The sequence below is a fragment of the Lactuca virosa genome, chromosome 4 (assembly GCF_052849685.1).
Source record: "Lactuca virosa cultivar CGN04683 chromosome 4, Lactuca_virosa_CGN04683_v6, whole genome shotgun sequence".
Taxonomy (NCBI): Eukaryota; Viridiplantae; Streptophyta; class Magnoliopsida; order Asterales; family Asteraceae; genus Lactuca; species Lactuca virosa.
In genome coordinates this window covers 377,589,861-377,734,039 of record NC_136429.1, presented here as the reverse complement: position 1 = coordinate 377,734,039, position 144,179 = coordinate 377,589,861, and the positions used below count along the sequence as shown (strand labels likewise).

At 37.4% G+C, this 144,179-nt stretch overlaps 1 protein-coding gene across 1 annotated transcript; it reads right to left on the bottom strand.

The window, feature by feature from the left end:
* Positions 1 to 128,606: 128,606 nt before the first annotated feature.
* Positions 128,607 to 132,817, bottom strand: LOC145108778 (bifunctional aspartate aminotransferase and glutamate/aspartate-prephenate aminotransferase-like). Its single transcript, XM_079045858.1, has 10 exons — positions 132,585 to 132,817; positions 131,937 to 132,171; positions 131,734 to 131,827; positions 131,540 to 131,643; positions 131,213 to 131,461; positions 130,360 to 130,473; positions 130,127 to 130,210; positions 129,219 to 129,389; positions 128,940 to 129,053; positions 128,607 to 128,861 (listed from the first exon to the last, which is right to left on the bottom strand). Exons 1-10 carry the CDS (start codon positions 132,731 to 132,733, stop codon positions 128,715 to 128,717), a joined length of 1,461 nt encoding a protein of 486 aa, XP_078901984.1. The 5' UTR covers positions 132,734 to 132,817; the 3' UTR covers positions 128,607 to 128,714.
* Between the last annotated feature and the right edge of the window lie 11,362 nt (positions 132,818 to 144,179).

Here is a 144,179-nt window from a genome sequence, read left to right as displayed (position 1 = left end):
ATCGACGTGCCGGTTAACCACACACGCTCCATCGATCTATGACAAACATCGAGTCACCCTTCGCTACCAATGCCAAACCCAACTTAGTGTGCCGGTTAATCACACACGCTCCACTAATTGTCTCGACAAGGGTACAAAGTGTAATTTCCATGGAATTGCATCGATTTCACTTTTTCCTAAAGTAACTAAGATTTGGGAATTTAGTAAAACATTTAGTTACTTCAACATTCATTATACTTTTAATGAGGAGAGGGTTTGCCCTATCCTACCCGTTCGGCTAACGACCCTCCACCAATCAAGGAAGCGGTGGGTGAGAGTGGACACCCATTAAACGGCCATTTTATAGGCCATAAACTTATACCCCCCTTATAGATCGGCTTCGTGAATGAGGCCTACTAACGGTAAGACTAGCAGTTTAAGTTATACATATATATAGTATTAGACTTTTAATGTTATATATAGTATAAGGGTGTATTTTACACTTTTAAAATACTAGGTGGTTTAATTTTATAAATTACACTTTTCATTTAATTAAATATAAACCATATCATTATGGATTTATTAACTCTCTTTTAATTATACATTTAATTAACTTAATAAAACCATAAGGGTGTAATTTGAACTTTTTCAAAACTAAGGTTTAGAATTTAAAATTTCAAAAATTAAACTTTTAATCAAAAATTTAAATTCCAAAACTTGAGGGCAAGTTTTGAAACATTTCAAAAATTAGGGTTCAGAATTTAAATATTTCAAAGTTAAACTTTTAATCAAAAATTTAAATTACAAAACTTGAGGACAAATTTTGAAACCTTTCAAAATATTAGGGTTTAACTATTTAAGTTTCAAAACTAAAACTTTTAAAGTTCAAATTTAAACTATAAAACCTAAGGGGTGTAAATTGAAACTTTTCAAACTTACTAGGTCAAATATTTGACTAATAATAATCCTATATTATCCATATTTAACCAAATCCATCAATTTTGATGAAGATAATCATTCCAAACTTAAAAATTCGGATTTTGGCAAGAAAAACGAGTTTTGGCAATTATCCTCAACAAAATTTGGCAGAAAATTCGAAAATCCCGGCACCAGAGCCCTGGACTCGTCAAGTCCACAATGTAACTCGTCGAGTAGGACCTACTCGTCGAGTCCATTCATGGACTCGGCGAGTCTGGCAGTCAGAAGCAAAAAAACTTCGATTTTCAAGAAATTAACGATCAAAAATGCATCAATTCATCAAACAAACAACCTAGGCTCTGATACCACTGATGGGTTTTGAGGACTACATCAATCCTATGGTGTACATGCAAACCCTAAAGCTTTGGATCTAGTTTATCTAATGAACATGCAATAATCATCCAAAGCCATAAACCCTAGATCTAGCATGTGATAATCAATATTAACATAAGAATAGGGTTTAGATCTTACCTTTGATTGTTATGTAGTAATAACAAGCTATTCCTTCTTGTAATTGACTTTTGAAAGCTTAGAGTCACAAGTGTCACTCCTCTAATGGCTCACAAACACCATAAGCAATAAGGATGAAGAAGGAGGAGAGAAGGAGGCACAAAAACGTCCAAGAAACCCTAAGGAATCATTCACTACGTTTTTGGTGCTCTAGGGGTCATTATATATGTGAGACTATTAGGGTTTTGAACTAGGAAACCCTAATCTGACTGCTTAGGCCCTAAGCAGCCCATGGACTCCCTTTAGAACACCCCTTGGACGAATTCCTTATGGGCTTCCCATAGAATTCGTCCAACCTATGTTCCAAGGTGATCCATAACCCAATTGCAACTATCTTATAATTACAATATCAGTCCCCCAAGTTTAATTAAAGTCTTTTAGCCACAAAATTAATTTCTTAATTAATTCTTGACTAATATTAATTAAACAATATGATTTCTTCTTTAATATATTATTCATATAATATATTAATAAATCATAATTAATCTCTTTCTCCACAAATCATCCTATCAAGTTGCTTTGGTGAAGGAAACCCAAAAGGACCATGCTCGCAATCGGGTCAAGTACATACCAAAATAGTTATGGGCTTAGACACTAATCCAACACCTAGATGTCTGGACTCTTGATGGGCCAACTATTAACAAGTAAATTGACTAGAAAACTTGGATTGGGTTAAGGATAAGGCCCATTGGAAAGGTTTGGGCCCAATTTGGAAAATTGGGCCATAACTGGGCTTTGATGATTATGAGATATTGGACCATCAGAATGTCAAATATTGGACCAAAAATAAATGGCTGGGCCTTAAGGCAAGACCATGTAGACGTTTCTGCCCAATTTGGAAAATTGGGCGATAGTTGGGCCTTGGTTGATTATTTGACTTTGTAGGCCTTCATGGTATGAGTTTGGGCCTTAATCTTGGACCAAACTAGGTTAGGGGTAAAATGGTCATTTTACCCTAAGTGGGGATTTTAGAGTTATGCATTGGAAACCCAAATGATTAATTGGGTTTTATTTTGATGTTGACAGTCTAGGGATCTGTCAGCTAGCAACCATAAATTTATTCGCGGGACTCCAGCAGTGCGAGGTAAGTCATCTTCTAGTAGGAACGGGTCTAAGGCACCCAGGCCGACCCGTTTAGTTAGTAGTAGTTTTGAACTACGGTCCGATGTCGGTCGGGGCCCGATGCAGGTTTATACGCTTTTCTGGATTTCGGTTCGATGTCGGGGTAAGCCCGAGGAATGTTTTATGCTTGATTTCTTCGTGATTCTTACATGTGTCTGTTTGTATGTTTTTAGATTTCGGTCCAATGTCGGCCAGGGCCCGAGGAATGTTTATATGTTTATGTTATGTGTTTATGTTTATATGTATATGTTGATATGATTATGTATACCGAGCTTTGCTCGATGCTGGGCGGGGCCCGATGCCGGACTTCGTTTCGATGTCGGGCGGGGCCCGATGTAGTGGGCTAGGCCAAAGTTATGTTTATGTTACGTGTATGTTGTATGTTTGATGATATGTTATATGTATACCGGACTTTGGTCCGATGTCGGGCGCGGCCCGATGCCCGATGCGGCCGGATGCCGAGTAGGGCCGATGTCGGGCAAGCCGATGTCGAGCGGGGCCCGATGTAGCGGGAAAGGCCCAATGTGATGTTTATATGTTTATGATTATGTGATTATGTTTATGTAATTGTGGATATAATCATGTGTATACCGAGCTTTGCTCGATGCCGGGCGGGGCCCACGATGTGTTTGTGTGAAATATGTATGGTATGTGGTAGATTGGGGAGACTCGCTAAGCTTCGTGCTTACAGTTTTCAGTTTTGGTTTCAGGTACTTCGGTTTTCAAAATAGGAGCTCGGGATGATTGCATTGCATACACCATTTGCTCAGCCTGTGATGTTTATACTCTGATATATTTTGACACATGATTTTGATACAGTATTTTGTTATGATGATTTGAGATACATGGCTTATAATCTTTATTGTGATGTTTGATGAATTATGGTTTTCTTAAATGATTTTAAAACGAAATTTTTGGACTGTATTTTTGGGAAGGTTTACCCAAGTATCAACCACATAGGCAAGATAATCCATATATACATGCTGAATTAACTGTCGAGCCCTGGCTTCCGAACAAAACCTGATCCAACCCCGGTACCCTCTCCGTGGATGACCAGTTCTCCCCCACTTAGGGGTTGAATTATCACTCGTTGACCCTCGCAATCGATCATGACACCAAACCTGCTCAGCCAATCCATCCCAACTATCACACACACATCTCCCATGGGAATAGGGATCAAATCAATCTGATAAGGCACCCCGAAGATCTCCAATACACAACCCTGATACATTCTAGATGCAGAAAACCCATGTTCGTTGGTGATAGAAACCCGCAACGGACTTCCAACTCGCTAAGGGTAATACCAAAATCCTTACTAAAAGATCGAGAAACGAAGGACTGACTTGTGCCCGAGTCAAATAGTACAAGAGTAGGCAGAGAATTTGTGACAACCCGAAATTTCTATTCTGTACAACCATTCACTTCAATAGAAGTCAGAACAGTTTCTGCTAACTATTGAGCTGTGTAGAGTCAGTTTGAGTGTTCTAAAGCCTAGTACTTCAGGAGATAACAGGAGAGAGGATGCCCTAGGGTTTATTATGCAACAATAATGTCCTAAAACTCCAAGAGTTTGGAGTTTACGGCCTAAACAAGGTGTTTACGGCCGTAAACCCTAAGGGGGTATAAATATGACACTTAGTCATATTTACCACTTTTTCACATTTTCAAGATCAAAAACTCAATTCCTCTCAAGTATCATCCAATTTTCCTTCTTGATCTTCAACTTTGTAAGTGTTTCTTACCTAAAAAGTTGACATCTTACTTAATCTAGTGATCTTACATGATTCCATCCGTGAAATCATTCCATATGTGTAGATCTTCAAGTTTCACCAAGAACACCAAGAACATACACAAGTGTTCTTGGACTTTTAACACCTTTTCAAGCTTCTACATAGTAAGTACTCTTACCCTAGTGTGTTATAAGACTTGCTACACTCCTTAATCATCTAGAAAACATAAGGAAACACAAGTTCAAAGGTGTTTACGGTCCAAGATGTTCTTGGACCGTAAACCCTAATGAACGGGCCAAAGTGTGCCCTAGTCCCTTACCAAGCCTGGGATACTAGTCTAGATACCATCCTTGATGTGCTTAGGACTTAAAACATCAAAAAGACCATAAACCATTTGGGTTTACGACAGTAAACCCAAGGAGAAATGGTCCAAGGACCGTAAACTCCACAAAGGAGTGAAATGGTGCCCTAATCACTTCCTAAGGCTTAAACATGAAGTAGGAATGCTTCTTATGACCTTTAAAGCTTCAAAACACAAAATGGTAAAAGTACCATGAGTTTACGGCCATAAACGCATGGGTTTACGACCGTAAACTCAATGAGAGTTGGTCCCAAAACCGTAAACTCCAAAAGAGTTTACCCTTGGACCCCAAAGTTAATAGCCAAGTCCTACAACCCTTAGATGCAATCCTTAGTACTTATAACACTTAAATCAAGTGTTTTACATGTCTTAGGATGTCTTAACTTGGTTAATTAGTTACTAAATGACTAATTGGATACATATATGTGTGATTATATGTTAACTAGGATCCTTGTGTGTTTTCAAGTCTTCACTTGACACTTAGCATCCTATACTATCCATTCATCCAAACCACTCACTACAGGTGAGTTTATACCCCTTAATCAATCTTTTAAATGATTTTAAATGCTTTTATGGGGGGGGGATACAAGTTGATCTTTTATAGTTATTATATCAATCACATGTGATTAATAACTACCAAACAAGTCGATTTCTTACTTTCAAACTGTGTTATCAAACAAACTACTTTTCAAACTGTTTTGTAAAACTCTTTTACATGTCCAATACTCTTATCAAACTCTTTTACATGTCAAATACTTTTACTTAAACTCTTTTTAACTTATATTCTGATAAATGTATATCTTTATAGATATAGTTATATAAGTAGGATTGAAAGGACTTAGGACTGATAACTCACCTTAACCTCCTGTTACTCCTTTGGTTGTGGACTTAGGGTATCGGTTATTTGTCCGAAGGTTGTTTGAATCCTAGTTATATATCATGTATATGTATATAGATATAAAAGTTCCTTCTTTCTATTCAATACCTTTGGGTAGAAAAGGTATACAGATATGTTCATACATACAAATCACATTACTAGTAAGCTACAATAGGCGTAGTTTAGGAAGTTACTAATACTATTACTAGAACAATGGAACATACAATGAGTCGGTTCATACATGAGTCTATACATTACAATACAGCTAGTACATACTATACATTTTACAAGAAAACATACATGCTAGACAGAGAGAGAACATACAATACCATACAGAGAGAACATACAATACCATACAGAGAGAACATACATACATACTAGATAGAGAGAGAACACACAATACAGCTAGTACATTCAATACATATACAAGAATACTATTACAGTTATGTGAGCCACGTAACGGGGCATGGCACTACCTGTCATGACCGTTTTGTATCCAGAATCTCCTTAAGTGGGGAGCGTATGAGTTTGTGTATAGATCTATAATGGATTGACTATCCTACACCTTGCTGCTCGCTACAGTGGGACTTGCAAGTCTACGGGTGCCAAACGTCATTTCTTCCGACATCTTACATTGTCGCGTTCTATACTCGGTAGCAGGGTACAGGCCGATCACATGGTACTTTAAATTACAATTGGTTTAAGGTAGTTAGTACAGCAGTAGTTACTTAATACAATACTACAGTACTATTTCATTTTCCCATTGCATCCACTTTGTGATCTTCACACAATAAACAGTAATGTAGAAACTATATTTTTGGTAAATAATAGTCGGATTGGGAAAATACATACTCTTACAAGAGACACACACACAGATACTAGATGCCTTGGTAGAAGGCTACTTTTAGTAGGAAACATAGGGTTTTCTAGGAGAGTTCAAAACATCTTACAAACACTTTCATACAAATACAGACACTAATATACTTATGATCTCACCAGCTTTAAAGCTGATACTCTCTTTCAAAATAACTTGTATCCTCAGGTCGCCAGTAGACAGGTATCGGTGCCATGTTTTGAGAAGATGGAGCTCGTTCAAGACTCATCTTTTATTTTGATTCATATTTTGGTGTCTATTTAACTTGACAGAACACACTTGTATTAAAATTATATTATTAATGCAATGGATGATGTTGTTGCTTGTTTACTACTTTGCACTGTTGTGATACTGAACATGACGTCCTCCACCCCCGAACGATTCTGACGTTCTGGTTTTGGGATGTGACGGAATTAACTAAAAATGTTGTAAGTCCCTAAATCGCTTTGATGTATCAATCTGATCCACTTGATGGTGCGGAATCCCAATCAATTGGATGATGCAAGATGAAATGGAGAAGAAGAAGAAGAAGAAAAAGATGAATCTTCATGTTGGATTAGGTGTCTAAGCCCATAACTATTTTGGTATGTACTTGACCCGATTATGAGCATGGTCCTTTTGGGTTGCCTTCACCATAGCAACTGATAGGATGAATTAAGGAGAAAGAGGATTAATTATGATTTATTAATATATTATAAGAATAATATATTAAAAGAGAAAGCATATTGTTTAATTAATACTAGTCAAGAATTAATTTAGAATTAATTTTTTTGCTAAAAGAGATTAATTAAATAAAGGGGACTGTTATGTAAATCATTGATAGTTGCATAAATGGGCTAATGGACTCCATAGAGTTGGAGTGGACGAAATTTATGGGGAAGCCCATAAGATTTTGTCGAAGGCCTCTAAGGAGGGAGTCAATGGGCTTCTTAGGGCCTAAGCAGTCAAATTAGGGTTTCCTAGTTGAAAACCCTAATAGCCTAAGTACAAAAGGAACCCTTGGCAAGCCAAAAACGTCCCTAACCTTCTAAGAGAAACCCTAGGACGTTTTTGGTGCCTCCTCCCTCTCTCCTTGTTCATCTTGTTGCTAGTGGTGTTTGTGACTCCATTAGAGTTGCAACATTTGAGGCACTAAGCTTTCAGAAGTCAAGATCAAGAAGGATTGTGATTGTTATTGCTACATAACAATCAAGGTAATGTTTCTAACCCTAATCATATGTGATTTTTAGATTTGTATGCTATTCAATTAGGGTTTGTTGCTTTGGTATTCAATGTTGTATGTTTACTTAGAAAAACTAAATCAAAGCAATTAGGGTTGCATGAACACCATAGGATTGATGTTTTGCACATCACCCATCAGTGGTATCAGAGACTAGGTCGTTTTTCTAGTGAATAGATGCAAAAGTGAACCACCAAAGATCTTGAAAATCGAAATTTTTGGTTTCTGTCAGGCAGACTCGCCGAGTCCATGAATAGACTCGACGAGTAGGTCCTACTCGACGAGTTCCATTGTGGACTCGACGAGTCCAGGGCTCTAGTGCCCGAGAGTTTAGATTTTTTGCCAGATTTTGTTGAGGATAATTGCCAAAACTCGTTTTTCTTGCCAAAATCCGATTTTTTAAGTTTGGAATGGTTATCTTCATCAAAATTGATGGATTTGGTTAAATATGGATAATATAGGATTATTATTAGTCAAATATTTAACCGAGTAATTTGTAAAAGTTTCAAATTGCACCCTATAGGTTTTATAGTTTAAATTTGAACTTAAAAGTTTTAGTTTTTGAAATTTAAATAGTTAAACCCTAATGTTTTGAAAGGTTTCAAATCTTTCCCTAAAGTTTTGGAATTTAATTTTAATTAAACTTGTATTAATTTTGAAATATTAAATTCTAAAACCCTAAAGTTTTGAAAAGTTCAATTTACACCCTTATGATTTTATTAATTTAATATAGAGTTTAATTAAAAGAGATAATTAATAAATCCATAATTATATGGTTTAAGTTTAATTAAATTAAAAGTATAATTTATTGAATTAGACTACCTAGTATTTTAAAAGTGTAAAATACACCCTTATACTATATAACATTTAAAAGTTTAACATATTGTGTATGTATAAGTAAAGAGTCAGTCTTACCGTTAGTAGGCCTCATTCACGAAGCTGGTCTCTAAGGGGTGTTTAAGGAAATTGCCTATAAAATGGCGATTGAATGGGTATCCACTCTTACCCACCGCACTCTTGACTAGTGGAGGGTCATTAGCCGAACGGGTAGGATAGGACACAACCTTCCATTATAAGTATAATGTAATGCAAGTAAGTAAACCTATTATGAATTCCCAAATCTTTGTTACTTTGGGAAAAAATGTGGAATTGATGCTATTCCGTGAAATTACACTTTGTACACGTGCCAAGACGTTAGTGGAGCGTGTGTGGTTAACCGGCACATTAATTTGAGTCTAGAGAAGGGGGCAAAGGGTGACTCGATATTTGTCATAGATCAATGGAGCATGTGTGGCTAACCGACACGTTGATTAGGTAATTGTAACATTGGGGGCACCAAGTATATTTGCATGGTTATCCACACCTTGTTTGTGATCCTCGGCATCCTAGTCACAAACATGAAGGGCATAATCGGTATTAAACATGCCATTGAAAAGTTCAATGAATCTCAAAAGATCTAGGAGTTTCAATTCATTTAAAACCTAATTTTCAAGTTTCGTTTTTCATGGTGGAAATTGGTAAATCGTCATTTACCTACCTTCAAATGTTCTGCGATTTGGATTACAGAATCCCTCTTCCAAATTGTAGAATATTGTGTTGGCTCCTAGCCTCAATATTTTATTTGGGTGCTATATTGTGGATTTTATCAACTAACTTGAATTTCTCCCATTTTGTAGATGTCAAAATCTAACAACTATGGTCTTCCTGGATCCTTTGGAAAAGATTTTCCACATGAAGATGATGTTCCATGATTGGATTGTGGAAATGGAAATCATGCTTCACTTCCTCCACCTCCTCCAATAATTCTCCCTAACCTACGTGCTCGAAAACTTGAAAAGTTCAAGGTCACTCAAGCCCTATTGGCAAACAAAGACGAAGATGGAAAGTCTGTATGTGCTCATATCTTGGATATGAAGTTGCATATTGACAGATTGGGAATGTTGGGTGTCGAAGTCTCTAGGAAGTTGGCTGTTGACTTGGTTCTTCAATCACTTCCTGACTCATATAGTGAGTTCATTAGAGAGTACTATATGATGGACCACGACGTGACCCTCATTGATTTGACTTATTTGCTTGTTGCTGCTGAATCAGAAATGATTTGGCGGACTGGTCAAGAAAATTTATCTGGTAAATCAATGTCCCAACCTTCTATGGACAATGGCAACATTAGAAGTACAGAAAAGTTTTCTCTACACAAGAGAAAGGCTAAGTCTCAGATAGTCCCTTATGCCATTCCCAAAGAATCTGTGTATTTCTACTGTCAAGAGAAGGGGCATTGGTCATGAAGCTGCCTGAAAGAACCCCTTTCTAAACTTTCATATTTCTGAAAGACCCAAACTTTTATACTCGACAATATAGTTATTCCAAAACATGATACATGCATATTTATAAAACAATATCTTACATTGATAAAGTGATTACAAAAGATTGGATACAAACCGACTATGTTTTAATATTTTACATAACTACCCAGGATATTGTAAATTTATACAAACATAAACCGAAATACAAAAGAAATATTACAACTATTCTAAACCTTCCAACAGTATATGACTATACTGATTACTTATTCCCTACAAATTTGTTAAACATGGAAAGGGTAAGCGGTGACGCTTAGTGAGTTCAATAATAGATACAACATAACGTTATGCCATATATATACTTCAATATGGCAGAAGCAAAGAGGAACAAGGAACAACAAAGGAATAATGCGAAAAGCTTTCCATATCAATCAATGAGACGTAACAATTTCCATACTTGATATACAATCAATAAAGCTTTGGCCCAAATGGCACAGAAGACATACAACTTCGGATTAACTTTTTGGTAGATTTCAGGCTTATAGCCCTGTCTAACCTTTTGCCAATGCCATAGAATAAAAATCATTCTCTTACAGAGACATGTTCTACATGGCCAGAGGCTACATACCAGTACCAATATGAATCTAAGTCCTTTCACTGATCACATGGTCAAAGGTATTTCTTTTGCTATTAAAAATAACGAATAAAAATAACACGGAAAATACTCAGGAATATCATTTTGCTAGAATATTCAGGCTTTCAGCCTTATCTTAGAATACTGCCGAAGCCAAAGTGATACCTATGCCATACACTTCATGGTCAACGGTTCATACCAATACCCAAGTGATGCCTATGCCATACACTTCGTGGTCAGAGGTACAGCCTTGCTATAAAAATAGCGGAAATAATAACACGAGATGATACATGGAAAAGCACATAGCACATATAACACATAACATACAATTGTTCCTATATATTAAACTCACCTTGAAATAACCGGGGGTCAAAATAATAATTTGTGCAGCACTTCGTTACTATAATTAGCTTTCTTCGTTGAAAACCGGGAGTTTTCTTGAAAATCGGGCCCTGCGAGGGTTGGGCTTCGAAACCGAAAATATAAAGTTTTTCGGCTTCTCGGGATTTTCGGGGCGTGTTTCGGGCGTTGTAAATAATCTCGGGGCTTCGGGGGATGTCAAAATAGTAAAAATATAGATTTAGGGGTGAAAAATGGCAAAAATCCCATTTTACCCGACTAATCTCGCAAGTCTCCTATTTATAGGGGTGAGGTCCGAAGGTCGGCCGAGAAGAGGCGGTGCCAGCGAGGGGCTCGGACGCGACACGCGTCGCACATGCCAAGGCAGCAGGTGGCAGGCTGCGAGGGTCTCCAGGTGAGGGGCCAACGAGGGGCCAACGAGGCTCGGAAGGACACACGACTCGTGCGAGAGCTCGCCACCGAAGCCATACGTGTAGTCAATGGATTGGACCACAGCTCGGACTCGGAAATATTGCGACACGCATTGGACACCAAGCAGGTGACTCACCGAGATCGGATGACGTAGCCTATTCCGGATCTTATCCATGCGAAAATTCTCGGAAATTGTGCCCAAACTTGTAAAATCCATAACTTTCTCATACGGGCTCCGTTTTTGATGTTCTTTATATGCACGCGTAGGCGGGGATATATTCTACAACTTTCATTTAGACTTCGTCGGATAATTTTGACTTTATTTTTAATATTATTATTTTTAACATACCGGGACTGGAAAATCCTTTAAAATTTTATAACTTCTTCATTCGACATCCGTTTTCGTCAGACTTTTTACCGTTGTACTACTATTGATGAGATCTTCAATTCTCGTTTAGGTTGTGTCGGCTAAAAATCACTTGATCTAAAATTCGAGCTTTTAGCTGTCTACTACTAAGCTGAAACTTAGAAAAATCATAACTTCCTCATATGAAGTCAGATTTTGGCGTTTTTTTTTATGAAAATTCTCGGTTTAACAAATACTATGACTTTCATTTAGATCACAAAGGCTAAAAAGTAGTTTATCAAAAAACTCACTTTTTACGTCATTCGGTGTCGTGCCGGTTTTGTCGCGGATCTTCAATTGGTCATAACTTCTTCGTTATAACTCGGATTTCGACGAGGTTTTCGCCTACAAGTTTCTAACGAGATTATTTACAACTTTCAATAATAAAATTTTACTTATTTCAAAAAAAAATTTGCTAAATTTCACTATTTGGCTTTTAATTAGAATCTCATAAGACTTCCAATATTTTCTGAGTGATTCTAAACATAGTTTTACTTCATTTCTAGTAAAAACTATATGTTAGAACTCAACACTCAATTTCACATAATATTTCATAATATTATTAACTTTTTAAATTACATAACACGATTTCAAAACGTGTATGTTACACTGCCCTAACTACCTGAGAGATCTAAGAGATGGGAGAGTCAAGATGTATGACTCTGCTTCAGGTAAAATCCACTGTCTAACTCTATTAAGTTCCTATTTGTAGATTCTTAATACATGATGTAATATGATTAAATTTTGATGTTTTGTAGGGTCGAAGAAAAGAAAGGAAGCTTAAAGGAAGAGTGAGCTGAGTCTGATCACGAAGAAATGGATTTCGATCGTATAACTCGAAGATCGGATTTTTGAGCTGTTGTTCAAGACTTAGGATAGATTGCTTAGGAATATGTAATAAGCATAGTTTTCATTTGAATTGCGTTGAAAGGACAAGTTTTTCCCCGTTTTATAAATAAATGAAATTTTAATTTTTATCTTGTTTATTTATCCTTGCAATGTTGTTATTGAAAATTGATGTTTGTTTGTTTCTGTTGTTAGCAATATTGAAATGGATGTGATTCTTAGTTATGTTATTTGTGGTAATGTCAAAAATTTACCAAATAAGGAAATATTCTCATCGCGCAAGTTTCAATTGGACAGAAGCTTGGAATCATGCAAATGGTATTGTATGATGAATGAGAAACTTCATATTTGGGAAATTAAGACTAACTCTTTGTTCACATAAGTATGTGAGTCGAGTAAAGGAATAAAGGATCTAGTACGCATTGTTGTGCACTAGGTCGAGTCCACCACAAATAACGATAAAATATTCGTCAGATTTGCTAAAAAATTAGTAAATGTTATTATACTTAAAATATTAAGTATGATTCTGAATCATTGAAAAGGTTTCAATGAATAGCAGAACAAATAAGAAGAATCAATTAGGTAGAAAGATAAACGTTTCTCCAATCTGAAAAGATGGGAGAGTACTTAAGTATCTATTTTATGATTAACTTAGTGATTATGAAACCGTATCACAATTGATCCTCTAAAGACACCTTAGTACACTAGTATGGCTAAGAAGAGGAATCGACAATTGTTGAAATGGTTAAATCAAAAGGTGTATCATACTTCGTTCCAAAATCAAGTCTTAGAGTCGTACTCCAAAATTGTGATTTGAGTGACATCATCTTAAGAAATTTTAACACACTCATCAAATGTAAAGTAGGAAAATGTTTTCTTGCTATTGCACGTTTGAAATTGGTAAGTTGTGATGTCTTGGATAAGACAAAGACCAAATAAGACCAATTGTGTGTACTATTTGCCTTGATAAGGACCTACACTAACTCTCGAATATTTGTTTTGTCAAGAAATGTTTCTTGACAAGAGAATCTTATATGTCAAGAGGTGAGTGGGAGTCTAAATGATCTTGAAACGTTTCAAGAACTAATCAAGGGTAAACCTATTGTTAAACACTAGCACACGACTTGAGGTTTGTAACCTATCGTGTTGACACATTTTTTGTTTCTGTGCCATTCCAGTTTAAGTCAACTATGCATATGAGCTCTATGAGTTCTCAATTGATTGCATAGAGGCAAGGCATCCTGATCAATGGAAAGTACATTGATAGGTAGGGGTGAGCTGCTCAAAGACTTGGAAAAAATGGTGGGACCCTTGATAGCAAGAAATTAAGATTGAACAAGTTCTGTGCATAAGAGTTTGGATTTGTCACAAACATTATCTTATGATTATGGTTATGACAAATTCACATGGATAGGAACACATACACCATAAAATATAAGTGTCATAAGGTTTCTCTCCTTCATGAAGATGAATTGTGAGGAAACACTTTCACTTGGAAGATTTTAAGGAAATAGAAATTGTAAGAATTGTGTTCTCAAATCTGATCATGATTATGGCATCCCTCCTCATGGTTCGAATTGTGAGATTTGGCAATTAGTCTAAACATTTAGGACTTATTGCTATAAGTTTTGAATTAGTTTAGACATACATATGAGCTATCTAAGGGACGGTGTATGAGTTTGAGAAGCTTAGATAAAGGCTTAACGAAGCATATCGTATCATAAATATGAACTTCCGTTAAGGAAATCAATAAGTATTAATTTCTAGAAGTCCAACTATTTTCTGAGTACATGTCAAAGCTAGTGGGAGCATAAGTGTTATGCTAGTAAAGTAATAATTATCATGTTAGTGGGAGCATGATTATTATGTTGCAAGTTAGCAATATTAATTATAGAAAACAAAAGTTTCACTTTGCAAAGTTGCAGGGTTTGAAAAGTTGTTTTGCTATAATTCAGGGAGAGAATATTATACTTCATTTCAAATCTAAAAGATTAGATCGAGAAATTTTGATTAAATTTAGTCAAAGGACATATATGGATGTTATGTTGAAAAAGGTTCAACTTAAAAGAATTCTATATATGGCAATATTATAGCAAGAAACTGGTAAAGTATCACGTTTTTCATTATGAATCGTATCTCATACGCTTTGGGTATAGGATCGATTGCATATGCTGTAATATTCGACCGTTCTGATTTTCCAGCCTAGGGCATTAAGAGGGAAAAAGGACCAGAACCAAATATGACTGAAATTAATTAAACAACTGTCAAGAACAATCTGAGGTTCGCCAATGATTGGTCACTTGTGGGCAGTTGGAAGTAGAGTATTGGATGGAACATATCGACGTTATTATGAATAGATATGATTCTATTCAGAATGAGTTGTCACATGGAAAATATGGAAATGTTTACATAAAAGGGAGTTGGATATCAAGAATCTATGACTAGATTAGAAACTTTTATGCAAGAAGGATGTTCAAAGGAATGTACTTTGAATGTGAGACTTCATATCTATGGGATTGGCTTGTAACAATCTCCAATAGAGCACCTTGTAATTTCATTGACAAAGTCTTGGTGACTTTGGCGCTATGACATCACGAAAGGATCATTGCATAAAATGTTATAATCTAACATATTCTAATAGTGGCAAGAATTTGGTATTCTTACATTTGTGATAAGGATTATGAATTGTGAAATCAGCATCATTGGAAATGTGTTCAATTGTGACAACCCGAAACTTCTAACTTGTAAGATCAGTTAATGTTATCAATATTAAACTCGATTTTATCATCATTTAACGCCGTTTAAGGATGTAATGATACTTTCTAAACCTCGTATAACCAAAGGTTGAGTTCTAGGTCGAGTAATACCAAGTCGTAGTACAACATTCGGGCCATACACTCTCTCAGAAAGAGTGTATGGCCGTACACATGAGTGTGCGGCCGCACACCCATCCTCCAGCCGCACACTCGTCCCTTTATATATAGGGTGACCCCCTTCACTCATTCCTTTCCTTTGGCTGCACTCTACTTTCTCTCTCTAAAAACTTCATCCAAGAACACTCTAAAGGCCTCAAAAACATGAACTACTTCATCATTCAGCTGGTTATATTGGTAAGACACCTGAATCTAAGCCTAAAACTCATAGTGTTCTTCGTGTTCTTCATCCCTTGAAGGTGTACGGCCGCACACCTTCATAAGGTGGTCGTACACACCTTAAAGCTCTCCAAAGTGAAGAGTTTGGCCTTCATTCCCTAGTTGGACTTGGTATTAGCACTAGAACACCTCAAAATCGACCTTTCGGGCACAAATGAGGAGTGTACGGTCGCACACCCCTGTGTACGGCCGCACACCCCCTCTGTACGGCCGCACACTCCCATGTACGACCGCACACACGTCCTGGCCACACACCCTGGCCGCACACACACTCTTTTGGCCGTACTACTCCTTTGTTTGATCATATAGGGTCCCGACAAGCATTTCCAAGTCTTTAGGATGTTTTTCCGTCACGTTTAGTCATAAAACACCCTAATTCTAACACATGTATGTGTTACTATATGTTATTAGGATCCACTTGAGTACAAAACATCAGTTGACACTCAGCACTCGTAACCGATCGTACACCTGAATCCTACGTTAAACTGTGAGTTCATACCCCTACGCTTTTATAAGTTTTTATAACGTATTCAGGGGGAATACAAGCCAAACATAAAGGTTTTCACAACTTAAAAACTGATGCAATTACAATGGTTTTACGTTAAACATTTAGATACTTTATCCCTTCTGTAATATGCGGAGCATAAGGGACGTTTTCTAAACATAATTGCATAGTTTTCCGAATAGTACATGAACATAACTTACCAATCAAACTATAATAGGTATAGTTTGGGGATTTCATTACCGGTTTTACAGAATCAAACTCCATGCAAAGTCAAACCTATAAACTATGACAGATTTAGTTTATCCATACGAATAACGAGAGTATCTTACTAAATAATTATTTTGTATAATTATTATACTCTACATTGTTTACCAACGATTTCGAACTCGAGAACAACTGAACTACACGTAAACCAGTTAATACAGGATTGTGAGACTTATCTTCATTATGCCCTTCTGGGTACCAATAAATCCTCTCCGGAAGTATAACTAGAGTCTCCTGGAGGGCGAGCGTGAAATTTGTGAATAGATCTATTCGGGACTGACAATCCCACACCTGAACTGTTAGCTACAGTTAGGCGGGCACGCCTGGGGTGACAAATTTTGTAATCGTACGACGTCTGAAGAAACGTCAAGGAGGTCACGTGTCATATCAGCATGGTTATCTGACTCACAATAAGTATAACTAACCTTGTTTACGGGATTTTTCTTCTTCAATAGTTTTATTTTAACTAATGAAACTACTTATCTACTTACTGGAGGGTATTCCGGCGATCTAACTCTTGGTTTTATTTGAGTAATAAAACTACTTACTGGTGGTAATCCAGGGTTTTCAAACAATATTTACTTATAACGAAAAGGAATCAATTTTACAAATTCAGTGACTAGTTTCCAATACAAAAACATGCTTATGAACTCACCAGCTTTATGCTGATACGTTTTCCAAATCGCTTGTATTCTCAGGGCAACGATAGACAGGTACCTTCGCTCACTTTTGGAGAAGACGGAGCATCTTGAAGTCCAGTCTTTATCTTTTGTTGTTTTTGAATATAATGATATGTACAAACTATGTCTTAAAAAAAATGTAAATATTCATATGATAATGTAATGGTTGTGTTTACTTCGCTTACTATGATACAACTGTTGTGATACTACGCATGACGTCACCCCGCCCCCGGACGTTTCCGCCGTCCGTTCCGACGGTTCGGGGGTGTGACATCAATTGATCTATTTCACAAAGTAAGGACCATAGGTAAACATAGTGTGCACGCCTGGAGCATGGGATAACTATTGTTTCAATTCAGGTAGTAAGTTGATTATCCGAAACATTATACAATGAATAATGTGTAGTCAATATGGTGACTAAATAAAAGGTGTTTTATTTATACTCACAAGTTTGAGACCATATTAGATTCGATTATTCTTGTGTTTCACTTTGCATGTTTTGACTTCCCGAATAATATGATTATTCAAACTATCCACAGTCGATAAATACTTTGGAAGTATGTATTGAAGCTAGACTGTCGTGAATTGGCTTGTAGACTGTATAAAGTGTATTAGACATAGCAAAAGTTTGCTACAACGTTCATGAGTGCTTATGAATTAGAATTTGAGCATTGGATTAAACCCACGCTCACTTGAATCACTTCATGGATTTTATCACGTGTGATTAGTGAGAAGATAATATTATATATTCTTGAAACCAAGACATGTGAGTTGTAATTTACAAGTCGGTTGCACATTGATAATATGTAAACACACCAGTAACTTGGTGTTATAAAACATATTGTTGTGTGTGATTTGATGAGTAGGTACAAGAGAGCATTTGATTAGAAGCTTATCCGTTCCTTTTACCCAATGTGGGATAAAAGCGATATTTGTGGGCCCCTCGATGATTTAGTGATGACACCCCTAAGCGCTTGGCCAAGCCGGGACTAAGTTGATGTGTTCAATTGTAGTCTGTTGTCAGTCGTCATAAATCGGAAATCGGGAAACAACACATGAATAGAGAGTATGATTAAAATTCATGTCTCAGTTCCTACGATATCTAGAATGGAGGAATATATGATCCCTTATCTAAAGGACACGTTTCTGATAAGATCAGAGTTGACAGCGGCTTTTGAAAGCTACGATTGTTGATTAGGTCACACATGCAAAATAGTTATTAGACTTGTCCAAGTGGGAGACTGTTGGATTAGGTGTCTAAGCCCATAACTATTTTGGTATGTACTTGACCCGATTATGAGCATGGTCCTTTTGGGTTGCCTTCACCATAGCAACTGATAGGATAAATTAAGGAGAAAGAGGATTAATTATGATTTATTAATATATTATAAGAATAATATATTAAAAGAGAAATCATATTGTTTAATTAATATTAGTCAAGAATTAATTTAGAATTAATTTTGTTGCTAAAAGAGATTAATTAAATAAAGGGGACTGTTATGCAAATCATTGATAGTTGCATAAATGGGCTAATGGACTCCATAGAGTTGGAGTGGACGAAATTTATGGGGAAGCCCATAAGATTTCGTCGAAGGCCTCTAAGGAGGGAGTCTATGGGCTGCTTAGGGCCTAAGCAGTCAGATTAGAGTTTCCTGGTTGAAAATCCTAATAGCCTAAGTATAAAAGAAACCCTTGGCAAGCCAAAAACGTCCCTAACCTTCTAAGAGAAACCCTAGGACGTTTTTGGTGCCTCCTCCCTCTCTCCTTGTTCATTTTGTTGCTAGTGGTGTTTGTGACTCCATTAGAGGTGCAACATTTGAGGCACTAAGCTTTCAGAAGTCAAGATCAAGAAGGATTGTGATTGTTATTGCTACATAACAATCAAGGTAATGTTTCTAACCCTAATCATATGTGATTTTCAGATTTGTATGCTAGTCAATTAGGGTTTGTTGCTTTAGTATTCAATGTTGTATGAACACCATAGGATTGACGTTTTGCATATAACCCATCACTTCAATGCACACAATGATATTGAATGATGATCCGGTACACAAGATGTTGGGTTTTGAGCATTCTAACACTCCTATGGTGTACATGCAACCCTATAAACCTTGGATCTATGTTTTCTCTATTATACATGCAAATATTAACTATTCCAAGGTTTCATCCTAACTAGCATATTATGAAGCACCTATACTACAAAGTTCTAGTTAGATGGCATACCTTTTGATGTAGCTTGATGTCTTCAAGCTTTAAGAGATTAGCCCCAATAGTGTGGAAGCCTCAAATGGAATCACAAATCACCAAAACACCTTGGAAGAACTTGAGAGAATATGTATGCACACTAAAATCGGCCCACTCTTATTTTCACACACTTGTGCCAATTTTGTGAGCCAAGGACCCCTTTATATATTATGGAGACCTTTCATTTACATAGGATCCATGGGTTAAAAGCTCCATGGACCATCCATGAAAGCTTAGCCCAACCTAAATGAACTTGGCCCATTCCATATATATAAGAGTCCATATTTAATTAGTTCTTTTTGATCACTTAATTAATTCTAAATTAATTCTTGATCAATACTAATTAAATAATATGATTCCATATTAATATATTAGAACTTATAATATATTAATATAAATCATAAATATACTATTCTCAAAAGACTATCCATATAAATTGTGTCGGTGAAGTGCAACCCAAATGGACCATGCCGGGTCGGGTCAAGTACATACCAAATATAGTTATGGACTTAGACATTAATCCAACAGTCTCCCACTTGGATAAGTCTAAAACTATTATTGAGTATGACTTCAAAACCTAACTGGCAATCGTAGCTCTTAAAGCCGCTGTCGAACTCTGACCTTGTCAATGACTTGTCCATTAGATAAGGGATCATATATTCGTCCATTCTAGATATCATATGGACTGAGACATGGATTATAATCGTTCTCTCTGTCCATTTGTTGTTTCCCAATTTCCGATTTATGACGACCGACTAATTGAACAAATCAAATCAGTCTAGGCTTGGCCAAGCACTTAGGGTGTCATCACTAAATCATCGAGGGGCCCACAGATATCGCTTTTATCCCTTTAAGGGTAAAAGGAATGGATAAAATTCGACTCATATGGCTTGTTCTACTACTTGTTGAATCATACACAAAGACACGTTTTATAACATCGAGTTACCAATGAGTTTTCGTGCAATCAATGTATTACCAACTCATAGTAACAACTCATATCTCTAGGTTTTAAGAATATAAGATATTATCGTCTCATGATCACTCGTGATAAAATCCATGAAGTGATTCAAATGAGCGTGGGTTGAATCCAATACTCAGAACTTATGAGCACTCATGAGTGTTGTAGCACCACTTTGTCCACCAACTTGGACCTCTACAAACCAACCCATGACAGTCTTGATTCATATCTACTTCCAACATATGACCGACTGTGGATGGTTTGAATAACTTAATCATTCAGGAAGAGTGACTTAGTTATTCTGGAAGTCAAAACATGCAAAGTGAAACACAAGAATAAATGAATCAAATATGGTATCAAACCCTATGAATATAAATAAACACTTTTATTTATCACCATACTGATTACTCATTATTCATTGTTTCGGTTTTATCAACTTTATACTTGAATTAAAAAACACTAGTTGTCCCATGCTCCAAGCATGTACACTATGTTTTTCTTAAACAATAGCTTTGCCATACACCAAGTATGCACTCTATGTTTGTCTATGATCGTTACTTTATGAAATAAACCAATTGAACATAATTTCAATGATTCTAATTTCACACTCCCAAATCCTTATCGAAAAATGTGAGAATTTCAAATTCCTATCATTTATCGAAATCTGTTTAGATTTTAAACTTATATGCACTGACCCTCCTGTAATGAATATGTACAAAGTCACAAAGACTTGTCAACAGTCATTATAAGGTATTCCAATGGAGATCAACTCCATGGAAACTAAGTCTCATATTCAAAGTACATTGCTTTGGACATGCTTCTTGCATTAAGTTTTCTAATCTTACACAGATAACTTCCACCTATGGAGACAACTCCATATTCTCATTTTGACTATCACTTCTGAATAAGAGATGCCTCTTTTCAGAATATGTCAATATGGTCCTTCCAAAATTAGCACTATACTTCCAACTGTCCCTGAGCAACCAATCTTTGGTAAACCTCAGATTGTCCTCAATAATTGCTTAATCATTTTAGTCATATCCAATTCTAGACCTTTTCCCTTCTTAATGCCTCTGGGCATTTGGAAAAAATTTAGAAATGACAAATATTATAGCACATGCAATCGATCCTGTACCCAAAGCAAATGGTGCACGATTCATGATGTCTCACATAAAGACATGATTCTAGACCAGTCTTTTGCTACAATATTTTTATTTGCTATGTTTTCAAAATTTGACTATGAAGAGGGATGCCGTAATCATAATCGAATTTTGAGAACGCAATATATAGAATTTCCTTAAGTTGAACCAATCCAACATGAAATTCATATATATATTCTTGACTAAAGATGATTAAGGTCTCAATCTAAGCCTTTAGAACTGAAATGAAGTATATCATCTCCCTTAATTATAGCAAAACAACTTTTTCAATCCCTGCAGCCTCACGAATTGAAACTTTTGTTTTCTATAATTAACATTGCTAACTTGCAACACTAACAATAATTATCATGCTCCCACTAACATGATGATTATTAGCATAACACTTATGCTCCCACTAGCTTTAACATGTACTCAGAAATCAGCTGGACTTCTAGAAATCAATACTTTATTGACTTTCTTACCAAAGTTCAGATTTCTGATACGAGATGCTTTGATAAAACTTTATCAAAATCATACACCTTTCCTTAGATAGCATGCATGTGTGTCCAAACAATTTCAGAACTATGAAAAGGGATGTCGTAATCATAGTCTCAATTGTTTAGACCTTTTGCTATCTGCTTCAAATCTACTTGGTGGAAGTGTTTCCTCACCATCATTTTCATGAAACGGAGAGAAACCTTATGACCCTTAGATTTTATGGTGTATGTGTTCTTATCCATGTGAATCGTCAAAACCATAGTCACAAGACAAGGATAATGACAAATCCAAACTCATATGGACTGAACTTATGCAATCTTAACTTCTTGCCACCTGGCAGTACAGGGCCTGCCATTGCTTCCAAGTTGTTATGCAACTAATTGAGAACTTTCAGAACTCCTATGCAAAGCCAACTTTAACTGGAATGGGCACAGAATATGTCAACACGATAGGTTATAAACCTCAAGTCGTGTGCTAGTGAAGAACCTCAGGTTTTATTCTTGATTAGTTCTTGAAATTCTTTTTAGGATCTTTAAGACTCCCACTATCCTCTTGACATATAAGACTATCTTGCCAAATATTCAAGAGATAGTGCGGATTCTTTATCAAGACAAACACTTCACACAATTGGCCTTAGTTGGTCTTTGTTTTATCCAAAACATCACAACTTACCAATTTCAAATGTACAAGAGTAGGACACTTTTACTCTTACATTTGACAAGTGTTTTAAACCTTTCTTTAAGATATGTCACTCAAGTTACAATCTTGGAGTATGACTCTAAGAATTGTTTTGGAACGAAGTATGACTCATCTTCCTGATCTAACCATTTCAACAATTCATGACTCCTCTTCTTAGTCATAATAATGCACTAAGATGACCTTTAGAGGACTAATTGTGATATGATTTCTAAATCATTAAGATGATCACAAACATGATACTAAAGTACTCTCCCATCTTTTCAGATTTGAGAAACTTTTATCTTTCTGCCTAATTTGATTCTTCCCATTCGTTCTGCCATACATTGAGACTTTTCCAATGTTTCAGAATTATACTTAAACTTGTAAGTATAACCATATTTACTAAACTTTAGTAAATCAAATAGTCTTAACGAGCTTTGTAGTGGACATGACCAGTGCACAAGAATGTGTACTCGATCCCTTTAGTCCTTCACTTGACTCACACATCCATGTGAACAAGTAATTAGTCTTTATTTTCCAATACTTGAAAGTTCTCATTCATCATACTATTCAACTTGCATGATTCCAAGTTTCCGTCCAATTGAAACTTGGGTGATGAGGAACTTTCCTGATTTGGTAAATTTAGACACTACCACAAATGAAAGAATCAAATCCATTTTCCAATATTGCTGTCAGTGGAATCATATAAGCAACAATTTTCCACAAATGCCATTATAAGGATACTTCAAATAAATAAAATTAAACAATTTTCTTTTATTTTAAAACTTTGGTGGAAAAACTTATCCTTACAATCCACATGGAAAATTGTTGTTATCTATTCCTTAGCAATATATCATAACTTCTTAAGCAACTGCTCAAAATTCTGATGCGATCGAAATCCACCTTCGCGATCAGAATCAGCATATACTTCCTTTAAGATTTCTCTCTATTCTTTGATTCTTAAAACATCAACATGTGACCCAGTCACATTATGTAATGAGGATCTCAGAATAGAACTTAACAGAGTTAGATAATGGGCTCTACCTGATGTAGAGTCAAACTTATTGACTTTAACATCCTTAGGTAAATTTGGCAGCTTTGCAATCAACGCCCCTTCCTTTGGCAAAATAAACATATGGACCCTTTGGTAATGGGACTATCTCAGACTTAGCCTTTCTCTTTACCATTTGGTCAACCGGGTTGACTATGGTCAATCCCTTTCCATTGGGAAGAGAATGCTTTTTCTGGATTTCCAGTGTCACCATTGTCACTGTCCATAAAGTTTTTGGGAAGTTGATATTCTAATCAAATTTGCTTTACTATCGTTCCAAATCATTGCTGATTCAGCAACACCAAGCAAATAGATATGATAATTAATGTTTATGTCATAGTCTGTTTCATAGTAGTCCCAAAGGAACTCACTATGTGACTTAGAAAGTGATTGAACATCCAACTTTCTCAAGACTTTGACACCCAACTCTCCCGGCTTGTCAATATGTGACTTCATCTCTAAGATGTGATCACACATAGACCTTGCTTGCCATTAGGGCTTGAGTGACCTTGAACTTGTGGGTTAGGGAGAATAATTGGAGGAGGTGGAGGAAGAGAAGTATGACTTCCATGAGCCAAACTCGGGAAGTCATATTCATTAGGAAAGCTTGGTTTGGGAAGATCATTGTTGTCTAAACCAGACATCAACAATGGGAGAAATTCACGTAAAGTTGATTTAAGTCCTTAATATAACACCCAATATGATCTATTAAGGCTAGGACCCAACAAACTGTTTTATAACTTGGAAGAGGGATGCCGTAATCCAAGCTATAAAATATTTGAAGGTAGGTGAATGACGATTCACCAATTTCCACCAAGATAAACGAAATGTATTATTAGGTTTTAATTAGTTTTGAAACTCCTAGATTCTTTTGAGATTCATTGAACTTTTCAATGGCATGTTTCAATCTCGAGTGTGCCCTTTAGGTTTTGTGACTGGGATGCCGAGGATCACAAAACAAGGTGTGAAATAACCATGCAAATATACTTGGTACCCTTAATATTTACCCCTCAATCGATGTGCCGGTTAACCACACACGCTCCAACGATACTATGATAAATATTAAGTTACCCTATGCCTACCTTGTTAAGTCCAGGTTAGTGTGCCGGTTAACCACACACGCTCCACTAACAGCTTAAACAAAGTGCAAAGTGTAATTTCATGGATTAGCACCTTATTCACATTTTCCTAAGTAACTAAGATTGGGAATTTATAAAAAGTTTAGTTACTTTGTATTTATCATTAATACTTTTAATGAAGGGAGAATTATAGTCATTGTCCTACCTGTTCGGCTAACGACCCTCCACCAGTCAAGGAAGCGGTGGGTGAGAGTGGACACCCATTAAACTGCCATTTTATAGGCAGTAACCTTATACCCCCCTTATAGACCGGCTTCGTGAATGAGGTCTACTAGTGGTAAGACGACTTGCTCTTATACATATAATATATTAAACTTTTAATATTATAATACTATAAGGGTGTATTTTAGACATTTAAAATACTTGGTGGTTTAATCTATTAATTAAACTATACTCTTAATTTAATTAAATTTAAACCATGTCATTATGGAATTATTAATTCTTTTTTAATTAAACACTTTAATTATCTATTAATAAAGTCCATAAGCGTTAATTGAATTATTCAATAAAAACATCATAATTCTAATTATTAAACTCAAAATTAAAACCATTTAATTAATTGTTTAAGTTATGAACCCAAGAGTTTTAGAATTCAATTCTTTTTTTCATAAAAAACTTTTTCTCAAATTCCAAAACTTGAGGGCAAGTTTTGTAATTCTTGAAAACCTTTGGATTCCATAACTTATGGAATTAATGGTGTTTTATGATGAAACTTTCCATGTTCCATAACTTAAGAACAAGTTATGGAATTCTTTAAAACATTAACACCAAATTTTGTAACTCCATAAAAACTTTGAATCAAATTTTTTTTTTAAAAAAAAACTTTCATATCCATAACTTATGGAAGTTTCAAAAACCCTTAAGATCACAACTTTAAAAAAAACTTTTGAGCTCCAAAATTTTATGACAAAATATGTAACTCCTTAAAACATTTAGATCAAACTTTTAAAACTAATAAAATAATCATATCATTTTATCTTTTACTAAATTTGTCCTAATTCAACTCATATAACAAATGATTCAAATTTTACAAATAATTCGTTTTTCACAAAACAAGTAATTATCTTAAAATTTGACAAACGTCTTATTTTTTTTTCCTTTTTTTTTCAACTTGAAAATAAAACATTTGCATCAATATAATAGAAAACAATCCATGGCTCTGATACCACTGTTGGGTTTTGAGCATTCTAACACTCCTATGGTGTACATGCAACCCTATAAACCTTGGATCTATATTTTCTCTATTATACATGCAAATATTAACTATTCCAAGGTTTCATCCTAACTAGCATATTATGAAGCACCTGTACTACAAAGTTCTAGTTAGATGACATACCTTTTGATGTAGCTTGATGTCTTCAAGCTTTAAGAGCTTAGCCCCAATAGTGTGGAAGCCTCAAATGGAATCACAAATCACCAAAACACCTTGGAAGAACTTGAGAGAATATGTATGCACACTAAAATCGGCCCACTCTTATTTTCACACACTTGTGCCAATTTTGTGAGCCAAGGACCCCTTTATATATTATGGAGGATTAGGGTTACATCCATGTAAACCCTAATACCCATGACCTTTCATTTACATAGGATCCATGGGTTAAAAGCTCCATAGACCATCCATGAAAGCTTAGCCCAACCTAAATGAACTTGGCCCATTCCATATATATAAGAGTCCATATTTAATTAGTTCTTTTTGATCACTTAATTAATTCTAAATTAATTCTTGATCAATACTAATTAAATAATATGATTCCATATTAATATATTAGAACTTATAATATATTAATATAAATCATAAATATACTATTCTCAAAAGACTATCCATATAAATTGTGCCGGTGAAGTGCAACCCAAATGGACCATGCCGGGTCGGGTCAAGTACATACCAAATATAGTTATGGACTTAGACATTAATCCAACACAAGATTCACACACACATACATGTTCTTTCTACTTTCTCTCTCTAGAACATGTTAATATGACAATGGCAACCCCTTTCACGTTTTCTACTCCCTAGACACCACCAAACACGCCTAATAACACACTATTTATACATATGGACAAACCCAAGCCCAAAACCCAAAGGCCAGACCGAAATCACATGTGATTTCGGTCCAAAATACAACTAAACCCAAGATTGTTTTATGACCTAGACCGAAAACTAAAAATGCCTAGAAAAGCAAAGTATAAACCATAAATTTAGACCCAATAATCTCCCCCTTGGTTTATAGCTTTCTTTTCTTATGACCTAACAAACTCCCCTTGAGTTTGTAGCTTGCTTTTCTTTTCAATCTTCACTTTATGCGTGGCTTCAGCGTTTATCTTCAATTTCTTCACAACTTCAAGATGAACATATGAATCTTCTATATGAAGGACTTCATCTTGAACAGTTGGGCTTTTCTTCAAAAAAATTGACTTTGAACACACGTTGGGTGTGGAGGATTCTTGTAGGGTTTCTAGAAAATCAGCACTTTCAGCTTGAGAATCTTCAGAGAGAATAACAGATAGACCGATTTTTCTGGATCTCAATAGGTACATAGATAGCAGCAAATTAATTGAGGAGGCTTCAATGCAATCTGTCACATAATCTTCAAATACATCTTCGCCTTGCTTCCGGGGTTGAAAGATTGTGTGTTGAAAAATAATCTTCATTTCTTGTTCCTTCAAATGAGAATTCTTTAACGATCCTCGTTGCGCCTTGAAAAGTAACCATTGACTAGAAAGTCCGTGTGGATCACAGAGTTATGAAAAACCCTTCTCACCACAGTTGTTCAAGGATGTAACCTTGGCTCAGAAAGTTCCGATACAATCTCCTTGAGTCTCTCCTTCCTTTGAGTTCTCTGCTTTTTGAATTCGCTTTTCAAGACAAAGAAAATTTTGAGATAAAACCAAAACTAAAAGAAAACTTAGCACACAATAGAAATCACTAAGAAGTAAAAACCAAAAATAAAATACACTCAAAAGTAAAACAAAAATATTCTTGGATTTTTGAATTTTCTGAAAAATAAATAAAAAAAATAAACATATTTTTGGATTTTTTTAATTTTCTGATTTTTGTTGGATTTTTTTTAATTCTCCCCCTAAATTTGTGCATAGAGGAAAACTATGAACAAATTTAACAAAAAAATAATAATAACTAAATTTAAGACTTTTGGGAACAAAGTTGTCAAGCAATTCAATATCGTTTATCAGCACACACGTGCATGTTTAGATCTGGTCAATCACCGATATTGTGGTCCACTTAAACACAAAGGATATTTGATAAATTGGAAAGATTATAAGTGACAAGTCATTGTGATCTTATTCCTAAATTGACCATTTAGCTGACGACCACCAAGGATATTGTTGTCCACTTAAATTCAGCAGTGAGATCTACAGACAGCCTTTTAAATGGTTCAATTTTAGATGCACTAGAACGTGTTCCCCACTTCCCGACATACCCCGGAAATCAAGAACTTCCAAGGAACTCTTTACTTTAGGTGATTAGACAATAATTAAGAGAGAAGACATATTTAGAGATGCATATGTTGTATCCCAGGTCGGATGTCTTCCAATCACGCAGAGGGAACAACATATGACTAACATAGATAGAGGGTTAGAAAGATAGTAAGGTGCATATGTTGTGTTCTAGGTCGGATCTTTTCCAATCACGTAGAGGAGCCAACATATAGCTAACAGATAGAAAGAATTGCATAGAGAAGGAGATGCATAAAGATAGAGTTGCATATGTTGCATTCCAGGTCGGATATGTTCCAATCGCGCAAAGGATGCAACATATGACTGACAGATAGAAAGCAAGAAAATAATTTCCTACAGACCTACTTTATCAGAACCCCCCAGTCGCCCTATCAGTACCGGAATTAAGGACATAAGTCCGTACATCAAGGAAATGTTAAGCCACAATTCTAGATACATATGACTTTAATGTATCTCGCATGCTCCCTTGTTTATCTCACTGCTCAATCTATCCGAGCGTCGTATGGTCAGTCCGAACGAAACTATCTAATTCCACATTGTCAATTCTTTTCATTGTCAATATATGTCTAGTCCTTTTGAATCATTCATGCCTACCAGCACATTCAACACAAAGTCTAATCAATTCAGCTTTAGTGCATTACACAAATTTCATATTGCACTTTAGCACTAGACTTCATATCACTTCCCAAAAATACTTACGAAAGAAAACATATTTTTGTATTCTTGATTTTATAATTTTTTTTATTTTGATTTCTCCCCCTTAATTTGTGCATGGGGAAGAAAGAAAACAAAATAAATGCGTAAATTTAAAAAATTTGTCTTTGAAACGAATCATTTTAAGAGAAACTCAGGAGTATCGGGAAGAAAACTCAAACCGTAAGTCACCAATGGAAGTTGCATCCAAATGGTCTAATAACAACACACATATGCAACAACATGTTCAGCCTTAGTTGTGTTTCAATCTCGGAACATATCCAAAAATTCTTCACATCGTTAAGTACGATCCCCATTTGTGATCCTTTTCTTTCTTCCTTTCCCGCAAAGGACACATACCCTCACTTAAGGTTATGAGTGTTGTACAATTGAGAGATATCCCCTATCATGTGCTTGAAGCAGCCATTATCAAAAAACTGAGGTCTGATGATATTCCTCTATAGCTGCTCCAGCACAGAGTGCGGGATTAGTTAGTCTTTGGAACCCAGTCCATTTTGAAGTTGGGGTGACCTTTATCATCTACGCAAGGTACTCTCTCCCATGACATATCTTGTTTATCACACACAGAAAATGAAGAAATGTTAGAATCATTAGGTGATTTGGGAGTATGAACCTTTGGTACCCATCTATAGTCGGGTTTAACCCATTTCTTGTTTGATTGGATAGATGCCTTATCACTTGATTTAGAACTTGAAGTCGATTGTCGAGATGACTTTGAATTAACTGATATTCGTTTAACTGAACCATCTCTTTAATTTGGCTTCTTGGCTGACATTCCCTTCTTGACATTAGGAGTTTGATTCCTGGCCTTTTTCGCGTTCCAGTCACCATTGTGTGATTGTGACTTCGAAAGATTTCTTTTGGAGAATCTCCCTCTTGGCGCATTCTTCCAACCTTGAGCATAGTAGGGAACATATGCACGATTTGGACAATTTCTGGCAATGTGTGCAGGTGTTCCACAGTGAAAACATGTATGTTTCTTCACGTAGGAGTTGTTTCTGCCTGCCCCTGGTAGTGTGTACATGCCTTCTCTTTGATTGTTCTTACAAGCACACTTACAGCAAACAGTTTGTTTCGCTTGTTTTGGTGGCCTGTATTTACCAACAACAGGTTGATTAGAAGTAACTAAATTAAAAGCAACAGATTCAGAGTTCAAAGAGACATTTGTTTGACAATCAACAGAATTAACAGAATTGTTTATGTTCTCCTTGTTCTCATCTTCCACTACTTTACCTGCACATGAAGTAGAGGCATTAGTATCCTTCATCTCGATATTCTCAGTTGGACCGGAATGTTCAGTCATAACTGAAACTGGTACAGGGGACGGGCCATACTGAGCATGTATCTCTACCTCATTGGTTTCAAGGGGTGAGGTATAGTTGTCATTGAAGGGAGGTGGAACACTGTGATACCCTAGATCCTTATTCTGATTATCTTTGAATTTTAGCTAGTTTTCTATCATGGACACAACTACCTCACTTGACGCATCAAATTTCTTAAAGTTGAATTCAACATCTTTATATTTAGCTTTCAATGCATCAAGTTCGACAGTTAATTTGGCAATTTCCTTTTTAGCATAGTTGTAATTTTCACATTTATTACTATATTCTTGTTGAAGTTTTCTAAAGTCCTTGGTTTTGGCATCTAGTTGTTCTTTTAAAGGTTTTTGGGCCTTCCTAAGTGTATATCCTTCGTATTTAAGGTCCTTAATTTCCCTTTTTAGCAAATCATGTTGATCATGATAAAGTTTAATTTTAGCTTCACAAGACTGAGAACATGAAGCGTCATTGACTTTGGTGTTTGAGGAACTCATTGTTTACCAAAAAAATACCCTTTGAATTGAAACCTCGAAAGTCAAACTTGAAAGTCAAACTTGAAAAGTCAAACTTGAAAGTCAAACCGAAAAGTCAAACTTAAAAATTCAAACTTAAAAATTCAAACTAAAAAATTCAAACTTGAAAGTCAAAATTTGAAAGTCAAATTTGAAGGTCAAACGTGAAAACTTGAAAGTTAAACGAGAAAGTCAAAGATTAAACTTGAAAGTCAAAAGTCAACTTTGAATGTCAAAGGTCAAAATTGAAAGTCAAAAGTCAACCTTGGAAGTCAAAAGTCGAAAGTCAAAGTTTTAAACTGAAAACAAAACTTCAAATTTTGAAAAATTGAATTTTAGGCCGAAATTGCGAGGCTTCTATTGTTGGTCGAGAAGTCTCGCACCAAGAACACTGCTGAAGACCGAAATCGCGAGACCGAGATCAGAATCGAACATGTGCGAGCCGCAAACTTCACCGAGAACCTCGCACTGCAAACCCTCGCACCACGCTCCACCGAAATCCTCGCAGACGCTCCACCGCAAACCTCTGACCGCAATCTCGGACACGCTCCACCGCAAGCTGCTGACCGCAAACTTCTTTTCTGCCGTAAACTCCTCGTAAACCCTAGACCGAGACCGAGAATAGCCACCGGGGTCTCACAGATTACAACCAAAAACATGATTTTTTCAACTTTTAATGCAAAACTCAATCAAAAACACCAAAAATTGAAGAACACGAAGAACAAACATCCAATATTTCTTCCAAAACAATTCAAAAACGTCAAAAACCTTCAAGAAAAAGTCCAAAAACGTTTAATATCTTGCCAAATTAATTGATACGATTCAAGCTCTGATACCACTTGTAAGTCCCTAAATCGCTTTGATGTATCAATCCGATCCACTTGATGGTGCGGAATCACAATCAAGTGGATGATGCAAGATGAAATGGAGAAGAAGAAGAAGAAGAAGAAGATGAATCTTCAATGCACACAATGATATTAAATGATGATCCGGTACACATGATTCACACATACACACACGTTCTCTCTACTTTCTCTCTCTAGAACACGTTAATATGACAATAGCAGCCCTTTTCACGTTTTCTACTCCCTAGACACCACCAAACACGCCTAATAACACACTATTTATACATATGGACAAAGCCAAGCCCAAAACCCAAAGGCCAGACCGAAATCACTTGTGATTTCGGTCCAAACTACAACTAAACCCAAGATTGTTTTCGGCCCTAGACCGAAAATTACAAATGCCTAGAAAAGCAAAGTATAAACCATAAATTTAGACCCAACCAATGTAACTATTAGAAACATAAACATGAGCATACCATGAAATAATTGCTAGAATGTTAAATAGAAACATACCAATAATGACGTCTGGCGCCACCCTGGCTTCCTCTACCGTGAGCTGAAAAGCATAACCTTGATCCCTCTGGGGATCCGCCCTGCCGTAGATCCCATCGGTATTCCTCTAGAGAAGCCAGTGATGGAGCCTACGTTGGTCTAGCAGCAAGCAAGGGACAGCTGGCCTTCACATGGCCCACGTGGTCACTATGATAAAAAAAATCATGGTGCTTGGTACCGGAGTCTGCTGACGGCAATCCCTCGCAATGTGGCCCTGCCTGCCACATTTGTGGCATCCAGAAGAAGATCGTCAAGCCCCATCATGAACCTTGTTTCACTTTCCACAAGTGCATCCCCTCTGACTCCCAAATCTCACACCAATAGCCTTAAACCACTTCGGCGTAGGCTGTTTCTGCACCGGAGCCTGTATCTGCTCCCTCGTCTAGAGCTCCATCTCGATCACCTGCCGCCTAGCGGCCACCCGCAACTCCACCAGTGTACCATAACATTGTGTAGACACAAACCGACAGATGTCTTTCTTGAGCATGCTCAAGTACCGAGTCATCTGAGCTTGATCAAAAGTAGCAAACTCAGGGCAAAACATAGCTCTCTTTGTAAACATCTTGGTGATCTCCGTCACCGACTCGGTCCCCTACCTTATATCCAAATACTCCTGAGCCAGTCTCTCCCGCTCCACCAATGGAACAAATCTTAAGACAAACATCTCAGAGAACTGCTCCCATGATATTGCAACTTTTGATCAGCAGGGCAGGAACACGTATAGTAAAATCCCTCAATGTCAGACAACCAACTCATGGCTATGATTGGATCCTGGACTCCTTTGAACACCTGGGGCTTTGTATTGTCGAAGTCCCGATATTGGAAGGCTCTCCCTCCTCCAATCCGCACAACAACAGTGGTTGCAGCAGCAACAGTATCTGAAAGCACATCATATCTATCATCAAACAAATCCATCATAGAGGTCTTGATAGACCCAAACAACTCCAGTATCTGCCCCTGGACAATAAAAACAACCTTAGCATGAATCATCTCCCTAACCTGATCCTCGGTCAACCCTGGCCTATCCTAGACACTCGCTCCTGATCTGGATCCCCTCGTGAACACCATACTGAAAATAAACCAGGGAGATATTAGATAAAATACATATCACACCATAGGAACCAATCCACATCAAGACCCTAGGGGTTATGACTTCCCTGTTATGCATACGGGTCCTGTGCTTCCAGTAGGACAGGCCCATACTACCTTCCGCACCTACCTGTATTTGTCTTAGAAGATCATCACAACAACCCTAATAGAACACACTAGAATAAGCATACACCCTATTCTTTCTTCCTAGAGAAAGGCTAGATATCCCTCGACTGGTCCCTGACCCTACATAACTCATCCATGAAACTTTCACCAACCATGCAACACTCGTGTATGTTAATAGTACATAACATCGGATCCTATAGACAGTTGAATACTTGGTTCTACCTTAAGCCCACAACCAAACAAGGAATAAGAAGTAAGGCCAAATCAAACATTCTGAGGCTATAATATCTTAGTTATGTATAATTTTGATGCATACACTAAGCAACTACAGTAATGATGTCAATTTCATATAAGAAAGGAACCCCAGGCTATCAGGCATCATATAATTAGGAAATTCTAGCATGTAATTCTTGAAGATCCCTAGCCTATCACTAGTATGTTTTTCTATCATAACATAATATCAAATAATAGTGTGGTAACTTGGGGTCTACTTACTGGCTCCGGTTGATCGTACACATCACATCCTTTCTTGATAAATTTTTAAAACAAATTTGAAAATCATTCTTAAACTTTTGCAGTTCCTTAGTTTGAGACTGGATTCACACAGATGTTCCTCCAATTCACTCAAACCAAGGCTCTGATACAAACTTGTAACGTCTCAAAAATCACAACAAATTTAAACTTTTCAAAACAATCCATTTTCTAAAAGAAGTATTTACATAACCATTGTTTTCAAAACATTATTAAAAAAACAGAGTCTCCCAAGATCAACAAAATAAAACCCAAGATGTGTACGGTCACTCCTTCGCCTTGCCACGATCCTCTAAAGTACTTGAAACAAAACTAAAATTATAAGCCAACGCTTAGTAAGTTCCCCCAAGGTACCACCACACAATACACATATCATATACAACTAAGCATGTTGGTTCCAATCGATCATTGGACTAGAATAACCACGAGTCCACAGCCATCGGGATGGATTACCCATGGCCCAATTAGTCATCGAACTAGAATGCCAATGCACAACAGGCCCACTCAGTCATCAGACTAGAATACAATATACAATAGGACCACTTAGTCATCGGACTGGAATACCCTCGGTCTGTTGATTCAGGCACATAGCAGTAAAGTCTCAACCCAACACAATATGTCGACATATAATAGATAACAAAAATATTTAACAGACAAATAATCATGCATACAGAAATCACATGTAGTCCTACGGATCTACCGGTCTATGTATATCAATAGCTATCATATAATCATATAGATCTACCCCATGCTCAGCATATCATCAATCAAATTATAACAGGATAACAATCTAATTGGGTCAGCCTTGGTGCCTTTGACCCACAACTATAGTAAGGAAAACTCACCTCACAGTCTGACGAATAGTTGATCGATACTCTGATCCCAAATATCGAATCAACCCAAATACTAAATGTTGAAATATTTCCATTCTAAATTAATAACATTTCCCCAAAATACCCTTGGTCAAAGCTGGTCAAATTCAAAAAGTCAACCGATTCAACACAGCCGAGTCAACTCAGGCCTCGTACACGGGGCATATTCTGGAGGTATGCGGGGAATACTAGCTGTCTGAGGCATCGGGGCCAGATCTGTGTATGCACGCCGTACCCTTCGATACGTTCAGCGTACGCAACAATCCCCCTCTTAGCCTATTAAGTGCTTATTTCTTCGACTTAACACGTCTAATTGTAGATCCAAGGCTAAAATATTATCAACAGTCATAAAGTTTCCAACTTTATGACTTTGCATATCCATTAAGTGATTAAAACACAAAACCTCAACATCTTATTGCATTAAGACCTTCTATACCATGCATGGAGTAAAACTAACCATCAAGACCACATTTTTATGACTTAAGACCCCCATAAGTCTGAAAGTACTACTTATTGACCAAGAACATGTCATGCTTAACAATCACCATTTTTGGGACCAAAAGTGACCTAATAGAAGAAATGGCTAGATCTATAAGATATAGTCATCAAGATGCGAACTTTATACCTCCTGGAGGTTGCTAACAAGAAGATAATCTCAAATCTAAGATGCTTCCAAGCTCCAAGATCTTCTCACCAACTTATTCTTCTCCAAGAACACCACCAAAGTACACCAATGGGCTCAAAATGCACTCTTCTCACTTAGGGTTTTCTTGGGGTCATTTTTTTCACAGAGGGAGGCTGATCAGGGAATGAGGAATGAGGCTATAATGGTGTTTATATATGGACCAAACCCTAAAATGTAGGGTTTGAACTTTCTCCGTGTACGCCCAACGTACGCGGTATACGCCCACCGTACTAGGGTTCGCCCTAGTATGCTCAGTGTATACAACGTACGCCCAACATACTTCCCTTAGCCCAAAACCCCAAACTGCCACATTGGGCTACTTTGACACTCTTTCATATGCTCGGGGACTAAAATGCAATATTTATTCATACATAGGGTTAAAATTGAAAATACCTCAACATCGGGATATTACTGAAGGGTTTTGAGCATTCTAACACTCCTATGGTGTACATGCAACCCTAGAAACCTTGGATCTATGTTTTATCTATGATACATGCAAAATTGATTTTCCATGTTTCATAACCTATCTAGCATACATGGGGAACTTTTAATCATAAAAGATAGTAAGAAATCATACCTTGTAATAGTTTTGATTCCTTGAAAACCTTGTGAGCCTAGCACCTCTAGTGTGATGCCTCACATGTCTCACACAACACCAAATGCACTTGGAATGACTTAGAGAGAAATGATACACTCTTGAAATCGGCTAGCCCTCACTTGTATGCTTAGTGGCCGATTTTTGGTGAACATATGGATGCTTATATAGTGTGTTACAATTAAGGTTACACCATGTAAACCCTAATTGTCTTGACTTTTCATTTCCATGACCCATGGGTTCTATAACCACCATGGAGCATCCATTGAGCATCCTATGGGTTTTAGCCTAACTTGATAATCCATGGAGCATTATCCCACTATACAAGTATGGATGATTTACACAATCAACCCATATATTTAATTAGTCTCCTTTTGATCACTTAATTAATTCCAAATTAATTCTTGATCAATACAAATTAAATAATATTATTAATATATTATAACTTATAATATATTAATAAACCTTAAGTGTTATTTCTCTCTTTTTAGTCTATCCAAATGCATGATGCCATGCAACCCAAATGGACCATGCTAATCGGGTCAAGTACATTCCAGAAATAGTTATGAACTTAGACACCTAATCCAACAGTCTTCCACTTGGATAAGTCTAATAACTATAACTGCAAGAATAACTTCAGGAACCGATTAGCAATCGTAGCTTTTTCAAGGTCTCGCGGAACTGAGATGATGATGATACGCCATTTAAGATAAGTGATCATATAATCCTCTGTTCTAGATATCAGCCGGACAAATACATGGAACAATGCCTTACTTATTGTCCAACAGTTTGTTTCCCGATTTCCGATTTATTTAACATAGAACTTAATTGAACACATCAACTTAGTTCTGACCGGGCCCGGTACATGGGTCAACACAAAATCATCGAGGGGCCCAGATATCGCTTCTAATCCAAGAAGGAATAGATAAACTTCGACTCATATGCTTGTTCTACTACTTGTTGAATCATACACAAAGGCACGTTTTATAACATAGAGTTACCAATGTGTTTTCGTACAATCAATGCATAACCAACTCATACGCAACAAGTCATATCTCTTGTTTTGAAGACTTATATGATATTACCATCTCGCGATCACTCGAGATAAATTCCATGAAGTGATACCAGTGAGCGTGGGTTGAATCCAATACTCAGAACTTAAGAGCACTCATGAGTATTGTAGCCATGTCCAACATCTTAGACCTCTATAACCAACTCATGACAGTCTTGATTCATACCTACTTCTAGCATATGACCGACTGTGGAGAATTCGAATAATATGATATACCAAACATAATTATTCTGGAAGTCAAAACATGAAAAATGAAACGATAGTAAATGATTGACAAAAGATAGCAACACTTTACTCATAAATAAATACAACTTCTATTCTTCATCAAATGTCATACCATACATGATCGAGCCTACAACGGAAGCATAAGGTACTCGACTCATCTCTGCTATCTCAGCCTCTGTACTCGGGCTCTGAGTCTTACTCAGTCTGGCGTTACTCTGGATCGGTAACTCTCCTTTCTTGGAATTCTGCATGCTGAATCTATTCAGCACCTTATCCAAGTAGGTACTCTGACTAAGTCCAATTAGTCTTTTACCCCAGTCTCTCAAAATCCTTATCCCTAGGAATAGGCAGCTTCACCAAGGTCCTTCATAGCGAAACACTTCCCAAGCCAGGACTTAACTTCCTGCAGAGTTGGGATGTCATTTCCTATGAGTAGTATGTCATCCACATACAATACCAAAACAACTTACTATACTCCCACTAGCCTTGACATATACACAAGATTCATCTTCACTCCTCGAAAAGCCAAACTCGTTGACCTTCTCATCGAAGCAAAGATTCCATCTGCGAGGTGCTTATTTCAATCCATAGATGGATTTCTCAAGCTTACACACTCTATTAGGGTAATCTGTACTGACAAAACCCTCTGGCTGACTCATGTAAACATCATCAGCCAACTTCCCATTAAGGAAAGAAGTTTTGGCATCCATTTTCCATATTTCATAGTCATGAAATGCAGCAATGGCTAGCATGACCCTAATAGATTTAATCTTGGCTACTGGTGAAAAGGTCTCATCATAATCAACTCCCGGAGTTTGAGAAAAGCCCTTTGCAACCAGTCGTGCCTTATAAGTGTGTACATTACCATCCATGTCGGTCTTCTTCTTGAAGATCCACTTGCACCCAACTATCTTACCACCTGGTACATTGTCAACCAAGTTCCAAACTTGATTGTCATACATGGATTGTATCTCGCTGTCCATAACCTCTTTCCATTTAGCAGCCTCAGGGCCTGTCATGGCTTCCGTGTAGCTGTTAGGTTCATCCAGACTTACCAGTGTGCTATCACTGATAAGTGTATCACCTTCTGCAGTAATATGGAAACCATAGTAGTGCTCAGGTGCATTCCTAACTCTCGTGGAACGCCTCAGATGTACAAACTCTTATGTCGGTTCAACAGGAGTTTCCTCCACAGGTTGATTGCTAGGGTTTGAGGTTCCTTCACCACTTGACTCTCGAATTTCTTCAAGGTCAATTTGCCTCCCACTTTTTCCTTGGCTTATGAATTCTCTCTCGCGAAAGACTCCTCTCCTTGCTACAAAGACCACATTATCACTGGGTCTATAGAAGAGGTAACCGAAGGATCTATGTAGGAGTATAGTAAGTTGTTTTGGCAACCTTCGAGGTTCGAGCTTATCGTGAGACTCACGCCTCAGAAAAGCCTCGCAACCCCAAATCTTGATGTGGTCCAGATTGGGAACTTTTCCGGTCCACATCTCATGAGGTGTTTTGGCAACCTTCTTTGTAGGGACTAGATTAAGGAAATGGGCGGCAGTCTCTAAGGCATACCCCCAGAATGAGATTGGTAGCGAAGCTCGACTCATCATGGAATGAACCATGTCCAACAATGTTCGATTACGCCTCTCAGCCACACCATTCAACTGCGGTGTCCTGGGAGGTGTCAATTGTGAGATAATCCCACATTCCTTAAGATAGTCAAGGAACTATGTACTAAGATACTCACCACCTCGATCGGATCGAAGCATCTTAATGTTCCTGCCTAATTTATTCTCTACTTCCTGTTTAAACTCTTTAAACTTTTCAAAAGTCTCTGACTTATGCTTGATTAAGTAGACATAACCATATCTACTATAATCATCAGTAAAAGTCACATAATAACGATTAGCATCCCTTGTGGCAGTTTTGAAGGATCCACACACATCAGTGTGTACAAGATCCAACAAACCTTCACCCCTAGCACATGTACCGGTGAAGGGTGACTTTGTTATTTTCCCAAGTAAGCATGATTCACAACTATCATCTGAATTTAGATCAAATGACTCCAAGACTCCATCCTTTTGGAGTTGGCCTATGCGTTTCTTGCTTACATGTCCAAGACGACAATGCCATAATCATGCTTTATCCAAGTTATTATTAGAAGAATCAATACACAACACATTATTTCCTAGATTGTCTACAACCGACACAGCTTCATTAACACCATCACAAGGTAATGCTTTAAAATAAAGAACATTATTAAAGAAAACATAAATACCACCACTATCATTATCAAATGAAAATGTAAAACCTTGTTTGTACAAAGCATAAAAGGAAATAATATTTCTTGCCATTTCAGGCGAGTAACAACATTTATTCAAATCTAATGTAAACCCACTACTTAGAAACAAAGAATAAACTCCAATCTTGGTGACAGGTGAAGGTTTCCTATTCCCCATGATCAAGTTTATCTTTCCATGCTCCACATTCTCACTTCTTCTTAGTCTCTACAAATCAGAACAAATATGAATACCACAACCGGTATCAAGGACCCAAGAGTTAGAATAGGGTGAGTTATTAGACAATATAGTGTAAATACCTGCATAGTTGGGTTTTACTTTCCCATCCTTAAGATCTTGCTGGTACTTTGGGCAGTTTCGCTTCCAATGCAACTTTTCATGGCAATAGAAGCATTCAGCCTCTTTTGGGTCAGAATAAGGAATGACGAAACCTTTCTTGGCTCCACTTGAAGAGGAGCCATCAAGGGACTTTCCCTTGGTACCCTTCGAAGGGTTCTTCCTCTTCTTTCCTCTACCTTTTCCGATTGCCAAGACAGGGGTGGAGTTTGGAGTAGGAGTGGTAGTGGTAACAACCAATTTACCCTTAAGAGCACTTTCGGCGGTCTTCAAGAGTCCTTGAAGCTTGCTGAGGGTAACTTCCTCCTTGTTCATGTGGTATGTCATGCAGAATTGATCATAACACGAACGTAAGGAGTGCAAAATGATATCTATTGCCAACTCCTCGGGGAAGTTCACATTCAGTTTCAGCAACCGGTCCACATACCTTTGCATTTTCTACATGTGGCCCGTGATGGGTTCACCATCCTTCATCCTGGTCGTTATCATGGAGGAGATGATTTCATATCGCTCTTGACGAACACTCTGATGGTAGCGGTCCATCAAATCCTGGTGCATCTCAAAAGGATAGTAGTCCTCATAGGACTTTTGGAGCTCGGCTGTCATAGTAGCCAACATGATGCATGCCACTTTGGTAGCATCCCTTTCATGGGCCTGATATTTAGCGACCTCCTCAGGAGTAGCAGTCGGCTCAAGTTCTTTAAGCTCCTTGTCGAGGACATATTCCTTGTCCTCATACCGAGAGACCATTCTGATGTTCCTGGTCCAATCCATAAAGTTGGATCCATCAAAGATGACTCTCCCACAAAGATTCATGAGAGAGAAGGAGCCGGTAGGGTTTGAGCCAGAAGCATCATTGTTGGAAGACATCTGAAAATAAGAAAGACAAGTTTAGATTAGATATAAAGATAGTCCTTAATAAAACACCCAAATGTAATATTAAGGCTAGGACCCAACACAATATTTTATAACTTAGAAGAGGGATCGTAATCCAAGCTATAAAATATTTGAAGGTAGGTGAATGACGATTCACCAATTTCCACCATGAAAAACGAAATAAATTATTAGGTTTTAATTGGTTTTTGAAACTCCTAGATTCTTTGAGATTCATTGAACTTTTCAATGGCATGTTTCAATCTCGAGTGTGCCCATCAGGTTTTGTGACTGGGATGCCGAGGATCACAAAACAAGGTGTGAAGTAACCATGCAAATTACTTGGTACCCTTAACATTTACCCCTCAATCGATGTGTCGGTTAACCACACGCGCTCCATCGATACTATGATAAATATTAAGTTACCCTTTACCTACCTTGTTAAGTCCAGGTTAGTGTGCCGGTTAACCACACACGCTCCACTAACGATTTAATCAAAGTGTATAGTGTACTTTCATGGGTTTGCACCTTATTCACATTTTCCTAAAGTAACTAAGATTGGGAATTTATAAAAAAAACATTTAGTTACTTTATTTTTCATCATACTTTTAATGAAGATTTAGAAGTCCTTGTCCTACCCGTTCGGCTAACGACCCTCCACCAGTCAAGGAAGCGGTGGGTGAGAGTGGACACCCATTAAGCTGCCATTTTATAGGCAACAACCTTATACCCCCCTTATAGACCGGCTTCGTGAATGAGGCCTACTAACGGTAAAACGACTTGTTCTTATACATATATATGATGGGTTTTTGAGCACTACATCATTCCTATGGTGTACATGCAAACCCTAATAGCTTTTGGATCTAGTTTGTCTAATGAACATGCAATTGAATATCCAAAGCTATAAACCCTAGATCTAGCATACAATTAATCATATTAACATAAAATAGAGTTTAGATCTAACCTTTGATTGTTATGTAGCAATAACAATTTATTCCTTCTTGTAATTGGCTTCTAAAAGCTTAGAGTCACAAATGTCACTCCTCTAATGGCTCACAAACACCAAGAGCAAGAGGATGAAGAAGGAGAAGAGACGAAGGCACAAAAAAACGTCCAAGAAACCCTAAGGAATCATTCCCCACGTTTTTGGTGCTCTAGGTCATTATATATGTGAGGCTATTAGGGTTTTGAACTAGGAAACCCTAATCTGACTGCTTAGGCCCTAAGCAGCCCATGGACTCCCTTTAGAACACCCCTTGGACGAATTCCTTATGGGCTTCCCATAGAATTCGTCCAACCTATGTTCCAAGGTGATCCATAGCCCAATTGCAATTATCTTATAATTACAATTCATGTCCCCTAAGTTTAATTAATGTCTTTTAGCCACAAAATTAATTCTGATTAATTCTTGACTAATATTAATTAAACAATATGATTTCTCCTTTAATATATTATTCTCATAATATATTAATAAATCATAATTAATCTCTTTCTCCATAAATCATGCTATCAAGTTGCTTTGGTGAAGGCAACCCAAAAGGACCATGCACCATCGGGTCAAGTACATACCAAAATAGTTATGGACTTAGACACCAATCCAACAGTCTCCTACTTGGATAAGTCTAATAACTATTCTGCGTACGACTTCAGATCCTGATCCGCAATCGTAGCTTTCAAAAGCCGCTGTCAACTCTGATCTTATTAGATTCGCGTCCTTTAGATAAGGGGTCATATATTCCTCCATTCTAGATGTCGTATAGACGTGAGACATGGATTGAAATCATTCTCTCAGTCTATGTGCTGTTTCCCGATTTCTGATTTATGACGACTGACTAATTGAACAAATCAAATTAGCCCTGCCCCGGCCGAGCACTTTCCTTTGTCATCACTAAATCATTGAGGGGCCCACAGATATCGCTTTTATCCTACTTTGGGTAAAAGGGACGGATAAACTTTGACTCAATGCTCGCTTGTACTTACTCACCGAACCACACACAACAATACGTTTTATAACACTAAGTTACTGGTGTGCTTACATATTATCAATGTGTAACCGACTCGCAAGATACAACTCACACATCTCGGTTTCAAGAATATAATATATTATCGTCTCACCAATCACTCGTGATAAAATCCATGAAGCGATCCAAGTGAGCGTGGGTTTAATCCAATGCTCAAATCATATTCGTAAGCACTCATGAACGTTGTAGCAAACTTTTGCTATGTCTAATACACTTTAGACAATCTACACACCAATTCATGACAATCTTCTTTCATACCTACTCCCAAAGTATGAGCGACTGTGGAACATTCAAATAATTCGATTATTCTCAAATAACTCAATTATTTAGGAAGTCAAAACATGCAAATTGAAACACAAGAATAATACTAATCTTATATGGCCCCAAACTTTGAGTATAAATAAAACACCTTTTATTTAATCGCCATATTGATTACTCATTATTTGTTGTTTCGGGTAATCAACTTCTTACTTGAATTATAACGTCAATTGTCCCATGCTCTTAGCATGCACACCATGTTTACTTATGGTCCTTACTCTGTGAAATAGTATAATTGAATAACATTTTCAATCACACTCATTTCACAATTCCCAATCTCTACCACAGGTGTAAGAATACCAAATTCTTGCCACTTATAGAATATGTTAGATTCTAACATTTTATGCAATGATCCTTTCGTAGTGTCGCAACACCAAAGTCACAAAGACTATTGCCAATGAAATTACAAAGTCCTCTATTGGAGATTGTTACAAGACAATTCCAAATACATGAAGTCTCACATTCAAAGTACATTCCTTTGAATATCCTTCTTGCATAAAAGTTTTTCTAATCTAGACATACATATTCTTAACGTCCAACTCCCAATATGGAAACATTTCCATATTTTCCATATGACAACTCATTTCAAATAGAATCTTATCTATTCATAGTAATGTCAATATGGTCCTTCCATTTATATACTTCCAACTGTTCACAAGTGACCAATCCTTGGCGAATCTTAGATTATCCTTGACAGTTGTTTAACTAATTCAGTCAAATCTGATTCTAGTCCTCTTTCCCTCTTAATGCCCTAGGCATTTGGAAAATTTAGAATGGTCAAATATTAAAACGACATGATACTTTACCAGTCTTTTACTATAATATTTCTATTTGCCATGTTCTCGCGATTCGAACTATGAAAAGGGATGTCGTAATCATAATCGAGTGTGAGAACGCAACAAATATTTCCATATATATAGAATTCTCTTATGTTGAATCCTTTCAACATAACATTCATATATCTTTTTGACTAAATTTGATTAAAATTTCTCGATCTAAACCTTTAGATTTGACACGAAGTATACTATTCTCTCCCTTAATTATAGCAAAAACAACTTTTCAACCCCTGCAACTTTGCAAAGTGAAACTTTTGTTTTTCTATAATTAATATTGCCAACTTGCAATACTTAAAATAATGATCATGCTCCCACTAACATGATGATTATATCCTTTTAGCATAACATTTATACACCCACTAGCTTTGACACGTATTTAGAAAACAGTTGGACTTCTAAAAGACAATACTTATCGACTTTCCAAAGTTCATAGTTTCTAATACGATAAGCTTTTATCTAAGCATCTAAAACTCATACACCTTACTTTAGACAGCTCACATGTGTGTCTTAAACAATTCCAGAACTTATAGCAATAAGTCTCGATTGTTCAAACTAATTGCCAAATCTCACAATTCGAACTATGAAAAGGGATGCCGTAATCATAATCGAATTTGAGAATGCAATTTACATAATCGCTATCTCCTTAAAATCTCTCTTAGTGAAAGAGTTTCCTCACAATCATTTTCATGAAGGAGAGAAACCTTATGACACTTAGATTCTATGGTGTATGTGTTCCTATCCATGTGAATCTGTCATAATCATAATCGTAAAATAATGTTCGTGACAAATTCAAACTCTTATGGACAGAACTTGTTCATTCTTAATTTCTTGCCATCAAGGGTCCCACCATTGCTTCCAAGTTATTTAGCAGCTCACCTATGCCAGTCAGTGTTTGCCCTTATGCGTACAATTGAGAACTCGTAGAACTCACATGCATAATCACTCAACTGGATTGGCACAGAAATAAAATTTTGTCAACACGATAGGTTACAATCCTCAAGTCGTGTGCTAGTGTTTAACAGGTTTACTTCTTGATTTGTTCTTGAAATTTTTTTCAAGATCTTTAGACTCCCACTGACCTCTTAACATATAAGATTCTTTTGTCAAGAAACATTTATTGACAAACAAATATTCAAGAGTTAGTGTGTGTCTTTATCAAAACTGTGACAACCCGAAATTTTCATTTGTACAAACTCTAAAGTCAAGCACTTCAATTAATAGTCAAATCCATCTCTATTGATTTTAGCCGGTTTAAAGTCCGTTTGGGTGTTTTTATTTTAAATTCGTCAAACGAACAAATAAAAGGAAGTATCATTTAGGAGTGATGTGTAACAAATAAACAAATAACACCTTAATTAGGTGTTTACGGCCAAACATGAGGAGTTTGGGCCGTAAACTCCCCTTTGACCATGAACTCATGTTTAAGTCATGAGTTTACTCCTCATTTTCCCCACTTCTCATTTCCAAGCTCAAGAACACCCAACTTTCTCTCTCAAGTATCATAACATAGTTCTTCCAATCTTCCAAAAATGTAAGTGTTTCTTCTCTTGATTTGTTGTTATAACACTTCATCTAGTAGTTATACATGATTTCATCCATGAAATCTTGTCTTTTTCATAGATCTTCAAGTGTTCTTCAAAACACCAAGAACACACACTAGTGTTCTTGGACCTTAAACACTCTTACAAGCTTCCTATAAGTAAGTACACTCCTCCTAACTAGTTATTTACTTAGAATACTTGTTAAACCATTGAAAAACATCAAGAATACCCAAGAACACATGGGTTTACGACCAAGGCAATCTCCTTGGACCGTAAACACCATAAGGTGGTGCATATGTGCCACCATTACCTTCTAGGGCTTGAGTATTGGACTAGAACCTTGCATGCATGAGCTAAAGACCTTAAACCACGAAATGGTAGGAGTTACCATGGGTTTACGGCCGTAAACCCACTAGGACCGTAAACCCTAAACCCTAAACTCCATGGGAGTTGGTCCATGAACCATAAACCCTAATAAGGGGGCCATATGAGCCCTAGTCCCTTCCTTAGCCTTGGATACTAGTCTAGATCACTTCCTTGAAGTGTTTAGGACCTTAATCATCAAAAAGACCAAGAACACATAGATTTTACGGCCGTAAACTCATGAGGAATGGTCCATGGGCCGTAAACTCTATAAAGTGGTGCCATTGTGCCACCATGACTTCCTAAGGCTTGGACTTAACTAGAAGATGCTAAATCATGACTTATAAGACCTTTTAGCACACCATGGTACTAATTACCATGAGTTTACGGTCGTAAACTCATGGGGGAAATGACCATAAACCGTAAACTCATGTGGTGTTACCATATGGGAAGTAAACTCCAATGTGAGGCCATACTCTCTTTAGATACAACCCCTTGATGCTCCTAGCACTTGAATCAAAGTTTTATCCATGTTTTAGGGTGTCCTTACTTGAGTAATTAGTTGTTAAATGACTAATTAGATACATATATGTGTCATTACATGTTAAATAGGATCCGTGTGTGTGTTCAAGTCTTCACTTGACACTTAGCATCCTATCCCGCACTTCCATCCAAACCACTCACTGCAGGTGAGTTCATACCCCTTAATCAACCTTTGAAATGATTTTAAATGCTTTTATGGGGGGGGGATACAAGTTGAAATATTCTAGTTATTGCTTTAATCACATGTGATTAATGACTAGAACAAACAGAAAGATTTACTACTACTTTCAAGTTACTATCAACTTTATGGTTTTCAAGCGTTTCAAAACATTTTATTAAACTTGTAGATACTAAAACTGTTTTCCAAACTCTTTTAAACTTACATTGTTTTCAATCTCATATCTACACTAATATATTTATATAAGTAAGACTTGAAGGACTTAGGACTGATACCTCGCCTTATTTCCTGTTCCTTGTTTGGTTGTGCACTTAGGGTATCCTGTTATTTGTCTGAATGTCGTTGAACTCTTAGTTATATATCATATATATATATATATATATATATATATATATATATATATATATATATATATATATATATATATATATATATGTGTGTGTGTGTGTGTGTGTGTTAGATATAAAAGCTTTCACTTCAGTTCAATGCCTTTGTGTAACGAAGGCATACAAACAATATTACTATTTAACTATAATAGGTATAGTTAAGGGATTACTACTCACTACTACTATTACAAAGAGACATACAAGAGTCAATACATTTACGAGTTACTACATAAGTACTACATTGAGAAACAATACATACTATACACTATACAAGAGAACATGCTATACACTATACAAAGGAACATACTATATACTACTAAGGAGAAAACATCACTACACTATGAATTACTACACAAACATTTGAATACTATAACAGAATGTGACATACTACTTCTCGATATGACACTTCATCGTGGTATCACTCTGTAACCAGAGTCTCCTGGAGGGAGAGCGGGCATTGTGTGTATAGATCTATATGGGACAGACACTCCCACATCCCGACTGCTAGCTACAGTCCCAGCCGAAAGGCCAAGGGGTGACAGAATGTTACCTCACTACATATGACCTGGAGGGTCATCAGTTATTCAGCCGTCGATCAGCATGGTTACATACGAGTTCACATTCAAACCTTTAATTAACCAATTAAGAATTAAAGGCAAAACGGACTCCCCGAGGTGTATTGTACATTTAATACTACCTGGAGTCTGCATTTTCATCACTACTAGTCAGCAGTGATACTGTTGGGGTAAAACACTACTTTCCCCTATTACAGTTATTTTGTAATCACCTTACCTGAGTGAAGTCTAAGACTATATTTTCATACTGATAGTTTCACTAGGGAAAACTCTTACTGTTACAAAAGAACAAACATACAAACAATCGGGTCTTGGTAGAAGACTACATTTTACTCGAAAATATAGGATTTTCTAGGGAGTATACTATTTACAAACATTTGAAATCAGTTATCACATTACATTGTTACAAACATTTTTATACAGGAAATGACACTAAATACTTATGAACTCACCAGCTTTATGCTGATAAACTCTTTCAAAATAACTTGTATTCTCAGGTCATCAGTAGACAGGTATCGATGAAGCTTTTGAGAAGATGGAGCACATACAAGACTCATCTTTTATTTTGATTATACTTTTGGTGTCTTACAAACTATACAGAACACGCTTGTATTACAATTATTATATTAATGCAATGGATGTTGTTGCTTGTATTTACTATTATGCATTGTTATGATACTGTACATGACGTCCTCCACCCCAGAAAGTTTCCGCCGTTCCGGTTTTGGGGTGTGACAGATTGGTATCAGAGCACTGTTTATAGTGAATCAAGTATATCAACCCATAAAAGACATACGAACTATAAACACATCGGGATTAAAACACTCTGACCAAGAAGTTATACTTTTAAATAATAAAATATTTAACTAAGTATATATACATCTATTCATACCAAGGTCAGTATCATACTAGAACATAACAAAAGTATTATGATTGTTGAACATCGCAATTAGGCTTAGTGACATATAGTCAAACCTAGGGGGATATAGCCTGATCAACTATATTTTCTGAGGAGTGACTAGCATGTGCCTAAGAATGATTGTAGTGTTGCAACAAGTCTAAAAACTTACCAACACTACCACAACGGGAACATTAGAACAGAATACTACAGGAGTATTATGTGTTACTATAAATTACATATGTGAGAACTAAAAAGGTCGTTACTAGTAGGGCAATAGTTGCTAGGTGGATACTCTAAGGTTACATGTGACTAAGGCGCTATAGACTTAGAATCTGTGATCTTTGCTTTATTTCCTGTTCCTTGTTTGGTTGTGGATTTAGAGTTAGGGTCACTTATTCGAAGGTCTATCCTATTTTGGTTGCATGTAATTGGTATGCACTATGCAAGTATTGAATTAAATAATAACGATCATCTTATAATTATCTTAATTAGTGCGTCTATTAACTATTCTTTTCCCCCTATTCTCGCATAGATAGCATGGCTGGTTTCCATCTCCCCGGCGATCCGTATTACCCCAACCAAGGCATTGGTGGATAGCTTGACGATGAGCCGAAAGATGATCACCCAATCCCTTTGGATGATCACTTCGCAGAAGGCTTTTCGGATGACTCCGACTCCGAACCAGAGGTCAACAACCTACCCCATGAAGGTCAAGTTCTAAACCCCAACCCCCGTCTGGCATTTCAAGGTCCCACTCCCTTGTGGGCAACAACCTTGAATCGATGGAGTGATGAGCAGGGTCAGCCTTTACCTTTCAACGAAGACCGAAGCTTTTTCAACATAAGCGAAGGGGGGTCAGCTGACCGAGTCCTGCCCATCAGGGTCCGTAGAATTTCTAGGAACGTAGCAACGGCATGCAGCCATCGACCGAGTAGTGGAAATTGACGCCAACTCTGGCCTTAACACAGTCCGCATTCGCCAACTCGAAGAAGTTATGGATAGGACTAGGAGGACCAATGAGACTCTGCAGCAACAGCTAGCCGCACCCCGAGCCGAAGTCTTGGAACTCTGAGTGCGTCATAGGGCGCATGAGTGACATCTTCAGGAGGTTGTACGCCAACTGGCAGACCTAAGGGTTCGCCCAAGGGATACCCGTCGCCGGTAGGAGATGTCGACTCATTTTTCTCTTTTGATTAAGGAATAGCCTTTCTTTTATGTGCCCTATGGAGCACTTGTCTGTAAACATTCCTAACTTTGAAAGTACTCTAACTAGACTTCTAAGCTGCCAACATTTTCCCTTATGGTTTGATGTAAGACCTACTATTAGGTCATTTTTCCGAACTCATTTTACATCATTAATACCAGTAATATTGGCAGTTGTCTAATCTATGGGAAAGTCTGTACTCTTCTATTTCCCTACTCTATTGTTATGTCTTTATCTGATAGTTGGACTATGGCGATTTAGTCCATGAAACACTCTCATCATACTTACAATCGATTCTTACTATTATCATCATCTTTATGAACTTTCAGTAAAAGATGTCGCCTCGAAAGCGTCCGACCAGAAACACGCCTGCGAATCAAACTCCACCACCACCACCCCCTCCACAGTTCGATGCGGTGATGTTTCAAGCAGTGGTGACCGCAGCTATGACCGCAGCCATGGCTCAAGTAAATTCTGGTGGTGTTAGTGGAACGGGGACTGGCACCAACTCTAGCCATGGTGAAATCCATCCACGTGCACGGGAGTGCACCTATAAAGATTTCATCAGCTGCAAACCAACATACTTCAACGGAACCGGTGGGATCATTGCACTGTCCCAGTGGATCGAGAGAACAGAAGCAATCTTCGAGATGTGCTCATGCCCTGAAGGAAGCAAGATAAAGTTCGCTGCTTGCACCTTCACCGAAAGGGCCCTGACGTGGTGGAATGGCCATGTCAAATCACTCTCACTAGTAACAGCTAACGCCATGGGCTGGGATACACTGAAAGACCTGATGACAAGGGAGTACTGCCCGAGGGGCGAAATTCAGAAACTAGAGGAGGAACTGTGGAACCTCAAAATGAAGAGTTCCGACATAGTGGCTTATACAGCCAGGTTCTGCGACCTGGTGACTCTATGCCCCAACATGGTCCCCACCGAAAGCAAGAAAATTGAAAGATACATCTGGGGTCTGGTACCCCCATATCAAGGGAACGTTCTAGCATCACACCCTGCGACCTTTGAAAGTGCCAAGGAATTGGCCCAAAGGCTCATCGATCACGAGACTCCTTCTACTCCATCAACAACTACAACGGTTGCCCCCGCACCAACCAAAACAGCTGACAACAAGAGGAAGCGATGGGACCGAAAGAAGGGCAAGTCAGCTCAACCCTCTTCCAAGAACCAACAGACGGTGGCTATCCATGCTGTCACTACTCCTACTGAGCCTGTACCAGCCAAACCATATGCAGGGAACCTACCCAAGTGCACCAAGTGCTCCTTCCATCATAACGGCCCCTTCTGGGAAATGCACTGCACAAATTGCGACTGGAAGGGCCATACCGCCCGGTTTTGCAGAACACCACCCAAACCCATCACCCAAGTCCCCGGTGCAGGAGTGAGCCAGGCCTGCTACGGGTGCGGCGAGACAGGGCACTTCAAAAGAAACTGCCCTAAAGCTGGGAATATGGGAGGAGCAGGAAGACTACTTGCTATTGGCCACAATGAAGCCGTGGCAGACCCACAGTAGTCACGGGTACGTTCCTTCTCGATAACTCTTATGCTTGTATCCTATTCGATAGTGGGGCAGAAAGGAGCTTCGTAAACCAAAATTTTAAACACTTACTTAAACAATCACCTCAAACACTAAAAGAAACCTTCGTCGTAGGAATGGCTAACGGCAAGACAGAGAGTTCTAACGAGATTTACATAGGTTGTACCCTCACGCTAGATAACTATTCATTCCCAATCGACCTCATACCCGTATCAATCAAGAGTTTCGATGTCATTGTGGGCATGGACTGGTTGAGTCTCCATCGTACCGATATTCTGTGCTTCGAAAAGGCAGTCCGCCTGAATCTACCGAATAACGAAACCTTGTTGATCTACGGAGACAAACCCAGTACGAGCCTTCGTATCATCTCAAGTGTTCAAGCCCAAAAGTACTTGCGTAAGGAATATCGTGCATTCCTGGCGCACGTTGTCAATATGAACCGGAAAACAAAAGACATAAAAGACTTCCCCGTAGTACGCGATTTTCCCGACGTCTTTCCGGAAGAACTCCCAGGATTACCCCCGCAATGTAAAGTCGAGTTCCGAATCGACTTAATTCCAGGAGCGACCCCCGTAGCCAAATCGCCCTATCGTCTAGCACCTGCTGAGATGCAAGAACTGTCCGGTCAACTTAACGAACTGCTCAGCAAGGGCTTTATAAGACCAAGCTTCTCACCCTGGGGAGCACCAGTCTTGTTCGTAAAGAAGAAAGACAGATCGTTTCGTATGTGCATCGATTACAGGGAACTCAACAAGCTTACAGTCAAGAATCGTTACCCTCTTCCTCGCATAGACGATTTATTCGACCAGCTGCAAGGAGCGAGCTACTTTTCCAAGATTGATCTGAGGTCCGGGTATCACCAGTTACGAGTGCTTGAGGAGGATGTTCCGAAGACAGCCTTCCGAACTCGTTACGGGCACTACGAGTTCGTAGTGATGCCATTCGGATTGACCAATGCGCCCACAGTATTCATGGACTTAATGAATAGGGTATGTCGTCCTTACTTGGATCAGTTCGTCATCGTTTTCATCGATGACATACTTATCTACTCTCGTAGTAAGGAGGAACATAGCGATTATTTACAACAAGTCCTAGGAACCTTACGATCAGAGAAGCTCTATGCGAAGTTCTCCAAGTGCGAATTTTGGATCCGAAGAGTCGAATTCTTAGGACACGTGGTTAGCGAAGAAGGAATCCACATGGACCCCTCCAAAATTAAAGCCATCGAGAACTGGTCAGCACCGAAGACTCCTACAGAGATTCGTCAATTTCTATGCCTCGCTGGCTACTACCGCAGATTCATTCAGAACTTCTCTCGAATTACGAAACCCCTTACAACATTGACCCAGAAAGGCGTGGCCTTCGACTGGGAAGAGAAACAAGAGAAGGCGTTCCAAACGCTGAAGCGAGCCTTATGCACCGCACCGATACTATCCCTCCCCGAAGGGATAGACGACTTCGTGGTGTACTGCGATGCATCCAACCAGGGGCTCAGTTATGTTCTGATGCAACGAGGTAAGGTCATCGCCTACGCCTCAAGACAGCTGAAGACACACGAGGTCAACTACACCACACACGATCTCGAACTAGGAGCGGTTGTGTTCGCCCTGAAAATCTAGAGACACTACCTGTATGGTACGAAGAGCACTATCTTTACAAACCACAAAAGCCTACAACACATATTCAACCAGAAGGAGCTCAATATGAGACAACGACGGTGGGTCGAGCTACTCAATGACTACAAATGCGAAATTCGTTATCATTCGGGTAAAGCCAACGTGGTAGCAGACGCCCTAAGTCAGAAAGAATATTCTGGTCGAAGAGTCAAGTCATTAACAATGACTATCCATTCGCATCTATCCGCACAAATTAAGGAGGCTCAGCTTGAAGCCTTAAAACCTGAAAATGTGGCGGGAGAATCCCTACGTGGAATGGATAAGAATTTGGAAGTCAAGGGTGACGGAGCCTTATATCTCATGGACCGGATCTGGACACCGAGACACGGTGGCTTCAGAGACTTGGTCATGAAGGAAGCACACAACACTAGATACTCCGTCCACCCGGGTTCAGATAAGATGTATCTGGATCTTAAAAAGTCATACTGGTGGCCTAACATGAAAGCAGAAATTGCTACCTTCGTGAGTAAATACCTTACTTGCGCAAAGGTTAAGGTCGAATACCAGAAACCATCAGGTTTACTTCAACAACCAGAGATACCTGAATGGAAGTGGGAGCGGATCACTATGGACTTCATAACCAAGTTGCCCAAGACAACGGGTGGACTTGATACCATTTGGGTCATCGTCGACAGATTGACCAAATCCGCACACTTTCTGCCTATCAAGGAAACTGACAAGATGGAAAAACTCACAAAAACATACATTCGGGAAATAGTACGACTGCATGGTGTTCCTATATCCATTATCTCCGACAGAGATAGTAGATTCACTTCGAGGTTCTGGCAGTCACTACAAAACTCCTTAGGAACGAGGCTGGACATGAGTACAGCCTACCATCCACAGACCGACGGACAAAGTGAGAGAACTATCCAAACCTTAGAAGATATGCTGCGAGCCTATGTGATCGACTTTGGGAAGGCATGGGATACTCACTTACCCCTTGTTGAATTCTCCTACAACAGCAGCTATCACACAAGCATCAAGGCTGCTCCATCTAAATCCCTCTACGGCCGGAAGTGCAGATCCCCTCTGTGCTGGGCTGAAGTGGGTGACACTCAGTTAGCTAAAGGACGAGTTCCTGACAACACTCTCACGGGTCCGGAGATCATTCGGGAAACGACAGAGAATATCGTTCAGATTCGTGAACGATTGAAAGCCTCTAGAGACTGACAGAAAAGCTACGCAGACAAACGGATGAAACCTTTGGATTTCCAGGTGGGAGACCGAGTCCTCTTGAAAATCTCACCCTGGAAGGGCTTGATATGCTTCGGAAAGTGTGGAAAGCTAAACCCAAGATACATAGGGCCTTTCGAAATTCTCGCTAGAATCGGCCCTGTAGCATACAAACTCAATCTACCCCACGAGCTTAGTAACGTACATCCTACCTTCCACGTCTCGAACTTGAAAAAGTGCCTATCCGACGAGACTCTTTTAATCCCACTCGACGAGATCGAGATCAACGAGAGCCTCAACTTCGTGGAAGAACCCGTAGAGGTCATGGACCGAGAGGTCAAGCGAATGAAACAAAGCCGCATCCCAATTGTGAAGGTTCGCTGGAACGCCAAGCGAGGACCGGAATTCACATGGGAGCGCGAGGATCAAATGAAACTTAAATATCCTCATCTTTTTACTTAGTTATTTGTAATAACCTAGTTGCTTGAACTCTAATTTCGGGACGAAATTCCATCTAAAGGGGGGATGATGTGACAACCCGAAATTTTCATTTGTACAAACTCTAAAGTCAAGCACTTCAATTAATAGTCAAATCCATCTCTATTGATTTTAGCCTGTTTAAAGTCCGTTTGGGTGTTTTTATTTTAAATTTGTCAAACGCACAAATAAAAGGAAGTATCTTTTAGGAGTGATGTGTAACAAATAAACAAATAACACCTTAATTAGGTGTTTACGGCCAAACATGAGGAGTTTGGGCCGTAAACTCCCCTTTGACCATGAACTCATGCTTAAGGCATGAGTTTACTCCTCATTTTCCCCACTTCTCACTTCCAAGCTCAAGAACACCCAACTTTCTCTCTCAAGTATCATAACATAGTTCTTCCAATCTTCCAAAAATGTAAGTGTTTCTTCTCTTGATTTGTTGTTATAACACTTCATCTAGTAGTTATACATGATTTCATCCATGAAATCTTGTCTTTTTCATAGATCTTCAAGTGTTCTTCAAAACACCAAGAACACACACTAGTGTTCTTGGACCTTAAACACTCTTACAAGCTTCCTATAAGTAAGTACACTCCTCCTAACTAGTTATTTACTTAGAATACTTGTTAAACCATTGAAAAACATCAAGAATACCCAAGAACACATCGGTTTACGACCAAGGCAATCTCCTTGGACCGTAAACACCATAAGGTGGTGCATATGTGCCACCATTACCTTCTAGAGCTTGAGTATTGGACTAGAACCTTGCATGCATGAGCTAAAGACCTTAAACCACGAAATGGTAGGAGTTACCATGGGTTTACGGCCATAAACCCACTAGGACCGTAAACCCTAAACCGTAAACTCCATGGGAGTTGGTCCATGAACCATAAACCCTAATAAGGGGGTCATATGAGCCCTAGTCCCTTCCTTAGCCTTGGATACTAGTCTAGATCACTTCCTTGAAGTGTTTAGGACCTTAATCATCAAAAAGACCAAGAACACATAGATTTTACGGCCGTAAACTCATGAGGAATGGTCCATGGGCCGTAAACTCTATAAAGTGGTGCCATTGTGCCACCATGACTTCCTAAGGCTTGGACTTAACTAGAAGATGCTAAATCATGACTTATAAGACCTTTTAGCACACCATGGTACTAATTACCATGAGTTTACGGCCGTAAACTCATGGGGGAAATGACCATAAACCGTAAACTCATGTGGTGTTACCATATGGGAAGTAAACTCCAATGTGAGGCCATACTCTCTTTAGATACAACCCCTTGATGCTCCTAGCACTTGAATCAAAGTGTTATCCATGTTTTAGGGTGTCCTTACTTGAGTAATTAGTTGTTAAATGACTAATTAGATACATATATGTGTCATTACATGTTAAATAGGATCCGTGTGTGTGTTCAAGTCTTCACTTGACACTTAGCATCCTATCCGGCACTTCCATCCAAACCACTCACTGCAGGTGAGTTCATACCCCTTAATCAACCTTTGAAATGATTTTAAATGCTTTTATGGGGGGGGATACAAGTTGAAATATTCTAGTTATTGCTTTAATCACATGTGATTAATGACTAGAACAAACAGAAAGATTTACTACTACTTTCAAGTTACTATCAACTTTATGGTTTTCAAGCGTTTCAAAACATTTTATTAAACTTGTAGATACTAAAACTGTTTTCCAAACTCTTTTAAACTTACATTGTTTTCAGACTCATATCTACACTAATATATTTATATAAGTAAGACTTGAAGGACTTAGGACTGCTAGCTCGCCTTATTTCCTGTTCCTTGTTTGGTTGTGGACTTAGGGTATCCTGTTATTTGTCCGAATGTCGTTGAACTCTTTGTTATATATCATATCATATATATATATATATATATATATATATATATATATATATATATGTGTGTGTGTGTGTGTGTGTGTGTTAGATATAAAAGCTTTCACTTCAGTTCAATGCCTTTGTGTAACGAAGGCATACAAACAATATTACTATTTAACTATAATAGGTTCAGTTAAGGGATTACTACTCACTACTACTATTACAAAGATACATACAAGAGTCAATACATTTACGAGTTACTACATAAGTACTACATTGAGAAACAATACATACTATGCACTATACAAGAGAACATGCTATACACTATACAAAGGAACATACTATATACTAGTAAGGAGAAAACATCACTACACTACGAATTACTACACAAACATTTGAATACTATAACAGAATGTGACATACTGCTTCTCAATACGACACTTCATCATGGTATCACTTTGTAACCAGAGTCTCCTGGAGGGAGAGCGGCCATTGTGTGTATAGATCTATACGGGACAGACACTCCCATATCCCGACTGCTAGCTATAGTCCCAGCCGAAAGGCCAAGGGGTGACAGAATGTTACCTCACTACATATGACCTGGAGGGTCATCAGTTATTCAGTCTTCGATCAGCATGGTTACATACGAGTTCACATTCAAACCTTTAATTAACCAATTAAGAATTAAAGGCAAAACGGACTCCCCGAGGTGTATTGTACACTTAATACTACCTGGAGTCTGCATTTTCATCACTACTAGTCAGTAGTGATACTGCTGGGGTAAAACACTACTTTCCCCTATTACAGTTATTTTGTAATCACCTTACATGAGTGAAGTCTAAGACTATATTTTCATACTGATAGTTTCACTGGGGAAAACTCTTACTGTTACAAAAGAACAAACATACAAACAGTCGGGTCTTGGTAGAAGACTACATTTTACTGGAAAATATAGGATTTTCTAGGGAGTATACTATTTACAAACATTTGAAATCAGTTATCACATTACATTGTTACAAACATTTTTATACAGGCAATGACACTAAATACTTATGAACTCACCAGCTTTATGCTGATAAACTCTTTCAAAATAACTTGTATTCTCAGGTCATCAGTAGACAGGTACCGATGAAGCTTTTGAGAAGATGGAGCACATACAAGACTCATCTTTTATTTTGATTATACTTTTGGTGTCTTACAAACTATACAGAACACGCTTGTATTACAATTATTATATTAATGCAATGGATGTTGTTGCTTGTCTTTACTATTATGCATTGTTATGATACTGTACATGACGTCCTCCACCCCAGAACGTTTCCGCCATTCCGGTTTTGCGGTGTGACAAAGACAAACCTACACACAATTTGGTACTAGTTGGTCTTTGTCTTATCCAAGACATCACAACTTACCAATTTGTGCTAGTGTAAGAACATTCCTACTTAAGATTATCTCACTCAATTCACAATCTTGGAGTATGACTCTAAGACTTGATTTTGGTACGAAGTACAATTCATCTTATTGACTTAACCCATTTTGACAATTCTCGACTCCTCTTCTTAGCCATACTAGTGCACTAAGGTGTCCTTGGAGGATGAATTGTAATATGGTTCTTAAGACGGTCATAAACATGATACAAAAGTACTCTCCCTTCTTCTTAGATTGGAGAAACTTTTATCTTTCTTGCCTAATTGATTCTTCTTATTCGTTCTGCCATTCATTGAAACTTTTCAATGATTCAGAATCATACTTAATCTTTTAAGTATAATCATATTTACTAATCTTTTAGCAAATCATGACGAACATTTTATCGTTCTTTGTGGTGGACTTGACTAGTGCACAACATTGTGTACCAAATCTCATTATCCTTCACTTGACTCACATACTTATGTGAACAAGGAATTAGTCTCAATTTTCCAAATATAAAGGTTCTCGTTCGTCACACAATACCAGTTGCATGATTCCAAGTTTCTGTCCAATTGAAACTTGGGCGATGAGAATCTTTCCTCATTTGGTAAATTTCTGACATTACCACAAATAACATAACTAAGAATCAAATCCATTCACAATATTTCTAACAATAGAACTATTCAAACACCAATTTTCATAAAATCCATCGCAAGGAAACATAAATAAGATAAATCAAAATTTATTTTATTGCGGAAAAATATTGTCCTTACAATGCGATTACAAATGAAAACTATGTAAATATTATTTAGCAATCTATCCTAACTCTAAAGTAGTAGCTCAAATAATCTGATCTTTGAATCATGCGATCAAGATCCATTTCTTCATGACCAGATTTAGCTCACTTCTTTCCTTTTAAGCTTCCTTTTTCTTTGATTCTACAAAACACCAAATGTAATCTTATCACATCATGTGTTAAGAATCTAAAAGGACTTAATAGAGTTAGATAGTGGATTTTACCTGATGCAGAGTCATACATCTTGACTCTCCCATATCTTAGATCTCTCGGGTACTCAGGGCAGCTTCATAACCAATGTCCCCTCTTTTGGCAGTAGATACATATGGATTCTTCTGGAATGGTACACGGGACTATCTCAGACTCAGCCTTTCTCTTGTGTAGAGAAAAATTTTCTGGACTTCCAATGTTGCCATTGCCCATAGAAGGTTTGGATATTGATTTACCAGCAAATAAGTCAAATCAATAAGGGTCATGTTGTGGTCCATCATATAGTACTCTCTAACGAACTTACCATATGATTCGGGAAGTGACTGAAGAACCAAGTCAACAGCCAACTTCCTTGAGACATCGACACCTAACATTCCCAAACTATCAATATGTTACCTTTTATTCAAGACATGAGCACATACAGACTTCCTATTTTTCATGTCCTCTGCCAATAGGGCTTGAGTGACCTTGAACCTTTCAAGTCTTCGAACACATGGGTCAGGGAGAATTATTTGGAGGAGGTGGAGGAAGAGAAGCATGATTTCTATTTCCACAATCCAATCGTGGAACATCATCTTCATGTGGAAAACTTTTTCCAACGGATTTAGGAAGACCATAGTTGTCAGACTTTGACATCTATAAAACAGGAGAAAATTCCAGTTTTGTTGATTGAGTCCTTAATAAAACACCCAAATGAGATATTAAGGCTAGGACCCAACACAATATCCTACAAATTGGAAGAGGGATGCCGTAATCCAACTCGCAGAACATTTGAAGGTAGGTAAACGACGATTTACCAATTTCCACCATGAAAAACGAAAAGAAGGTTTAAGTTTTAAATGAATTGAAACTCCTAGATCTTTTGAGATTCATTGAACTTTTCAATGTCATGTTTAATCTCGATTATGCCCTTCATTTGTGACTGGGATGCCGAGGATCACAAATAAGGTGTGAATAACCATGCGAATGTACGTGGTGCCCTTAATTTTACAGTCACCTAATCGACATGCCGGTTAACCACACACGCTCCATCGATCTATGACAAACATCGAGTCACCCTTTGCTACCAATGCCAAACCCAACTTAGTGTGCTGGTTAACCACACACGCTCCACTAATTGTCTCGACAATGGTACAAAGTGTAATTCCATGGAATTGCATCGATTTCACCTTTTCCTAAAGTAACTAAGATTTGGGAATTTAGTAAAACATTTAGTTACTTTATTCATTATACTTTTAATGATGAGAGGGTTTGCCCTATCCTACCTGTTCGGCTAACGACCCTCCACCAGTCAAGAGTGCGGTGGGTAAGAGTGGATACCCATTTAATCGCCATTTTATAGGCAATTTCCTTAAACACCTCTTATAGACCAGCTTCGTGAATGAGGCCTACTAACGGTAAGACTAGCAGTTTAAGTTATACATATATAATATTAGACTTTTAATGTTATATATAGTATAGGGTGTATTTTATACTTTTAAAATACTAGGTGGTTTAATTTTATAAATTACACTTTTAATTTAATTAAATATAAACCATATCATTATGGATTTATTAACTCTCTCTCAATTATACTATTAATTAACTTAATAAAACCATAAGGGTGTAATTTGAACCTTTTCAAAACTAGGGTCTTAGAATTTAAAATTTCAAAAATTAAACATTTAATAAAAAATTTAAATTCCAAAACTTGAGGGCAAGTTTTGAAACATTTCAAAATATAAGGGTTCAGAATTTAAATATTTCAAATTTAAATTTTTAATCAAAAATTTAAATTCCAAAACTTGAGGACAAATTTTGAAACCCTTCAAAATATTAGGGTTTAACTATTTAAATTTCAAAACAAAAACTTTTAAAGTTCAAATTCAAACTATAAAACCTAAAGGGTGTAAATTGAAACTTTTTCAAACTTACTAGGTCAAATATTTACTAATAATAATCCAATATTATCCATATTTAACCAAATCCATCAATTTTGACAAGGATAATCATTCCAAACATAAAAAAATCGATTTTAGGCAATAAAAACGAGTTTTGGCAATTATCCTCAACAAAATCTGGTGGAAAAATCGAAAAATCCGGCAACAAATCCTTGGACTCGTCGAGTCCACAATAGAACTCGTCGAGTAGGACCTACTCGTCGAGTCCATTCATGGACTCGGCGAGTCTGGCAGTCAGAACCCAGAAAATTCGATTTTTTAAGCAATTTTCGATCAAATAAGCATCAACAGACACGAAAATCTAAACTCTGCTTGGCCAACTCGTCGAGTGCAAGAACTGACACGCCGAGTTGGTTGAAGATACGCTTGGACTCGTCGAGTCCCCCCATGGACTCGGCGAGTCCCCTGTGCAGACAGCAAGAATTTCAACCTTTTCAGCTATTTTGCATCAAGTATCAAACAAACAAGCCTAGGCTCTGATACCACTGAAGGGTTTTGAGCATTCTAACACTCCTATGGTGTACATGCAACCCTAGAAACCTTGGATCTATGTTTTATCTATGATACATGCAAAATTGATTTTCCAAGGTTCATAACCTATCTAGCATACATGGGGAACTTTTAATCATAAAAGATAGTAAGAAATCATACCTTGTAATAGTTTTGATTCCTTGAAAACCTTGTGAGCCTAGCACCTCAGGTGTGATGCCTCAAATGTCTCACACAACACCAAATGCACTTGCAATGACTTAGAGAGAAATGATACACTCTTGAAATCGGCTAGCCCTCACTTGTATGCTTAGTGGCCGATTTTTGGTGAACATAGGGATGCTTATATAGTGTGTTACAATTAGGATTACACCATGTAAACCCTAATTGTCATGACTTTTCATTTCCATGACCCATGGGTTCTATAACCACCATAGAGCATCCATGGAGCATCCTATGTGTTTTAGCCCAACTTGATAATCCATGGAGCATTAGCCCACTATACAAGTATGGATGATTTACACAATCAACCCATATATTTAATTAGTCTCCTTTTGATCACTTAATTAATTCCAAATTAATTCTTGATCAATACTAATTAAATAATATTATTAATATATTAGAACTTATAATATATTAATAAACCTTAAGTGTTATTTCTCTCTTTTTAGTCTATCCAAATGCATGATGTCATGAAACGCAAATGGACCATGCTAATCGGGTCAAGTACATTCCAGAAATAGTTATGAACTTAGACACCTAATCCAACAATTACAACATTTGGTTTCAGCAAAGAATCAAAGGAAATGAGGAAAATAACATCAACATTTGAACAATACAAGTTGAATTTCGTTGATAGTTTGGCATTTGAAAAAGAAACATTTGCCATCAAAGAAAATGTACGCAAGAAATAAAACACATGCAAGATCTGCAATTTTTTATTCAAAGTACTTGTCATCTTTCAAGAAACGCCCTCCAGCTGGCTTTGCTAAAGAAGGGGGAGATCACGAAAAAAATACTTCCCCTAAATCGTTTTATCTTTTTTATTTATTTTTATTTTTATTATTTTTAATTCTTGGTTTTTTTTCAATTATGTAATTTTCTATTTTCAAGTAATGTAATATTATGGTTTATATTTATTTTCTGATAGTAACTATTTTTTATTTAGTTTAAATTATTTATTAACATTTTGTTTCTAAAATTAAAATAATTTTATTGTGAAAAAATGTGTAGCAGCCATTTTTCGGATTTGATCTAAAGACAATAGGACTCTGAGGACAAGGTTTTGGGGAAAAACCTTTATCCATAGCACGGTAGGATGTGGGCCATGGCGAGGCCACACCATTTAGTGAAGAACACGTTTGGATGTCGACCGCGAAGCGGTGGCGGCGAATTCCTAGACCCTATAGTTCAGTCCTTAGGCCCTATTTAAGCAACATGATGGTTAGGGTTTCACCTCATTTCAACCTCCCTCTCCTCAGAAGAAAACCTTAGCCACCACTTAAGTTTTATTGGTGTTTGTGTGGCATTCTTGATGTTTTGAGCCTTAGAGTGCAACTTGGGAGAAAAATGTGGTAAGCTTGTTGATTGAAGGGTTATTTCTATTTCAAATCTTGCATCTTCTGCATCTTGTGGGGCTTTGGAAGGTATAAGGCTTCCACCTTTATGATTCATGTTTCTCATTTCATGCTTTGAGGTCCTTTTGAATCCTTTAGAGGGGTGTTCTTAGAGTTTTGAGCAACTCCATAACCTTAGATTAGCTTGGTGACCCATTTTTGGACTTGATCTGTTGGAAAAAGTGTTAGTTCTTGGCTTCTTTTGAACCATGCATAAGTTTTTGTCTTAATGGGAGCTTAATGGATTTAGGGTTTAAGATCTTGTATAGGGTGGTGTTTAATTGTTTAAAGTTGGAAACCATTTTGAAATCACTCACACATCTCTTGATACACTAGTGGGATAAAGAATACCTAACCACTTAGTGTTATCTTTTGATGGTCGGGGTGTATTCGCGATTTCTATAACCAAGTTATAGGCTAATTACACAAGTTTTTCAAATTGGATAATTTGATCGGAAATCGTTTGTGATAAATGATACCTAAGCAAGAGAGTTATGAGGCATATATGGGATCAAACATGTCTATTAAACTTTGTTAATAGAGATCGCATAAAAGTAGGAATTATATAGTAGAATATAATTAATAATCAATATCTACCTATTTGGATTCAAATGAATGGGATAAATGATACCTAACCATTTATTTGTCTTGCAATTTGGATCCTAGACTTTGATAATTAATTTTTTTAGAACTAAAAGGGTATTAATTAAAAATATCGAAAATACTAAATGAATTTTGTTAAACTTTGTAGATGACTCAAAATGAAAACATCCAAAATAACTTGTCCTTACGTGATATCTTTATTAAAAAAATACTATTCATCAACAACTTTAGCTCTTGGTATAGAAGGTTGAGACAAGTTCTCAAACAATAAAGAAACTTGTATGCGCTTTTACTTCCACTTATCAAGGAGTCGCCTCTCACATCTAAACATCATGAAACATGGTTGAGACACCGTGATCACTCAATCTATGTAGCACATTTTATTTGTGAATCGATGCATCCAATCTATAAGAGAGATCTTGAACATTATTTAGCACATTACTTTCTAGTTGTCTTGATTGAAAGGCAACAATACAAAGACAATGATGATGAATGAGAGAAGATTATCTTATTTGAGAAATATTGGTCCGGCCTGCACTTCAGGTATCTACTAGATAGAACTCATACTTTTCATATAACACTCAAGTACTTGGTAATTAATGTTTATCTAGTATTTGTAATTGGCTTGCAGATATTTAAAGAAGAGTAACCAGCTGAACACAAACAAGTTGGAACTGTACTCTTGGAGTTTAGTTTATAATTTATGCTTAGAACATGAAGTACTTGTAATGAAAAACACTATTTGTTTTGGAACAATGTATGTTTTAATTTATCCTATCTAAATATATGTATGTTTCAGTTAATTTATTAAATGCTTGATTATTTACTTAAATTGTTTTTCATAACGATCACATTCATATTTGGTAATGATTAATTTGTATTTATGAGACTAGATTTCTTAATAGAATTATAAAGTAACTATCAATGTTTTCTAACATACAAGATCTATATGCAAACACTTTTGACTTAAACTTGTTTTAAATCAAAATTATCTAAGATGTTATTATCTTTATTATATAAATGAAATACACATATTCCAACTTCACGAAAGGAATCTTTGAAGGAAAATAATGTAGTTTATTTGACATATTTCGATCTTATTTATATATAAAATATTTCTAATGATATTTTCCCTAGACTGTACAGGAAATAATTATTAAGGAATTGTACTTTGTGATGTATGACTTCCTTTCTAATAGATATCTAAGATTTAGCACTAGATACCAAAACAATTTTATTCACGATTATAGTCGTTGTAATTACATTTTACATGTTAAAACATAATTATGAATCCTTTGTCAAAGTTTTCAAATATAAAATTGAGATACAACCAACATGATCATCAAAGGCCTGTAAGATAATAAATGATGAATAAAAACTTACTAGATTTTGCATAAAAATGCTCCTTTCCTATCTTATTTAATGTTTTAAGAATTTGAAGCCTATGTTAGACTAAAATTTCTAATCCAAAATTTACTAATTACATATTTGTAGAATATTCTAAAAGGTTGTTTAGATTACTATATACAAACCTATCAACAATAAGTTTTTTTATTCCTCTAAAAGTTGAATTATCAGAAAGCAAGCTTTTGATGACAAAACAAGTGGGAGACATATGGAATTTGAAGCAGCTCAAGAACCATAGCGTGATGTAGTAACAGTTGGCACTAATTTCAACAGAGGATTGTTGAATTTGAATAACAACTATTCATAAACACAAATTGTTTTCATTAAAATGGTAGAAATAGTCTATGACTTGAGATATGTGGAATCTCTCATTGATGAGTTCTTCTTGATGGTTTCTAGAAAATCCATCAACTACCAAAATATTATATCAGATCTTGAATCTGATAAATGACTTAGAATCATAAACATGAGATGTAATCCATGTCTAATAATCAAGTATGAACTTGATTAAACTTACTCCCTATAGCAAGACTAGAAGGAGTAAGTGATTACTCTAGAAAGAATACATTACATTGATATCTATATCGATTTAATCAAGACTTATTATAAATGAATTTTCTCATACTCATGACATTAACTATGGTCTTTAGCATACTCATGGCATTGACTATGATCAAAACTTTTGATAGTTAGCTATGATTAGACCATAAAGGATATTATTTACTATAACTACATATTCTTAATATGAGATATGTTAAATAGATTTCAAGAAAAATCGCTTTTTTAATAGATATCTACTTGAAGATATCTATATAGCCTAGCCTGGAGGTTTTCTTAATCCAAGTTATCCTACCAAAATGTGTAAACCTTTAGATCCATTTTTGGATGTATATAGAAAACATCTCAAGTGTATAATCATCATTTTAATATGAAAATACAAGGTATGCTTTTATACTAAAATGATTATAACATTTGTGTTTACCAATAACTAGTAGGAGCATAGTGATATTCCTAATATTGTATGAATGAGACACACTTAATCATGAGAAACTACATTCTGACTATGCAAGGCTCTTTAGCCTTGACTCAGAGAGTGTTTCTAATATGAAAGACTTAGGAAGGACAAGATACATTCTTGGAATGTAAAATCTATAGAAATATATAAAGATGAATGTCAAAGTTTTATATCTTTGGAGGATTCTTGGAATTCTAACATGACACCCTTTTGAGCGAGCCTCAAAAGGACCTAGCACATAGGTGTGAGCTAGATACAATGATTTATATTCAACTTTCTTGGCAAATGAATTCATCATTTATGCCATATTATGCATAAAACATGGTATATGATCATGTTATGAACATATCATAAGATACCAGTTGGATACATGGTTAAGTCACTAGATGACTATGAGGACATTCTAAGAGTACTTAAGAAGAACTAAGAGAATATACATGAGATAATCAGTTTAGAAGAAGATCTTTATGTAAAGAGGTACACGAGATGCTAACTTCAAAACATATATGTATAATTATGAATTATAATTGGATTTTGACCTTATTATGGAATAAAGAGTAATTTTTGATGGAATGAGGTCCAAGAAAAACAAAATTTCTTAGTCTACTACAAAATCAGAATACGCTATTTTAGAAGATGAAATCAAATTTGATTGGATTAATGAGTTCATTGAAAAACTATGTTGATTTCCGCCATTCAATGATCACATAAAAATCTTTGTGACTTTAAGAGTATAAAATCAAGTTAAGAGACTCTATGTCACGAAAGAACACTAATCTCATTCTCCAAGATAGTTAACTATACTTTTAGAGTAAAGTAGAATATAGAGATGATAGTATTCACAAAATTCACACAAATTAAATTTTAATCAGACCCATTGATAAAGTCATTCTTTTGAGCTAAGTATGAATTGTCACACTTCAGCTGTAAGACTTTATTATTTGAAATAGGATTTTGATTTGGATTTAGTATTTGGATATTGGAACATTGTAACAACAACTATTACATAATGTTTTTGATATACTCGGATATGATCATCACATTAATATTTGTTGTGTACTATATTAATATGTTTAATCCAAGAATAATCTTATTATTCTAAAAGTTCATAGTTCGTTATAATTGTGGGAGAAATTATGAAGTAAGACTAATATGAATTGGATTGGTTTACTTTCACCATATGAAAGTAGGCAAGTGGTTGTAACCAACCCGCATCAAGATCACCTCATGGATCGCTATCATGATTGATACTTGATAAAAGGTATTATCTTTGTATCCTTAACACCTAAGATACATAGTGGGTCTTAAGTATTGGGATTGCTATGCTTTGATATGGTCAAATGTTGATCCTTAAATGTGCAGTTATAAAAGCCATTTTAAGGTATGGTGTGAACTATACAAGAGGCTTATGTAATCAAGATGTGATTTTTTCCTATTATGTATTGAGAGTTAGACATCTAAGGTGCCTTACCAAAAGTTGAACACCTAATGAGATTGATTGTGATTTGTATCTCATGTTCAACATGATGTATGTAACAAGGGGATACTAATAACGTACCTTATACACCAATTGCAACTTTTAGCTTCTGGGGAATTGGATCTTGATAGAATGACACATAGTCATATATTACCAGGGGTAGTGAAATGTTGCTAGACGTTCACCACTATCTATATCACTCTATAATGAGGCTTGTGCAAGTGGGAGATTGAAAGATCTATATGACCAAGAGTCGTTAAAAAAATGATATTGCTAGATAATATGTGATCTTAAAAGGGTCACACTAACAACAACTTGATGAAAATATATTATTTATAAGTATTTGACTCTTAATAAATACTTTTATATATATATATATATATATATATATATGTGTGTGTGTGTGTGTGTACACATTATTTATAAGAATGTGGTTATTGATAAATATTTATATTTCTTGTAATTAATTGGAAAATAATTATTTTATGAAAATAATAATTTTCTATTAAAAGTATAAAATAAAATCATACAAAATGATTTATAGAAATCACATGTTTTTATACAACCTAAAAGAGACTTTAACTTTTATAAAAGAGTCGATATGATTTATATATCTAATGGAAAAAGTTTTTTCTTACTCTTTTTTGTCCCCATAGCCGAGGATGCACCTCCTCTAGGAGGAGTGTGCATGTTGCTTATGAATGCTTCCAAGATCAAGTCATTACATGCTAATTTTGAAGACCATACCTCCTGTCATTAAAATAATACTTTATTTGTGTAAGACTAGCATTTAAAATGACAAGTATGAGACTTTCTTGAGGGCTCTTTTGCTTGCTAAACATCCTGACCTCTCTCTCTCTCTCTCTTTCTCTCCCTCTCTGTAACATCCATAAATTTTATGCCAAATTTAAACTTTTCAATCCATAATAAAACAAAATAGTATTTGTTTACAAAACATTTTCAAATCAATCTCCATTAGAGTGTCCCGAAAACAGATCATAAGGATGAGGAGCGGTACGGTCACGCCTTCGCCTTGCCACGATCTCCTGAAGTACCTGAAACAATCACTGAAAACTGTAAGCCCAAGGGCTTAGTGAGCTACCCCCAAAATACCAATACCACACTGAAATGCCAAATCTGTAACCATAAATCCACAACATGCATACTGGGCCATTGGCCTGACTGTACCGCCCTACAGGGCCTACAGTCTAACTGAATCTATACCGAGCCTTCGGCATGACTGGACCGCCATGTGGGCCTACAGTCTTCCCGGACCGCTCGTAGGGTATGTTGGCCTTCAGCACAAAGCAGGACCGCTGCAACCCCAAATCAACGAGCAAACAATCATGTACACACAACTAACATATACTGGCATATATAAGCATCGAACATAACTTACTCACTGATCATTAATCATAGCAATCTCTCATAACTAGAATACCGACCTAGCAGGCCACTAACATACCGATCCCTAAGGATCATAGAAACATAACATACTGTCTATCCTGATTCCAATCTATCAGATCATAACCATATATATATATATATATATATATATATATATATATATATATATATATATATCATAACGATAACAACTAAAGGGCCGGCCTTGGTGCCTTAGACCCTTTTGATATAGTGAGGATAACTAACCTCGAAGATGTCGACTCAGAAGGTAAACTCCAACTCTCGGATCACTTGACACAGGCTCCACCACCTATTACCATAGTACAATATACTCATAAGTCCTTAACCTTATAAGGTACTCCATAACCCACTAGTCATCCCCTGGTCAAAGTCAAAGTCCTCATTCAAGGTCAACAGTCCATGTTGACCTTAACTCGCCGAGTACCCTCGGCTACTCGCCGAGTTCCTTGAAGCACTTTCCAACTCGCCGAGTCATCGAGGTGACTCGTCGAGTTCCTCCGATTCTCGATCAAACTTTAAGGCCACCCGTCGAGTTTCCTTCTTGCAACTCGACGGATACACACGCATACATATCCTGTAGAAAACCCATCTGACTCGCCGAGTTGTTCATACAACTCGCCGAGTCAATGGCAATCTTCATCGGACTCGCCGAGTTGTTCATCCAACTCGTCGAGTTTATGGCCATCTTCGTATGACTCGCCGAGTCAACCTTGCGACTCGCCGAGTACATGCAGTTCTCCATCCATACAGAAGCTTATTAGTGTTGGATTTAGTGTCTAAGTCCATAACTATATTTGGTATGTACTTGACCCGACCCGGCATGGTCCATTTGGGTTGCACTTCACCCGAACAATTTATGGATAATCGTTTGAGAATAGTATAAGTTATGATTTATTAATATATTATAAGTCCTAATATATTAATATAAAATCATATTATTTAATTATTATTGATCTATAATTAATCTAGAATTAATTTAGAGATCAAAAGTATGACTAATTAAATATGGGCTCTTGTATTTATATAGTGTGGGCTAATGCTTATTTGGAATGGGCTAGGCTTGCATGGAAAGTCCATGGATACTCCATGGAGCTTTAACCCATGGATCTCATGGAAATGAAAAGACATGGGTATTAGGGTTTACATGAATGTAACCCTAATCCACCACACTATATAAAGGAGGCTTTGGTTCTTGAAATCACACTAGTTGTGGTGAGTAAAGTAAGAGGGCCGATTTCAAGAAAGGTGATTACTATTCTCTCAAAATTCCAAGTTTGTGGTGATTTGTGATTTCCATTTGAGGCATCCACACTATTGGTGCTAGGCTCTAAAACTCCAAGCAATCAACTACAACTACAAGGTAAGTAATTCTACTAGCTTTATTTGATTCAAGTTCCCCATGCCATGCTAGATAGGATAAGAACCTTGGAAAAATAATTATTTGCATGTATCTTAGTCAAACATAGATCCAAGGTTTCTAGGGTTGCATGTACACCATAGGAGTGTTAGAATGCTCAAAACTCATCAGTGGTATCAGAGCCTGGTTTGTTTATTTGATACTTGATGCAAAAAAAAAAAAAAAAAAAAAAAAAAAAAAAAAAAAACTTGAAAATCGAAGTTTTGTTCAAAAGCTCCAATCAAAATTTCAAGTTTTGTATATGTACTTACGATTCTTGAAATTTTTGATATGAACATTCATAAACATATGAGTTTAGAAGATCATAGAAATTATGTGCTAATAATTTATTAGATTAATTCTTGATCTTTATGTGTTTTAATGGAGTCCATAACTAGTTCTTAAGTTATGGATAACCAAAAGTCACATTTATAAATAACCATTAAAAGAACACATAGGTTACAAAAAATGAAGAGTCTTCATTTTTAATAACCATTAACTCATAAGTTATGAGAAATGAAAAGTTTTGAAAGTTTACAAAACTTGCCCTCAAGTTTTGGAACATGTAAAGTCATATTAAAAACTTTAGTTCCAACCCCTAGAATTTTAAAAGTTAAAATTCAACCCTTATACTTTATAATATATAAGTTTAATAATATTTATATATGTATAAGATCAAGTCGTCTTACCGCTAGTACGCCTCATTCACGAAGCCGGTCTATAAGGGGGGTATAAGGTTGTTGCCTATAAAATGACAACTTAATGGGTGTCCACTCTCACCCACCGCTTCCTTGATCGGTGGAGGGTCATTAGCCGAACGGGTAGGACAAGGAATTATAAATTCTCATTAAAAGTATAATGATAATACTAAAGTAACTAAACTTTATTGAATTCCCAATCTTAGTGATTTTAGGAAAATGTGAATAAGGTGCTAATCCATGAAATTACACTTTACACTTTGTTTAAGTCGTTAGTGGAGCGTGTGTGGTTAACCGGCACACTAACTTGAACTTAACAAGGTAGGTAAAGGATGACTTAATGTTTATCATAGTATCGATGGAGCGTGTGTGGTTAACCGGCGCATCGATTGAGGGGTAATACATTAAGGGTACCAAGTAATTTGCATGGTTACTTCACACCTTGTTTTGTGATCCTCGGCATCCCAGTCACAAAACTTGAAGGGCACACTCGAGATTGAAACATGCCATTGAAGAAAGTTCAATGAATCTCAAAGAATCTAGGAGTTTCTAAACCAATTAAAACCTAATTAAATATTTCGTTTTTCATGGTGGAAATAGGTGAATCGTCATTCACCTACCTTCAAATATCTTATAGCTTAGATTACGGCATCCCTCTTCTAAGTTATAAAATATTGTGTTGGGCCCTAGCCTTAATATTACATTTGGGTGTTTTGTTAAGGACTATCTCTATATCTAATCTAATCTATTCCCTCTTCTTTTCAGATGTCTTCCAATAACAATGCTTCTGGCTCAAACCCTACTAGCTCCTTCTCTCTCATGAATGTTTGTGGGAGAGTCATCTTTGATGGGTCCAACTTTACAGATTGGATCAGAAACATCAGGATGGTCACTCGGTATGAGAACAAAGAATATGTTCTCGACAAGGAGCTGAAGGTACCCGAGCCAACTGCTACTCCTGAAGATCTTGCTGAATATGAGGTACATGAAAGAGATGCTACAAAAGTGGCATGCATCATGATGGCCACCATGACAGCCGAGCTCCAAAAGTCCTATAAGGACTATTATCCTTTTGAGATGCACCAGGACTTGATGGACCGCTACCATCAAAGTGCTCGTCAAGAGCGATATGAAATAATCTCCTCCATGATAACAACCCGAATGAAGGATGGTGAACCCATCACGGGCCACATGCAGAAAATGCAAAGGTATGTGGACCGTTTATTGAAGCTGAATGTGAATTTCCCTGAGGAGTTAGCAATAGACATCATTTTGCACTCCTTGCCATCGTGTTATGATCAATTCCGCATGACATATCACATGAACAAGGAAGAAGTCACCCTCAGCAAACTTCAAGGACTCTTGAAGACCGTCGAAAGTGGTCTAAAGGGTAAGTCGGTTGTTACTACTCCTACTCCTACTCCAACTGCGGCCAATGTCTTGGTAATCTAGCATGGCAAAGGGAAGAAGATAAAGAACCCTTCTAAGGGTACCAAGGGTAAGACCCTTGAAGGCTCCTCTTCAAGAAAAACCAAGAAAGGTTTTGTCACTCCTTCTGCTAACCCTAATGAGGCTGAATGCTTCTATTGCCATGAAAAGTCGCACTGGAAGCGAAACTGCCCAAAGTACCAGCAAGATTTGAAGGATGGGAAAATAAAACCCAACCATGCAGGTATATACACTATATTGTCTAATAACTCACCTCATTCTAAGTCTTGAGTCCTTGATACAGGTTGTGGTATTCACATATGTTGTGATTTGCAGGGACTAAAAAGAAGTGAGAATGTGGAGCAGGGAAAGATAAACTTGATCATGGGAAACAGGAAAGCTTCACCTGTCACCAAGATAGGAGTTTATTCCTTAGTGCTAAATAGTGGGTTTACATTAGATTTGAATAAATGTTATTATTCGCCAGAAATGGCAAGAAATGTTATTTCCTTTCATGCATTGTATAAACAAGGTTTTACCTTTTATTTTGATAATAATAATGGTAGTATTGATGCTTTCTTTAATAATGTTCTTTATTTTAAAGCATTACCTTGTGATGGCGTGTATGAAACTGTATATGTTGTAGATAGTCTAGGAAATAATGTATTGTGTATTAACTCTTCCACTAGCTTAGATAAAGCATCCTTATGGCATTGTCGTCTTGGACATGTAAGCAAGAAACGCATAGGCCAACTCCAAAAGGATGGATTCATAGAGTCATTTGAACTAAAGTCAGATGATAGTTGTGAATCTTGTTTGCTTGGTAAAATGACAAAGTCACCTTTTACTGGCACTTGTGCTAGGGGTGAAGGTTTGTTGGACCTCATACACACGGATGTGTGTGGACCCTTCAGAACCGTCACAAGAGATGCTAATCGGTTCTATGTGACTTTTACTGATGATTTTAGTAGATATGGATATGTCTACCTAATCAAGCATAAGTCAGAAACCTTTGAGAAATTCAAAGAGTTTAAGCAAGAAGTGGAGAATCAGTTGGGCAGGAACATTAAGATGCTTCGATCCGATCGTGGTGGTGAGTATCTTAGTACTGAGGTCCTTAACCATCTTAAGGAATGTGGGATTGTCTCATAATGGACACCTCCTAGGACACCACAGTTGAATGGTGTAGCTGAGAGGCGCAATCGGACCTTGTTGGACATGGTTCGTTCCATGATGAGTCGAGCTTCGCTACCAATCTCATTTTGGGGGTATGCCTTAGAGGCTGCCGCCCATATCCTTAATCTACTCCCTACAAAGAAGGTTGCCAAAACACCTCACGAGTTGTGGATTGGAAAAGTTCCCAATCTAGACCACATCAAGATTTGGGGTTGCGAGGCTTTCGTGAGACGTGAGACTCACGATAAGCTCGAACCCCGAAGCGAAAGGTGTATTTTCATCGGCTACCCACAGAAATCCTTTGGTTACATCTTCTACAGACCCAGTGATAATGTGGTCTTTGTAGCAAGAAGAGCATTCTTTCGAGAGAGAGAGAGAGAGAGAGAGAGAGAGAGAGAGAGAGAGAATTCATGAGCCAAGGAGACAGTGGGAGGCAAATTGACCTTGAGGAAATTCAAGAGTCAAGTGGTGAAGGAACCTCAAACCCTAGCCCTCAACCTGAGGAGGAAACTCCTGTTGAGCCGACTGAAGAATCTATACCTCTGAGGCGTTCCACCAGGGTTAGGAATACACCTGAGCATTATTATGGTTTTCATATTACTGCAGAAGGTGAGACACTTATCAATGATAACACACTGGTAAATCTGGATGAGCCTAACAGCTACACGGAAGCCATGGCAGGCCCTGAGGCTGCTAAATGGAAAGAGGCTATGGATAGCGAGATACAGTCCATGTATGACAATCAAGTTTGGAACTTGGTTGACAATGTACCTGATCGTAAGATAGTTGGGTGCAAATGGATCTTCAAGAAGAAGACCCACATGGATGGTAATGTACACACTTATAAGGCACGACTGGTTGCAAAGGGTTATTCTCAAACTCCAGGAGTTGATTATGATGAGACCTTTTCACCAGTGGCCAAGATTAAGTCTATTAGGGTTCTGTTAGCCATTGCTGCATTTCATGATTATGAAATATGGCAAATGGATGTCAAAACCGCTTTCCTTAATGGAAAGTTGGCTGAAGATGTTTACATGGTTCATCCAGAGGGTTTTTTCAGTACAGAGTACCCCAGTAGAGTGTGTAAGCTCGAGAAATCCATTTATGGATTAAAACAAGCACCTTGCAGATGGAATCTTTGTTTCGATGAGAAAGTCAAAGAATTTGGCTTTTCAAGGAGTGAAGATGAATCTTGTGTCTATATCAAGGCTAGTGGGAGTATAGTCAGCTTTTTGGTACTGTATGTAGATAACATACTACTCATAGGAAATGACATCCCAACCCTGCAGGAAGTAAAGTCCTGGCTTGGGAAGTGTTTCGCTATGAAGGACCTTGGAGAAGCTGCCTATATCCTAGGGATAAGGATTTTGAGAAACAGGAGTAAAAGACTAATTGGACTTAGTCAAAGCACCTATGTGGACAAAGTGTTGAAAAGGTTCAACATGCATAACTCCAAGAAAGGAGAGTTACCCATCCAGAGTAACGCCAGATTGAGTAAGACACAAAGCCTTAGTACTGAGGCTGAGATAGAAGAAATGAGTCGAATACCTTATGCTTCAGCTGTAGGATCGATCATGTATGCTATGACGTGTACTCGACCTGATGTAGCCTTTGCTTTGAGCATGGTTAGCAGGTATCAGGGGAACCCTGGCAAGGCACATTGGACTGCGGTAAAGAATATCCTCAAGTACCTATGGAGGACTAAGGACTGGGTCCTTACCCTCGGTGGCAGTGAGGACTTGAGAGTTGTAGGGTACAGTGATGCTAGCTTTCAGACTGACAGGGATAATTTCCGCTCTCAGTCGGGCTGGGTCTTTACTCTAAACGGAGGGGCAATTACTTGGAAAAGTTCCAAGCAGGAGACAGTGGCTGCTTCCACTTGTGAATCAGAGTATATAGCAGCAAGCGAGGCAGCAAAGGAGGCTATATGGCTAAAGAACTTCATCGGAGACCTTGGAGTTGTACCAGCTATAAAGGAGCCAATGGATATTTTCTGTGACAGCAATAGTGCGGTTGCCTTAGCCAAGGAACCAAGAGATCATGGGAGATCCAGACACATTGACAGAAAATATCACTTCATCAGACATCGAATAGAAGAAGGAATCCTCGTGGCAAAGAGGGTATCATCGGATGAGAACCCAGCAGATCCCTTCACGAAGGGACTGACTCGGGCTAAGCATCTCCAGCATGCTCGGAGCATAGGGCTGAAGGATGATATTAGTTTTAGTAGTTAGATAATCTTGAAATTTGTAAAGTGTAATTGACATTTGATGATAAATAAAAGCTGTTATTTATGAGTAAAGTGTTGCTATCTCTTGTCAATCGTTTACTATTATTTCTTTTTGCATGTTTTGACTTCCAGAATAATTATGTTATGGTATATATCATATTATTCAAACACTCCACAGTCGTGTTGGATAAGGTGTCTAAGTCCATAACTTATTTGGTATATACTTGACCCGACCCGGCATGGTCCATTTGGGTTGCACTTCACCCAAACTGTTTATGGATAATTTTATGAGAATTGAATACGTACGATTTATTAATATATTATAAGTTATAATATATTAATATAAAGTCATGTTATTTAATTAGTTTTAATCTTGAATTAATTATGAATTGATTTAGTGATTAAAAGGAAGACTAATTAAATCATGGGCTATTGTATTTATATGGTGTGGGCTAATGCTCATTTGTTAATGGGCTAAGCTTATATGGAAGTACATGGATGATCCATGGAGCTTTTAACCCATGGATCCTTGGAAGAGGAAAAGACATGGGTTATTAGGGTTTCACCCTAACCATGCACACTATATAAACAAGCTTATGTTGCATGAAAAAGACACTAATGTGTGTGTAAGTGTGGTGGCCAAAATCAAGAGTTAGTATACTCTCTCATACATTTTCCAAGTTTGTGGTGATTTGTGATTTCCATTTGAGGCATTCACATTATTGGTGCTTGGCTCTCAAACTCCAAGGAATCAACAATCAACAAAAGGTATGTAACTCATCTAATTCTTTTATGTTTAAAAGTACCCCATGCCATGCTAGATAGGTTATAAACTTTGGAAAATAATATTTTGCATGTATCTTAGACAAACATAGATCCAAGGTTTAATAGGGTTGCATGTACACTTAGGAAGTGTTAGAATGCTCAAAACCCAACAGTGGTATCAGAGACTAGGCTTGTTTGTTTGATACTTGATGCAAAATAGTGATAAAAAGTCGATTTTTTGCTGTCTGACTGATGAACTCGCCGAGTCCATGGGGGGACTCGCCGAGTTCATGTGTAAACTCATCCTACTCGCCGAGTAGGTTCGTGCACTCGGCGAGTAGGAGCCTCAGAATGCAGTTTTTCGACTTTTGCTGCTGGAAATGGACTAGAGACATTACCCTAAACTGTTTTGGTGTATTAAAACTTGTTTTAGTTGGTGTAATGGTAGTTCTAATCCATTTACAATAGCTTATATCAAAATTTCATGCTTTGTATGTGTTCATATAATTCTTGAAACTTTGATGATCATGTTCATGTTCTTATGAATTTAGAAGATGATAGGAATTATTTGCTGAATTGTTTAGGATTAATTCTTGATCATTTATGTGTTTTAATGGAGTCCATAATTTGTCCTCAAGTTATGGATATCCAAAGGTCACTTCTTTTAAACACACACTTTAAAACACATAAGTTACATAAAATGAAGAGTCTTCATTTTTATGAACCTTTAATTCATAAGTTATGAAATGAAAAGTTTTGGAGAGTTACAAAACTTGCCCTCAAGTTTTGGAATTTGTAAAGTTTCACACACTTTAATAAACTTTAATTCCAACCCTTAGAGTTTTAATAGTTAAAATTCAACCCTTATACTATTTATAACATTAATGGTTAATTATTATATGTATAAGATCAAGTCGTTTTACCGTTAGTAGGCCTCATTCACGAAGCCGGTCTATAAGGGGGGTATAAGGTTGTTGCCTATAAAATGGCAACTTAATGGGTGTCCATTCTCACCCACCGCTTCCTTGATCGGTGGAGGGTCGTTAGCCGAACGGGTAGGACAATGACTTTAAATTCTCATTAAAAGTATAATGAATATTATAAAGTAACTAAACCTTTTATAAATTCCCAATCTTAGTTACTTTAGGAAAATGTGAATATGGTGCTAACCCATGAAATTCACACTTTGTACCTTACCAAGTCGTTGGTGGAGCGTGTGTGGTTAACCGGCACACTAACTTGGACTAGTAAGGATCACGAAGGGTGACTTAATGTTTATCATAGATCGGTGGAGCGTGTGTGGTTAACCGGCACATCGATTAGGTGATAATATTAAGGGTACCAAGTGAGTTTGCATGGTTATTCACACCTTGTTTTGTGATCCTCGGCATCCCAGTTACAAAACTTGAGAGGGCACAATCGAGATTGAAACATGCCATTGAAAAGTTCAATGAATCTCAAAAGATCTAGGAGTTTCAAATCCAATTAAAACCTAATAAACTATTTCGTTTTTCATGGTGGAAATTGGTGAATCGTCATTCACCTACCTTCAAATATTTTATAGCTTGGATTACGGCATCCCTCTTCCAAGTTATAAAATATTGTGTTGGGTCCTAGCCTTAATATTTCATATTGGGTGTTATATTAAGGACTTGAATCAACTAACTTGATTTTCTCCCATTGTAGATGTCTGGTTCAGACAACTATGATCCTCCCAAATCGCTTGAAACAAGCTTTCCTCTTGAAGATGATGTCCCTCAACATCATGCTTCACTCCCTCCACCTCCTCCATTTATTCTCCCTGACCCACAAGCCCAAAGACTTGAAAGGTTCAAGATCACTCAAACTCTACTAGAAATGAAACATAAAGATGGAAGACCTGTGTGCTCTCATGTCTTAGGAATGAAGACAGGTTGAGAATGTTGGGTGCTGTTATTTCAAGGAAGTTCGCTGTTGACTGGGTTCTTCAGTCGCTTCCTGAGTCGTATGGTGAGTTTATTAAAGAATACCATATGACAGATCCTGACATAACCCTAATAGATCTTTCTTATTTGCTTGTTGCTGCTGAATCAGCAATGATTTGGCGCAATGGTCAAGCAAATATTGATGGATGGTCTAATTCTCAAACTTCCATGGACATGGACAATGGTAACATTGGAAGTCCAGAAAAGCTTTCTCGTCCCAATAGAAGGGGATCGGCCTTCGTCAACCCGGTTGACCAAAAGGTAAAGGGAAAGGATAAGTCTGTGATTGTCTCATGTACCATTCCCAAAGAGTCTATATGTTTTTATTGTCATGAGAAGGGACATTGGAAGCGAAGCTGCCCTGAATACCTGAAATGTTTGAAAGCAAGTAGAGACAAAATGTTTGACTCGGCTTCAGGTAAGTCCACTATCTAACTTTGTTAAAATTCCTAATTGTTGATTCTTATTACATGATGTGACTAGGTTGCATCTTGATGTTTAGCAGGATCGAGCAAAAGGAAGGTTAAAATAAGAGTGTGCTGAATCTGATCACGAAGATGGATTTCTATCGCATGGTTCGCGGATCGAATTTTTGAGCTACTACTTAAAAGTTATGATAGATTGCTAGGAAATATGTAATATCATAGTTTTCATTGGAAGATGCATTGTAAGGAATATTTTTCCGCATTTTAATAAAGAAATAAAAGTTTTGTTTATATTATATCCCCTTACAATGGCATTTATGGAAATTGATGTTTGTATGTTTCTAGCAATATTGGAAATATGAGTTTGATTCTCTCATATGTGGTAGTGTCTGAATTTACCAAATGAGGAAAGGTTCTCATCACCCAAGCTTCAGTTAGACAGAAACTTGGAATCATACAAGTTGTATTGTATGATGAATGAGAATTTTCATCTTTGTAAAAATTAAGACTAATTCATTGATCACATGCATATGTGAGTCAATTGAAGGACTAAGGAATTAGGTACACTGGGTGTGTGCTGGTCAAGGTCCACCATAAAGATCAATTCGTCATGATTTACTAGAGATTAGTAAATATGGTTATACTTATAAGGTTAAGTATAATTCTGTAACATTGGAAAAGTTTCAATGTATGGCAGAACGGATGAGAAGAATCAAATATGGCAGAAAGATAAAAGTTTCTCAAATCTGAAAAGATGGGAGAGTACTTTAGTATCATGTTTTTATGATCATCTTAATGATTATGAAACCATATCACAAATTCATACTCTAAGGACATCTTAGTGCATTGTTATGACTAAGATGAGGGGTCATGAATTGTTGGAATGGTTAAAATCAAGAAGATGGATCATACATGTTTTTATGATCATCTTAATGATTATGAAACCATATCACAAATTCATACTCTAAGGACATCTTAGTGCATTGTTATGACTAAGATGAGGGGTCATGAATTGTCGGAATGGTTAAAATCAAGAAGATGGATCATACTTCGTTCCAATACAACTCTTAGAGTCATACTCCAAGATTGTAACATTGAGTGACATAAAGTAAGGTTTAAAAACACTTATCAAATGTAGTGTAAAATGTTTTCTACTCCTGTACATTTGAAATTGGTAAGTTGTGATGTCTTAGATAAGACAAAGACCAACTAAGACCAATTGTGTGAAGTGTTTATCTTAATAAGAATCTGCACTATCCCTTGAATATTTGTTTTGTCAAGGAATGGTTCTTGACTAGGGAAACTTATATGTCAAGAGGACAGTGGGAGTCTTAAAGATCCTGAAAGGATTTCAAGATTTAAAACCTGAGTTTTATCACTAGCACATGACTTAAGGTTTGAAACCTATTAAGTTGACATAATTCTTGTTTCTGTGTCTGTTCCTATTAAGTTGACTATGCATATGAGTTCTGTTAGTTCTAAACTGTGTGCATAACAGCTTGGAAGCATTGGTGGGCCTTGTGCTACCAGATGACAAGAAATTAAGATTGAACAAATCCATGTAAGGCTAAATTTGTTACTAACCTTGTCTTGTGATTATGGTTTTGACAAATTCACATGGATAGGAACTCATACACCATAAAATCTAAGTGTCATAAGGTTTCTCTCCGATTCATGAAAATGATGGTGAGGAAATGCTTTCACTAAGAAGATTTTAAGTAGATAGCAATTGTGATGTTTGCATTCTCAAAGTCGTTAGTGGAGCGTGTGTGGTTAACCGGCACACTAACATGGACTTGTGAGAAATGGCAAAGGTCTAAACAATTAAGACTATGATTACGGCATCCCTTTTCATAGTTCTGGAAATTGTTTAGACACACATGTGAGCTATCTAAGAAAGGGTGTACGAATCTAAATTTCAGAAGTCCAGCTGATTTCTGGAAATATGTCAGAGCTAGTGGGAGCATAAGTGTTATGTTGATAATCATCATGTTAGTGGGAGCATGATTATTATGTTTAGTGTTGCAAGTTAGCAATGTTAATTATAGAAAAACAAAAGGTTTCAATTCGTAAAGTTGTAGGGGTTGAAAAAGTTGTTTTGCTATAATTAAGGGAGAGGAAATTATACTTCATTTCAATTCTAAAAGCTTAGATTGAGTTTTTAATCATCTTTAGTCAAGGATATATATATGAATTTTATGCTGGAATGGTTCAACATAAGGAAATTCTATATATATTGCGTTCTCAAATTCGATTATGATTACGGCATCCCTCTTCATAGTCGATTTTTGAAAACATGGCAAATAAAAAATATTGTAGCAAAAGACTGATCTAGTATCAGGTCTTTATGTGAGACATCATGAATCGTGTCCCATATGCTTCGGATATAGGATCGGTCACATGTGCTATAATATTCATCCGTTCTAAATTTTTCAAAATGCTTAGAGCATTAAGAGGGAAAAAGGAATAGAACCGGATATGACTAAAATGATTAAGCAATTGTCGAGGACAATCTAAGGTTCACCAAAGATTGGTTGCTCAGGGACAGTTGGAAGTATGATGTAAATTGTTGGAAAGGACCATATTGACATATTCTGAAAAGAGGTAACTCTTGTTCGGAAGTGATAGTCGAAATGGGACTATGGAAATGTCTCCATAGGTGGAAGTTGTTCAATCTATGTAAGATTATAAACTTTTATGCAAGAAGGATGTTCAAAGCAATGTACTTTGAATATGAGAGTTCGTTTCCATAGAGTTGATCTCCTTTGGAATCCTCTGTAATGACTGATGACAAGGTTTTGGTGACCTTGTGCATAATCATTACGAGAGGATTAGTGCATATAAGTTTAAAATCTAACAGGTTTTTGGTAAATGGTAGGAATTGGGAATTCTTACATTTACAATAAGGATTTGGGATTGTGAAATGAGCATCATTGGAATCATGTTCAATTGATCTATTTCACAAAGTAAAGATCGTAGACAAACATAGTGTGCATACTTGGAGTATGGCATAACTATTGTTTAGAAAAAACAAAGTGTACATGCTAGGAGCATGGGCGACTGTTGTTTTTGTTCAAGTATTAAGTTGATTATTTGAAACATTATACAATGAATAATGTGTAATCAATATGGTGATAAATAAAAGGTGGTTTTATTTATATTCAAAAGGGTTCTGAGACCATATTGGATTCGATTATTATTGTGTTTCACTTTGCATGTTTTGACTTCCATAATAACTAGGTTATTCTTTCCGAATGATTAAGTTATTCAAACCATCCACAGTCGGTCATATGTTGGAAGTAGATATGAATCAAGACTGTCATGAGTTGGTTGTAGAGGTCTAAGATGTTGGACATCGCTACAACACTCATGAGTGCTCATAAGTTATGAGTATTGGATTCAACCCACGCTCACTTGTATCACTTCATGGAATTTATCTCGAGTGATCGTGAGACGGTAATATCATATAAGTCTTCAAACCTAGAGATATGAGTTGTTACCTATGAGTTGGTTGTGCATTGATTGCACGTAAACGCATCAGTAACTTGATGTTATAAAACGTGCCTTTGTGTATAATTCAACAAGTAGTAGAAACAAGTATATGAGTCGAAGTTTATCTGTTCCTTCTAGTCCTTGGAGGATTAGAAGCGATATCTGGGCCCCTCGATGATTTTGTTTTGACCTATGTACCGGGCCCGGTCAGAACTAAATTGATGTGTTCAGTTAAGTTCTTTGTCAAACAAATCGGAAATCGAGAAACAACTGCTAGACAATAAGTAAGACATTGTTCCATGTATTTGTCCGGCTGATATCATGAGAGCAGAGGATTATATGATCACTTATCTAAAATGGCGCTTCATAGTTCACAAGAGTTTTCGAGAGCTACGATTGCCGGTTGGTTCCTGAAGTAATATAGGCAAATACAGTTATTAGACTTATCCAAGTGGGAGACTGTTGGATAAGGTGTCTAAGTCCATAACTTATTTGGTATATACTTGACCCGACCCGGCATGGTCCATTTGGGTTGCACTTCACCCAAACTGTTTATGGATAATTTTATGAGAATTGAATACTTACGATTTATTAATATATTATAAGTTATAATATATTAATATAAAGTCATGTTATTTAATTAGTTTTAATCTTGAATTAATTATGAATTGATTTAGTGATTAAAAGGAAGACTAATTAAATCATGGGCTATTGTATTTATATGGTGTGGGCTAATGCTCATTTGTTAATGGGCTAAGCTTATATGGAAGTCCATGGATGATCCATGGAGCTTTTAACCCATGGATCCTTGGAAGAGGAAAAGACATGGGTTATTAGGGTTTCACCCTAACCATGCACACTATATAAACAAGCTTATGTTGCATGAAAAAGACACTAATGTGTGTGTAAGTGTGGTGGCCAAAATCAAGAGTTAGTATACTCTCTCATACATTTTCCAAGTTTGTGGTGATTTGTGATTTTCATTTGAGGCATTCACATTATTGGTGCTTGGCTCTCAAACTCCAAGGAATCAACAATCAACAAAAGGTATGTAACTCATCTAATTCTTTTATGTTTAAAAGTACCCCATGCCATGCTAGATAGGTTATAAACTTTGGAAAATAATATTTTGCATGTATCTTAGACAAACATAGATCCAAGGTTTAATAGGGTTGCATGTACACTTAGGAAGTGTTAGAATGCTCAAAACCCAACAAGTCGATCGTATTTTGGAAGTAGATATGAATCAAGACTGTCATGGGTTGGCTTGTAGAGGTCTAAGATGTTAGACAAAGCGGGGCTACAACACTCATGAGTGCTCATAAGTTCTGAGTATTGGATTCAACCCACGCTCACTGGTATCACTTCATGGAATTTATCTCGAGTGATCGTGAGACGGTAATATCATATAAGTCTTCAAACCTAGAGATATGATTTGTTACCTATGAGTTGGTTATGCATTGATTGCACGAAAACGCATTGGTAACTCGATGTTATAAACTGTGCATTTGTGTGTAATTCAACAAGTAGTAGATCAAACATATGAGTCGAAGTTTATCTGTTCCTTCTAGGATTAGAAGCGATATCTAGGCCCCTCAATGATTTTGTTTTGACCTATGTACCGGGCCCGGTCAGAACTAAATTGATGTGTTCAGTTAAGTTCTATGTCAAACAAATCGGAAATCGGGAAACAAATGTTGGACAATAAGCAAGACCATGTTCCATGTATTTGTCCGGCTGATATCTAGAACAGAGGATTATATGATCACTTATCTAAAATGGTGCTTCATAGTTCAACAGAGTTTAAAGAGCTACGATTGCTGATCGGTTCCTGAAGTCATACTTGCAACTATAGTTATTAGACTTATCCAAGTGGGAGACTGTTGGATTTAGTGTCTAAGTCCATAACTATATTTGGTATGTACTTTACCCGACCCGGCATGGTCCATTTGGGTTGCACTTCACCCGAACAATTTATGGATAATCGTTTGAGAATAGTATAAGTTATGATTTATTAATATATTATAAGTCCTAATATATTAATATAAAATTATATTATTTAATTAGTATTGATCTATAATTAATCTAGAATTAATTTAGAGATCAAAAGTATGACTAATTAAATATGGGCTCTTGTATTTATATAGTGTGGGCTAATGCTTATTTGGAATGGGCTAGGCTTGCATGGAAAGTCCATGGATACTCCATGGAGCTTTAACCCATGGATCTCATGGAAATGAAAAGACATGGGTATTAGGGTTTACATGAATGTAACCCTAATCCACCACACTATATAAAGGAGGCTTTGGTTCTTGAAATCACACTAGTTGTGGTGAGTAAAGTAAGAGGGCCGATTTCAAGAAAGGTGATTACTATTCTCTCAAAATTCCAAGTTTGTGGTGATTTGTGATTTCCATTTGAGGCATCCACACTATTGGTGCTAGGCTCTAAAACTCCAAGCAATCAACTACAACTACAAGGTAAGTAATTCTACTAGCTTTATTTGATTCAAGTTCCCCATGCCATGCTAGATAGGATAAGAACCTTGGAAAAATAATTATTTGCATGTATCTTAGTCAAACATAGATCCAAGGTTTCTAGGGTTGCATGTACACCATAGGAGTGTTAGAATGCTCAAAACCCATCAATTAGGCCATGCAACACCTCCAAACCACAGATCCAAGCTCCTAGGGCATGTCTATCACGTAAAGTTGCAAACTTTACATGCATGCAATGAGGTAATGACCCATAATGAGATAACGAGAAGGTTCTAGGCAAAAAGGACTCCATCAACATGCTAAAAGCTGGGTTCTTGCGATAATGATGGTCAAGATGAGCCCAGATCTGAAGTCACAACTTCAGATCTTGGCTCCTTACTCGAAATGCAACACCAAAGCACCAAAATGATCCCAAACTCAAAAATAGAAAAGGGGTTTTATTAGAAGAAGCTCAAGGTGATGAATGAATACCTCCAAAAGATGATAAACTGAGATAAACTTCAGATCCTCGACTGCTTCCTTGCTCAAAGCTCCTTTACCCTCAACTTTTCCTCACTCAACTCCTTCTTCCAAGCTAAAGAGCACACCAAAGTAGAGAATATCACAAATTAGGGTTTCTGGATTAGAGGGGAGTAGTAAAAGAGGCTGAGGGGGAACATGGTCCTTAAATAGGGTGCAAAACCCCGAATTTAGGGTTTCCTCTGCCAGCTCCTACTCGTCGAGTCCCTTCATGGACTCGGCGAGTAGGTCACTAAACACGCATATCCAACCCGTTGCTACTCGATGAGTAGGGCAACCAACTCGTCGAGTAAGCCTTGAAACCAATTAAATTCTTATTTAAACGATACCTGGGAATCGGGGCGTTACAATTCTCCCCCACTTGAACTAGACTTCGCCCTCGAAGTCCGCTGGACTAAACAATGTCGGGTAATGCTCCCGTATTTCCGCCTCTGGCTCCCACGTCCACTCGGATCCTCTCCGATGCTCCCACTGCACTTTTACCAAAGGTATCTCTTTATTCCGCAAAATCTTCTTCTTCCTTTCCAAGATGGCTACCGGCCTCTCCACGTAATTCAGGCGCTCATCGACCTGCATATCATCCATCGATAATACTGCCTCATGGTCCATAATACACTTCCGCAATTGTGAAACATGGAATGTGCTATGATTTCGGCTGAGCTCCTCCGGTAGCTCAAGCCTATAAGCCACCTTGCCAACCTTGGCAATAATCCTGAATGGCCCAATATAACGGGGACCCAATTTTCCCCTCTTCCTGAAATGGATCACACCCTTCCAAGGCGAGACTTTCAGAAGTACCATGTCACCAACGTGAAACTCTAAATCTGATCGGCGTCTATCAGCGTAACTCTTTTGCCGACACAGAGCGGTCTGCAGCCGCTGTCTGATCTGCTGGATCTTTTCGGTAGTTTGCAAGACTACCTCTGTTCGACCCATCACTCTATGTCCAACTTCACCCCAACAGACCGGGGTTCTACATCTCCGACCATACAACAGCTCAAAAGGCGTGGCGCCAATACTGGAATGATAGTTGTTGTTGTAGGCGAACTCTGCCAGCGGTAGGTGAGAATCCCAACTCCCACCGAAATCAATAACACACGCCCTCAACATATCCTCGAGGGTCTGAATGGTCCGCTCGCTCTGACCGTCGGTATGCGGATGGAAAGCCGTACTAAAGTGCAGCTGCGTACCCAGTTCCTCGTGGAACTTCTGCCAAAAACGGGAAGTAAACCTGACATCCCGATCGGAGACAATGGAGACTGGAACCCCATGGCAAGAGACAATCTCGCTGACGTACATATCGGCCAATTTCTCGGCTGACGAACTCTCCCGTATGGCCAAGAAATGGGCACTCTTGGTCAATCGATCCACGATGACCCATATATCATCAAGCCCCTTCACCGTTCTCGGCAACTTGGTAATAAAGTCCATCGTGATATGTTCCTATTTCCACATGGGAATCTCTAGGGGCTGCAGTTTACCATGCGGCCTCTGATGCTCGGCCTTGACCATCCTACAAGTCAAGCACCTCTCGATGTACCAAGCGATTTCTCGCTTCATGCACGGCCACCAGTAGCTCAAACTCAAATCCCGGTACATCTTGGTGGCCCCCGGGTGTATAGAAAAGTGAGACTTATGAGCCTCCTCCATCACTGTCTGTCGGATCCCTCCGGACATCGGGACCCAAACCCGACCGTGTCGGGTCAATAATCTGCGGCTATCCTGAACAAACCGGGCGTTCTCACCCTTAATCCGCTCCATATTCCAATTCTCTGGTCTCATGCCCTCGACCTGAGCATCCCTAATCAAGCTCACAAGCGGGGAATCCACCGCTATCCTCATACACCTTGCCGGGGTAGAAGACCCAACTGACTTGCGGCTCAAAGCGTCCGCAACCACATTCGCTTTACCAGGATGGTAAAGGATCTCACAATCATAGTCCTTGACTACATCCAGCCACCTGCGCTGCCTCATATTCAGGTTCGGCTGATCCATGATGTGCCTCAAACTCTTGTGATCCGTGTATATAGTACATCGGACCCCGTACAGATAATGCCTCCAAATCTTGAGAGCGAAAACCACCGCTCCCAACTCAAGATCGTGCGTAGGGTATCTCGTCTCATGCGGCTTCAGCTGCCGCGATGCATAGGCTATCACCCGTCCCCTCTGCATGAGGACCGCCCCCAGACCTGTGATGGATGCATCACAAAATACCACAAAATCCTCGACTCCCTCGGGGAGCGTCAACACTAGCGCCTCACACAAACATCGCCGGAGGGTCTCAAACGCCCTCTGCTGCTCAGGGCCCCACCGGAAATCCACCCCCTTCCTCGTAAGACGAGTGAGGGGTACTGCGATCTTGGAGAAATCTCGAAAAAATCTCCGGTAGTACCCTGCTAAACCCAAGAAACTCCTGATGTCTAAGGGAGATTTCGGAGTCTCCCACTGCATAACCGCCTCCAGCTTGGCCGGATCGACCAAAATCCCCTCCTTGTTAACAATATGTCCGAGGAACTGGACCTCTCGTAACCAAAACTCACACTTCGAGAACTTGGCATATAGCCGTTCTCGCCACAAAACCTCCAGCAGCTCCCTGAGATGCTCTTCATGCTGCTCTCGGGTCTTGGAATACACCAATATATCGTCTATGAACACAATGACCGAGCGATCGAGCATCGGTCTGCAGACCCGGTTCATCAAATCCATGAACACTGCCGGCATGTTGGTGAGCCCAAACCGCATCACCACAAACTCGTAATGACCATAACGAGTCCGAAACGCGGTGTTCTCCATGTCTTCCTCCCTCACCCTGACCTGGTGATATTCGGACCTCAAATCGATCTTCGAAAACCAAGATGCACCCTGCAGTTGATCGAAAAGATCATCTATCCTCGGGAGTGGATAAGGTTCTTCACCGTTAACCTATTCAACTCCCTATATTCAATGCACATCCTGTGCGAACCGTCCTTCTTCCTGACGAAAAGGATCGGTGCTCCCCAAGGTGAACTACTCGGACGAATAAACTGCTTACCCAGCAGTTCCTGCAACTGAGATGACAGCTCCTGCATCTCAGGCAGTGCTAGACAGTATGGCGCCTTAGCGATAGGAGCCGCACCCGGCACTAGATCAATCCTAAACTCAACCTGCCTCTCCGGAGGCACTCCATGTAACTCCTCCAGAAACACGTCAGCAAACTCTCTAACCACCGGGACCTCTGAAACTGAAGTCTGATCCCTGACCCGCGTGCCCACCACACATGCTAAATAACCTGTACATCCGTGCTGAATATACTGCCGAGCCCTGGCGTTCGAACAAAACCATGATCCTACTCTGGTGCCCTCACCATATACCACCAGTTCTCCCCCACTTGGGGTTCGAACTACCACTCGCTGTCCCTCACAGTCGATCATGGCGCCAAATTGACTGAGCCAATCCATCCCTACAATCACGCACACTTCCCCCATGGGAATAGGAATCAAATCTATCGGGAAGGGCAACCCGAAAATCTCCAACTCGCATCCCCGGTTGACCGAAGAAGCAGAAACCCCGTGCTCGTTGGCGATCGAAACTCGCAACGAACACTCAAGCTCATCTACCGGCACACTAAACCCTCTACTGAAAGTCCAAGATACGAACGACTGACTCGCCCCCGAGTCAAATAAAACCAAAGCAGGCAAAGAATTCACTAAAAACGTACCTAATCACAGGTACAACCAATAAGCATAACACAAATACAATAACTGAGACAGAGAATAGAAACGTACCAGCAACCACATCCGGTGCTTCCTTGGCCTCCTCAGCCGTGAGCTGGAAGGCGCGACCCTGAGCCTGTGGAGGCTACACCTTGACTGGCCTCCCATCTCCAATCCTCACCGTAGCTGGCGCGGGACCCTGCGCCGGCTTGGCGGCGAGCTGCGGACAGTTGGTCTTCACATGACCAACCTGATGACAATGGTAACAAATCCTCATATCTGCTGGAGGGGCGGACTGACGGCAGTCCCTGGCATAGTTCCCCTCCTTGCCACATTTGTGGCACCCACCTCCTGCTCGACAAACCCCCGAATGACCCCTGCCACACTTTCCACAAGTGCGGCTCTGCTGGTTCCCAATCCGAGTATCAGCGGTCTTAGACCGCTTAGGCGCCGGCTGAGACTGTGCCGGTGTCTGACGCTGCTCCTTCAACTGCAGCTCTATCTCCAACTCACGCCGCCTCGCGGCTTCCTGAAGATCCAGGAGGGTATCACATCGCTGTGTAGACACAAACTGTCGAATATCAGTCTTTAGCATACTCAGATAACGAGTCATCTGAGACTGCTCTGAAGCAAACTCCATGCAAAACATAGCCCTCTCCGTGAACATATCGGTAATCTCCATCACAGACTCCCCATCCTGTCTCAATTTCAAAAAATCCTGAGCAAGCCGCTCCCGCTCAACGCGCGGAACGTAGCGGGTGCGGAACATATCCCTGAACTGCTCCCAAGTAACGGCAGCCCGCTGATCATCAGTGTACGACCATGTCGTCAATCTCCACCAGTCCTTTGCCCCAAGCCTCAGTAGGTTCTGTTGGATTAATGTCTAAGTCCATAACTATAATTGGTAAGACTTGACCCGACCCGGCATGGTCCATTTGGGTTGCATGGCATCATGCATTTGGATAGACTATAATGAGAGAAATAACACTTAAGGTGGGTTAATATATTATAAGTTCTAATATATTAATAAGGTTATTTAATTAGTATTGATCAAGAATTAAGTTGGAAATAATTAAGTGATCAAAAGGAGACTAATTAAATATATGGGTTGATTGTGTAAATCATTCATTCTTATATATGTGGGCTTGTGATCCAAGATTCCTTATGCTGGACTAAGTCCATGGGGTGACCCATGGATACTCCATGGAGGTTAAAATCCATGGAGCATAAGGAATGGGTAAAGTTATGAGTTACATGGTGTAACCCTAATAGCCACCATATAAAAGAATCCCATGGCTCAAGAAATCGTGCACTAATGTGTGAATATGAGGGCTAGACGATTTCAAGGAGTGTTCCATTTCTCTCAAGTCATTCCATGTTCATTTGGTGTTGTGTGAACCATTTGAGGTGTCACACTTGGGGCACTAGGCACTCAAGCTTCATGGAGACAAGCTACATCAAACAAAGGTATGTATTTTATCCATTTGATTACCCAAGTATCAAGTATTGTATGCTAGATAGGGTAATACCTTGGAAAGTTCATAATTGCATGTATAATAGAGAAAACATAGATCCAAGGTATTTAGGGTTGCATGTACACTTAGGAGTGTTAGAATGCGCAAAACCCATCAGTGGTATCAGAGCCAAGGCTTGTTTTCTTGTTATACTTGCAAAATTAGCTGAAAAATCGAATTGTATTAGTTTAAAAGTTATGCTAATTACTTGAAAATTTTGATGTGATTTATCTTTGTTCATATGAGTTTATTAGATTAATAGAAAAGTTAATTGATTATGTGTTTTCAATCCATTCAATCTAAGAGTTGATTCTAAAATGTGTTTTTGTAACTTGTCCTCAAGTTATATGAAAAGTCACATTTAAGTTTCATAAAACTCATAAAAAGTTGGCAATGGTTACAAAAATGAAGAGTCTTGTCCTCATTAAATGGTTTTATGACTCCATAACTTTTCCTCAAGTTATGGAGGTTCAAGAGTCACTTCATTAAATGATAAAATGTGTAACCTTAATTAGTTCCATAAGTTACAAAAATAAAGAAAAGTTACATTCTTTTATTAGTTTAAATTCTTCCATAACTTGTCCTCAAGTTATGGAACTTGAAGAGTTTTTTTTTTAATTAAAACTACTTTAAACACATAAGTTATGGAATTAATTAGTTTTGAATATTTTCAAAACTTGCCCTCAAGTTTTGGAATTTGTAAAGTTTTCCCCATGAATACTTTAATTCCAAGTTAGCCCTTAGAATTTTAAAAGTTAAAATTCAACCCTTATACTTTAAAGTATTATAAGTTAATAATAAATATATGTATAAGAGCAAGTTAGTCTTACCGTTACTAGGCCTCATTCACGAAGCCGGTCTATAAGGGGGGTATAAGGTTACTGCCTATAAAATGGCAGTTTAATGGGTGTCCACTCTCACCCACCGCTTCCTTGACTGGTGGAGGGTCGTTAGCCGAACGGGTAGGACAAGGACTATAATTCTCCCTTCATTAAAAGTATTAATGATAAATACTAAGTAACTAAACACTTATAAATTCCCAATCTTAGTTACTTAGGAAAATGTGAATAAGGTGCTAATCCATGAAATTACACTTTGCACTTTGTTTAAGCTGTTAGTGGAGCGTGTGTGGTTAACCGGCACACTAACCTGGACTTAACAAGTTAGGCAAAGGGTAACTTAATGTTTATCATAGTATCGTTAGAGCGTGTGTGGTTAACCGACACATCGATTGAGGGGTAAATATTAAGGGTACCAAGTATATTTGCATGGTTACTTCACACCTTGTTTTGTGATCCTCGGCATCCCAGTCAAAAAACCTGAAGGGCACACTCGAGATTGAAACATGTCATTGAAAAGTTCAATGAATCTCAAAAGAATCTAGGAGTTTCAAAACCAATTAAAACCTAATAATACATTTCGTTTATCTTGGTGGAAATTGGTGAATCGTTATTCACCTACCTTCAAATATTTTATAGCTTGGATTACGGCATCCCTCTTCCAAGTTATAAAATAGTTTGTTGGGTCCTAGCCTTAATATATCATATTGGGTGTTATATTAAGGACTTAAATCAACTTTACGTGAATTTCTCCCATTGTTGATGTCTGGTTTAGACAACAATGATCTTCCCAAACCAAGCTTTCCTAATGAATATGACTTCCCGAGTTTGGCTCATGGAAGTCATACTTCTCTTCCTCCACCTCCTCCAATTATTCTCCCTAACCCACAAGTTCAAGGTCACTCAAGCCCTAATGGCAAGCAAGGTCTATGTGTGATCACATCTTAGAGATGAAGTCACATATTGACAAGCCGGGAGAGTTGGGTGTCAAAGTCTTGAGAAAGTTGGATGTTCAATCACTTTCTAAGTCACATAGTGAGTTACTTTGGGACTACTATGAAACAGACTATGACATGAACCTTAATGACCATATCTATTTGCTCGGTGCTGCTGAATCAGCAATGATTTGGAACAATAATAAAGCAAATTTGATTAGAAGATCAACTTCCCAAAAACTTTATGGACAGTGACAATGGTGACACTGGAAATCCAGAAAAAGCATTCTCTTCCCAATGGAAAGGGATTGGCCATAGTCAACCCTGTTGACCAAATGGTAAAGAGAAAGGTTAAGTCTGAGATAGTCCCATTACCAAAGGGTCCATATGTTTATTTTGCCAAAGGAAGGGGCGTTGATTGCAAAGCTGCCAAATTTACCTAAGGATGTTAAAGTCAATAAGTTTGACTCTACATCAGGTAGAGCCCATTATCTAACTCTGTTAAGTTCTATTCTGAGATCTTCATTACATAATGTGACTGGGTCACATGTTGATGTTTTAAGAATCAAAGAATAGAGAGAAATCTTAAAGGAAGTATATGCTGATTCTGATCGCGAAGGTGGATTTCGATCGCATCAGAATTTTGAGCAGTTGCTTAAGAAGTTATGATATATTGCTAAGGAATAGATAACAACAATTTTCCATGTGGATTGTAAGGATAAGTTTTTCCACCAAAGTTTTAAAATAAAAGAAAATTGTTTAATTTTATTTATTTGAAGTATCCTTATAATGGCATTTGTGGAAAATTGTTGCTTATATGATTCCACTGACAGCAATATTGGAAAATGGATTTGATTCTTTCATTTGTGGTAGTGTCTAAATTTACCAAATCAGGAAAGTTCCTCATCACCCAAGTTTCAATTGGACGGAAACTTGGAATCATGCAAGTTGAATAGTATGATGAATGAGAACTTTCAAGTATTGGAAAATCAAGACTAATTACTTGTTCACATGGATGTGTGAGTCAAGTGAAGGACTAAAGGGATCGAGTACACATTCTTGTGCACTGGTCATGTCCACCACAAAGCTCGTTAAGACTATTTGATTTACTAAAGTTTAGTAAATATGGTTATACTTACAAGTTTAAGTATAATTCTGAAACATTGGAAAAGTCTCAATGTATGGCAGAACGAATGGGAAGAATCAAATTAGGCAGAAAGATAAAAGTTTCTCAAATCTGAAAAGATGGGAGAGTACTTTAGTATCATGTTTGTGATCATCTTAATGATTTAGAAATCATATCACAATTAGTCCTCTAAAGGTCATCTTAGTGCATTCTTATGACTAAGAAGAGGAGTCATGAATTGTTGAAATGGTTAGATCAGGAAGATGAGTCATACTTCGTTCCAAAACAATTCTTAGAGTCATACTCCAAGATTGTAACTTGAGTGACATATCTTAAAGAAAGGTTTAAAACACTTGTCAAATGTAAGAGTAAAAGTGTCCTACTCTTGTACATTTGAAATTGGTAAGTTGTGATGTTTTGGATAAAACAAAGACCAATTAAGGCCAATTGTGTGAAGTGTTTGTCTTGATAAAGAATCCGCACTATCTCTTGAATATTTGGCAAGATAGTCTTATATGTCAAGAGGATAGTGGGAGTCTTAAAGATCCTAAAAAGAATTTCAAGAACTAATCAAGAATAAAACCTGAGGTTCTTCACTAGAACACGACTTGAGGTTTATAACCTATCGTGTTGACATATTCTGTGCCCATTCCAGTTAAAGTTGGCTTTGCATAGGAGTTCTGAAAATTCTCAAGTGGTTGCATAACAACTTGGAAGCAATGGCAGGCCCTGTACTGCCAGGTGGCAAGAAGTTAAGATTGCATAAGTTCAGTCCATATGAGTTTGGATTTGTCATTATCCTTGTCTTGTGACTATGGTTTTGACGATTCACATGGATAAGAACACATACACCATAAAATCTAAGGGTCATAAGGTTTCTCTCCGATTCATGAAAATGATGGTGAGGAAACACTTCGACCAAGTAGATTTGAAGCAGATGGCAAAAGGTCTAAACAATTGAGACTATGATTACGGCATCCCTTTTCATAGTTCTGAAATTGTTTAGACACACATGCATGCTATCTAATGAAAGGTGTATGATTTTGATAAAGTTTTTATCAAAGCATCTCGTATCAGAAATCTGAACTTTGGTAAGAAAGTCAATAAAGTATTGATTTCTAGAAGTCCAACTGATTTCTGAGTACATGTCAAAGCTAGTGGGAGCATAAGTGTTATGCTAATAATCATCATGTTAGTGGGAGCATGATAATTATTGTTAGTGTTGCAAGTTAGCAATGTTAATTATAGAAAAAAAAAATTCAATTCGTGAGGCTGCAGGGATTAAAAATGTTGTTTTGCTATAATTAAGGGAGAGGATATACTTCATTTCAGTTCTAAAGGCTTAGATTGAGACCTTAATCATCTTTAGTCAAGAATATATATATATGAATTTCATGTTGGATTGGTTCAACTTAAGGAAATTCTATATATTTTCTCAAAATTCGATTATGATTACGGCATCCCTCTTCATAGTCAAATTTTGAAAACATGGCAAATAAAAATATTGTAGCAAAAGACTGGTCTAGAATCATGTCTTTATGTGAGACATCATGAATCGTGTACCATTTGCATTGGGTACAGGATCGATTGCATGTGCTATAATATTTGTCATTTCTAAATTTTTTCCAAATGCCCAGAGGCATTAAGAAGGGAAAAGGTCTAGAATTGGATATGACTAAAATGATTAAGCAATTGTCGAGGACAATCTGAGGTTTACCAAAGATTGGTTGCTCAGGGACAGTTGGAAGTATAGTGCTAATTTTGGAAGGACCATATTGACATATTCTGAAAAGAGGCATCTCTTATTCAGAAGTGATAGTCAAAATGAGAATATAGAGTTGTCTCCATAGGTGGAAGTTATATGTGTAAGATTAGAAAACTTAATGCAAGAAGCATGTCCAAAGCAATGTACTTTGAATATGAGACTTAGTTTCCATGGAGTTGATCTCCATTGGAATACCTTATAATGACTGTTGACAAGTCTTTGTGACTTTGTACATATTCATTATAGGAGGGTCAGTGCATATAAGTTTAAAATCTAAATAGATTTCGATAAATGATAGGAATTTGAAATTCTCACATTTTTCGATAAGGATTTGGGAGTGTGAAATTAGAATCATTGAAATTATGTTCAATTGGTTTATTTCACAAAGTAAGGATCATAGACAAACATAGAGTGCATACTTGGTGTATGGCAAAGCTATTGTTTAAGAAAAACATAGTGTACATGCTTGGAGCATGAGACAACTAGTGTTTTTAATTCAAGTATAAAGTTGATAAAACCGAAACAATGAATAATGAGTAATCAGTATGGTGATAAATAAAAGTGTTTATTTATATTCATAGGGTTTGATACCATATTTGATTCATTTATTCTTGTGTTTCACTTTGCATGTTTTGACTTCCAGAATAACTAAGTCGCTCTTCCTGAATGATTAAGTTATTCAAACCATCTACAGTCGGTCATATGTTGGAAGTAGATATGAATCAAGACTGTCATGGGTTGGTTTGTAGAGGTCCAAGTTGGTGGACAAAGTGGTGCTACAACACTCATGAGTGCTCATAAGTTCTGAGTATTGGATTCAACCCGCGCTCATTTGAATCACTTCATGGATTTTATCACGAGTGATCATGAGACGATAATATCTTATATTCTTCAAACCTAGATATATGAGTTGTTACTATGAGTTGGTTGTACATTGATTGCACGAAAACGCATTCGGTAACTCGATGTTATAAAACGTGCCTTTGTGTATGATTCAACAAGTAGTAGAACAAGCCATATGAGTCGATGTTTATCCATTTCTTTTACCTTCGGGATAAAAACGATATCTGTGGGCCCCTCGATGATTTAAAGATGATACATGTGAGTGCTTGGCCAAGCCAGGACTGATTTGATTTGTTCAATCAGTCAGTCATCATGAATCGGAAATCGGGAAACAACAAATGGACAGAGAGAATGATTGATAATCCATGTCTCAGTCCATATGATATCTAGAATGGAGGAATATATGATCCCTTATCTAATGGACAAGTCATCGACAAAGGTCAGAGTTCATCGACAAGGTCAGAGTTCGACAGAAGCTTTTGAGAGCTACGATTGCTGATCGGTTCCTGAAGTCATACGCAATAATAGTTTTAGACTTATCCAAGTGGGAGACTGTTGGATTAATGTCTAAGTCCATAACTATAATTGGTAAGACTTGACCCGACCCGGCATGGTCCATTTGGGTTGCATGGCATCATGCATTTGGATAGACTATAATGAGAGAAATAACACTTAAGGTTGGTTAATATATTATTATTTCTAATATATTAATAAGGTTATTTAATTAGTATTGATCGAGAATTAATTTGGAATTAATTAAGTGATCAAAAGGAGACTAATTAAATATATGGGTTGATTGTGTAAATCATTCATTCTTATATATGTGGGCTTGTGGTCCAAGATTCCTTATGTTGGACTAAGTCCATGGGGTGACCCATGGATACTCCATGGAGGTTAAAATCCATGGAGCATAAGGAATGCGTAAAGTTATGAGTTACATGGTGTAACCCTAATAGCTACCATATAAAAGAATCCCATGGCTCAAGAAATCATGCACTAATGTGTGAATATGAGGGCTAGACGATTTCAAGGAGTGTTCCATTTCTCTCAAGTCATTCCATGTGCATTTGGTGTTGTGTGAACCATTTGAGGTGTCACACTTGGGGCACTAGGCACTCAAGCTTCATGGAGACAAGCTACATCAAACAAAGGTATGTATTCTATCCATTTGATTACCCAAGTATCAAGTATTGTATGCTAGATAGGGTAATACCTTGGAAAGTTCATAATTGCATGTATAATAGAGAAAACATAGATCCAAGGTATTTAGGGTTGCATGTACACTTAGGAGTGTTAGAATGCGCAAAACCCATCAGGTTCAGGGCACACCTGACCTTTTGGTCAACAGGACATGAACACGTGAAGAAACATCCCTCCACGTCAGATAACCACCTCATAGCTCTAATCGCATCCTGAGTACCATCAAACGTCGAGGGCTTCGTATTATCGAAGTCCCGATACTGGAAAGCCCTGTTGGCTCCTCCTCCAACCCCTGCCACAGTTACAGCCGAAGTGGATGCAGCGGCAGCTGTCTCTGCTAGAGCTGCATATCGCTCATCAAAGTACTCAACCATCGCGGTCTTAATCGACCCGAACATCTCTGGCAGCTGCGCTCGGAATGTCGCAGCAATCTCGTCGTGCATAATCTCCCGGATCCTGGCATCCAACTCCTCTGTCCCTATCTGTACCACGGGCTCAGGTGCTACCGGCACCTCCGACCCTCCGTCTCCCGACCCTGACCCCGATCCGGACCCTGATCCTGATCAGGGTCCAGCAGCAAAACGTCTTGTCACCACCATACTGAAAGATATACTCAATTCATCAGATAAATAACATAATATCGGGAGACCAAAACCCACAAACCCTAGGGGTTGTGACTTCCTTGCTACGCGTATGGGTCCTGTGCTTTCAGTAGTACGGGCCCATACTACCTTCCACACCTACCCATATTTGTCTCAAGTATCACCACAACACCCTAACACTAGCATCAACATAAAATGCGCTCAACCCTCACCCCTAGAGGAATATCAACTATCTCGCAACGGGTCTTACCGCTTCTCACAACTCACACATCCATGAAACTTCCATCATCCCTTGCAGCGCTAGTGTATGCTAACTGCACATAACGTTGGACCCAATAGACTTTCGAATGTCCCATCCTACCCGAAGGCCGAATCAACATTCTCAGGCTATGAGGTCTTTATTATGCACAGCCGTGATGCATACACTAAACATCTACAGTTATGATGTCAATTCCATATACAAGAAACCCTAGGCTAATGGGCATCATATAATCAGGCAAGTCTATCATGCGATTCCTGAAGATCCCTAGCCTAGCACTAGCATGTTGTTCTAACATATCAAATTATCAAATAACTGTATGGTATTTTGGGGTTTACTTATAGGCTCCAGCTGATCGTACCCTCTGCATCCTCCATCCTTTATTTTGAAAACCATTTTAAAAATTTTACTTTCCGAAAATCTCCTTGATTTGAGACTGGATTCACACGAGTGTTCCTCCAATTCGCTCAAACCAAGGCTCTGACACCAACTTGTAACATCCATAAATTTTATGCCAAATTTAAACTTTTCAATCCATAATAAAACCAAATAGTATTTGTTTCCAAAACATTTTCAAATCAATCTCCATCAGAGTGTCCCGAAAACAGATCATAAGGATGAGGAGCGGTACGGTCACGCCTTCGCCTTGCCATGATCACCTTAAGTACCTGAAACAATCACTAAAAACTGTAAGCCCAAGGGCTTAGTGAGCTACCCCCAAAATACCAATACCACACTGAAATGCCAAATCTGTAACCATAAATCCACAACATGCATACTGGGCCATTGGCCTGACTGTACCGCCCTACAGGACCTACAGTCTAACTGAATCTATACCGAGCCTTCGGCATGACTGGACCGCCACATGGGCCTACAGTCTTCCTGGACCGCTCATAGGGTATGTTGGCCTTCAGCACAAAGCAGGACCGCCGCAACCCCAAATCAACGAGCAAACAATCATGTACGCACAACTAACATATACTGGCATATATAAGCATCGAACATAACTAACTCACTGATCATCAATCATAGCAATCTCTCATAACTAGAATACCGACCTAGCAGGCCACTAACATACCGATCCCTAAGGATCATAGAAACATAACATACTGTCTATCCTGATTCCAATCTATCATATCATAACCATATATATATATATATATATATATATATATATATATATATATATATATATATATATCATAACGATAACAACTAAAGGGTCGGCCTTGGTGCCTTAGACCCTTTTGATATAGTGAGGATAACTCACCTCGAAGATGTCGACTCAGAAGGTAAACTCCAACTCTCGGATCACTTGACACAGGCTCCACCACCTATTACCATAGTACAATATACTTATAAGTCCTTAACCTTATAAGGTACTCCATAACCCACTAGTCAACCCCTGGTCAAAGTCAAAGTCCTCAGTCAAGGTCAACAGTCCATGTTGACCTTAACTCGCCGAGTACCCTCGGCTACTCGCCGAGTTCCTTGAAGCACTTTCCAACTCGCCGAGTCATCGAGGTGACTCGTCGAGTTCCTCCGATTCTCGATCAAACTTTAAGGCCACCCGTCGAGTTTCCTTCTTGCAACTCGACGGATACACACGCATACATATCCTGGAGAAAACTCATCTGACTCGTCGAGTTGTTCATACAACTCGCCGAGTCTATGGCAATCTTCATCGGACTCGTCGAGTTATTCATCCAACTCGTCGAGTTTATGGCCATCTTCGTATGACTCGCCGAGTCAACCTTGCGACTCGCCGAGTACATGCAGTTCTCCATCCATACAGAAGCTTATTAGGCCATGCAACGCCTCCAAACCACAGATCCACGCTCCTAGGGCATGTCTATCACGTAAAGTTGCAAACTTTACGTGCATGCAATGAGGTAATGACCCATAATGAGATAAAGAGAAGGTTCTAGGCAAAAAGGACTCCATCAACATGCTAAAATCTGGGTTCTTGCGATAATGATGGCCAAGATGAGCCCAGATCTGAAGTTACAACTTCAGATCTTGGCTCCTTACTCGAAATGCAACACCAAAGCCCCAAAATGATCCCAAACTCAAATATAGAAAAGGGGTTTTATTAGAAGAAGCTCAAGGTGATGAATGAATACCTCCAAAAGATGATAAACTGAGATAAACTTCAGATCCTCGACTACTTCCTTGCTTAAAGCTCCTTGACCCTCAACTTTTCCTCACTCAACTCCTTCTTCCAAGCTAAAGAGCACACCAAAGTAGAGAATATCACAAATTAGGGTTTCTGGATTAGAGGGGAGTAGTAAAAGAGGCTGAGGAGGAAAACATGGCCCTTAAATAGGGTGCAAAACCCCGAATTTATGGTTTCCTCTGCCAGCTCCTACTCGTCGAGTCCCTTCATGGACTCGGCGAGTAGGTCACTAAACACGCGTATCAAACCCGTTGCTACTCGACGAGTAGGGCAACCAACTCGTCGAGTAAGCCTTGAAACCAATTAAATTCTTATTTAAACGATACCTGGGAATTGGGGCGTTACACACACACACTCTCTCTCTCTCTCTCTCAAAAGGACATTGTCTTAACTTGTTGAGATAAGAAAAGAAGAGTTTGATACTTGCTCTCTTTAATTCATAACTTGTGTTATGACTTAAAGCTTAAGAGTAATTCTTTTATTACAAGATCATTACTAGCATCATATCAAGTTGATTTATTGTTGGTGCCTCTAACAAAAAGAGTTTCACTCTACATTCTAATTCAACCTTTAAGCCTCTCTTGAGGATTCAAAGGCTATAAAGGTTGTTATGTTCCCACTTCTTCTTTGGTTGATGTTTTTCTTTCCAAACTTTTCATGAAGATCCTTGGTGGGTATAAACTAGTTATATGTTATTCAAAATTTAAAGTCTTTCGTTTGCTAAAATCTTGAGTTTTTGAAACTAATTTTGAATAAAAACCCAACATTCAACTCTGTTAATCCTATGGGTTTCAAACAAATGAATGTCGCTTAATGATTTTAAGTAAAAGGTTTTAATTGGTTAATTTATTTTAAATGAAAAATCTCTTTTGTAATTTGGGGACATTATAGAAAGTTAAAAGTGACTATTTCCTGGGATTTGAAGATTAAGGGGAAAATACGATGGTGTTGAGGTGGCTCAGGAAAAGTGAAAGGGTAAAGATAGGTACACCATGTGGCCTACGGTTCTAAAATGACTATCAATTTTGCAACTAGTAACAATACAAAACATTCCTCGTTAGATAGCTTAAAATAAATTTTAAAAGTCATTTGATTTTAAATAAAAACAAGTTCAAAGTTTTAATCGTGGAAAAACATATAGTATCATAGATTAAAATAAGTTATAAAAATGTTTCAAAATATTATTTGTCACAACTGGCATTTTAATTCTATTCCTGTGTCACCATTCATCAATTGTAAAACATATACATTGAGTAAATCTCACTCAATGCTCAGTTAGATTCATCAATTATATTCATCAAAGAGTCTGCAGCCCTAAGATCCATGGTTTAAGTCAATATTGGACTAGGAGTTCCTTATTGGGCCTAATGGACCAATAAGCACCCAATTCAACTTTATTGGACTTAGAAGCCCTAATTGGATCCTATTTGGACCCAATTCATAAATCTAAAACAATTTGGACTAGTTGGGCCTATAATGATTCATTCTAACCCTAATGGGCCTTATTGGGCCATAACTAAGTCCATTTAACCTTAGTGAACCATAAGCCCATTCTTTTATTCTATGTGGGCCGTGAATTCCTCCAAGAGCCCAATAGGCCGAAAAACCTTATGTTTAGGGTCCAAGTATCCTAGCTAAAGTTAATGGCCCCAATCTACTCTTTCCTCCTAGCCCAAAATCTCGGCCCATGTATAAAACAAAAATAAACAAAAAAAAAGAGATTAAGGGGGGTTGACTTTGGCAGGTGTCACCTCCATTTTATACAACATACCTCCATGCAAGGACCACCATGTATCCATGCTAGTCATCTCATCTCTCTCTCTCCCCTCTATTCTTCTCTCGGCCGAAGACAACAAACACACACATACATTTCACAAATTCTCTCCATTACTCTCAAGAATCATCCATCTTCTTCCTCCAAAATTCTCAAGATTTTGCTTAGGTTTCAACAGGATTTTCATAAGATAATCATCATTCTTGGTAAGCCTTTATACATGCAAGTTTTATAACTCCATATTCATGATAGATCACTCTTTTAAACAAGGTTTTTGGTGATCATACTCCTAGAAATCTTCTTAAATTCGAGATCTACTCAAGGGAGTTGCTAGGGACGAAAATCATTTCATCTTTCCACTTCTTCTTCCAAAAACCGAAACATCAAGCAAAGGTGAGTTCATACCCCCTTTATTTTCGGTGTTCATATGATTTTGGGGGGAGAATGCAAGTAAAATGTGTAGATCTATGTGTTATATGCATGTTTTGTGTGAATTCTTAGTTTATTTGGTAAAAAATATGTTAGATCTTAGTGAATCTCGAAATTTTAAGTATTATGTAGCAAAGATCTAAGAACTACAACACTATATACATCATATTATCAAGCCAAAAGTAAACACATGTTTAAGATGCAAAAAGAATTCAACAAAAACCTTGTTAAAGGTTAAAATTGTCAAGAAAACAAAAGATAAGGGTAAAAAGTGAAATTTTCTGTTTTTAAAAGGGCCAAACAGGTCCTACATGTATAAAAAAGGTATTTTTATGCTAAACATACTTTTAAAAGGGTCAAAAATGCAAATTTATGCTTATTGGGCCAAACGTTTGGGCCTCACGGCCTTTGGGCCCAATTTGCAAAAAAAAATGAGATTTGAAGGTTTGAAAATGTTATTTGGTTAACGTTTGAGTCATAAATGTAAATAAACAAAATTTAGAGGTGAAAATATCATTTATTTTCAAATTTGACCAAAAATGTAAAGTTTTCCAAAAATTGGGCCAAAAGTGTAAACTTTTACAAACAAGGGGCTGAAAATGTGTTTTTCTGCAAAACAGGGTTCTAAATGTGAAAATATAACATTTTGGGTCAAAACCGTAAATTTACAAAAATTTGGGACGAAATTGCAAACTTTTATAAATTATGGACTAAAGCGTCATTTTTACAAAACTTTGGGCCTTAATTAAGGGTTGGAGTATTATTGGCCAAAAATGTCATTTTTACAAAATGAAAACTTTTTATCATCAATCTATTAAGCCTCGAACCAAAACAAACAACCGAATAAAACGAACAAACGAAATACGTCAAAAACTATTTATTGGGCCCAATATTCACATTTCTTGGCCATTGGGCCCTAAGGGCCCAATTAGATGTGAAATGAGCCCAATGTTTTTCCATGAAATGTTTATTGGGCTTTGTGGCCCACTTACATGTTAATTTGGGCCTAAGTTATGGATTACATGTTTATTGGGCTATTGTGGCCCATTTACATGCCTATTGGGCCTAAATTACCCTTTTACATGTGATTGGGCCTTTGTGGCCTAGTTACATACAAATAGGGCTTGGAATGGAAATTTCATATGTTAGTAAGCTGTAACGATACCTTTATGTAATCATTAAACTTCGTAAACTTATTTTTGTACCTTTCGAATACAAAAACATATTACATATACTAAACATTAAACATAGTGCAAGATGAGGTTGTGAATCTAGTGAGACTTGTCGGTTGGCACCAATGAGTGTACGATCGTAGCCTGTAGTTATAATCAGAATTTCCTGGTAGGAAAGCGGGAGTTTGTGTATAGATCTATACGGGGTGACCCCCCACGCCTTAGTTGTTCGCTACAGCTAGACTAGGCCAGTCTAGGGCGACAACATCCTTAGCAAGACCAACATTTGGAAAAATACCAAGACGGGTGACCTAGTCATTATCACGCATGGTTATAACGGCTCATGTAGGGATTCAATACCAAAAGTAAACTTTCGAAGATAAACTTTTCGATTGTGTCAATACAAAACAACTTATTTAACTATATAAGAATTTAGACATTGTTATAAAACAGAAAATATCGGATTTTCTGGGGGAAATTATTCATATACATTTATCATTTATTCACAATACAATGAAACTAAACTACTCTTTTATAAACTATAACTATGAAATTCACACATGCATTTATACTTGATTTTCACAACATTTTCAGACATTTTACAGAAAATATCGGATTTTCTGGGTTTTATGAAAGATACAAGGACTTTTACTCAAACATACTTATGAACTCAAACATACTTATGAACTCACCAACATTATTTATGTTGACCATTTTCAAAATAACTTGTATTCTCAGGTAATCGTTAAGTTGGAAGATATGCAAGTGTGTATGGTTTCGTTTTATGTAATAGCACTTATCGTACTTTTAACAATTTGAACTTATGTATTTTAACAATGTACTTGATGTGAACAATGCCAGTTGTATTATGTAATGTTGGTGATGATCGTGTTATGATTCATGTATATTCATTGTGATGATTATTCAATTGTTAGTCACACGAGCCCCCGGACGTTTCCGCCGTCTGGTTCGGGGGTGTGACAGGTTGGTATCAGAGCAATGTTTATAGTGATCTAGCATATCTAACCATACATGATATGCAACTATAAACACAATGGGACTATAACTTTGAACAAAACAAAAATCTCACACTTATGTGAGTATACTAGGATAATAATCTAACAACATCTAATAAAAGCTTCTTGAGGAAATTGAACACTATGATTAAACCTGGGCAGTTATGTAATCATATTAGGGATAAGTATAGCCTGATCAACTATATTTATTCAGAATATGACCAACATGTGTTCGGGAGTAATCATAGCGGGAAATGAATCCAAAAGCCTACCTTACTCTCCAAAACTCTAGGGAACCCAAAACTAAATAATTAAAAATATACTATAGGAAATATTCAAAACGTGATTTATTTACGCACCCTCGTGCAGTCAGTATGGATGGTTTCCACCACCCTGGATATCCCTACTTTCCCAATCAGGGAAATAACTGATGGCTAGAGGAATCCAACGAGGAACCTGAAGAGGACCCCGTGGAAGAGGAGGAACCGGAAGAAGAAATCGAAGAGGGACCTGCGGAACCTGTGGCAGACATGGAAGAAGAAGAGTCTGGTGACGACAGCGACGATGATTCAGACACTGAGTCTGTAGTCATCAACCCACTATACCCAGTGAGGGTGCCAGCTCACCGAATGGGCCCTAACGGCCCTACCCCTCCCTGGGGTATCGACATTTGGAGATGGAGCAGACAACATGGACAACAACCCCCGTTTGGCATGGTCGTGAGTTCTATGACCTAAGGGATGGAGGACCAGCTGACCGAGCACTTCCAGTCATGGTGAGATGATTGAGGGACACTGGCGATCTGGCTCAGAGCACTGCCGATCAGATGCACCAGATGCGGACTAGGGTTGAGCGGACGGAGCAGGAAACACGAGAGGTTATCCGAGAGTTTCACATGAGGCAGGTGAGGTGGGAGAGTCGACTTCGAGATGCGGAGTGACATGTGGCTCGCCTTCAGGGAGCATCCACTTCCTCAGCACCACCTCCTGTCACATCCCACCATGACTAGGACCAGCAGTAGCTATTGTTAGTATTAGGTTTATCTTAGGCGTACTATGTCATGTACTACCGACTCTATGTTTAAGTTATTACACTACTCATAGGGTCGTTATGCTGCCGGATTTTATATTTTTATGCACTGTATGCCTTCTGGCAAATTTTCATGTATCAAAACTATTAGTATTAATGAAAATGCTTTATGTTTTATTATGACGTTGTCATCTTCTATGTGTCTAATTTTCCTTGTTTTAATGTTAATGCATAAAAGTACTTAAATACACACACTATGCCCCTAGTCTATAGGATCACAAACACGCAAAACAATAGGCACTCAACATCTTTCCATTCCACGACAGAAAGATGCCTCAAAGACCCACCCGTGGAAACAACGCAACACCGACCCCACCTGAGATAAACTCGGTTGCATTCCAGGCAGCAGTGTCCGCTGCGGTCACTGCATCACTTGTGCAGATTCGCAATGGAAACAATGGAGAAGGCAACGGGTAGGGAGCCGGAAGCACCAATCAAGGGACAAACCACAAAGCCGCACGAGCATGCACCTACAAAGATTTCGCCAACGCCAAACCTCGGACCTTTAATGGGACAGGAGGCGTAATAGCCCTAAAGAGATGGATCGAGAAGGTAGAATCCGTCTTCGAAATCTGCGGATGTCCGGATGAGTGTAAGGTCAAGTTCGCAGCCTGCACGTTCATTGACCAAGCCCTTTCCTGGTGGAATGGCCATGTGGAGGCCATGACACTCCCGGTGGCAAACGCGATGCCCTGGGAGGAGCTGAAGGAGATGTTGTTAGCAGAATACTGTCCTAGAGGTGAGATTCATAATATGGAACAAGAGTTGTGGAACCTCACAGTTCAAAACTCCAACATCGACGCATACATATCTCGGTTTAGTGAGCTATCTCTTCTGTGTCCCGGAATGATCACCTCAGAAGGGAAAAATATTGAGAGGTTTATCTAGGGATTGACTGAACCTATCCAAGGGAATGTCATTGCGGAAAACCCTGAGACGTTTGATAGCGCCAAGAGACTGGCCAAGAAACTGTACGATCATGGCAATAAGAAGGGTGCCAAGACAGTGGAAACAGAGGTTAAGAAGAAAGAAGATAACAAGAAGAGGAGAAACAACAAGAGAAAGGGAAAGCAAAACTCGGAATCGTCTAAGAAGCAACAAACGGTGTCTGTTCATGCTGCAACACAAGCTACCACCACACCACATGCTCCAGCCTCATTCACGCCAAATGCTTCAAAGCCGTATTCAGAAATTCTTCCCAAATGTAACAAATGCAACTTCCACCATCATGGAGAGTGCAGAGAAATGAGTTGCACAAGGTGCAACCGGAAAGGCCATACAGCAAAGTATTGTAGGACTCAGCTCCCACAGAACCAGATGACAAACAACAACAACAACAACAACAACAACAACAACAACAACAACAACAACAACAATAACAACAACACCAATGCTGGAGCCAGCTATACCTGTTACAGATGTGGGAAGACCGGGCATTTCAGGCGAAACTGCCCCAACGCGAACAAGCAAGGGGCAGGAGCAGAAGGGAGAGTGCTGACAATGGGTCAGGGTGAAGCAGTATAGGACCCAGCCGTTGTCACTGGTACGTTCCTACTTAACAAGTCGTATGCATGCATCCTATTTGATAGTGGGGTGGAACGAAGTTTTGTTAGTAATAAATTCAAACACTTGCTAAACGAAGCCTTTACGGTGGAAATGACTAATGGGAAATCAGAAACAACAGAAGATATCTATATAGGATATACGTTAGCACTAAACAATTACACCTTCCAAATAAACTTAATGCCTGTAAATATTAGGAGTTTTGATGTAATCATCGGCATGGATTGGTTAAGCCCCCATCATGCCGATATTATGTGTCACGAGAAGGCCATTCGCCTTCATCTTCCTAATCACGAAACCCTAATAATCTACGGAGATAAACCCGGCGCAAACCTTCGCCTTATCTCATGTATCAAGGCGCAAAAGAGTCTACAAAAGAAGAACTACGCATTCCTTGCTCACGTGGTGGACAAAACCAAAGAGGAAGCGAGCATTCGCAACATCCCAGTGGCATGTGACTTCCCGGTCGTGTTTCTAGAAGATCTTCCGGGAATACCCCCAGAGCGACAAATCGAATTCCGAATCGACCTACTGCCTGGAGCCACTCCAATAGCCAAATCACCCTATAGGTTGGCTCCTGCAGAAATGCAAGAGTTATCAAGCCAACTGGGCGAACTCCTGGAGAAAGGATTCATCAGACCCAATTTCTCGCCGTGGGGAGCTCCGGTTCTTTTCGTTAAAAAGAAAGATGGATCCTTCAGGATGTGCATCGACTATAGAGAATTAAACAAACTCACCATCAAAAACTGGTATCCACTTCCACGAATTGATGATCTATTTGACCAGCTTCAAGGAGCTAGTTACTTTTCGAAAATAGATCTGAGATCCGGTTATCATCAACTCAAAGTCCGAGATGAGGACATTCCTAAGACTGCTTTTCGAACTCGATACGGTCATTACGAATTCGTCGTAATGCCCTTCGGTCTAACAAATGCCCCCGCTGCATTTATGGACCTCATGAATCGAATTTGTCGCCCATTCCTCTATTAATTCGTCATCGTTTTCATCGAAGATATTCTCGTGTACTCTCGAAGTGAAGAAGATCATAGCCAACACCTTCGACAGATTTTAGAAACCCTACGGGCTGAAAAGTTGTATGCGAAACTCTCCAAGTGCAAGTTCTGGCTCCGCAATGTGAACTTCCTGGGCCATGTAGTCAGTCAGGAAGGAATACATGTGGACCCCTCCAAGATCAAAGAAATCGAAAATTGGGCAATTATGTCAACGCCAACAGAAATTCGTCAATTCTTGGGTCTTGCCGGCTATTACCGAAGATTCATTCAGAACTTTTCCAAGATATCCAAACCCCTCACCACGTTAACACAAAAAGGTGTACCCTTCAAATGGACCGAAAAGCAAGAGTTTTCCTTCCAAACCTTGAAGCAAGCCCTCTGTAGTGCTCCAGTGCTATCCTTACCGGAGGGAACCGAAGACTTCATAGTTTACTGTGATGCTTCAAATCAGGGTTTAGGTTGTGTCCTCATGCAACTAGAGAAGGTGATTGCTTATGCATCCAGACAACTGAAAACGCATGAAGTAAATTACACCACGCATGATCTTGAACTGGGGGCGGTGGTCTTCGCCCTAAAAATTTGGAGGCACTACCTATCTGGTACCAAGTACACCATCTTTACAGACCACAAGAGCCTCCATCACATTCTCAATCAAAAGGAGCTAAACATGAGGCAGCGAAGATGGGTTGAGCTGTTAAACGATTATGAATGCGAGATCAAATATCATCCAGGCAAGGCTAACGTGGTAGTCGATGCCCTGAGCAGAAAGGAGTATTCAAATCGACGTGTGAAGACTCTGCCAATCACCATCCAATCTCATCTAGCCTCATAGATCAAGAAAGTTCAATTGGACGCATTGAAGCCAGAGAATGTCGCTAGTGAATCGCTATGAGGAATGGAGAAGGAGCTCGAAGTTAAAGACGATGGCACCCACTACTTCATGAATAGAATCTGGGTTCCCAAAATTGGGGGATTCAGAGAGAAAGTCATGCATGAAGCCCACAAGACGCGATATTCCATTCATCCGGGGTCAGATGAAATGTATTTGGATATCAAGCAGCAATATTGGTGGCCTAATATGAAGGCAGAGATAGCTACTTTCGTGGGCAAGTGTCTTACTTGCGCCAAGGTGAAAGTGGAATACCAAAAGCCTTCGGGACTATTGCAACAACCAATGATACCCGAGTGGAAATGGGAAAGGATTACTATGGATTTCGTGACCAAATTGCCAAAGACAGTAGACAGATTGGATGCTATCTGGGTAATTATCGATAGATTGACAAAATCCGCTCATTTCCTGCCAATAAAAGAATCCTACAAGATGGAAAAGCTGACCCGAATCTACATCAAGGAGGTCGTGAAACTCCATGGAGTGCCAGTATCTATTATCTCGGATCGAGATAGCAAATTTACTTCAAGATTCTGGTAATCTCTTCAGAAGGCAATGGGAACACAGCTAGATATGAGCACCGCTTACCACCCTCAGACGGATGGTCAGAGTGAGCGTACTATCCAGACACTCGAGGATATGCTCCGAGCTTGCGTGATTGACTTCGGAAAATCATGGGATGCCCATTTGCCTCTGATCGAATTCTCTTATAATAACAGTTACCATACGAGCATCAAGGTTGCTCCCTTCGAGGCTCTCTATGGTCGTAAATGTAGATCGCCCCTATGCTGGGCCGAGGTGGGTGACACTCAACTAGCAAAAGGACAATCGCCAGCCAGTGCTCTGACAGGACCCAAAATCATTCGTAAAACAACCGAGAAGATAGTCGAAATCAAAGCTCGACTTCAGGCATCGCGAGACCGACAGAAGAGCTATGCTGACAAGCGGCGAAAGCCACTAGAATTTCAAGTCGGGGATCGCGTGCTATTAAAGGTCTCTCTATGGAAGGGAATGATTCTATTTGGGAAAAGAGGAAAATTAAACCCGCGGTACATTGGACCGTTCGAGATTTTTTCCCGGATTGGTTCAGTGGCTCACAAGCTGCAGCTACCCGTCGAGGTTAGCAACATACACCCAATGTTCCACGTCTCGAATCTGAAAAAGTGTATATCAGATGAAACCCTTGTTGTTCCTTTGGAAGAGATAGAGATAAACGAGAATCTCCTGTTCGTCGAAGAACCAGTTGAGATTATGGATAGGGAAGTGAAGCGTACAAAGCAAAGTCGCATCCCGATTGTGAAGGTTCGATGAAGCGCAAAACGAGGACCGGAATTCATGTGGGAACGTGAAGACCAGATGAAGCAAAAGTATCCTCACCTATTCTTCCTTCACAAACCTAGTTTTCAAAAGAATTTCGGGACGAAATTCCCTCTAACGGGGGGATGATGTCACAACTGGCATTTTAGCTAGGAAATTCTATTCATGTGTAACCATTCATCAATTGTAAAACATATACTTTAAGTAAATCTCACTCAATGCTCAGTTAGATTCATCAATTATATTCATCAAAGAGTCTGCAGCCCTAAGATCCATGGTTTAAGTCCATATTGGACTAGGAGTTCCTTATTGGGCCTAATGGACCAATAAGCACCCAATTCAACTTTATTGGACTTAGAAGCCCTAATTGAATCCTATTTGGACCCAATTCATAAATCTAAAACAATTTGGACTAGTTGGGCCTAGAATGATTCATTCTAACCCTAATGGGCCTTATTGGGCCATAACTAAGTCCATTTAACCTTAGTGAACCATAAGCTCATTCTTTTATTCTATGTGGGCCGTGAATGCCTCCAAGAGCCCAATGGGCCGAAAAACCTTATGTTTAGGGTCCAAGTATCCTAGCTAAAGTTAATGGCCCCAATCTACTCTTTCCTCCTAGCCCAAAATCTCGGCCCATGTATAAAACAAAAAAAAAAAGAAATTAAGGGGGGGGGGGTTGACTTTGGGAGGTGCCAACTCCATTTTATACAACATACCTCCATGAAAGGACCACCATGTATCCATGCTAGTCATCTCATCTCTCTTTCTCCCCTCTATTCTTCTCTCGGTCGAAGACAACAAACACACACACACATTTCACAAATTCTCTCCATTACTCTCAAGAATCATCCATCTTCTTCCTCCAAAATTCTCAAGATTTTGCTTAGGTTTCAAGAGGATTTTCACAAGATAATCATCATTCTTGGTAAGCCTTTATACATGCAAGTTTTATAACTCCATCTTCATGATAGATCACTCTTTTAAACAAGGTTTTTGGTGATCATACTCCTAGAAATCTTCTTAAGTTCAAGATCTACTCAAGGGAGTTGCTAGAGCCGAAAATCATTTCATCTTTCCACTTCTTCTTCCAAAAACCAAAACATCAAGCAAAGGTGAGTTCATACCCCCTTTATTTTCGGTTTTCATATGATTTTTGGGGGAAAATGCAAGTAAAATGTGTGCATCTATGTGTTATATGCATGTTTTGTGTGAATTCTTAGTTTATTTGGTAAAAATGTGTTAGATCTTAGTGAATCTCGAAATTTTAAGTATTATGTAGCAAAGATCTAAGAACCACAACACTATATACATTATATTATCAAGCCAAAAGTAAACACATGTTTAAGATGCAAAAAGAATTCAACAAAAGCCTTGTTAAAGGTTAAAATTGTCAAGAAAACAAAAGATAAGGATAAAAAGTGAAAATTCTGTTTTTAAAAGGGCCAAACAGGTCCTACATGTATAAAAAAGGTATTTTTATGCTAAACATACTTTTAAAAGGGTCAAAAATGCAAATTTATGCTTATTGGACCAAACGTTTGGGCCTCACGGCCTTTGGGCCCAATTTGCGAAAAAAATGAGGTTTTAAGGTTTAAAAATGTTATTTGGCCAAAGTTTGAGTCATAAATGTAAATAAACCAAATTTAGAGGTGAAAATATCATTTATTTTTAAATTGGACCAAAAATGTAAAGTTTTCCAAAAATTGGGCCGAAAGTGTAAACTTTTACAAACAAGGGGCTGAAAATGTATTTTTCTGCAAAACAGGGTTCTAAATGTGAAAATATAACATTTTGGGTCAAAATCGTAAATTTACAAACATTTAGGACGAAATTGCAAACTTTTATAAATTATGGACTAAAGCGTCATTTTTACAAAACTTTGGGCCTTAATTAAGGGTTGGAGTATTATTGGCCAAAAATGTCATTTTTACAAAATGAAAACTTTTTATCATCAATCTATTAAGCCTCGAACCAAAACAAACAACCGAATAAAACTAACGAACGAAATACGTCAAAAACTATTTATTGGGCCCAATATTCACATTTCTTGGCCATTGGGCCCTAAGGGCCCAATTAGATGTGAAATGAGCCCAATGTTTTTCCATGAAATGTTTATTGGGCTTTGTGGCCCACTTACATGTTAATTTGGGCCTAAGTTATGGATTACATGTTTATTGGGCTATTGTGGCCCATTTACATGCCTATTGGGCCTTAATTACCCTTTTACATGTGATTGGGCCTCTGTGGCCTAGTTACATACTAATAGGGCTTGGAATGGAAATTTCATATGTTAGTAAGCTGTAACGATACCTTTATGTAATAATTAAACTTCGTAAACTTATTCATGTACCTTTCGAATACAAAAACATATTACATATACTAAACATTAAACATAGTGTAAGACGAGGTTGTGAATCTAGTAAGACTTGTCGGTTGGCACCACTGAGTGTACGATCGTAGCCTGTAGTTATAATCAGAATTTCCTGGTAGGAAAGCGGGAGTTTGTGTATAGATCTATACGGGGTGACCCCCCACGCCTTAGTTGTTCGCTACAGCTAGACTAGGCCAGTCTAGGGCGACAACATCCTTAGCAAGACCAACATTTGGAAAAATACCCGGGTGACCTAGTCATTATCATGCATGGTTATAACGGCTCATGTAGGGATTCAATACCAAAAGTAAACTTTAGAAGATAAACTTTTCGATTGTGTCAATACAAAACAACTTATTTAACTATATAAGAATTTAGACATTGTTATAAAACAGAAAATATCGGATTTTCTGGGGGAAATTATTCATATACATTTATCATTTATTCACAATACAATGAAACTAAACTACTCTTTTATAAACTATAACTATGAAATTCACACATGCATTTATACTTGATTTTCACAACATTTTCAGACATTTTACAGAAAATATCGGATTTTCTGGGTTTTTATGAAAGATACAAAGACTTTTACTCAAACATACTTATGAACTCAAACATACTTATGAACTCACCAACATTATTTATGTTGACCGTTTTCAAAATAACTTGCATTCTCAGGTAATCGTTAAGCTGGAAGATATGCAAGTGTGTATGGTTTCGTTTTATGTAATAGCACTTATCGTACTTTTAACAATTTGAACTTATGTATTTTAACAATGTACTTGATGTGAACAATGCCAGTTGTATTATGCAATGTTGGTGATGATCGTGTTATGATTCATGTATATTCATTGTGATGATTATTCAATTGTTAGTCACACGAGCCCCCGAACGTTTCCGCCGTCTGGTTCGGGGGTGTGACATTATTGTGTGGAATTATGTCCCAAAGTTCCAAAATATAGAATTATGTTTAAAAGAGCGAGGTAGTATTAAATTTAATAATATCACAAAGTTCAAATGCAACCTCATAATCCAGGACCTTCAAAATATCCCTATTATCTTCTAAGAAACTCTTAAGTCTCCAATCTGATTCACAAGTCAAAATAAGTTATACAATGAAATTGACTAGTAGGAATACCTAAAGTTGGTTCATTTTGAGTAAGAAAATAACAATCTAACTTACTCGAAGCAAACCTCCAAAATCCATATACAATCATCAAATACCATAAGTATTAATAAAACAAAAGGTAGAGTACTAATACTCAAATAATCAAGAGAAAAGGGTATACAAACCCAATTACAAAAACAATGATATAAAAATCCATAAACCCAAACCCGAAGAGTTTAATAACTCAAAATTTATATCTAAGAAAGTAATAACCAAATCCAACATCAAGATCTTATTAACCCACAATCTATAACAAGTGAATTGGTATTCCATAATCCAAAACAAATGATTAATTAAATATACCCTAAACCAAATCAAATTAGGGTTCTAATGATCTAAAACAAAACAAAATGGTATTATATGACCCATATTTCCAAACATATCTAAAAGGTAAAACGTTGGTTAGCAAAGATTGACAAATTTATATCAAAATCCCAAAATGATAAATAAGGAATAATGTATAAATAATAAGCAATGCATGCATATATTCCAAACCATTGTCAATCTCATAAAATCCAAACTCCCAAAATTTTATGGTTTACCTTAAGATTCATAGGGAATGGTTACCACCCAACTTTTGTCTAAGATCCACCCATACTAGGGAATTATTAACCCTAGCCCACACAAGGAATAGCTAGCCTTTACTTATGTATATGGGAATGATATATAAATCTACTCATGAACCATGTACATATCATAGTCAATTTGGGTACCCAAGTACCCAAGATCTTTGAGTCAACCCATCCTAGAATGTATGCAAAAAGTAGGATGCTCAAAAGAAAATTTCAAAATAAGCAATTAGCTTTTATCAATCAATTTGAATTTTATAAATTGATTTCACGAATACAAACAATACTCATATAATCCACATAGCAAGAAAGGTTTGTATATAACATAATATAAGAAAAAAACAAAGAAATCAAACTCCAATATATATATATATATATATATATATATATAGGTCAGCTCTTTTGAGAACTTAAAGATCTTTATGAAATAAAGTCTTAATGGATAAAGTTTCCAACTTTATCCATTTGCATGTCCCAAACACCATCCTTTCTTATCTATGTCAAAATAGGACAAAATGACACAAAAACCATGCATGACTCAAAATGAAAGGTAGGATCTGCTTCAATCCACCATAAAGGGTCCAAAAGACCCCAAGATTCAAGCTTTGAACATGGAGTTGTCCAAACTCCATCCAATACCAACAAAGGAACCAAAATAAGCATCAAATCTTAGATATAGAAGGCATGAAGCATAAAGTTACAGTCTTGAAGACTTACAAAGATCCAGAAGCACAATGGAGGGTTGGATCTTCAATTAATCACACTTTTAAGCAATATAAAATATTTCTTCTTCTTCAAGTATCACTAAAGATGGGGTTAAACACTCAAAACTCAAGAACACATGGGAGGAATGCTAGGGTTTCGTTTTCAGAGGGTGGAGGATGAGAATGTCACCAAACCTTAAGAGTTAAGGTCATTATTTAGGATTTCATAAAAACAGCGACTATGCATGGCGTACCAAACTTACGCGCGACGTAGGTAAATCATATGTGTGGCGTAGACCTACGTGCAACATAGCGTAGACCCAAAATTCTGAATTTCTAAAATTAATCACATGTGGCGATCCGGGAAACGGATGTTACAGTTAAATTATTAAAATTAAATATTATTTGGTTGATTAAAAAAATGAAAAATGAATATATTTTTATGATACAGTGTAATGGGTGGACCAAGTAACATGTAACATGTGGTGTTGGTGTGATGATTAGTTGCCTAGTTGGTAGTGACGTGACAATATTTTTCATGTGCCATGCGGTTGGTATATCCTATGTATCTAGTATACCGAAGTAGTGTCACACATTGCCACATGGATTTTGCCACACACCATCCTAACCATGTTATTTAAGTGGGGTGGGTTAACCTTCCATTTAAAAAAGAAAACTATGGTGTTGTTTATTTTTTCAGAGTCAAAACATCTATAGTCAGCGGACCACATCTGCAAACCGCTGTAGAAAAAGAGATGAACCAAACGTATGCAATCCACAAGAAGAAGACTATTTATTTTTGAATGTCTGCAGGCTGTTAAAATTTAAGTAAACTGATTTTATAACCACAAAATATATTTTCAGCATCGAAATTTAAGTAAATATAGCCTAACAACATTGAAATAAAATAACAATAGCAGTTCAAGACTCTGTTTGTTTAGTAAGCGTAATTTACTAATTTTGTACTTTTTTACAAGCTTTTTAAAAATGTTTAGAAAGGACATAAGCTGTAAAAAAAGTTTTGAATTTTTTTTAAAAACCTCTAAAAAAAGAAATTATCTTTTTAAAAACTTTGAATAACATTTCAAACTTTTAAAACATTTTTATTTAATTTTTTTCAACCTTTTTATGTTGTAGGAATAGTTTTAAAAAAATGTAACTTTTTTAAAAAGGCTTGTGAAAAAGTTTAAATATTCAGTGTTGTAAATATCGGCCTAGGCGGTCTGCAACTGATTACGATTAGGGGTGTTTGGCGGAAATTGGTCAATATCGGTCAAACTCGGGCTAGGCGGTCATCGGCGGTCCATGGCGGTCCTTGGCGGCCCTCGGCGGTCCTTGGCGGGAAGATTTTAAAAAATTCAAATTTTCAAATTTTCAAATATTACACCAAAATTTACAAAACTTCAAAATTTTAAATTTTTAAATATTCAAATATTCAAATATTATACCAAATATTTCAAATTTTCAAATTTTGAAATTTTCAAATTTTCAAATACTATTTTTTCTTAGGAAATATTAAGTTTTAAAATAGTTTTATTAGTAATTTATGGTCCCCGATTAATCCTCCGATTAATCCCCGCCAAACCGATTAATCGTTTGACCCCAATCGACCGCCGAGCTACCGCCGAACGATTTTTACAACCTTGGTTATAAATGAAGATTGTAAAAAAGTTAAAAAGATTATGTAAAAAAAAAGTTAAAAGATTATCAAAAAGTTTTAAAATGTTATAAAAATATAATAGATGCTATAAAAAATTGTATAAAAACTCTATAAAAAGTTTGTGCAAAAAGCCTTTTAAAAAGTATTAACAATTTGTAAAAAAAATTGAAAAATAATAATTTTGGGAAAATTTTCTATAAAAAAAATTCGATACCAAATTTTTAGTTTTATATATATAGTAGAGGTATGTGAGAAAGGTTTCCTGCCTTCGGTCCGTGTCTTTTGATACAGTCTTCTAAAAAACAAACACTTCAAGACTTTTTAGAAGTAGATGTTTTTCCACCCACAAACATAAGTGTTTAAAAAACAATTTTTCCTAAAAGACAAGCAACACCTAAATTTTATAATAACTAGAGTTTCATTGATTGATTGAAGGTAAAATAACACCACTTAAAACATAAGAACAACATAATAAATACTTAAAACACTACTTAAAGCCTACATATGTTAGAGATTATATTTCTTCATAATTTCCGCCTTTATTTTCTTGGCAATTCGACGTTCATTCTCGGGCAAATGAGAAATGTTCTTCATTAAGAGTTTATAATCCCGAGTTTTTTGCTTTTCTTTTGCAATCTTCAACAATTCTTCGATATTTTTATTTAACGTGTCGAGCCCCGCTTTCACATCATCACCTTCACTTGAATCACCTTCGGATTCGGATTGGGGTGTAGGTGGGATTTGGGATTGAGATTGGGGTTGAAATTGAAATTGGGATTGAGATTGAAATTGAAATGGAAATTGGTTTGGTCCATATGGATTATAAAATGGATTATTTCCGGGATAATGATACATGGGTGGTGGATAGATCGGCCGATCCATTTGAGGTTGGTAGAATAGAGGTGGTGGAGGGTTTGGAGAAGAAAAGTTTGTAGAATTTTTGTTGTTGTTTGTTGGAGTTTTTTGGTTGTTTAGAGAAGCCATTTTGAAGTTCGAAAAATTGGATTTGTGAAGATTAGAGTGATAAAAAAAATGGAAGTTAGATGTTAATATTTATAGGGGTTAAAAAAAGGTTAAAATTTTGAATTTTCAAGGTAAAAACGGCTAGTTTTTTATCTCTCTGGAAGCTACTGTTGCCGTTGCTAGCTTGCCGAGCGCCACACCGTCGGGTGATCAGCTGTATTCCATCGTAGACACACTTGTCTTCCCAATGCCGCTGTTGGGCTTCCCCAAGATTCCACACGTATCCTCTATCACCGATGGCTTTCCCAATACACACTTGTCTTTTTTTTTTTTCCATCTTTTTTGTAGGGCTCATCAGTTCATGACCAAAAGTTCCTAAATTACCCTTCATCTCTTTTATCTTTTGTCCACCATTCTCATCATCAATTAGCAAGAAATGCGTATATTTCTCCTCCTCCACCACCCCCGCTGTCTCCATTTTTGGTTTTAGAAATATTTTTCCATCTTCTTTGTAGGGCTCATCTCGTTCTTCGTGATGTATTACTTGAATTTTTTAGTTTCTTTATTTTATCACTAATTGAAATAGGTCTTATTTTGGAGTTCTTCATAGCTTCTCATCAATGTTTTAATAATCATTATCTCGATACTTGTTTCTGTTTTGAAGCCATTCGATCTTCTCAACCTATAAGAAGAATTTATCTAAGTACCTCTGAGAGAAAACTGAGTGCTTTTCTATATGGGTATGGGATATTTAATTCAAACTTTTGTTTTTTATCATTAAAAAGTACAACATTAGTATCTGTATGCAATCTGTGATTATGCTTCAAGAATTTAAGATTATTGGTTTTTTAATCAACATGGAGTTGTTGGTTATTTACATCTATTGTGTTATGGCAATTGAGAACATTCTTAATGGTTTTAGTCATCTTAAAGGGCCAAGGAGTTTACAAGCGACAACTTCATTGCTAACTTATGTGCTTTTGTAGGTTTCTTCTACTTATCTTAAATACAGTTGGTCAAATTTTGGTCATAAGGAGGTCAAATTTTATTGTCGTGTTACTTCTAATTGTAACAAGAATGATTATATACAAAGTCATATACCTTGGAAAGTGTATTATTGATGGAATTTTGTAACCTTTTTAGGCCTTTTGGAGTTACTTTTTTTTAAAAAGTGAATTATGTTATATTTACTTTTTTTATCATGAAATTATAATGTTGCAGGGGCAAAAAGAGAGGCGGATATATGATATAATTGTTTTTGAAGGCATTGTGTATTGGTCTAATTGAAAAAAAAGCTCAAAAACAAAATCTAATGGAGTAAGTTCAGTGAATATATGTATCTTACACAAATATTTTGTAATTATATGTTTGGGAGTTTGTATTTCATTTGTGATCATCTTTAGATAGTAATGATGGAAATACCCAAATTACCAACATGGCCCTCAACTGTTTGTAGTAGATATTAATACGTTGTGTTTTAGAAAAACGTATAATAAATAATCTAAACTTATAACCGTTGTTAAATAAATGGTGATTTGTTATTTTTGTTATTGTTCAAAAGTAAAAGTCATTTATTTAGATTGCATTCAATCCAAAAAGAAACTGTATTCACCACATACAACATGACCCATTCGGCACACGTTATCAATTTAGGAACGAAAAAAAAAAAGAAACTAAGTAAATATCTAAAAGACCCAATCAAACATTTTGAACGACATGGGCAACTCGACAAATCTTGTACCTCATGTTTGTTTCCTTAATCCCCAAGATAAAAGACCCAATCAAACTAAGCGACTATCGTCCAATCAGCCTCATCGGGTGCATTTACAAGATCATAGCCAAAATACTTGCATTAAGGATTAAGAAAGTAATGGGTCGATGTATTAATGAAGTGCAATCTGCTTACGTGGAGGGAAGAAGTATATTGGATGGGCCGCTTGTGGTTAATGAGTTATGCTCGTGGGCAAAGAAAACCAAAAAGAAGATATTACTCTTTAAGGTTGACTTTGACAAGGCATTCGACTCAATTAATTGAGATTTTCTGGACAATAATCTTCTGCAAATGGGCTTTGGGGGTAAATGGAGAATGTGGATGAAGGGATGCTTACATTCTTTACATGCCTCAGTCCTAATCAACGGAAACCCTACTGATGAATTCACTACCTCTAAAGGTGTACAACATGGAGATCCCCTCTCCCCCTTCCTTTTTATAGCTGCCATGGAAGGCCTGAGTGTTGCGATGCAAGCAGCTTGCGAAAAGGGGGTGTTCCAAGGACTACAGTTACCAAATAGTGGCCCACTAATCTCACACCTTCTCTATGCTGATGATGCACTATTTGTGGGTGAGTGGTCAAAACAAAACGTCAAAAACTTATCACGTATCCCCCGATGCTTCCACGCGGCCTCAGGTCTCAAAGTCAACTTCAATAAATCAAGAGTCTTTGGTGTCGGGGCTGATACAAATGAAGTCGCCCGGTGGTCCCGACCCCTTGGTTGTGAACCCTCTGTATTACCCTTCACTTATATTGGTATTCCTGTGGGTGCTAACATGAGATTCCAAAACATTGGATACCAATAATTGAAAGATTCCAAAGCAAATTATCATCATGAAAGTCGAAAACACTATCCTTTGGCGGTCGTTTGACGCTTGTCAAGGCAGTGTTGGGGAACCTACCAAATTATTACTTGTCTCTTTTTGTTGCTCTCACCGGTGTCTTGAACAAGCTAGAAAGAATCAGACGACGGTTTCTTTGGGGAGGATCAGAGGACAAAAAGACGATACATTTGGTTTCCTGGGACAAAGTCACTGCAGAAAAATCCAAAGGCGGGCTGGGGGTTGGATCTATTAAATCCCTAAATATCTCACTATTAGTGAAATGGTGGTGGCGTCTCCGATCAGAACTGAGCACATTATGGGCAAAAGTCATAACAAATATCCATAAACTACACAATAAAGGTGATGACTGTTACTCCTTAAAATTGATGACTGGATTATGGAATAACATTACATGTATAAAAAGTTATCTGGCCAAATTGGGCATCTCACACGATAAAATCATCAAAAGACAACAGGAGGAAAGCGGGATCTTGTGGAAATGTGATCTTACTTGGGACAAAAAATACAGGGTAAGTGCCCTTCGTCATGCCTTGGAAATAAATGGCAACACGGACGTTGGCAGGTTCTATTGGATTAAGGAGATTCCACTAAAAGTTACATGCTTTATTTGGAGGGCCAAAATGGGATGTATCCCATCTACTGTGGCACTTTCTAACTGGGGGATTGCCCTATCTTCCACCACCTGTTGTCAGTGTGAATCGACAGAAGAAACCTCCGATCATGTATTGTTCTGGTGTTCTTTTGCAAAATCGGTAATGGATTGGATTTTCAAATGGTGCAATATCCCAACGGCCGACTTTCACACTGTAAATGACATGCTTGAGCACGCTTCTAAGTGGGGAAATTGTCCAAAGAAAAAGAATAGATTGTTGGGCATTTGCTATGGTACATTATGGAGTATATGGAAGGCAAGAAACGGAAGACTTTTTAGTAACCAACGGGTGCAGGCTATGAACGTTGTGGACATAATCAAATCAACGACTTTCCTTTGGTTTAGGCACAGAGGCGGGCACGAAGATCTCAACTGGTTCGACTGGAATGTCATCCCATTTAACTCTCTATAATGTTTCTTCAATGTTTCTTTATTGTAATTTTCTTTTGGTCCCTTGTACTGTTTTTCTTCTCCTAGCAACTTGCTAGGGGAGGTTTCTTCTTTTAATATATTTCTCTCGTTTTCCGGTTCAAAAAAAAAAGTAAATATCTAAAAGGACTTATTCGATCTTTTTTCCAGAGGTGCTAAATGTTTTTGTTCACTTGGCTCAAAGCTTGGTCATTTCATTCGATAGCATTCTAGTTATATATGATTCCTCAAAGAGATTACTGATTAGTATTTGAATACTATATACACTGGAAATGTGTTTGGTTCCGACCTAAGATCGACATGGCATACTCCTTGAAATCTTATTTAAAGATCAAATTATAGTTTTGTACAAAGTTAGAGTTAGCAGATTTGTTGAAAGCCAAGATTGAGAGGATGATAGATTATATATTTGATTTAAAAAAGATAAAATTGCAAAAAATGGTCCCTATGGCTTGTCAAAAATTATCATTTTGGTCCAAAAAGTTTTAGACTAGTACCACGGGTCCAAAACTTTGATTTTATAATTTTATTGCGAGTTTGGTCCAAAAATTTTAAAACTTTTTATAATGACAGATTTGCCCTTGGTATTTCCCTTTTTCCATTTTAATTACTTTACCAATTTTCTAATTAAAAAGAAAAGATAAAAAGAAACCACCCCACCCCTACCCCCACCTAGGGCGGAACATGAATCCGACGTTCAACAGCGAGAATGGCAGCGACAACTATAGGGTTTTGCAAATCTTGAACAATTCGGACAACTGTGTGTTTAATCATTTTCAAGTTCATCAGTGTGGTTTAAAAATCCATATCAGTGTCATTTTCTGGATTATGTATATGAAAAGGCTAGAGTTTTACATATCTAGTAATTAGTTCTTATGGTTTTATAAATATGGTAATGTAGTGTTCTTGTGGGTTTACAAATTACAATTCTGATTGTTCTTGTGGGTTGGGTTTAGAAATCTGATTGTTCTTGTAGGTTTAGAAGATGATGGATTATAGTTTTGATTTTAAAAAGACAAAAAAGCAAAAATAGCCCCTATGGTTTGTTGAAAATTGTCATTTTGGTCCAAAATGTCTTGGACTAGCACCACTGGTCCAAAACTTTGATTTTGTTGCGAGTTTGGTCCAAAAATTTTAAAACTTTTTGACAGATTTGTCCTTGGTATTTCCCTTTTTCCCTTTTTTAATTATTTTGCCATTTTTCTAATTAAAAAGAAAAGACAAAAAGAAACCACCCTACCCCTACCCCCACCTAGGACTGAGCATGAATCTGACGTTCGACAGCGAGAAGGGCAACGACAACTCTAGGGTTTTGCAAATCTTGAACAATTCGAAATGTTGTGTGTTTAATCATTTTCAAGTTCGTAAGTGTGGTTTAAAAATCATATCAATGTCATTTTCTGGATTTTGTATATGAGAAGGCTAGAGTTTTACAGATCTAGTAATTAGTTCTTATGATTTTATTAAAATTGTAATGTAGTGTTCTTGTGGGTTTACAAATTACAAATTTGATTGTTATTATGGGTTTAGAAATTTGATTCTTCTTGTGGGTTTAGAAATCTGATTGTTGATGTGTTTTGTTGATTAATTTAGAAAAACTTCATTTGAATTCATTAGAAAGGTGATGACTGTGATGATCCAATGGTGGTCCGGTGACGTTCCAATGGTGGTTCGGTGGGTGATCAATGACGACTTGTTGTGGCAATCGTCTGGTCAGTGAAGTGAAAGATTAAGTGGAAGAGGGTATAAGGTGTTAGATAAGGGGTGAGTAGGTATGGTAGGGGTGAGTAGGTATGGTAGGGGTGAGGTGATTTTTTTTTGTGTTTTCTTTTTATTTAGAAAAATGGTAAAGTGATTAAAAAAATGGAAAAAGAGAAATATCAAGGGCAAATCCGTCATTATAAAAAGTTTTGAAAACTTTTGGACAAAAATCGCAACAAAATCAAAGTTTTGGATCGATGGTGCTAGTCCAAAACTTTTTGGACCAAATTGACAATTTTCGACAAACCACAGGGACCATTAGTAAAAATATGTTAGAAATTGGATATAGTAAAAGAATGTGTCCCAACCACTTTAAATTCGCTATACTCTTTATACTTTAACATATAATTCAAAATGTTTATCTTATTGAATTGTCATTTTTGAAATTAAAATGGAAATTGCAATAAGAATCACAAAAAGTGTTAGGATCGAGACACTTAACACACGACTCTAAACACACACACAGCTCACGAAAAACAAGAACACAAGGATGAACACGAGGGATTTAACGTGGTTCGGTCCTTCTCTGACCTACGTCCACCGGTAACTAGGAATTTATATTTCTTGGTGCTAATCTGCACTCTTTCTGTGTTACTCTAGATACAAGTTTTACAAATACAGATGAATCTCTTATATAGAGATGGAAATCAGAAGTAGTCAAAAAACACAACCGGGTCTTCAGCCAACCTTTGAAAAAACTTCACATTCAACAATTGTGGCTTCACATTCAACAATTGTGGCTTCACATTCAACTATCTCCCACTTGAAGCCACGGAACAATCTTCACCTGTGCTTCAACTGTGCATCTGTATTTTAAAAAATTTGATCTTAACTCCTTCCTAGTTACCCAGCCTTCTCTTCAATTTACCTGTTCTCTGTCTCCACCGGCTCCCACTGAAATGAACTGCCCGATCCTGGAACATCCTGAGAACAAACGACACTCTCCATGTGAAGCAGATAATCTGGAGAGACTTTTACAGATGGAATACTGGTTCTCTTAACCCACTGTGTTCTGGGTATTCTAGCTGAAACAAAGCCCATGCTCCCACTGCTATGAATGCCCTTGACTGGTTTTTCTGAACCGTTCCAAACACGTTCAACCTGAATCTGACCTATGACTCTGGGTTTGCCATCTGCAAAGCAAACCTTCTTCTGTCCACGAGACTCTATGAACCGGATTTTGTTTTTCTTCTGAACTGAGACGGTTACTCCCTCAGACGGTAAACTGACCATATATAATGAACCCCTCTTATGTCCACGAGCTATCACAAGATTTCCTTTGACAACCTTCCACTGCCCATTCCTGAACTTAACCTCGTGTCCCTGTTCATCCAACTGCCCAACAGAAATCAACTGTTTCTCCAGACTTGGAATTACCCGGACATCCTTCAAAGTCCATGGACCGACTGGAGTCTTCAGATCTAAGTCACCTATGCTCGTCACATCAAGAACCTCATCGTTCGCCAGTCTTACCTTACCAAAATCCCCTTCTTTCAGATTTCGCAGTGCTTCACGGATGTGGGTAGCGTGAAATGAAGCACCCGAATCCATAACCCAGAAATCCACATTGCTCTCCACACTACAGATCAAAACATCATCATCTGAATGGTCTACTGCAACGTTAACTTCTTTCTTGTCTTTTGGACATTGATTCCTGAAATGTCCAACCTTTTTACAGTTCCAACAAGTCACATCATTTCGAGTCCTCGACTGACTCCTTCTCCTGTTCCCGCTCCCACTACCTCTGTTATTTCTTCTACCTCTGACTGCATTCAATTGTTCACTTGATGATTCCCTGGAATTTCTTCGTCTGACGTCTTCGCCTAGAATTAAATCCCGAATTCCCTCAAAAGTGAGCTCTTTCGATCCTGCGGAACTAGTAACGGCTGTAACTGTTCCGGACCAACTGTCAGGTAATGATGATAACAGTAGTAAAGCTTGAACTTCGTTCTCAAATTTTATTCCCACTGACCCAAGTCTGGATAAAATCGAGTTCAAATTATTGATGTATACTGTAACTGAACTTCCTTCCCTCATCCTCGTGTTGACTAGTTCCCGAATCAGGAAGACTTTATTTGCTGCTGACGGCTTCTCGTACATATTAGACAATGCCTCCATGATTCCCTTTGCCGAGGTCTCCTTCAAAATATTGAAGGCAACATCCTTTGACAACATCAGTCTAATAAATGTCTTGGCCTTCTTATCCAAAGTCTCCCAGTTTGCCTGTGTCATCGCCTCTGGTTTTTCACCTAAAACTGCGTCCAAGTCTTTCTGCACGAGCAAATCTTCAATTTGCATCTTCCACCAACCAAAATCTTTCCCATCAAACTTCTCAATCTGAAGCTTACTGCTTTCTGCCATTTTCTGAAAGAACAATGACCTATCTTGCAATTTTCTGGAAATTCAGGGGCCAAATTGCAAATTTTCAAATCTGCTACAGTGTTGCTACAGTGCCTGCTACAGTGTCTGCTGACGTCGTGCTACGGTGTCGTCTTCTCCGGCGGACTGCTACAGTGTCTAGTGCTACAGTGTCGTCTTCTCCGGCGAACTGCTATAGTGAATCCGTCAGCTACAGTAACTTTGACCGGTGATTGTAGGAGCCTTCCGGTGGTCGAAAAAATTCAGAAAAAAATATTTTCGGAATCTTCGGAACGAGACCTTTCCAACGGTATACACCAAAATCGTTTTTGACGAAAAAAAATTTCGACCAAAAAACAGAAAATCACCCTCTGGAGCTAAACCAAGGCTCTGATACCACTTGTTAGGATCGAGACACTTAACACACGACTCTAAACACACACACAGCTCACGAAAAACAAGAACACAAGGATGAACACGAGGGATTTAACGTGGTTCGGTCCTTCTCTGACCTACGTCCACCGGTAACTAGGAATTTATATTTCTTGGTGCTAATCTGCACTCTTTCTGTGTTACTCTAGATACAAGTTTTACAAATACAGATGAATCTCATATATAGAGATGGAAATCAGAAGTAGTCAAAAAACACAACCGGGTCTTCAGCCAACCTTTGAAAAAACTTTACATTCAACAATTGTGGCTTCGTGGCTTCACATTCAACAAAAAGTTGATGTTTATGTATTAGTGTAAGGTTTGGCGAATCATTTCTTTCGGCCTTTTTGTCATATAAATGTCACATCAATTTTTTTTCTCTCATTTTCATTTTTTTCAAACCCACTATCCAAAGAACCTATTTTTCTATCCCTCTCACTTTTAATTAAAAAAACATTAAAACATTTAATAAATTATAAATTAAATAAAACTAGAATTAAAAAAAAACATTTCATTAAAAAACTCAACTACAAAGAATAATTAAAATCTTAAATATGAGAATTAAAATTTTAAATACAATAATTAGAACAATAAAAAAAATCCTAAAACGATAATGAAAAACTAGAAAGATTTCTAAAACTATCATCCACAAATTCATGCTATTTGTTGCTTGCGAGCAAGTTCAGCTGCCCTCCAGTCAAATGGTCATATAGTTAAGAAAAATGCAAATCTTTATCAAACTGTTTTTCATTCATCACAGAAATGCATGGTATTGGGAATGTAAACTGGATTTGGATCTTGTTGGTAAGGACTATAACTTGGGGGTAGTCTTGAGAGAGTGGAAATTGGTTATAGGTTTGTTGGGATGGAAATTGTTGTTGAGTATTATCTGCAATTTGGGTTTTGGGATTTTTTTTGGAAACGGCGAACAAATTATACGGAAGCCTACTCGCAATATTTCAGCGAGCACCTCGGGTTCGAGCTTCTTTACAAGGCAAACTCAGCGTCCATAGGGATTTCAGAGAAAAATTCCCCACATGTCGTACCACAAGAGGTAGTTTAAGAGAATCGAACTTCAAACTTCACGCCCCACATGGTATAAAACGCGTTGCATCAACCCAGCTAGGCTAGATATTACTTGCGGGTTTCGGGAAGTGACATTGACATTTGAGTTTTTGGTTTCTATTCAACAGTTTCTTCTTGGAATCCATTTCGGTTGAATTTGAGAAAGCGGAAATTGATGGAAGAGAGTAGAAAGGAAATAATCTTTTTTTTTTTTTGAATTATGGCCGTTGTGCAATGACTTCAACATTCTGATAAGCCTACACAGTCTCACCATTCAACCCACTTAGTGTGTGGGGCCGGCACATATTTTCCGGCCAAAAAATCCCCACTTCATTTAGCCTAATGTAATAATACTATATAACAGTGCGTGCGTGTTAACCTCTTTTTTTATAAAGCTTGGCACAACTTATTTTTTTAACTCTCCCCTAGAATAAAAGGTTATTGCATATTGAATTTCTGTTCATTTTATCCCCTTCTCTCAACAATATTTTAAGAGAAATTAAATATTCTCCTACCTTTTGTTCCTAAATATCATCCTACTCAATTAAATGGTGATATGTGTAACATTTAATGTTTATTTAATGAAATTTAAAGATATTTTAGGATAGTAATATGACACATGTCATTATTTAAATGGGTAGGAAGATTTATAGGAATAAAAAGTAGGATGATATTTAATTTCTCATATTTTAATGTCATCCCATTACCCTAATTAAGTTTTAAGTCTTTAATAATCTTAGTTTATTTGATTTATTTCATTAAATATACAAAATAAAAATGCATATTTTTATAAAGAAAAACATAGTTAAAAAGGATAGATAAAAATCATTGAGGATAAATATACAAAATAAAAATGAATATTTTCCAGATATATTGTATTGTTTTTATACAGTTCAAAGTTAACACAAGTAATATCCTTCTTAAAAGCGACAGATTGGATGAGGAAGGCTTCATAACACATTTTTTCCAAAAGATAAGAATAATTATTTAATCGTTAAAGAAGAAAGTAAAAAGTCCTAATAAAATAATAAATAACTTAAAAAATAATTTTCTGCCTGTAATCACAAGAAAAAAGAAACATTCCCAATATCACTTACAGTATGTGAAATGACAGTTTTACCCTGACTTGGTTTGGAATATTTAAAGAGATATCGGGGGTGGGGGTTTAAGAGTGACGATAGCTTTCTTAATTCTGTCAACAGCGGTTTGAAGGGTGGAGAGGGATGTTGCATAAGAGATCCGGATGCAATTGTCATCCCCAAATGCATCTCCCGGGACAAGGACAACCTGGATTCAAATTCAATGAATGAATGTATGTATGTTGCTATTTCTTGAATTATTTTAAGCCTAAAATTAAAATATTACCTGACATTTTTGCAGCAAATACCGACATAGTGACTCTGAATCATTAATCAAACCAAAACCATCAACCTCCATGCCATAGTAATTGCTGAAATCAAGAAAGATGTAGAAAGCACCCTGCAAACCAACTATTGTCATTTTGTTGTTTAAGTCTGTAATTGTTTAGTAAGCCTATGTGGTGTAAAGTTCCCGAAAATAAATGAAATCAATCTTTAAGAAAGATTTATTAAAACTAAAAGTAAACTAAAAAAAGTTCATTTACCACACGGACAGTAAGTTTACCTGAGGTTCAGATATTTTGACACCATTTAATTCCCTGAAAGCTTTGACCAAAAAATCTCTTCGTTCACGAAATGCTTTGACCATATGTGAAACAGCTTCTCCACCGGCGTATCCCATTCCTAAAGCAGCCACAGCCGCCTTTTGAGATATGCTACTAGCACCTGAAGTTGACTGAGTCAACAAAGAAGAGGGACTAAATTGACTCGTTATTCAACAAAAGATTATATGAAAGGGCAAAATAGTCATTTATCGGGCAGTATATGCTATTCCATTAAGGCTAGAGGTCAAAGTTAAACAACACATAATGAAAACAAACAATGGGTAGTATATTTAGCATCACTTGTAGAAAAAAGGTTAACAATCATTTACTCATATTTCAGTCCATAAAAGAAAATTCATAGTCCATATAATAACACTTCTAGACAGAAGGGTAAAATGGTCATTTACCCTCCTCCTCATTCAGACGGTTAACATTCTTTGTTCATACTTCCCTCATGCAAGTATCCTTTTACAATACATAAATGACCATTTACTCTCATTCAGTCCAAAAAGAAACAATTTTTATTTGGACTACACTTCTAGACATAACTACATAAGGGTAAAATGGTCATTTACTCACATTCAGTAAAAAAGAGCCTTTGTTCATACAACACTTCCTCCAAACATAAGGGTAAAATGGTTTTTTGCTATCATTTAGTTCAAAAAAGAACCGGTCTTTGTTCACACAACACTTCCTCCAAACATATGGGTAAAATCATCATTTGCTCTCATTTGTTCCAAAAAAGAACTTCATGAAAACAATATTGATCATGATCATGTTTCCGATAGAGAAGTGGAAAATTTCACATGTGAAACACACACACACACCCACAATAAGAAAATTAATTAGAATGAGACTATGTATGTACCTGACTTTGAATTTTTCCAGTGGCAGCAACAAAGTGTTTAGGACCAGCAATATATCCAAGTCTCCATCCAGTCATTGCAAAAGCCTACAACAAATAAATATATATACACTACTCTTATAGTATATCATTAGACATTAATTAATAAAGAATTTCCAACGAATGACTAAAGAAAAATACAGCTTTTCAGTGCATTAATTTATATAGAAAAGGGAATTGTGAATGCAAGTATATACCTTAGAGAACCCATTGACTGTTAGTGTCCGTTCCCACATGCCAGGCAATGATGCAAAACTCGTGTGGGTTGCTGGTGAAAATATTATGTGCTCATAAGTTTCATCAGAAACCACCTGAACATGAACAAAACCAACATCAATCAGATCATGTTTACATTACTTAAACAATTAAATCTGTCAAAGGAATTGGATTTTTGAAAGAATAGTAATCTTGTCACGTGTTAATGCAAATAAATTTCAAATTTTTATGTATACTTGTAGATTTTTGTTTATTGTAAGTGTATATAAATTGAACTTTTAATTTAAGGGTAATCACAAAAATGATCAAAATGGCACGGTCTATTTAAAAAATTGACCACCTTACAAAATGGTCAAATCATATGGGTCCTATTGCAAATTGTGAAAAATGAAAATGCTTTTTAAATGGTCCCCACTAGAATATATGAATTGTTTTCCTAATTTCTTAAAAGTTCTTTTTTTTTTTTTTTTTTTTTTTGTGATGAAGAGCGAAAGCAATTTCGAAAGTGGCATCGGTCCCTTTGCGAAATAAATGGTTATTATTGAAAGGGTAAGTCATTTTTTTAAATGGAAAATACCATCTTGGTCATTGTTGTGACTTTCCTAAGGGTATTTCGGTCTTTTAATAGTTAAAAGATAAAGAAGAAGAATTGAATTGAATTCCTTCCATCCTCTTCTAGAAACGGTGAAAAGTGAAAACCAAATGAAACATGAAAGTTGAAGGATGCCAACGGAATTTGATTCAATCCACCAAAAGAAACACGAGAGGGAATCTTGAATTCCAATTCCATCAGATTCCAAGAACTACACACGCCAAAGCCAAGACAGTGATTACCAAAAGTCTTGGATGTTTTGCAACAACTCGAGCAATTTCTTCTAGAAGCTTCCTAGGATAAACCGCCCCTGTTGGGTTACATGGAGAACAAAGAATTAGCAGTCTTGACTTCGGAGTAAGCTTAGATTCTAGAAGCTTCGGATCTAACAGAAAATTTTCAGAGATGCTTGCAGGAATAATCACAGGTGTTGCATCAGCCAACCTTGCCAATTCAGGGTAACTTACCCAAAATGGAGCTGGAATTATAACCTGAAAATCAAGAAACATTGTTACACAATCCCACAAATCTATTTATAGAAATCATAATTCATAAATTTATACTCAGACCTCGTCTCCTGGGGAACAAACAGCAAGAACTGCTTGTAGCGTACTCTGTTTTGCCCCATTACTAACCACAATTTCATCAGGTGTGTAAGAAATATGATTCTCCTCTACAACAAGAAATAAAAGAAAAATATTTAAGGAATCATTAACATTTATATCTGAAAACTCAAAAGGATTCAAATTTCATTTGATCTTACCCTTCAATTTCTTGCATATTGCTGTTCGTAGTTCAAGGGTACCTGCATTAGATGTATACCTTGTGTAACCTTCACGAATTGCATTTATTCCAGCCTATTTACAAAGAAAAGTAAATACAGATTTTAACAACTATAGCAATGAAAAAGAGTGGATTGAATTGACGAAATAATCGACAGATTTATATCATGAAATCGGCAGCTACCTCAGCGATAACAGCGGGGGTGTCAAAATCGGATTCTCCGGTAGCTAAGCGAATGACAGGAACACCGGCTTCTAGAAGTGCAGCTGTTTCGTCAATTAGGGCCACTGTTTTTGAAGGATTTACGGAATTGACCCTAGGGCCCAGACTGGTATCAAGCTTCATTTGGTCAGAGTAGCATTCTATTACTAATTTGGAGTAGTTTTGTTTTTGTCGTCTTCTTCTAGTCTCCAAAGATCTATTACAGAATACAAATAGAACCGGAATGAACACATTGTGGTGTAATCGTAAGAAGAATAAACAGGTTGCAGTAATATGATACTAAATCTAACATCATATGGGAATTTTAGACGCGATTTTGGTGAATCATGGTATCAAATTGATAAATGATGCCCTTAAGCTTCCTATTTCAAGCAAAGATCTCATCTCTTTCAGGAAGGTGGGATTTCGACTATGATTTTGGAGCCATAAATTCCAAATCAGAAGCATAAATTCAAAGTTTAGACTGATTCAGTTTACTGGTGAACTGATTTTGTTACTTACAACCGAAAATCTGTATCCGATGATTAAACTTGCTGTAATCACAAAACAAATATCAATTGAAGCAAAAATACAACAGTATCAAGTGAGTAGTAATAGGAAGAAACATACTTGGTTGACAGATTGGCGTTGAGGTGAGAAGAGAAGGAAATTGTTGTATATTTGGTGATCCTCTGGGAATCGAAACCGGGGACGGGAGAGACATCATTAACGGATTTAGTGGTGCATGTTGAAAAAATGGGAGAGATTCGAGCAGCCATGTATATTTGAATTTAGGTGGTTTGATTTTTGAATCAGAACATGAAGCATCAAGCATGCACAAATTTTGAAGAACATGAAAAAACATTATTAATTATTTATAAGTAATCTGCCATTGCCATTGTATTCCACGTCAATTTATTATTTAATTTGATTGATTATTTTATCATCTAAAGTTTGGATAGGTTTATGGATAATATTTTTATAAATCTATCTATCCTTACTAATAAAACAATAGTTTCTGATTCATCTTCATAGTTTGTCATGTCAGCAAATGCCACTTGTTATTATAAGAGAGTTTTCAAACAATTTTGGGTTTCTTTTAAAATCAATAACAATAATTTCGGTATTCACTAAATGTAATTAATACAGATTATTATGAGAAAATCCACCTAAATCGGTATTCATTCAAAAAATTATCATATCGTTTCCAATAAAAAGAATTCAAATATTGATTCCATTACCAATTTTACAGCTTTCAACTTTTATTATCCCTTAATTTTTGGCAAATCAGAATCTTTTTAAAAATTAGAAGACTACAATATACCAAATTCAAATTCAAAGTATCCAATTATTCCATCAAATCAGGAAAAAGAAATCATATTGTTAAATAAGCTATAATACCCATCTCAAGAAATTGGAAACGATACGTATTTGGTTCCCTTCTTTTTTCAACGTATCAGACTCCAAAACTAAATTCTCTTTCTGCATCTGTTAGCTATAAGCTTCCATTCGGTTTTTGCATAGTCTTCAAGGTTCATTCTCCATCGGTACTTATTTTTCAGTTTTAGACATCCATAATAGCATTATACTTTTAACTGAAAGTTGTAATTTTGTGTTTTATGGTTTAGTTTTTGAGGTTTAAACATCCATGAAAGTTTGTTGCATTGTATTTTTAAAAGAAGGTGTTGTTAAGGGTTTTCCATGAGTAGGGGCATATTTCATTTAAACATTTTTGTATGTTTCGAATAATTTAAATAATTGCTCCCTGTTTTAAATATTTACATGAATTGTTTGTTGATTTGTGTGCATTTGAATCAGTATATAATTTGTTTTATATCATTATGTATCTGTCTGTTTTTGTAATCGACTGTTGGTATATATGAACATAAAAATTTCCTGTTATTGTACTCAGAAGGGCATAAAAGTGAGTCTTTTTTTTTCTACTTGATATAGGTAAATGGCATTCAACTTTTGATTAATTTTGTACTTTTTTAGTTGTAAACATCCATAATAGCATTCTACTTTTAATACGTTTTACTTAACTCCTTTTCTACACTATTTACTTTCAGCATCATGTCTACTGCAACCATCACCTACTTTAATGATATTGGTGTGGTGTCAGCTGATACCATATTTAAAGTTCGAATAGTTAGCATGTGGAATTTCATACCAAAGTTTAAAACACAAATCTTATCCATTGAAATGATCATTATGGATGAACAGGTTACTTTAAATAATTATATTTAGCTTTATTTATATTTATTTTATATCGTTTACCAACCTTCTAACTTTCTCTATAGGGTACAAAAATTCAATGTCGTGTTTTCACCAATCAATTCCATATGTTCCAGCATCTTCTGAATGTTGGAGACACTTTGATGATAAAGAATCCAAACATGGCTATGATGGGAGATGGTTTTAATATTACTTGACAAGAGCAGTAGTTTGTTTTGCAATGGGATACCATTGTTAAGAGATGTACTGATTTTGGAGGTCCGGTTCATAGTTTTGGTTTTGTTGATTTTGAATCAATTTTACAACAAAACTGTCCCAATAAGTCATGTTCTGGTTAGTTTTTTTACTTATTTTTTTAGATTATTTTCATTATCTCTATAAGTCACGTTATTCTTTTTATCATTCTTAGATGTAATCGGACATATCGTTTCACGTCGTGATATTGATGCATCTAACTCGAATCAGTCAAAACACAACATCAAGTTCACTTTAAGTGACTTAGAGTGAGTTCTTTAACCTTTACTTAATTTCTTATTGGGTATATATGTATATGTTGTTTATTATGTTAGAAATTGAATTTTATTATTACAGGGGTACAGAACTTAGGATTACTCTGTTCGGATTTCAAGCCCATCAACTAAGTGATTTGTTGACAAAAAACACGGATGTTTCATGTGTCATCATAAGCGTCCAATTTGTTGTCCTCAATGTTTGGAATGGTATGTGATAAAATTCAAATATTATTGATGTTAATAAAAGTAAGTATTTTTATTTTTTATTTTCTTTTCAGATCGTGTTGGAGTTCAATCTTATTACTAGGGATGTGTATGGGGCGGTTTGGTTCGATTATTGGTCAAAACCGAACCATAACCATTATGATTGGTTAATGCATTTTGGTAGCCATTGGGTATGGTTATGGTTAATGGTTTTTATCGGTTAACGGTTTTGGTTAATGGTTATTATTGGTTAGCCATAATGTTCAAAATAATATAAATGGCGAAAGTATAGTGACATAAAAAATGAAAAGAGAATACAAAAGAGTCCTTGGCACCAATGTTTGTAAACTAGCTTATAGTAATAGAATAAAATGTGTACATTTGATACTCGGAGTGAGATAACACATAGTCACATTCAAAATCAAAAAAATTCAATAAAAATATAAAACATTAAAAAAAATTGACATTAATAATTTCATATATTGATAATTGATATTTACATTAAAATAAAGCCAAACACTCATACACGTTCAATGCGATTAAATCAAAAATTATAAAATAAAATAGCCAAACATTCATATTATGTGTTATCTGGATAAAAAAAAGTCAATCACTCATATACATTGAATGTGATTAAGTCATAAACAGTAAATAAAAAAAAAGACAAAAAAAAAATATATCACAAAAAAAAATACATTCTTAATATATTACACAGTCAAGAAGAACCAAAAACTTAACTTACCTAGAAGTTGTGATTATAAAGTAAAAAAATTCTTCGAAAAGAACTATAAAGTCAAAACAATCTTTGATTAGGATTAACGGTGTGAGAAGCCTCCGATTAGGATTATGAGAGTAAAGATTAAACAAATGGTGAATATGTGAATAATGTTTACAATTTTAGAATTAACCGAATAGGAATTACAACATTAATCAATAATCTAACTCAATGTATGATTGGAAGATTGTGTGTCTGCGTGATCTATGTGATCAGCCTTTGATGGTTTGATTGTTCGTTCGTCTCCTGATAAGTAATGATTAATGAATTATATTTTGAAATTTTAATGGGTCATAAATAAGTTTGACTATATTGTTTTATATATAATCTATAATTATATTAAAATATAAAGTTAGCGGTTCGGTTAATAATGGTTCGATTAACCTATAAAACCATAACCGAACCGTTAGTTATTGGTTAACAAAAATTAGAAACCGAACCAACGGTTTTTAAAATGGTTCGGTTATTATGGTTCGGTTATATCGGTTAATTTGGTTTTGGTTCGGTTTTCCGGTTATTATGCTCACCCATACTTATTACGACTCTACTAATTTGTTTATTAATGTTGATATTGAGGAGATTAATGAGTACCGGAAAAAGTTAGTTTTATTATTAAGATTTATTAAGTTTTATGATATACATAACTCTTAATGTCCATATTTATATTTTAATCATTTAATTATATAATACAGGTTTGTAGGTGTTGCCAAAAGTTTGAGATCTGGCAGTAGTATTATTGTACTGTCAAGTGAGACTTTTCCATCAAATGATTGGTTTCAAAGTGATGTTGAAATCAAAAATGTTTGTGATGTCATCCAACCATTGAATGTATATTATAATCTTTCACTTTAATTGTTTTCTTTTTTTAAATTTTACATTTTACATATTGTTTTTTTTATTAATCTACTTTATTTTATTGTTACTGACATGTAAATTTATTTTGATTGGAACAATCAAGGGAATCCGACAAGACCATGATTGGTATTATAATGCTTGCATTAAATGTGGGAAGAAGTGCACGAAAGATTATAATATACATCATGCATCTGATCCTATAAACACATCGATGATTTGTCAACATTAAAGTGTAAAAATGATGAATGCAACAAGTCAAATGTGCAGACAAAAGAGAATTAGTTCAAAGTTCATTGACTTTAAAATTGATATCTTTAAAATAGATCATATTATAATATGTTGATAATAACTTCTTTTACATACAGGTATCTTATCCCTATCAATGTTCAAGATGGTATAGGAATGATTTCCATATTGCTTTTTGATAGAGATGTAAAGAAAATGTTGGATTTAAGTGCGATTGATTTAGTCAATATAGTGAAGAAGGTATAATCTCTTTGTTATATGACTTTTTCTTAATTATGTATTTAATACTTTTTTGGCTCAACAGAGAGGTGATAGTTTGGCTATGTTCCCACCTAAAGTTTTGAAACAACGAAAAACAGCTTTCTTAGTTGAAGTTACACCTTATAATGTAGCAAACCCGACCAACTTATACTCTATTAACAAAATTACCGAAGATGCTGGAATAATTTCTGAATTGGAGAGCAAAGTTGAAACTTTGGTATATACCTTAATCCAATATTATTTAATAGAATTCATATTGCTAACTAACTAACCTTACGTTGACATTTTATTATGAAGGGTGGTGGATCACAATCATATAATCAACAAAACGATGTCTCATATTCGGATGATATAAAAGTTGTAAAGGTATATATTATATTATATTATTTAAATACTCAGACATTATATTATTTATTCAAATATATTAACAAAGGTCCTGATAGAGCTACTGTTGTCGTTGTACAAAACAACAATGAGTGTGATAATGATGATGATGCAGTGAATGAGATAAAAGAATATTATGATTGTTGATATTTATCTGCATGTGAAGCATCTTGGCGAATTTATGGATATGATGTTCATTACAGGTATCCTTCGGTAATGAGACTTCCTTTTCATCTTCCTGATCAACAACAACTTGTATACATTGAAGATGATGACATCGACGATGTTCTTAAGAAAACTTCAGTTGCTTCTTCTATGTTCACATCTTGGATGGAGTGCAATAAAGTTTACAAACAAGCAAGAGATCTTACTTATGTTGAATTTCCAACAAAGTTTGTTTTTAAACGTAATTTGAATACTTGGAAGCCAAGGGAAAGTGGATATTCGATTGGCATAATTCATTCAGTGTCACCTAATTTTGGTGAATCATATTTCTTAAGAGTTCTTTTAAATAAAGTGAAAGGACCAAAATTGTTTGAAGATATTTGGACAGTTAATGGTGAAATATTTCCTTACTTTAGAGATGCATATTATGCTTTAGGCCTCTTAGATGATGATAAAGAATACATCAAAGCCATTAAGGAAGCAAGTCATTCTGGATCTGGTTATTATCTATGGTTCTTATTCGCTACGATGTTATTATCTAAAAGCTTGTCACACCGGATGTTGTGTGGGAGAATACATGGGAATACTTGTCTGATAGAATTCATTACACTCAACAACAGAGATTAAAATCTTCAGGTATTATATTATTGTCTATTTATTTTAAAATGTGTATTTTTCTCTTGCTATATATATTAGTTTATAATATAAACAAATGTATTTTTAAATTTATTATAATTATTATACCATTTTTGTTACAGGTTTATCACTTAATGAAGATCAAATTAAGAACCTGACTTTGTTTGAAATTGAACAAATTTTACTCCGTAACAATTCAAATCTCAAAGATTATACAAGGATGCCTTTTCCTGATGTTGAGTCTGTATCTTCTTCAAACAATCGTCTCATCACTGAGGAGCTAGATTATGACATATTAGATTTAAAGAATGACTTTGATCAGCTTTTTGTTGCATTAAAACACAATCAACGAAGCATTTGTGATGACATCGTGACTGCAATTCATAAAAATAGAGGAGGTGTTTTCTTTGTATACGGTTATGGTGGAACAGGTAAAACCTATATTTGGAAAACATGATCTGCCGCAGTTAGATGTAAATCTCAAATTGTTTTAAATGTTGCTTCGAGTGGGATTGCTTCTTTATTATTAACCGGCGGCAGGAGGGCGCACTCCCGATTTATAATTCCATTGGTTCTTACTAAGGATTTTGTTTGTTCCATATCACCAAACACTGAACTTGCCAGTTTATTACGAAAAACCTCATTGATCATATGGGATGAAGCACCTATGATTCACAAGCATGCCTTTGAAGCTTTAGATCGAACTTTGAAAGATGTATTAAAGTGTCATAATCCTAGAAACTCGAAATTGCCATTTGGAGGGAAAGTGATTGTGTTTGGAGGAGATTTCAGACAAATTCTTCCTGTTATCCCAGGTGGTAGCAGACAAGACACTGTTAATGCCTCATTAAGTTCTTCATATTTATGGCAACAATGCAAAGTCCAACAATTAACTAAAAATATGAGGTTAATTGTCGGAAGCAATACATCTGCTATTCAGCAAACAATGGATTTTGCAAAATGGCTCTTGGATATAGGAGAAGGCAAAGTTGGTGGTCCTAACGATGGAGAAGCGATTATTGATATTCCGCTGGATCTCCTCATTAATGATCTGTATGATCTTATAGGTTCATTAATTAACTTTGTGTATCCATCAATTCTTGAAGATTCCAACAATCCGGGATATTTTCAAGAAAGAGCAATACTTGCTCCAAAAAATGAAGTTGTTGGAACAATAAATGACTGGTTGCTATCATTGTTTCCAGGTGATAAAGTCGAATATTTAAGTTCAGATAAACTATGCCAATCAGAGTTTATTCATGATCAGTTTGATGCCAATTTATACTCACCTGTTGTTTTAAATGGTCTTAAAGTCTCAGGTCTACCTAATCATAAGTTAGTATTGAAAGTCGGGGTTCTAGTTATGTTGCTGAGAAACATTGATCAGAAAAATGACTTATGTAATGGCACTAGACTACAGGTGATATCTTTGGGCAAACGTGTTATTAAGGTAGTTATCATATCTGGAAGTAATATTGGAAATCGGAACTTTATTTCAAGAATGTCGTTAACGCCATCTGAAAAAAAATCCCATTCAAATTTCAAAGAAGACAATTTTCATTATGTAACATCCGGATTCCCAGGTATGTTATTTTAGTTATTTATTTTTGAGGTTCATTGATCTACTCGGCGATTTGGTGCTATGACTCGCCGAGTAGAAGCGGGGTGGCCACGTGGGTTTAATGATCTACTTGACGAGTCCGATAGTAGACTCGCCGAGTAGGCACTGGGAGTGAAAACCCTAGATCCCCGGGTTTGAGACCTATTTAAAATCACTTATAGCCTCCTTTGCGGCCACCTTCCCCAGAGAGAAACCCTAACCTACCATTTTCGTTGGAGAGAGAGAGAGAGAGAGAGAGAGAGAGAGAGAGAGAGGTCACCTTGAGCATTCTTGAGCTTTTTGGAGGAAAGATTGGAAGAGTTGGTGGATCTAATCAATAGGAGGTTGTGGATCTTGCATTCTTCTGTCATTAGCTGCTATTCAGAGGTATAAAGCTCTCATCTTGACCTCTTGTTTGTTAGATCCCATTTTTGGGAGCTTTTAGGGTTTTCCTTCCAATCATCTTGTGTCCTTGAGTTATTTGAGCATGGTTTGAGGTTAGGACCTCAGATCTGGACCACAGGAGGCCTTGAGAGCCCAAAGATCCAAGCTTTATTGAGCTAGATGCAAGCTCATGTGCAGCCAACCTTCTTTGGAGCTTGTAATGGCACATTGGAGCAAATATGCCATGCATGAACGTAAAGATCGAAGCTTTACGTGACATTCGAACCTAGGGAGTCTAGATCTAGTGTTTGGAGTGATAGATCTTCCCTAAAACGTCTGAATGGGAATATAGACTGGATGAACTCGCCGAGTCCATGAACTGACTCGACAAGTCGCTTAGGGTTTATCCCGATAAGTCTGAGCACGCTGTAACTCGATGAGCTGACGGGTCTACTCGACGAGTAGAGTTGGTTTTCATAAGGTCTCTGAGGGAACGAGGGGAATCGACGAGTCTCCCTGATGCACTCGACGAGTTGAGTCAACATGGACTGTTGACTCAAGTTTGACTTCTGTTGATGTTGGAGTTTTGACCAAATATGAGTAATGGAGACCATGGAGGGGTAGAAGGGTCTTTTGCCCTTATCAAGAGTTAGAGAGGGGTTAGTATGAAATTATTAGAATAATGTTCTAATTAGAGATAATCACCACATGCATTAGGCGGAGGGTAGATCGGTGATTCGTGTACGAGGTGTATTAGCTTGCTCGCTTCGAGGTGAGTCTTATCACTATACTTTACCTATAGTGGTAACTATGTGTGACCAGAGGGTCTTATGTGCTTGTTTGAGTTATGCATTTTCTGTGTGATATATGTGTTGTATGTTATATTATGTGATACATAGACCGGACCAGAGGGTCCAACGTACTATGAGACCGGAGGGTTCTCAACCAGACCGGACCAGAGGGTCCAACGAGCCATGGGACTGGAGGGTCCCAACCAGACCGGACCGGAGGGTCCAACGAGCCGTGGGACTGGAGGGTCCCGCTGAGACACGTTGACTGGAGGGTCTTACAGAGCTATAGCCTCGAGTGGCTAGTTATTTGTGTGTGGTATTTTGGGGAACTCGCTAAGCTTCGTGCTTACTATGTTATGTGTTATGTGTTTCAGGTACCTCAGAAGATCGCGGGAAGGCACCGGCTTGATTGTACACACACACACACACCTGAGCTGGAGATTATATTTATTGTGGATCCTGGAATTGTGAAAAACTATTTTGAAATATGTTTGACATTGATACTTGAGGTTTTCGAGAATTATGATATGTGATTGTGATAATTAAAAATGAAAATTTTGGTTTGAAAATTTACGTTGTTACAAGTTGGTATCAGAGCCTTGGTTTGAGGGATTCGGATGCACCTTTGGGTATGTCTGGACTCAAACTAAGGATTTGAGAAAAAATTTCAAAGGAAACGATTTTTTCTAAAAACGAGCAAGAGTTCTAAGAGAAAAACGAAAAAGAGCAGTGTGTACAATCAGCCAGAGCCCGAACGCTGATTTCCCAAAATACCCTTACTTTCCGTGCTATGAGATATTTATGAGATATATTATGCATGCTATAGGGTAGGCTATGTATTTCATATTTTAAGACTAGAGTGGCCTGATTTGTGATACCTTAGCCTAGGAGTTACTGCTACCTGTGATTTGCTTTGAGAACGAGTAGGTAGTAGGAATGAGCTTATGAGAGTAGGCGGTGTTCGGCGAGATATAGAGTACCTGCGATCTAGAATCCTAGGAGGAGGACTTGGGGTGATTACAGATGCGGTGTGGAAGGTAGTATTGGGCCCGTACTACTGGAAGCACCGGGTCGGTGAACAGTCCAAGTAAGAATCCTTGGGATTCTAAGGAACAAGTAAGGGGGAGTGATCGAGTGTGAGTATACTCGGGCGAGTCTCTGATTATTTTGTGTTGTATTTCAGAGACATCATGGTGGGTACGCGCCACAACCCAGGGGCAGTGGTACCAGTGGTACCAGCGACGATGAGATTCGGAGGATGATTCATGAGGAGGTGGATGCAGCCATCCGATCAGAGATTCCCGAGATGTTTGGGTCTATCAAGACCACCCTGATTGAGACATTTGATGAGCGATACACTGTTGTCACTGAGGCTGCTGCTGCCGCAGCCACCGCAGCTGTCGCTACTGCCAGGCCACAGGGGGGTGACTCGTTGCTGTACCGGGAGTTCAGCAACACGAAGCCACCAGAGTTTGATGGGACTTAGGATCCTATTGCCGTAATGAGATAGATTTCTGATATCGAGGGGTGTTTCTACACTTGTTCCTGTACAGAACATTTGAGGGTACGATTCGCGCTGAACCAACTTCGTTTGGGGGCGAAGGACTGGTGGAAGTTTGTGACAGCCAGTTACACTCCTACAGAGCACACTACAGTGACATGGGAGAGGTTTACTGCAATGTTTCGAGATGAGTATGTTCCCTCGGTGGAGAGGGAACGGTTAGCCCAGGAGTTTTTGTCCCTCAAGCAGAGGACAGAGTCTGTGACGGTGATCACGAGGATGTTCCATGAGAGGGCGTTGTTCTGCCCTGAGCACGTGTCTACTGAGCAGGCATGCATGAGCTGATATTTGAGCATACTGAGGAGGGACATTCGTGAGTTCGTGGCGAACTCGACTTACCGGACATTTTCCGAGCTCCAGGAAAATGCCCGAAAGAGGGAGATTGAGCTAGAGACTCAGGCCAGGGAGGAGGCGGAGTCTCAAGGGAGGGATCGGCGGCCGGCACAGTCTCAGCCGGCAGCCAAGCGGGCAAAGCCCGCTGATTCGAGATCTGGGGGCCAGAAGGGCCGCACTTGTGGGAAGTGCGACAAGAGTCATGATGGGGTGTGCAGAGCGGGGGTGTGCTACAAGTGTGGCAGGGAGGGGCATATCGCGAGGGATTGCCCCAAGGGGTTTGCAGTTTGCTTTCACTGCAACCAGACTGGCCATCGGAAGGCCGAGTGCCCACAACTGCTTCAGGGATCAGCGCAGGGAGCTACACCTACTGCTATTCGAGCTACAGAGAGTCGGCCAGCGAAGGCCGAGGCAACGAAGGCTTGCGGGAGAGCCTTTCAGTTGACCACGGAGGAGGTCCACGCAACACCCAATCTCATGGCTGGTATGTACTCTTTTGTTATTCTATTCTAAGTTATTCATGCTTATAGTGTGATATGTGTAGGTACTTTTCTTGTGAGTTCTGTACCTGCCTTAGTGTTATTTGACTCGGGTGCGATTCGATCGTTCGTTGGAAGTATAGTGTTAATTTTGGAAGGATCATATTGACATATTCTGAAAAGAGGAAACTCTTGTTCAGGAGTGATAGTCAAAATGGGAATATAGAAATGTTCCCGTAGGTGGAAGTTATTCATTAAATCTGTGTAAGATTAGGAAACTGAATGCATGAAGGATGTTCAAAGGATTCTACTTTGAATTTGAGACTTCGTTTCCATGGAGTGATCTATGTTGGAATACTCTGTAATGTCTGTTGACAAGTCTTTGTGACTAGTGTGCATAATCATTACAAGAGGATCAATGCATATGAGTTTAGAATCTAACAAATTTTAGTAAATCGTAGTAATTTGGAATTCTTACATTTACGATAAGGATTTGGGATTGTGAAATGAGAATCATTGGAATTATGTTCAATCGATCTATTTCACAAAGTAAAGATCATAGACAAATTTAGTGTGAATACTTGGTGTATGGCATAACTAATGTTTGTAAAAATATAGTATGCATACTTGGTGTATGGCATGACTAGTGTTTAGGAAAAACAATAGTGTACATGCTTGGAGCATGGGACAACTATTGTTTTAATTCAATTATAAAGTTGATAGTTTGAAACAGTATGCAATGGATAATGTGTAATCAATATGGTGATAAATAAAAGATGTTTTATTTGTATTCATAAGTTTTGA

Coding starts and splice junctions, on each gene's coding strand:
- LOC145108778 (XM_079045858.1), bottom strand. CDS start 132,733: ATGGCTGCTCGAATCTCTCCCATTTTTTCAACATGCACCACTAAATCC. Junction 129,054..129,218: donor TCAAAATATCTGAACCTCAG/GTAAACTTACTG, acceptor GTTGGTTTGCAG/GGTGCTTTCTACATCTTTCT. Junction 128,862..128,939: donor ATTTGCTGCAAAAATGTCAG/GTAATATTTTAA, acceptor ATTTGAATCCAG/GTTGTCCTTGTCCCGGGAGA.